We start from the raw sequence: 144,179 nt of genomic DNA on the forward strand, positions 1-144,179 counted from the left end.
ATTTTTTTTGATAGCACATACATGTATGCTTCCATCTATCAAGTATGTTATGGATGAGGTATTTTTCGATTATAACTCTTTTTTTAAATTTAATATTTATTAATCAAAATGGAATTAAAAAATAGTTGCAAGCTTAAGTCATTTAAAACAAACTATGAATGCACTTGGATGAATTAAATTGATATACTCGTAGATTATATAATTACTTGCTAAAAAAATATTATAATTCAATAAATTGCGCTCGCACCCTTAACTTGATGGTTCTTCGAACGCATCTTTGATACAATAATCCGAAGTCAATTATGAAATTTAAAGAATTTCGTAGTGATTGCTGTAAATGAGTGAATTAACTATATTAAACAGATGTTGAAATGCTTTTTTCAAGACAAAAATGTACATTGGTTCGCTATCACCAAAATGACTGCAAAACTGAAGTTTAAAACAGAAGTTTTCATCGAAAAAAGTAAAAAGAAAAATCTGAAAAAAAAACTTATTAACCTCCCCATTTTGTTTTTGCTTTGCAAAGTGCCGCCAGCCCACGGGATCGTTTTTTTTGTTTGTTTTCACATCAATTCATGGGCTTATTGTCAAAATTACAAAAACAACAATATAAACAGACGGGTTTTGGAGGGTGAAACGTACGAAAGATTACGATCTTGGTAAGTGTAGTATTTTTGGTATTGTGCGAGGAAGTTATTAGTTGTGGCCAAATTCCGTATTCTCTACGCTCATGGTTGACAGCACTGTTAGTACATATCATATCGAAGTTGAGTTACTCCAGCATCATAATCCAGGTCCCAAAAGAGAATATCATAGATCCAGTCGCAACAATATTTTTTTCAAGACTGGAGCTATGATGCTTTTTTTGGATGCATAAGAATAACGAAAAATAAGCAAACAACTACTATACATTTTGTCAATCATTTTTTGAAACAAGTTTTAACATTTATTGGAAAAGATCCATTCGCTCACGGTGTCGTTTTTCGATCCTATCATCAACTTCATTATTTTTTCTCTTCCTCCTTCTGGAATTAGTGATGAAAGTTTCTTCTAGGACGTTATTCTTCTACCCAGGGTGTCCTGCGACTTGGACGTCAGAATCTTCAGAAGAAATTTCAGCTGGCGGATGGATTTCGGGTGATCGAAATAGAATATCATCTATTGAATCGAAGTATACACCCAACACTCTCTCATGTTTCCTGTCGACTCGTCCTCTTCTTTTATTTTTTTGTAATATCGCTTCAGGCCCTTCCATTTGGAGTCGACCTGCTCTAATGTTATCTTAACATCGAATTTGTTGGGCAATTTTTTGATAAATTGGTTTCTTGACGTCTGTTTGAAGGCGTTCAAAATTTTCTTTAATAAAATTAATTAACAAACAGTCATAGCGTTGGTCCATTTGACGCTTGAAATAAATTTGATCCATAAAAATGCTATATGCAATAAGTTTTTTCTAAATTCAATGTATTTTGTTGTTTGCATATGTTGGAGCATATAAGGTTGTTTTTGGTCAAGGTTGCATTTTGTGGTTAAGCTTCTGAAATAAATGTTATTGATTACAATTTTTTGTGCAATTATTATAAATAATGGAATTGTTAATAACAGGTATGGCTTTTTAAATTTAACCTTTGAAGTAATTTGTTGTTTAAGGGAAATAAATTAAAGAACACCTATTTTAAATTATTTTTTTCACTTAGTTAGTTTTACAAAGTTTTAAAGCACTTTGAATGTTAATATGTAGTATTACCATTTAACTTCGCGGAAAAGTTAAGTTGCTAACCTTTAAAATTCAACTTTTTGGAGGTCAAAGTCCAACCATTAAAAATCAACAAATGTATAAAAAATGGATTTATTTCGACAAAAAATCAAGAATTGAAAATATTTGAACTTCTGTTCCGTTACAATAAAAAATATTTGTCGGTGCAAAATTTTATTTATTTATTTATTCAATCAACGATAATTACATCAACAGATTTATGCTTACGAACTAGTTGTAAAATAAAAACTATGATTGAAACATGGAATGGAAATGGAAGCTATATTCAAGGAATCATACCTACTCTTTCCAAGAAGCGACACGAGGCTTGGCTTAGTAATAATTTTACATTTCCTATCAGCATTTTCAATTACTTACAGAGTACATCGTCTAGTGATGTACCACAAAATAGTCAGGGAAGACCACACACTCCATTTTTAAATGCGTCAATAAAGACGAAAAAAAGAAAAAATTGCGAATCTTTTAGTCTCCAATTCATCTGAAGAGCTGAGATTCGCTGCGGAAGTTTCCGAACATTCCTCTATTATTGAAGTTGATTCTTGTAAGATGGAAAAAACATTACCACTTAAAGATACGTTAGCACTATACTCAGATCTTGATCTTTCCGAAAAAAAATATGATACATAGAGATCTGTAGTTAAAGATTTTCATAAGGATTTATTTCCTAGATTATTTAAGTTGAGAAATTTCAAAAAGCAAATGCTTCCGAAAAAAAAGTTTCGAAAACCACTTCCTCTGTTGACTTCAGGAACTTTTCGAAAAAACTTTTGAAATTATGTCCGATATTTCTGAAGTAAAGGGCGACACACATGTCATTCTCACATGTGAATTGAGAATTGACAAAGTTCCGTCCATAGCCAATATAAACAATTTCTTTCCAATTGGAAAAATACGAATGAGTATTTTTTTGATAGCATTATCAACTTTAAAATTAGTGGTTTTGCCGTCCGATTAAGTTCATGTTCATTAGGGAATGCCCAGAATTTGTAAGAAATGAGAAAACCAAAATGAAATTTCAGATCGGTAAATTTGTTTATGATCAGTTTTTCAGTAGCAAAAATTTTATATTTTTTCCTTTGTATAGGACAACTCACTCACAAGACCATAACCAAACTCGGTTTAAAAATTTCATTTATGTTGATATTTACAATGGTTGATAGGAGCATATGTAACATTTTATCAAACAGCAATTGTGCATCTAAATGTTTTCTTCGTGGAGCAACTCCTCGGGAAATGAATTTGATGAAAATGCATGAAAACCAATAATTGAAGAAAACTTCCGATTTGGTTTATCCATACTTCATTCATGGATAAAATGTTTCGAATGCTTGTTGCATATAGAGTACAGACTTCCATTTAAAACATGGTGGGTTGAAAAGGACTCCGAAAACAAGAAAGTGTTTGATGAAAGAAAAAAACAAATTCAAACCATGTTTAAAACACAATTGGGTCATAATATCGACAAGCCTAATCTGGTTTCGATCCGACAAATAATGGCAATACAACTAGAAGATTTTTCAAGAACTCGCAGTAAACAGCGGAAATTATAGGAATTGATGAACGGCTTATATACACATTTTCAAAAGTCTTGAAAGTTTTGGTTTCAGGACTAACTATTAATATAACTCGCTTTTCTGAATTACTCGCTGAAGTAAGGGAGTTATAGTAAAAATTTTACAGTTGATACTAAATGCCAATAAGTGTGCATAAACTTTTAATTCATGGGCCAGACATTTTATCGCTTTCGAAATCCCAATTGGTTTACTGTCTGAAGAAATGCTTGAAGCAACACATAAGGAATTCGGAAAAAATCGGCTTGGTCACGCAAGAAAGTCATCCCGTGTTAACACTAACCAAGACATTTTGACAACCTTGCTTCTCAGGTCCGATCCTTTAATTTGTAGTCTTAAAAAACAAGAGCTGAGATTATATAAGGAAGATCAAGAAGAAATTTCTCAATATCTCCAAATAAGTGAATGTATTGATACCTCTTCGCATTCTTTTATTTTTAGTATTGAAGACTAACTCGGATTTTTAAATAATTGTAAATTAAATAAATACGCAGATATATCTTTGAAATATTTTTTTTTGTTTTATTTTTCTTGTCTTTTGTTTTTGTTTTAAAGATTTTAAAAATATAGTTTTTGTCTTGTCTTTTTTTGTGCTTCTAAACTTAGCTACAAAATTAAATACTCAATTTTCAAGCAAATAGTTTAAGTCGCCCTTGAGATAAAATCCATATTCAGAAGTGGGCATAGCAGGGGGTGTAAATATGACGTTAATTTTGGAGAAAGTCATTAATTATTGCATTCAAATTTTGCTACTAAAAATCAACTTAACTACGGAATATAGAATTTTGTCCACTTTCCCTATACCTTCGACGCACTGCGATCGATGCATATTTATGATGCAACATATAACATTACTGATGCAGCACGTTTGTTAAAACATCATTTCCAAATTGATATCAATTTAAAGTTTATTAAAAGTCTGTTCAAATACTACAACACTTGACATTACAAATTAAAAATAAAACATTCTTAATTTTGTAGCTGTTACGCCCCTGTGTTCTTTTCTACGCAATGCAGTAGGGATGATGCTGAAAGTTTATTACTTACGAACAATTTATTTCCTGCTGTATTTTGTATAAATTTCAAAGAACACTGTAATATTTGTTCTCTTTTATATATTTTTACATTAGAGTACACATTGCAGTATCATTATGTTCATATAGTTGAATGCACTTGAAAAAATATTAAATTGATACTCTTGAAATTATTTACGTAATTATCACGTTACAAGTGTATCAAATGTATCAAAGGAAATATCAGTTAATAATAAATTCAGAACTATTTATAATTCAAGTATTAGCAATGAATTTCAGTGGAAATGAATTATATAAATAAGCCTGATAGAGGGGTAGGAAAAAAAAGAACTCATAACTGACGATAAAAATAAAACCTAATTAATTCAAAGAAATTTTAATGCGAATTGAGTTTGATTAGAATTGTTTTCGAAATTCAAAACAAAACAAAATTCAAAATTTTTAGAAGTTGTTACGGTGGGTTATTATGAATTTTAGATTGAGATTCGTTTATATAAATATTATAAATCCAATATTAATCAAAATTAAAGGAAAACTTCACATACACGTATTATTTGCTGAAAGTTTCATGTATTATCAATATTAACAAATTCTTCTCTTAAATTTTAATGAAAAGAGTCCTGAAAAGTGAACGTGAGTATATTTCTTCCAAGAAACTAAATTTAATTAATTTTACTATAACAAAGTCACTCCACTTTCCACACTTTAACTTTACGAGTACAGAACCTTAAAAAGAAAAAATTCTTTTAAATTTATAGTATCCTGTACATTTTTGTAGTCACAAAGGACAAAGTTAAAATAAAGAAATAGGATAAAATAAATGAACGAGCTAATTGATTTTCTGTTGGAGGACCTTTTTTTCCAGGCTCATGTTTAAGTTCGCACTCTCATTTTGAGAGTCTCTGCAAGAAGTTGAACATGATAGAGCTGCATTTTAGATTAGGTTACAATGAGTTTTGAGAAGTTTGCAAATTTTCTTTTCTTTTTTTTTGTTATTATTCGTTACGCTTTTGTAAAAAGATAATTTAAACTTGAAAAAAAATGGTTTTGCATTTTATTAAAGAATGTGTAAGTTAAGATCAAATAATTTAATAAGGAAGGTGAGTGCAAAAAGAAAAACCAAGTTAAGAATTGAGAGGTAGACCTATAAGTAAGTAAGTTTAAGAAGACGTTATATTTGCACAAACTGAATGAGGAAGCATTCGGAATTATTACAAAAGACATGTGTGTCATTTAATAAGGATTTGGGCTTTTGAAAATTTTGTATAACAAAATTATGTTATCAATATTAACTATGCTTTTTGCAGATTTGTGTGATAAAACATGTGCTACGAGTGCTACGAACAACTTTATCTCTATACAAAATAATTTGGCTTATTGCAGTAAAATCTAGATTTTTACTTGCAAAGTAAATACAAATAAAGCGAGTATTGTATTCATAAACAAATTCCAACTGGAAAACTAAATCATGACATTACGATGGTAGAAAAGTCCGAAAAAGTGGGTCGGCGATTTCGTCAGTCTGTCATTCCTCACAAGGAGTGAGGCTTGACTTCAAACTTGGAAATTAAGGTTTTAAGCAGATTGATGTCACGTAATTCTCAAAGACAAAACAATAACAAAAGTCCACATCCTAAGTTTTTGGTCAAAACTTGATAATTCAAATTTTCTCAAAAACAACTTATAAGATTTTTATAATATTTTCTCCAATTTTTCTTTCTTATCTTGGAAATACTATTTTCAAGAATTTGTGATACTGATTATAGTTCTATTGTTCTATATATCTTACAATCTCCATTTCACAACACTGTCAATTTAGAACACTGTATATGAAAACGTTGTAAAAAAAAAAACCTGTATGTCATAATATTGTATCTCAGTTTTTTTTCACGTTCTTAAAAAGTTTTATTTTAACTCAAAATATTGAAATATTCATACAGAAATTACATCAAACTAATAATTTAAAAATTTCAAGGAATACACAAATTTTTTGGTTTTCAAAACTATGTTACTTTGTTTTAAAACTGCAAACTCAAAATCCACCTCTGTCTATCAACTCCTACTCTCACGTAACTGTGGTGAGCATCGGGTGCCTAGTACCTCAACTGGAGATAGGGGTTCTAACCCTAGTAGAAAGTTGTTATGGGCAACAAACGATTGAGGGGGTCTACAGTTCCAGTAAGGGCTTCTACGACATATTCGGAACCCAGGTCTATATAAGGAGTGGTTTATAAGGCTCCCCATCCTTGGAGTTATACTTAGGATCTGGCCATCCAGGTTGGGGGTTGTAACGTCGGGGTGACTTCCTGGCCACATAAAAAATACCTTTAGTTGTGAAGCACCAACAAGCCTCGGATACGGACGGATCCACTGTTGACAACCCACGCAAACGAAATAAGGACAACGAACTTCGGATCTGTACGTGGAATGTTAGGTCCCTTAACAGACCACGTACAGCCGAACTATTAGTGGAAGCCCTAAACTGCTGCAATGCAAATATTAGCGCCATCCAAGTAGTGCGATGGGATGGACCGGGCAAACGCAAACTAAAAGACTGCGATATATACTACGGCGACTGCTACTGAGAAGAAACACAGCGTCTATTTGAGGAGATGAGGATTTGTTATTGGAACTATACTCAAGCAAAAAGTCTTGAGTTTCAACAGTGTGAGCGAGCGCATCACGATAATCCGCATCAAGGCTGAATTCACCAACATAAGCCTAATATGCGCCCATGCCCCAACAGAGGAGAAAGATGAAGACACCAAAGACATATTTTGCGAGCTCTTGGACAAGACATATGAGCAGTGCCCTGGCTATGACATTAAAATTGTCTTAGGAGATTTGAATGCCAAGCTAGGAAGAGAAGACATCTTTGGAGGCATAATCGGGGATAGAGCCTGCACGACACCACCAGCGACAACGGATTCAGGCTGGTAGCTAGTATGCAGTTTACACATCTCAATATCCACAAGAGGACATGGAAATCTCCTGATCAATAAATCGTCAACCAGATTGACCACATTGCGATCGACGCACGACACTTCTCCAGTATACAGGATATCAGAATATTCCGAGAGGCCAACATTGACTGGGACCACTACCTCGTTGTAGCCAAGGTACGGCTGCGGATATCCCGATCCAAGTCAAAACAAAAAAGTACTGTGAGAAGATTCGAATTTAGATGGCTACAATCGCAAGAGACTGCCATGTCCTTTTCCGATCGACTCTCTAATAATCTCTTAAGGAGTCCTATGCTGCATGAAAACCAGTGGCAACATTGCCTTGCAGCCATCAGAGATGACGCCTCTGAAGTGCTAGGTTTCACACAGCCACCACAGCGGAACCCCTGGCAGCGAAACAAGAATCATACAAAACGGCGCTACACAGGAGGACTGGAACTGCTCGCGAGCTCTACGAGCAGAAGAGGAGAGAGGAACACCGGCTTCTTGGATGGAAAAAAAGAGTGCATGAGAAGCGTGCGATCGAGGAGATAGAGGGATGTCACAACAGGAATGAGGTTTGTAAATTTTACCAAAAGGAAAAAAAACCTCCCAAGAGTACCAGCTACGAACCGAAGCCTGTAAAGACGACCAGGGGTACATCGTAGTAGAACCGCAGTCGATGCTGAGAATATGGAAAGATCACTTCTCCAAATTATATAACGGCGATGACGAACCGAATTCCGGAGTAAGGGAGAGAGAACCACTGAACCTTGGCGACTCAGATCAACAATTCCGCCTACCCAACCTTGACGAAGTGAAGATAGCTATATCTAAACTTAAGTCAAACAAAGCTGCTGGAGCTGACGGCATCGCTGCCGAACTATTCAAAGCAGCAGGCGATGACTTGGTAGGGAGCATGCACCAACTCATCTGCAAAATATGGTCGAAAGAAAGCATGACCGATGAATGGAATCTCAGCATAGTGTGCCCGATACATAAGAAAGGAGACCCTCTAAACTGCGCCAACTACAGAGGCATCAGTCTCCTTAACATTGCGTATAATATCCTCTCTGCCATATTATGTGAACGTCTGCAGCCGTTCATCAACAACCTGATAGGTCCTTAACAGTGTAAACTCAGACCATTAAAGTCCACTATCGACCAAATATTCACACTACGGCAGATCTTGGAAAAAACCCAGAAAGTTAAAATCTATACCCACCATCCCGCGTATGACAGCATCTATAGGAAAGAGCTCTACCGAGCAATGTCTAGTTTTGGCATCCCTGTCAAACTTATCCGTTTGTGCAGAATGAGGAGAATGCACGCTGCTCTATCTGCAAGGTTGGAAAAGATCTCACTGATGCATTTGATGTTAAAAAAGGTTTTAGACAAGGCGATGCACTGTCATGCGACTTCTTCAACGTCGTTCTGAGAAGAATTGTGCAAAGCTCAACCTTCAACACTAGAGGCACAATCTTCCAAAGATCTATCCAAATACTCGGATACGCAGATGATATTGACATAGTTGGAAAATCAAAGCGTGATGTCAGTGGAGCGTTTTTAAGCATTGCGACGACGGAAGCGAAGAAGATGGGTTTAGTGGTCAATGAGGGCAAGACCAAGTATATGCTGACATCAAAAAAGGACACTGAACGAAGACGTCTTGGACAAAACGTCAGCATGGACAGCTATAACTTTGAGGTAGTTAAGGACTTTGTCTATCTAGGCACCGCTATTAATACAGGCAACGACACAAGCGCTGAGATCAAACGAAGATTAACTCTTGCAAATCGCTGCTTCTTTGGACTTAGAAGGCAATTGAGAAGAAAAGTCCTCTCTCGAGTATCTAAAATCACCATCTATAAGACACTCATCATCCCAGTTCTCATTTATGGAGCTGAGGCCTGGACCCTGTCAAAGAAAGATTAATGCGTCTAAGGATGCTTCGAGAGAAAAATTCTTCGAATCCAATCATGAGGGACGGCTCAGTAGAGGAAGACTGCAACTCAGGTGGCGCACCCAGGTGGGAGAGGACCTCAATCAACTTGGCATGCGAAACTGGAGACAGCTAGCTAGGGACTGAGCTGGCTGGAGACGCATGTTGGTTTAGGCCCAGGTCCGCCCCCGACTGTAGTAAGTTTGAACATAATCTATTTCTTTATTTTTGGTCTACTGAAAATAATGAAAAATATAGGTATGCCTTAATTGCACTCAAGACACACACTTGGGAATTTAAGACTTCAATCTCGAAAAAAGGGCATAGTTTCTATTCTTTGCCGTTAATTTGCTGAATTATCTCATCCTTTAGCTCTTGACCTGTTCCTGGCTTATCAACGTACACCTTTTCTTACAAATATTCCCAAAGAAAGAAGTCCAACAGTGTCAAATCACATTATCTTGGCAACCAGTTGACATCGTGGCAAGTGACAAGTGGCAACGTCCCTTTGAAACCAAATATTGTCCACATCGATATCATCGCGTTCGGACCATAAAAAGTTCGTCATCATCGCACGATAACGAACACTATTCAGAGTAACTGACCTGCCTCATTTTCGAAAAGTACGGCCCAATGATTCCGTCAGATCATAAACCGCGCCAAACAACACTCTTTGGAAATGAATACGTTTTTTAAAAACCACACCTGAATTATCATTTGTCCAAATGGCACAATGCTGCTTTTTGACTAATCTAAAAATGTGCCTCTTTACTGAAGATGATTTTCATGGAAAATTGGTCAACCACTGTTACCACTATTCTGTGACCATTGACGACGCTTGAAACGGTCAAGATGCTTTAGTTCTTGAGTCTACTGCATCTTTTATTCGTGTTTTCACATCTCTTACAGTCCCGGTTTGTTTAAATGTTTTCACAATTTTTCCGATAGTAGGTACGAATATTTCGACGATTAAATTGACCGAAAAAACCACGAAGTTCACAATATGCAATTTAAATTTAACACCCATTTTAATAATAACCCTGAATAACTTTAAGGTGTTCTTTGATTGTGTACTTTCCATGGTTCAAAATGAATTAGTCTGAAATCGAGAAATGTCAAACAAAATCCAGAAAAAAGCTTGACTTTTAGGTAGTTATGGTTAACCATACAACATCGGCCCTTAAAATTCAATGATTTCTCTTTAAAAATATGTCGTTTTTATTAAAATATATTATTGAAAAATCGTATTCAAATAACACACATTTTGAAAGAGCGTAAAAACTTGATTTCTTTTTAAAGACGATGACGTTGTTCTTATAGGTTATGTACACCTTTTCCAATTACATAATCTATTCTAATCTTAGAAGACGAATAAACACTGACACAGAAATAGATGAAAAATATATAGAAATTTAAGAAATGAAATAAATGAATTGCGTATACTCCCGAGTAAACCACGCAAAATCATTGTTTTCAGATAAAATGAAAGTAAAAACGTACAGGTAAGGTAGTTTTATTGTATCCTTCTGAACTAATTGTGATCCGGTATACATACAATTTACTCTATTAATACCTGGGGATCAATCAATATTGCGTGGTAACCGAGTTGTTGAAGTCTATTAACTTCATAAATATCAATACAATTTATTTTGTAGTAGTATACTTTTGGCTGTTTAGCAAAAGTTTTAAAGCCAAAACTTGCAAGTCTTTGATAAGTATGAGAGAATATTTAGCTAGACGTCTATTTTTAGCCCCTGTTTTTGTCATCTTGCTTGCCTTTCGATGATTCCTTTGAGAGACATCTTTGCTTCATAAAATTATGCTTCTCAAACTAGTCGTTTGAATTCGGCTTATTATCAAAGCCCTTTTTATTTACATGCTTGACAGAAACTTATTGTCCCACACATTAAATTGAAAGTTGTATTTCACGTAGACCGTGGAAATCTAAAAGCTGTTGAACCACCAAAGGAATTGGGACACTTCTTGGACCTTATATGGACCAGAGAGTAGTATCAAAAAAAAGTTAGGAATATTAAAATTGGGCAGTCCTGGAAAACTGATTTTTATTTGTGAAACTTTAAAATTTTCATTTTGAAGTTTGAAACTGCAGAAAGTGAAAGATATAGAAAGACAAAGGATTTCACTTATATTTCTAAAAATAATATTCTGAAGCGAAAAAATGTGATGTATGTTTTTTAAAACTAAGCCCTTTTTGTCTTTTTGATCAGTTTTATAGTTTAATTTAATTCAACATAAATAATGAGATGAATTTCCCATTTTAACGGAAATGACCTTGAGAAAAATTTGATATTGTTTTCTTGTGTTCAAAAATTTAAAGTTTTTACCAAAAATTCTTTGTCCTAAATGTAGGGTTACTTGTGCGAATACAGCAAAGGGACCATAAATTTAAAATGAAAATTGAATAAAGGAACAGTTTATATTTTCGTTATTCATATTTATGTAATATGACATTAAATTATATCAAATTATACCACTCCACTATATATTGATGTGTGGGAGTAAAGTTAGTGCACGTGGTACATAAGGGAATAACTTATATTTGTGTATATTTTTATATATATTTTTTAAATAAACAAAAAGGTTGAAATTATTACGAGTGTTCTGTGTGTATGGTGCCATATGGGTTGATGTTTTCATAAAAATGAACAAAAAGTATTTCACATTATTATATTATTTTAGTAAGGGCATTGGCTTTATTCAATATATGTATTTTTATTTGAACCCAAAAATAAAATAAAAATGTATTTATATCGAAATGATGTGAGATGGAAAATAAGGAAAGTAAATGTGTGAAAATATTATGTCCTTTTTTAAACGTATTTATAAAGTTTGGCTATTGTGTTTTATGTTTAAGAACTTTGGCTTTGTATAAAATTATAAACAAAACTTGTACGCTTCCGTGACGACGTTAGAATAAATATATGATGAATTGATTTTCAACAATGATTTTTGTAAATAAGTTTTATTTTGATATTTCGAGTTTGCATGATGATACTGGTTCTTATGAATGATTATTACTATCGGTCGATAAAAGTTTGTATTTATTTATTCAAAAAGATTTTTAATCAGTTCTTTTATTAGTTTCTAAAAAAAAAACTTTTATAGTAACATTTTTAAAGTTCAATCTCAGGAAATTGTTAGTAAGCAGTGTTATTGAGAAGAAAACATTCATAGAACAGGGTTTGTAATCTTCTTTAAAAACAAATATCATGTGTAACTAAATTAACTATGAAAAGGGTTATCAAATTTAATTTTAAGGGCCGATGTTAAATTTGAACCACACCTGAACGTCAATTTTTTTCTTCTTTTCATTTAAATTTTCTTAATTTCAAACAAACTCAATTTGAACCATTAAAAGATACAAAGTCAAGAAACGCGTTAAAGTTATCAATGCTTATTATGAAAATCGGCATTCAAGTCGAAATGCAAAACGTACACTTCGTGAATGTTTCTGTTAATTTAATCGTATAAATGTGAGCTAAATCGGCAAATTAATGCTAAAATTTCAGAAAACCGGATCGTAGGAGATGTTAAAACATCAATACATTCTCGGATAACTCGTACTATGTATAAGAAAGATTGCTGCTGTTCGCGATAGTTTGGCTGAAGAGCCTTGCGCCTCAACTCTTCGTCGTGTCCAAAAATTGAACCTCTCACACTAGTCGTTGATAAACATTATGCATAAGGACTTGCATTTAGACGCTAGCAAGGACTCAAAAACTAAGGCATGTTAACCATTTCAAGTGTCGAGTAGTCAATGGTCAGAATGGATGGTAAGAAATGGCAACAGTGGATGATCAATTTCCGAAGAAAATGTGTGATCTTTAGTGATGAGGCACGTTTTCATCGAAGTGGATTTGTCAATACGCAGACCCCAGTTGAGTGAATGATAATCCAAGAGTTACTTACTTAAGGTGGCGCTACAGTCCTGTGTAAACTAGGGCCTCACCCAACAAACTTCTCCATCTAGCTCGGTCCCTAGCTAGATGTCTCCAGTTTCGCGCTCCAATATGGGATAGGTCACCTTCCACTTGTGCGCGCCACCTGATCCGCGGTCTGTGGGTGCTGATTCGAAGACTTTCTGGGCCGGAGCATTGGTTTCCATGCGCTCTACGTGACCGAGCCATCTTATTCGTTGGACTTTTACTCTTCTGGCTAAGTCTACGTCGCTGTACAGCCCATACAGCTCGTCGTTCCATCTTCTCCTCCACTCCCCTTCAATGCATACGGGGCCGTAGATCACACGAAAAACTTTTCTCTCGAAGCGACCCAAGGTGCTTTCATCCGCTTTTGTCATGGTCCATGCTTCTGCACCGTATAGCAGGACGGGGATGATAAGGGTCTTATATAGCGACACTTTGGTCCCTCGAGAGAGGACTTTACCACCCATTTGCTTTCTTAGTCCAAAGAAACAGCGCTTAGCAAGAGTTATTCTGCGTTTTATCTCAGCGCTGGTGTTGTTTTCTGCGTTAACAGCGGAGCCTAGGTAGACGAAGTCCTTGACTACCTCAAAGTTACGTTTGTCGATGGTGACTTTTTGACCAAGATGTCAGTGTTGTATGTCCTTTCTTGACGACAGCATGTACTTTGTTTTGCCCTCATTAACCGTTAATCCCATTTTTGCCGCTTCTGCCTCAATACTCACAAAAGCCCCATTGACATCACACTGAGTTCTTCCGATTATGTCAATGTCATCAACATATGCCAGTAATTGGATAGACTTTTGAAAGATAGTGCCTCTAGTTTTGACGTGTAAGCTCTGCACTATTCTTTCAAGCACGATGTTAAAAAAATCGCATGACAGCGCATCAACTTGTCTAAAGCGTTTTTTGATATCAAAAGGTTCTGTTAAGTTGTTTCCAACCTTTATGGAGCAGCGTGAATTCTCCATGGTCATCCTGCACAGACGGACGAGTTTGGCAGGGATGTCAAAACTAGACATGGCTCTATACAGCTCGTCCCTGTAGATGCTGTCATATGCGGCCTTGAAATCGATAAAAAGATGGTGGGTGTCGATTTGGTGTTCTTGAGTTTTTTCCAGGATCTGCCATAATGTGAATATTTGATTAACTGTGGACTTTCCTGGTCTAAAACCACATAGATAAGGACCTATCAGGTTGTTGACGATGGGCTTAAGACGTTCACATATTACGGCAGAGAAAATTTTATAGGAGTTGTTAAGTAGACTTATTCCTCTTTAGTTGGTGCAGTTTAGAGGGCCTCCTTTTTTCAGGATCGGGCAAACAATACTGAGGTTCCATTTATCGGGCATGTTTTCTTCCGACCATATCTTACAGATAAGTTGGTGCATGCTCCTAACCAACTTATCTCCAGCTGCTTTAAAGAGCTCGGCATTCAAGCCATCTGCTCCAGCGGCTTTATTAGACTTCAACTTAGATATGGCAATCTTTACTTCGTCTAAGTCGGGAGGACGGGGTTGTTGGCTTTCGTCGTCTATATCGAATGGGTCATCCTGCCTGACAGCGGAATTCAGTTCTTCGTCGCCGTTATACAGTCTGCAGAAGTGGTCCTTCCATATCATCAGCATTGACTGCGGTTCCACTATGATGTTTCCACTTTCGTCTTTGCAGCCTTCGGTTCTAGGTTTATGTACCTGTGAATTTGGTTTCACCTGTTTATAAAACTTTCGAATCTCATTCCTGCTTTTATACCTCTCAACATCTTCGACCGCACGCTTCTCATGCCCTCTCTTTTTCCTTCTGAAAAGTCGGCGTTCCTCTCGCCTCTTCTGCTCATAGAACTCACGAGCAGCTTTCGTCCTTTTATGCAGCGCCGCTTTGCGTGGCTGTTGTTTGGCTGCATTTGCCTGCCGACATTTCTCATCAAAGCAGGAGTTCCCTGTTGGTGGCTGTTTGAAACCCAGCACATCAGAGGCGACTTCTCTGATTGCATCTTGGCAATGTTGCCACTTGTTTTCAATACATTGTGTTGGCGGCAGAGATGTTACTTGTAACTCGGTCGGAAAAGGATTTGGCGATCTCTGGCGATTGTAGCCGTTCGACGTTGTATCTTCTCCCAGCACCTCCATGTTTTGCCTTGGGTCGGGAAATTCGAAGTGCTACCTTGGCTACAACGAGGTAGTGGTCCGAGTCAATGTTAGCTCCTCGGAAAGTTCGTACATCCATAATGCTGGAAGCGTGTCTGGCGTCGATCGCAATATGGTCAATCTGGTTGACGGTAGATTGATCTGGAGAAGTCCAAGTTCCTTTGTGGATGTTGAGGTGTGGAAAACGCGTACTGGCTACCATGACGTTTTGCCCCGCAGCAAAATCTATGAGCCTGAATCCATTGTAGGAAGTGTTGTCGTGCAAGCTGTTCTTCCCGATTATTCCACCAAAGATGTCTTCCCTTCCTAGCTTATAATTAAAATCGCCCAGGACTATTTTAATATCGTAGCTAGGGCACTGCTCATATGTTTTGTCTAAGAGCTCGAAGAACATATCTTTGGTGTTGTCGTCTTTCTCTTCTGTGGGGGCGTGCGCGCATATCAGGCTAATGTTGCCGAATTTAGCCTTGATGCGTATGGTCATGAGGCGCTCATTGATGCACCTATAGCTCAAGACTCGTTGCCTAAGTCTGGCTTCAATGACGAAGCCGCATCCAAATAAGCGCTGTTGGTTTTTGTGGTAGCAGTCACCATAGTAAATATCGCAGTTTTTCATCCTCTTTTTGCCCGGCCCATCCCATCGTATTTCCTGGATTGCGGTGATATCTGCTTTATATCGTTCTAGGGCCTCCGTTAATTCTTCAGCTGCAAGTGGTCTGTTAAGGGACCTAACATTCCACCTGCATATCCGAAGTTCGTTGTCCTTTATTCGTTTGCGTTGGTTGTCAACAATAAATCCATCCGTATCCGAGGCTTGTTGGTGCTGCGCAACTATGAAAGCTTTTACGTGGCCAGGAAGTCACCCCGACGCACAACCTCCAACCTGGAGGGCCAGGTCCTAAGTATAACTCCAAGGATGGGGAGCCGGATAAAACCGCTCCTTACATGCCTGGGCTCCGATTAAGTCGAAGCATCCCTATAAGATGTTCACTAAGTAGTTCAACCTTACTGGAACTGTAGACGCCACGGTTGATTCCATCTTGGGAATTCCTCCGCTGCCGTCTGGATAAAGAGCGGTGCCTTAGTGGAAACACCTCTCCCCACCTCTCTCGTTTGCTGCCCCCAACAACTTTTTCACTGGGGTTGGAACCCAATCTCCAGTTGAGGTACTAGGCACCCGATGTTCACCACGGGAAGGTGAGAGTAGGAGTTGATAGACAGAGCTTGGTTTTGAGAAAAACCTGTGGACGCTTGTGTCCTCTTGAATGCACATGTCTACCATTTGAACATCTAATCCAAGAGTTATTGTGATAAAACCCACAATGATTAACTGTTTGTTGCGTTTTAGGGGCGTTTTGAACGAGCCGTATTTTTTCCAAAATGAGACTTGTCAGGAAGTTACTCTGAATGGAGTTTAATATAATGAACACCTATGCCTCAAATTGGAAAATATGGATGTGGAGTATATGTGGTTTCAAGAGGATGGTGTCACTTGCCACATAGCTAACGAAACAATGGCTATTTTGGATGTTAAATTCAATGGCGGTGTTATCTCATGTGATGGCAATGTCAATTATAATAATAATAATAATATGATTTGACACCGCTATTTGGGATCATTTAAAAGAAAAGGTGTACGATAAGCCAGCAACAATTCAATACTTTGTTTATTATAAGTGCAGACTGGAGGGGATATTACTCCCTTTATTATGCAGAGACACAGTGTGAGGGTTTGAAAGGAGAGATCTACGTTCGCTTTGTACGGCTAAATACGTTTCCGGACCACCAGTCTATAGATGAGATTTATACTCAAGCCCTTCACGAATATAATTCCTGTAGATAACAGGCCGATCAAAAGGGGAGACAAATTTCTTGCATCGCCCTAAGAAATCAAAGCACCTTGCAACATTTTTGGCCACAATGCTTATTTGGTCGTTCCACAAGAGGTTCAGTCCCATTGATGCAAGAGCTTATCACATTCTGTCGTTGCAGTTCCATGTCTGAAGAAGAGGGATGTGAATTTGAAAACGAATAAGAAAAGCTAAAAGTACTATCGTCAGCGAAACACTGTATTGGATTAGAAGTTGCAGACAAGAGATCATTTTTAAAAATGAGAGCCTGGGGTACAGCAGCATTTATTTTGTGGTTTTCAGACTTGAACACATCTAAAACTACTTGTATTGGATGGTACGGTAGGTAATTACTAATTTAATGAAGGAAAGACACATACATGAAAACCGAGAGAAAACATTTTAGATAAAGCTTTTGTTGAATGCTTTTGAAATATCGAGTGTAATAATCTTACTTTCTCCGAAACGATGTAAAGATTTGTTATATTGTTCGGTGAGATAAACCATGAGATACCAGTTTTCTTATTGCTGCGAAAGCTGTAGTATCCTTCATTAAGATGCTTTCATTCTTCACTATATTTTTTAAGCTGATAATTAATAAGCGTTTCCATGGTCTTTGAAAGAAGACACGTAAATGCAATCGCGGTCGGTAATGAAAGTGAAAGCGAGTCATGTAAAAAAAAAGATTTCGTACAAGTACGAGTTCCTTAAGACACAAATCGGTTAAATTCGTAATGCTTGCGCATACGCCACAGTGAACCGAAAATATTTTATTTAATAGAAGAAAAAACACATTAACACCTCTGAAAGAATATCAGGCGCCTATTCTATGACAAAATCAGTCGAAAATCACACTTAAAGTAAATATTTACTCGAAATTACAAAAGCTTTGCATATTTCCAAATACAGACACCATAAAATTCAGACTTAATGTTAAGGACACAAAAAATTATAATTAAACGTAGGGACATTTTCAATTCGACATACATAGGTACCATAGATTCAAAATTGTTTGTTTTTCTTTTTGGTTGTGATAAAATATTTAATGTCTTCGTTAAATGCTTAAGTGAACTTAATAAGTGTTAAGAATATAAAAATGTATTTATTGTATGTAATTTGAATTTATTTATTTCTTAAATGTAAACAATTTTTGAAATTAAAATTCTTCCTTCATGTTTTTGTTTTTTGTATTTTTATTACATCATTCATAAAAACTTTCTCTCATCTTAAACCTGACTAGCTATACATAAAAAAAACTTGTAGAGTCATTGTAGTTAAGGAAATTTAATCAATAATTGTGATTACTTTCTCCAGGAAAAACAAAAACACTCTTTTCCTGCAATCTGCAACTTGAGTGTGAAAAGTAATTAAAACCTTTGTTTGATTTTTTCTTTTGATTTCAAAAAATTTACTCACAGAATATCAATTCTTATAATCTAGTTTAATTTTTGAAATGGGTTGCATTTCAAAGTAAGATAAATAATTTCCCATAAAAAAACAAAATAATAGTACGTATACGCCATAGTGCACGAATACATTTTTTAGTTTTATTGTGTTCATCTAAATTCAAGTATCTTTGCCAATTTCAATGCAGTTACAAAAAGAATAATTGAATTTTTTAAAAAAAGAGGGGTTATTTTATCAATCCCGGTCGCAGTCAAATTCAAAGGGAATGAGTTTTCATCATCAGAATGAAATGATTTGTGAAATGCAAATGAAGCAATTTGAAGAAATTAATTAGTTTTGTTGTGTTAATTTGAAGAGAATATTTAAAAATATTGTATTTTCCGTTCTATCTCAATAAGTTTTATACTATTCTGGTTTAAATATTCAACCTCAAGAGATAAGTTCTATGGTCCAGAAATTAACCTTTTTTGACCCTTTGTGACACAAAATTTACTATAGTCAGCTCAAGGGAATTCCCATATCGACACAAGAGTATATAGACATCAGGACGATGAACGAATGGTCAGCTTTTATCCTAATTAGTTTCCTGAATCATTTTAACCTACTTATGAAAACCATTTGCACAATATCAAAGTGTTTAAGAGACTTTTGTATAATCACATAAATGGAGATTTAATTCAAAATTTAATATCAAGCTTGAGATCTTTATAAAGGCTTTCATAATTTTACTGAATAAATTGCTTTTAACAAAAGGCCTTATAATTTCCTTATTATTATTGTAACCAAATGAACTATGAATAACTGCTTTTATTTATGTGTACTTAATATGAAAAGGACAATTGGAACGACAAACACTTTATCTGATTGCAAATTTGAGATGGATATCCTATCATTTGATTGACCATCATATTTTTCTTTAAGGACTCAAGTTGAAAAACATAAAATATGAATATTATATAAGAACTCGTCCTTTTAATTTGTATTGCTTCTCTTCTGGAAAATTTATGACGCTGAACTAAAATGTTTTTATTTTATTCTTGATAAAAGCTGAAAAGGTGGTTTATGAGCTAACGATTCCAATGAGTGGTTACTTCTTTTTTTAATCATTTCGCTGGTTGTTATGGTTGAAGATTTTATTAGAAATATTTATTAGGGCCAAAGTAAAAGTTACCAGTTAGGGACACATTACAGGTTAATATTTTTATATTTTTCTTTGTTTCCATGGTTGAAGTTAAAAGTAGAAGATTAACCTTTTTTATATCAAATATTCCTAAAAGGGTTTTCTTAAGACTCTTGGTGGTTCATTTTTAATTAAAGTTTTATTTCGATAATAAAAATAATAAAAAGAAGAACAAAACAAAAAGGATGTGGTAGTTTTTCTTTTGTTATTTTATGGTCATTTTAATGGTTAAATGAAATTGAAAACAATTACATTTATAGAAGGAAAAGTATGAAAGAAAAAAGTCCAAGAGATTATAGTCTTAAGGAAAATAATACAGTATCAGCCAATTTTTTAACGAGCTAAATTCTCAATAAAAGTTGTGTTTTGTCTATTTTGCTGAATGTAAAAATAAGGTCAGGTAAGGTACTCAGTTTTTAGTATATCCTAGAAACAATGTTATCATTGTTTATTATATTCAACTTGGTCAGGTATTGCATCATTGTATTCATGGACATTGGGTTCTTGACTAAGATCTTTGTATTATTTCTTATTAAACAAGACGCAACCCATTCAAGAATTTTTATTTCTCGCTTATAATACAATCAAAAGATTGAGTTCAAAATTCGACTTACCTGTCGGACAAAATAAAGTGCAAAGTCAAATTCTTATTCTTATTTGTTTATTTTTGGAATGTTTTAATTCATTTTCAGTCGAACAAACAATTAATTTTTAATCTTAAGCCTATTTTACGATCTTATAAGTAGTAATGAAAGGTTATATACAAAATTAAAGTAAGAAATGAAAAGATATCACAACATCATGAACACATAAAGAAGACAAAATAAAGTGTAAATTCAAAAAAAAAAAAACAAAAAAATATCAAAAAATCAAAAAAAAAAAAACATTACTAATGTAAAAAACTTAATAGCTAGTGGTTCCTCCTTTATTCTGTATAACTGCTGCAAGACGTTTCGGCATGCTATAGAACCAATTTGTTAAGATGTCAGCTGGAATATTCTCCCATTCATGTTGTAAGCATTCCCAAAACGATGTCAAATTTCGACGCTCATTAAATGGAATTCTGTCGTCTAAAATGGACCAAAGGTGTTCAATGGGGTTAAGGTCTGGGGATTGTGGTGGCCATTCTAGTACGTCGATATTGTTTTCGGAAAAAAAAAACTCCTTGGCTACTCTGCTCGTATGTTTGGGGTCGTTGTCTTGTTGTAAAATATAATTTTCCAAGGACATTTTACGAGCAGAAGTAGGTAAGTTTTCCCTAACAATATTGACGTAACTAGCGCCCGTCATTTTGGTGTCGATTTTGACGATATTTCCGACGACATTGAAGGAGAAACAACTCCAGACCATAACCGACCCACCTCCATGTTTGACGGTTTTTTGAATACACCTTTGGCTGAGTCTTTCGTTTGGCTTGCACCAAACGCGCTATCTGGCTTTTGAGTTTTTAGTTCAAATTTGGACTCATCTGACCAAATAACACTTTCCTAGAATGATTGCGGCTTTGACAAAAACTTTCTAGCAAAAGCTAGTCTTTTTCGAATATTGACTGCTCGGAGCAGTGGCTTTTTCTTTGCAAAATAGTTTTTTAAACCGCTTTCATGGGGTCCATGGGGTCGCCTTTGAACCGTCCTTTAAGTAATGTTTAACTGGAGGTCTTCATTTATATTTCTGGCTGATGATAAGGGGTTTCTTCTAGCCTCAAGTTTGATCCTGCGGTCATCAACTGCTGTGGTCTTCCTCTTTCTTCCGCAAAAACTCTTAAAACTGGCAACAGTTCCTCGTTTAACGAAGTTAAGGCAGATTTTCTTGCTCCAGAAATTGATATTCCGTATTTTTCTGCCACTTTATGGAATGTCAACCCATGTTGACGGTCCAAAACTAGGAATACCTTCACTTCCAGCGTCACCGATTTCATCCTAAAGTCTTTCACATATTAATTGAAACTATTCACTCAAATAATTATACATTTATATTAATGCTTCTACCTTTGAATATCTCTTCGATTTGAAGTTTTTTCCTAAAAATTGTTATTTTCTTATCAATAAATAAGAGAAAAAACAGAAACTGCACTTTATTTTGTCGCGTTTCAACTTCATGTGTTTCAATATTCAAGCAATTCATAACAAATAGACAAAGCAATTAACGGGATAGTTTTTACAGATCGTCAATAAATGACATTATGTGACGTCCGATCATGAAAAGGATCGATAAATGATCTTTACTCTTAAATAACAGTGATAAGAAAAACTAATTTTGCACTTTAATTTGTCCGACAGTGTAGTTAGTCTACAGCAATCAGATCACCCAACTTTAAATGACTCTTTGTGCAATTAGCAATTTAACCTTGCTTCAAATATAAACTCTAAATAGCTTATAGAGCAATCGAAAATTGATTTTCGACTCAAATATCTTTTTAAAAATTTGACATAATAGCTTCAAACTAATTTCATCTTATAAGAAATATTGTTTTCAACATTCGATTTAGTTTTGAAAAAAAGCGAATTGACAGTTTTTTTACAAAAAATAAATCTCTAAAAAAAAACAAAACTTAAACTTGGTAAATATTTACTTTCGACTCAAATAGCTTTTCAATAATTGAAAATATTGGCTTCAAACTTATTTTATTTCACAGAAAATATTGTTTTCGATATTCAGTAATTTTTATATAAAAATCCAAAAGTCCGTGTTTTCTTTTTTTATAATTTTCTCAGTCGGATTGGCAAAGCATTAAAATGCTAGCGACACATTCGAGTAGTACGGCTTAAGAACAACAACTTTAATAAGGGTTTCAAAAATTGCTAAAAAATTGCGTTTTTCGGTTCAATTAACCGACTAAATGGATTTTTTTTTATAATAAGCGCACCTTATAATGCAGAGACACAGTGTGAGCACTAGGAAGAGGAGAGAGGGTTTGAAAAGAGATGTCGGTGCGCATTGGTTTTGAATTCTCAAATATTGCAATGACTTGGACAAACAGAGTGTGGTAAGGCATTCCACATTCGCGTAGTACGGTTAAAGAACGAATCTCTGTATTTGACAGTACGACCAAAGTTGGAGGGTTTATTGATGAGCATTGCTAGATCAGCGAGTTTTACTGTTAAACGTGTTAAGGAGAGAAATGCAGCTGGCTATTCCTCTAGAGCGAATGAACTTATGATAGTGGTATCACCAATCAATCTAAATGCCCTACGTTCAATACTATACAAGAGGCTTAGATAAGTTGCAGGAGCACCAGCCCAAATATGGGAGTTATACTCAAGCTGTGCAGATAACAGCCAGACTAGAAGGGGTGAAATATTTAATGTATCGCAAAGGAAACCCAAACAACTTAAGGAATTTTTGGCGACATCACGCATGTGATCATTCCACAAGAGGTGTTTGGTGACACACATACCGAGAATATCGAGATGTTCAGTACCATTGATGCAAGTGCCATCCGTTGATAATGGCAAAGGGAGTATATCTTATTTAAATGATACAAGACAGCATTGGGTTTTTGAAGCATTAAATTCCACGCGGATTTTTATTCCCCACTGTACAATGCTGTTAAGGTCGGAATTTAATGAGCTTATCATATTTTCTCGTTGCAGTTTCACATCCGAAGAAGAGGGATGTGAATCTGAAAACGAATACGAAAAGCTAAGAGTACTATCGTCAGCGAAACAATGGATTGGATTAGAAGTTGCAGACAGAAGATCATTAGAAAGAGTGAGAAAGAGTGTTGGAGATAGAACAGAGCCCTGAGGCACACCAGTATTTATTTTGTGGTTTTCAGACTTGAATCCATCCAATATTACTTGCATTTAACGTTTCGAAATGTAATTACTAATCCAATCAAGAAGGGATTCATGAAAACCGAAAGTTGTATGTAAAGTTCCACTGTTCGGTGAGGTAAACCATGAGATTCTGTGTACCTATTGTTTGGAAAACCATACTGACGGTCATTCGATTTCGATCTCCAAGCCATTTCTTCAGTTTGAGTGGAGGCTTAAGTCCTTGGTTTCCTTGTGGCACATCAGAAAAAGTAGAGTTATGAGTTAATATTATGGGACATTTTATGAGTCGCTTTGAGGATTAGGAAATGTTTCTTTACATAAGAATAAATGAAAAGTTTTAGATAGAAAAATTGAACGATAAGAGGAACAGTTTTTTAGGAAAATGGGAGGAAGAGCATCAGGCCTGGAGTGAACTCATCATTAATTTGAAAAAAAAAATTGTTGTCAATACTTGATGAAGAAATGCAATAGGATAAGAAAGGACTCAAATCAGGATTGAAAATTCGATAAATACACAAGGAAAAGTCCAATCATAATAAAAGGTTGAAAAATATCTCCCTTCCGCTTTTTTATCTTTATTCAATGGTTTATAAAAATTGTTACAGTGATGGAAGCTTAAATATGCGCCGTTTTGTTCGATAATGTGTTTTCATCTGGACGGCAACTTCGTAATACCCCCTTTTTAGAATCCCACTTCTTATTTGCGAAGAACTCAGACACTTTTCACAAGCTTTTTAATACTACCAGGGGCGTTTGCCATGGACAGGAACAGGTGGTTATCACTTGGCGCTATGTCCGGGCTATATGGTGTATGCGTTAAAACCTCTCATCTGAGCTCCCGTAGCTTCTGACGAATCATCAACGAAGTGTGTGGTCTGGCGTTGTCCAGCTGGAACAATACACCCTTCCAATTCTGGACGCTTCTGATTGATTGCCTGTTTTAAGGCTCATAATGAACGATTCCCTTCCAATCCCACCAAATACACAGCAAAACCTTCCTGGCCGTCAAACCCGGCTTGACCACTACCGTTTTCACTTTATACTGTCGTATGTGATAACTTTTGAACGCAATATCCAAACTTATCATGAAGGTTATGTCAAGAACTTGGAAATAATAAATTGTATTGCCAGATATGAGCTCTGTAGTGCTTTGTATATAGCCGCGAAACTCAAAAGACAAAAAGGCAGAAAGGATATATATTCTATTTATTATCATTGGAAGTTTCATTTTTGAAGGATAAGAAGGATGGATACTTTTGGGATCGTTGATAAGGTTGAGTAGGGTCATGCTGTGAAATTGAATAGTGTTGGTAATAGTGAAAAGATGAGTAGCTTATTCGACAAATTTTAATTTCAAAATGAAACAAAACTTTGTCAATCGAAAATTTTCGAAAATTGGGATCGAAATCATGCAACATAGAACGTGAAGTTGGAGAAACTTCAAAGGCCGAGTCAAAGTAAAAAATAAGTAGCAAGTGTGGGTAATAGTAATCAATTTCATACGAGCACATAAGATAAACAGATGTTTCAAAATGTGTTATTTTAACTGAATTAAAATCAACTTCTGAAGTGCTAAAGATTGAAAAGAGGACTGTCGTATGTATTTTTGATTGCTATAAGGACTTTTTTGTACCGTCACTTAAATTTAGACAGTAAATAGTCGTCCTTATGAAGCTGACTAATTAAAAAAAGATGGTGTTGGTGCTTATGAAACACGAAGTTTTAGCCTTTGCGTGGTCGTCTTTTATGAAATTCATCAAATATTTGTATTTTGCACAAGCTTGCAGCCATTTTTGAGAGTATATCATTATAAAATTAACCCTTTAATTATACAAATATGTTTTCCTTTCAAAATAGACGGATATAAAGCCGTGATAAAAGTTCCTAACATAAAAGTGTTCAAGCTATTTGTTTACATAATTTATTCAAAAATGATGTTATATATTTCAAAGACCGGGATTAGTCAAAAAATTGCATATAATTAACATTCTCACCGAATAATGTTGAAGCTAATGACTAATATTCACACCTCAATATGTCAACATATTATGGTTTTGAACACCAAATTTAATTCAATTGACACTCCCGTCAGCCACTCTTACTTTAAACAACGCATGTATCCATTAATCATATCCATTTGACATCACGGACATAGATTCACTTCCCGATGCACAAATATACACTATTACACTATAATATAATCCTATTTCCAACTCACATTGAATTCTCACCAATTAATATATTTACACTCCGTCACTTCCATATATTTTGTCCTAAAGCATCTGTGCATACAGTTGTGGTCATAAAAATAAGCCACCAAACGAAAGAAATATATTATTTTACAATATCAATTTATATTTCATTTCTTTAACGATAATAAAGTAATTATTTTTAATCGAAGAAAAGTGTCCATACAATTATTTTTCATAAAGACTAATAAAAATTACCTCATTCAACTGATTTCAGCTTATTTTATTATTTCCTTCATTGGTTCTAAAAGCAAATGTTTTAAAACTATGCAAATACTGACTCTACTCTCTTTTACAGAAGCAAAGTCAGGCTCTAAAATCGGACCCAACCAAACTAGGAACATTAAATTCGCAACTTTTGCTAAGCTAGCCGAATGCACGTACCTTATCAGCTCCAGAGTCTAAAGAGTTTCTGGTAAACAAGTCTTCCCAAACCCCAAAAATCCATAACTAACTGACTTTGACATCGTGTCATTTTTCAAGAGTTACGATTCGTATGTAACTGCATGTCGACAATTATGTTTACTCTTTGGTATAAAATGAATAAATGATGGGCCAAGTGTGAATTAAATTCGGTCGTAGGTGCAAAGGTTTCCCACAACTGCTTCGGCTATGAACACTCCATGGCCAGGCCCAGTCGATTTTCAGGTACTCCCGAAAACATTGAAGTGTTTGAAGAGAGGTTACGTGAAAATCCACGACTTTCTATACAAATGGAGCAGTGTCATTGGAAGCATCCTAAGACGTTCTCATCATGATAAGGACCTATAAGGTTGTTGACGAACGGCTTCTGACGTTCACATAATACGGCAGAGAGGATGCAGTGTTAAGGAGAGGGTCTCCTTTTTTAAGTATCGGGCCAACTATGCTGCTATTTCACTCATCGGTCATGCTTTCTTTCGACCATATTTTGCAGATGAGTTGGTGCATGCTCCCTACCAAGTCATTGCCTGCTGCTTTGAATAGTTTGGCAGCGATGCCGTCAGCTCCAGCAGCTTTGTGTGACTTAAGTTTAAATATAGCTATCTTCACTTCGTCGAGGTCGGGAAAGTGAATTTGTCGCTTAGGTTCAGTGGTTCTCTCTAACTTACTCCGGAATTCGGTTCGTCATCGCCGTTATATAATTCAGAGAAGTAATCTTTCCATATTCTCAACATAGACTGCGATTCTACTACGATGTTCCCCAGATCGTCCTTATAGGCTTCGGTTCGTGGCTGGTATCCTTGGTAGTTTTTTTTACCTTTTTGTACAATTTACGCACCTCATTCCTGTTATGACATCCCTCTACCTCCATGATCAAGGGCTTCTCATGCTCTCTTTTTTTCCATCTAAGAAGCCGGTGTTCCTCTCTCGTCTTTTGTTCGAGAGCTCGGGAGCAGTTCTGGTCCTTGTGTGCAGTCTCGTCAAACTAGGCGTTTCGCTGTGGTGGCCGTGTAAAACCTAGTGAGGCGGCAATGGATGCAAGGCAATGTTGCCACTGGTTTTTAGGCAGTATAGGACTCCTTAAGAGGTTATTAGAGACTCGATCGGAAAAGGACTTGGCAGTCTCTTGCAATTTAAGCCGTCTTACGTCAAATCTTCTCACAGTACTTCCTTGTTTTGGCTTGGATCGGGATATCCGTAGCCGTACCTTGGGTACAAAGAGGTAGCTGTCAATGTTGTCCCTTTGGAATGTTCGGATATCTTGTATACTGGAGAAGTGTCGTGGGTCGATCGCAATGTGGTCAATCTGGTTGGCGGTTGATTGACCAGGAGATTTCCATGTCCCCTTGGGAAATTAAGATGCGTGAACTGCGTACTAGCTACCAGAACGTCTCGCCCCGCAGAGGAATCGACCAGCCTGAATCCGTTGTCGAAGGTAGTGTCGTGCAGGCTGTATCTTCCGATTATGCCACCAAAGATGTTTTCTCTTCCAAGCTTGGCATTAAAATATCCTAAGACAATTTTAATGTCAAAGCCAGGGCACTGCTCATATGTCTTGTCCAAGAGCTCGAAGACGACACAACCCCAAACCTGGAGGGCCAGATCCTTAGTATAATTCCAAAGACGGGGAGGCGGATAAACCGCTCCTTACAAGCCTGGGCTCCGAATAAGTCGTAGAAGCCCACTAAGTAGTTCGACCTTACTGGAACTGTAGACGCCACCGTTGATTCTATCTCGAGAATTTGTCCGCTGCCGCCTGGATAAGGAGAGGTGCCTTAGTGGAAACACCTCTCCCCCCTCTCTTGTTTTCTGCCCCAACAACTTTCCACTGGGGTTAGAACCCAATCTCTAGTTACGATACTAGGCACCCGATGTTCACCGCATTTAGGTGAGAGTAGGAGTTAATAGACAGAGATGGGTTTTGAGAAAAACCTGTGGACGCTTGTGTCTTCTTCAATGCGATTATTTATGAAAAGATTTAAAGATCTATCCATTCTAATTTAAAAAAAAAAAAATATTTTTTTTCAAGCAAAAATTTTTGTGACGCAATGTTGGAGCGTTTTCGTACTGGAAATCCAATTTTTTGGAGCGACGAGGCCCACAACCCTCCACTGAAATACCAAACGCCATTGCTTTGCACTGGATGACTGGTTGGTGCACCTTGACCATGCATGAGTTAAATGGGACATTGCGATCATTCTCGTAGTCGACAAATATCAATAGTGAAAAATGTCATCATACACGTGGATTTAATGAATTTGCTTCGGAAAGCTTTCGATCAAAAACTTTGGAGACATCCAGTGGCCACCGAGCACCGAGGTGTCCCGACATAAGTTAACAGCAACAATTCACGAACTATAATGAGGCTAAAAGAAAACATTAATTAAGAAATCAGCGCAATTGAATCAAGTTTACTGCATCGCGTGGCGCGTAACACGAGGCTCCATTTTGAACAGTGCGTGCAATTTGACGGAAGACACTTGGATACCATAATGTCCAAAAATTAATATCCGCATTATTAGGCTGTTGTTTAATATTTTAAACAAAACTATACATAAAATAGATTTTATTTTATTTAATTTTTAAAATATGAATCTGCCGCCAAACACCTTGTATGATGTTCAAATTTAGCAGTGGAGAAGCGGTTTGTAATTATACAAAAACAAAACAGGAAAATATGAAGTTATGAACTCTTGAGGGTGTGATATCCACCTACTTTCCATGTATTTGGTTTAATTTATAATGAAATAAAACGTTATTCTAATAACTACAATAATGGAAATACGAAATCAGAGATTTTCCACTCGGGGGCATGGTATCCGCCCACTTCATATGTATACAAATAAAAAAACATCTAGTCCTTGTGTAATGTAGAAATGTATGTAGTCAATCACAAAACTTTTGTATTGATATTCCAATCAACACCTAATTTTAACTAAAAAAAGTTGGCTTCAATTTAAGTAGCTTCATTTTATGACTACCACTTTATGTATGTACAATATACAGTAAACCCCTCCCTCATACTTTGGTGGACTTATATGAAATATAATTATTAATACTTATTGTGTCTATTGCAATATCCTGGCTAAAGGTTCACCCACTTTAATCGACCCATGATGGTGCAACACGTCATATTCGTCCTTGGCTTTGGATATTCTATAACTCTATCCTTTCTTATAGCCAATAGCCACAAACATAGAACAATATTACGTACATATATTTATATTTACATTATTTGTTGTAATAATATAGCCTAACTAAGCCTGGCACCAAAATTGGTATTAAATTGAAAACGATTATTGTGATGGAAATCTAATTTGAATGCACAGCTTCAGTCAGCTTTTTGTGGTTGTCATGGCAACGAAAACTCACTTTAGATGGATTGATGGATTTATCAAGAAGGATAACCAAAACAATAGGAAATTCAATAATTTTAAAATCCTAATTATTAAGAATTTCAATTCTATTTTAATAGCTTTTTTTTGGTGTTGTTGGCTATTTATCAGCAGGAACCGTTTAAATTTTACACTTTTTCAGGAAATTTTAAACCAAAAATCGTCCCATCGAACAATTAAGTGGGATGTTTTTTTTTTAGGCAGCACCCACTTTAACCTCCCTTAACCTTTCCTGACCCTCATGTTATAGACGAACTTAGGTTCAAAAAACTGAATAAAATTATAATTCTCCAAAATAGAGAATTTCCGAACATTCTGGACACAGCAGTTCCGTAAAACTAAACTCATATCACATGAAATATTTCATAAGAACTCACTGACTTCAATATTGCAACTGGAATGAGAGGAATAAGTGCTTAAATAGTACTTTAGGAAGTGTTGCCATTGTATATTTATCTCTTAGAGAATTTTTTCGAGACTGCGCAAAATCGAGAAAAAATATAAGTTCTGAATCAACAGGTTGTTTTTATGTCTTGACTTTTTTTGTATTGTTTGTTACCTGTGAGAAATGCATGTTTTTGTGGGAAATGCATGTTTTTATGTACATACAGTTCAGTTCAAGGTGTTGAATGAAATTTCAGTTGTAAACTGCATGACCCAATTACAAGTCAATTTTGTTTTTATCGCTCAAAAAACTTCACATTAAAAAACCATAAGAGAAGCATAGTTTTTCATTACATACTTGAAAGAAAAAAAAGGTCTCTTCTTTTTGGTTTCTTTATAATTATGAAATGATAATTTAAATGACATAATTTATGGTCGTAAATGATGCATGTGTATCAATTTGACTTTCTTAAAAGGAGTTTCGTTTGATGTTGAAACACTTCTGAAGCTTTTTAGTTTGAACAAAAAATAAAGTAGAATAAGTGGAATGCGAAAAAGAAACGCGTGGTTCTTGAAATTTGCATACGTATTTTAACTATGTTCACATATTAACACACATATACTATCTTTTATTTCATAGTTTCAAGTTGGAAACGCTGATATTTGATATTTGTCAAATTCAGCTGTCATTTCAAGTGTCACCTTTTTTCTGTTGAACAATGCGTTAAAATTGTTACACCATAAACTACAATAGTGATTATTCAAACTGAGTTGATCGTTATACTTGGCAGTCGGTAAAGTAGTGAAGAAATTTAAGAAATTAATTGTAATAGCAGGTAAGCCCAAACGTGGGTTTATGTGTTTATTAAATTATAACCATTTTAAAGGATTGTAGTATCAAAATTTATATTTTGGTGTAAAACTGAGAATTCAGTTTACATTGGAAGTAGTTAAAATGTATAAATATTTGCCTGAAGCCTATGATAATATTGTTTAACACCCGGTATTACACATAATACTCCAGAATCAGGTATATCTTCCCTCCATTACTTCAACGGTATGCTGTTCATTAAAAACAAATTAATTAATGAAATATTGTAATGATTTCTTGTTATACAAATGATAACACAGGAAATGAAATAAAGTAAGATAAAAATGATTCTACGAATGAAATCTTACATAATATGTATTGATACCAAAAATAAATGTACTTACTTAACTTTTTATAAATATATTGATACCTGCGAACATGCATTAAGTTTAAGAAAATATAATTTTTTTGTTTTGATATATTTGATAACTTTTTTATTCATAATTCATTATGTTTTTGTTTGTTTGTCAGATTATAGAAATTCCCCTGAATATTAATCGGATTATTGGCCAAACACATCTTTGACACTAAGATAATCTATGTGTGTCTTAATTCGAGCCGCTTGAGTGTGTTCCTTACCCACTTCTTTGCGTACTCTTATAAACAAGAGATTATTGAAAATTAAAGTTTTTAGCATTGATCATTTGTATTAACTTCCCATAGAAAGTTATTTTTAGGGTCCGATTTGGCGAACTAAAAATGTTGCCATTTCTCGACGTTTCAAGGTCCCTAGAGTGGAAATAAAAGATTTTTAGAAAGATGTCTGTGCGTGCATGTGTACGTACCTTCATACGTCCGTATGTCCGTACGTTCGCGAGGTATTTTTCGTCTTCCATACCTTAAGAACCAGAAGATATATCAACTTCAAATAAATTTTGATATTAAGGAAATTGCGTATGTGTTTTTTTTACCATATAGCAGTTTAAAAAAAGGTAAAAATTTTGGTTAACTTTAAGACTTGAATTAACTTTTATGTTATATATTGTAACGTGATACCAAATCAGTATATTTTTATAAAAAAATCCAATCAAAAAAAATTTTGGTTAACTTTAAGACTTGAATTAACTTTTATGTTATATATTGTAACGTGATACCAAATCAGTATATTTTTATAAAAAAATCCAATCAACGGTTTTTTTTAATAAATCAAAAAAGCTAAAAAAAAATGTGCCACCTCGAAAATTTTACGAATACAAAATGATTTCATCTCCAAAACAATTTTGTGCAACGAAAAAAAACACGTTTTTAACATCTGGTAAAAATTTGAGAAATATCGAACTGACAGCATTTTTTATAAAAAATAAAAACCTAAAAAACATTACTCAAAGTTGGTAAACATTGAATTTCGACTCAAATAACTTTTCAAAAAATTGAGATTATGGCTTCAAACTAACTTTAACTTATACAAAAATATTGTTTTCAACATTCAGAACAATTTTCAGAAAAATCGGATCGACAGTTTTTTTTACAAAAAAATAAAAAAACTGAACAAAAATATTAATAAAAGTTGGTAAAAATTGATTTTCGACTCAAATATCTTTTCAAAACTTTGAGATATTGGCTTTAAGTTAATTTTATCTTTTAAAAAAATATTGTTGTCAACATTCAGTAAAATTAAAATAAAAACCTAACAAAAAAACAATACTAACACTTGGTAAAATTTTATTTCTGACTCAAATAGCTTTTCAAAAACTAAAAATATTGTTTTCAAACTTTTTTTTATTTCATAGAATATGTTGTTTTCGTTATTCAGTAATTTTTTTTTTACAAAAATCCAACAGTTCGTTAAAATCTACAAAAAAATAGTACTCAAATTTGGTAAAAATTGATGTTCGGTTCTTGAAATCTCTCAAATTAATTTCATTCATTTATTCATTGGTAAAAATTTGTTTTCGAATAAAAATCTATTCAACAAAACTAGACTTTCAAGCTAAACTATTTCTTTATATGAAAAATATTTTTGGTAATTTTAAAGTTTTTTGGAATAATACAAACTTTGAAGCAAGACAAATCGACAGACGGGATGGGAAGTTATCAGTGTGGGTCGCATCCAAGATTCTTTTTTTTTTATTATTTGAAAATTATTGTACAATTCTAAAAAATTATTGAAAATTCAAAAGAAAAATATCAAGTGTGTATTTTGGGCGTCATTAAATTATTTTCAATTATTTATTGAAACTATATGAAATTAAGATAACAACATTTTTTTTTAAGATTTTCAGAGCTTTTTGAATACCTCTGACAAAAGTGAATATACTGATCGTTGCCAGCGTTTTATAGATTCAAAATCTCGTCTTCCATTTTTTTTAAGTCTCGTCTTTTAAAATAGAGCTTAGAAAGGTATATTTGGTATAATGTACGGGAGTTGGGTGGAAACAATCGTATGTCTTGAAGTGTATTACAAGCTGAAGTTCTGGCATCCCATTTCCGATCCTTGTTGACATGTAAAGATAACTTGCAATCGTTTCATTATACTTGCCCAAACACATCTGATAATTTGCTAGATTCTGTAATAGTCTCTTGATGAACTGGAACTTGCTCTTTTTAATATGAAAAACAATGAGCCCCCAGGAATTGATGGTATTAACGTTGAATTTCTTAAAAACTCATCTTTAATCTTTAATACAAGCAATATCTTCTTTCTTTTTATAACAACTCGTACGATTCTGTTTGCATTACTTCGAGTTTTAATAGAGCTGTTATATTTTCAATATTCACGAAAGTTGATGCTAGCTTACCTGTGAATTACAGAAGTATTTCAATATTAAATTCCATTAAAAAAGTGTTTGCTAGAATCCTATACAAAAGACTTATCAGTTGGGTAAAATCAAACAATCGCTTAAGTATGTTTCAAGCTGGTTTTCGTGAGTCCTTTTCAACGATTGACCATATTTTTGATTTATTGAGTATTGCTTGAAGAAAAAGAAGATGTATGCTTGCTTTATCGACGTAGAAGCTGCATTTGCACCGTCAATCATTTACAAAAGGGCCTCACTTGGTATATCTAGAAAATTTCTAAATATCTACGAAAAATTTGTATGTAATACTTATGCTACAGTTTGGGATGGGGCCGCGATTTCAAATTGGTTTTAAACGACTGCAAGTGTTCCCCAAGGATGTATCCTCAGCTCAATCTTATTTTCCCTTTACATTGATGATATTTCAGATAATTTACCGGGTGGAGTTTGTTTTTCTGATATGCGTATAAAAGTGCTTCTTTACGCGGATGACTTGGTTATGCTAGCGGATAACCCATCTTCTCTCCCGCTACAAATCAATAGGGGTCAATCGTACTGCAATATTTGGGACCTAAAAATAAACTCAGAGCAAACAAAGATAATTGTATTTGATACACGGAGTTGAAGAAGGTTGAGAGAAGAAAGGTGGTCCCTTAACAGCCAACCTATTGAAATAGTACAGGATTTCAAATATCATGTAAACATGTTCAGCGTAAGAGTAAAGAAGCTGAAGTAGCTCTCAACATAATGTGGCCAACTTTCTTCTCAAACAAAAACATAGACTTAGGATCTAAATGCCGAGTTTTCCAAGCCACCATTAACATTTGCTTGTCTTAATGTATTCAAGTTTTTGGGGACACCTATTTTGAAGAATATGAGTTGATACAACGCCTCTTTTTCAAAAGATTATTTAGGTTACCTAGTTCCACTCCAACCTATGCAATTCATGTTAAGTCTGGAATGGCGCCGATTTATGATAAAATATTGAAATTGCATTCAGATTTTCTAACAAGAGTGATGAGTAAACCAAGTTCGAATCTTCACACATCTAACATAACATAAAAGTTCTTTTGCGAACAGAAGCATCGCCATTTAAGGAATGGACTCAATTTGCCCTTTGCATAATGTTTCTCTTGAACTGACTGAGTTTAACGTAGATAACTGGCAAGATATCTTTTCGAATGTTATTGCAAAAGTTAATGAAAATATATATCTTCAAAATCTAAATGGAGCATAATCATTAACAACAAGAGAAATTTATAAAAATCTAAGCCACTCCTTTGATACTAATGCGACAAATTATTTCAATAATAGACTTTCTGCGAGGGCCATAGGTACAATTTTCAGAGCAAGGGTTGAAATATTGAACTTGAATTATATTTCGAATCGGTCAGATCTACCTCTTCTTTGTAATTATCGTAACAGAAATGAGCGTGACGATATTTACTATTTCATAGCTATATGTCCGATACTACAGGAAATTCGAAAGCTCTGTTTTCAACGTAGTTTTCTCTCTAGAGAACAAATGTTTGGTGTAATGAAGGGATCTGTTGCGTGGACAAATCTCTTCATGTTCTGTGACCATGCCTTAAATTACCGAAGAAGCTTTTCAACCTTTTAATTTTTTTTAAATTCTGTTTTTCTAAAAATATTAATTTAAAAATTTAAAAAAATATAATTATATAATATGAATTTATAAAACGTTAACTAAAACGAAAATGTTATTTTCTGGCAGACGGCAATCTTGCCATGTTCAAATATCATTTTTATTCAAAACTGTTAAGAAAATGTTTTTTAATGAAATAAAGGAATAATAATAAAAATAATATAGAGCTTCAAAATTCCAAAAAAATCAGCGATTTCCTTGTTTTTCCAAATACTACTATCAGACTATATACTTGTATACTTTTAATATCAAACCTATAGTCCCGGTCAAACAGATCTTGGTGCTGCAGGACGGTCAGAACGCGCAGTTGACCTCCACATTCTTATACGTCAAACATAACGTGGTCAGTTTTGGGCGTTCTAAAAGTCAAGTCAAACTCCTTCTTTTTCTTTGCTTTTTGCAATTTACTTTGGCAAATTATTTTTCAGATTTCTATCAAGGAAATCGAAGAGAGCTTATTATGGTGTGGCCCATTGTCTCTGCGAAGAACTGAATTTGTTTGAAGATCGTTTTTACAAATATTTTCGAATGTCAATAGATCAATTTGAGACAATACACACAATATTGGCTCGAATATTTAAAAGTTTTACTGCTAATATGTCTTCAGAAGCAGTGAAACTGGGTAAATGTTTAAAAGTTCCGAAGATGACAAACATTCCTAGGAACATTTTATTCCCATAGCATCCATAAATCTTGGCACCAGTTTTCTATATTTTAAATTTTTGAAGATTCGTTTTAAGTTCAAAACCAGGTTTTTATGACATTTTGAGTGCTTTAATTAAGGAATAGCTTCTAAAAAGTTTTTTAAGAAAATAGAAATTTAAAACACATACATTTGTTCCAAAAAATAACTAAAGTCACGAAAATATGGAAAATGGAAGATTTTGGCATTATTTTTTTAAAGTTTTACATTTGTATTCTTTATTTATGGCTTAAATAATTTGTATTTTTTTTTTTTTTACTAAAGTAATACTTTTAGTTTAATGTTTGCCATTTCTACGCATTGTTTTTCTTGAATTTAACTTAAAGTTAATTTTTTTAGATTAAAACTTGAAATTAGAATTTAAAACTTTTAAGAAATACTATAAAAATTACTAAAACTCGATTTGCCACAGAAATATTGAATTGAAACATCTGGAAATCTTTTTTTTTAATCCATTGATAAGTAATTTCAACTAAATTATATTCCTACCAAAAGAACTACTGAATTGATTTAACACCTTGAAATTTAATTTTCATTTTGATGTAAATTGTTTAAATGACGATTAAGGCTTTTAAAAAATTTCCAAATGACATTTTTGAAGGGCACAAATATGAGCTATAAGTGTTGTTCGCATCTAAGTCTTTTGTTTTATTAACTTCCCATAGGAAGTTTTTGTAATAGGTCCGATTTGTCAAATTGAAAATTTTGACATTTCTCGACGTTTCAAGGTCCCTAGAGTCCAAATAAAAGATTTTTTAGAAAGATGTCTGTGCGTGCGTGTCTATGTACGTTCGTACATTCATGAAGTCCATAGCTCAAGAACCAGAAGAGATATCGATTTCAAATATATTTTGTTGTACAGATAAAAAGGCAGAAAGATGCAGAAAGGGCTCTCAAGAAAATTTCTTGGGTGGTTTTTTTTACCATAGCAGTTTGAAAAAAAGGTAAACATTTTGGTTAACCCTAAATATCTAACGAACTAAAAATACTAGAGACTTGAATTAAATTGTATATAATATATTGTAACGTCATATCAAAGAAATATATTTTTTGAAAAACAAATCCATTTAACGGTTTTTTTTTATAAATCAAAAAAAATTGAAAAAAAATGTGTCACTTGCAAAATTTTACGACTAAAATATGATTTCATCTCCAAAACAATTTTGCGCAATTAAGAATAATGTTTTTAACATCTGATAACATTTTGAGAAAAGCTGAATTGACAGATTTCTTACAAAAAATAAAAACCTTACAAAAAATTTATAAAAGTTGGTAAAAATTGATTTTCGACTCAAATAACTTTTCAAAACTTTGAGATATTTGCTTTAATTTACGTTTACCTTTCAAAAAATATTGTTGTCAACATTTAGTAAAATTTTGAAAAAAAAAACAAATTGACAGTTTTTGTACAAAAAATTAAAAACCGAACAAAAATTAACAAAAGTTGGTAAAAATTTATTTTCGACTCAAATATCTTTTCAAAAATTTTAAAAATTAGCTTCAAACTAATTTTATCTTATAAGAAATATTGTTTTCAACATTCGGTAAAATTTTGAAAAAAATCGAATTGACAGTTTTTGTACAAAACATTAAAAACCAAACAAAAATTAACCAAAGTTGGTAAATAGTGATTTTCGACTCAAATATCTTTTATTATATATTTGAAATATTGGCTTCAAACTTATTTTATTTCACAGAAAATATTGTTTTCGATATTCAGTAATTTTTTTATAAAAATCCAACAGTCCGTTTTTCATAAAAATAAAATCTACAAAAAATAGTACGCAAATTTGGTAAAAATTGATAAGAGTACATATAGACAAACTTTTAAGCAGGACAAATCGACAGACGGGATGGAAAGTTATCAGTGTGGGTCGCATCCCCCCCTTTTTTTATTTTTTGACGTTTTGGCGTCGCGTTCTTTATAAAAATCTAAAACTTCAATTCTACCGTCGCATTTCATTTTTTATAGGAGTAATGGCCTTGATCCCGTTCTATTTTAATAACAAGGTATAATTCTATAGATGACAGGGAACGCGACTGACACAATTGTTTTCCGTGTGGTCGCGTTCTGCCTGACAGGGCTTTTAAGGGCAGTTAAAAAAATTCACCCATTATTTAATTGAAACTAATTTTTTACTACTCCACTCTTCCAATCAAAATCAGTTGTTTTATATCAAAAATCGTGTGGCTTAATAAGACACAGCTTTGTAACAGTAGAGATTGTAAAATTTGGGATTTATAGACTATGTATAAGAGTTTGTTTTAAGTTCGAAAAATAGCCTTTTTTTGCTATATTCAAGGGTATCCGTAAAGCTTATCATGCTAAAAAGTGTTTGAAGAAAAACTAAAAAACCACAAATATTCACGTACAGTTTCAAATGTACTGGTGTCAAAAAAATTTAACGAGAACGACAAATTTTGTCAACTTTTTTTTTAAGTTTTGCATTTGCATTTGTATGAGTATTTATGGTTTAAAGAATTTGTATTTATTTTAGTTTAAAAATAAGGTTTTTTTAATACATATAAAATATAAAAAAGATTCACTTATTTCGTGGTTTCAAGTAGGTAAGAAAAAGCATTTGACAACTGTCAAATTAAAACGTCAATTGCAGTCATAAAACTAGTTGAATTTTAGCCATTTCACGACTCTGAATCGCTTTTTTAACTTCCCATTTTAAGTTCTTGTAATCGATCCGATTTGTCGCACTAAAAAATTTAAAATTTCTCTATATTTCAAGGTAACTAGAGTCTAAATAAAATCTGCAAAAATTGCACGCAAAATTCGTACAAATGTATATAAGATTCTCGATATCTCGGGGATAAAGAAGTTATTGATTTTAAAATGATTTTTGATTGTGTAGTTTTTTCTATAAGAAAATGCCACTAAAAAATTTTTTTTGACTACAAATCTAGTTCATAAAAATAGATTTTAAAATGAAACTGTTTCATTATATTCAAAATTTTGTTGGTCATTTTTTTCTTTAAATTAAATGATGAATTTTTTAATAAACCACGAAAACCTACAAATAGAACAAAAAACTGATAATAAATAGTTTTCAACTCAGGAATTAGGAAAACAAAGAAAGATATTGACTTCAAATTATTTATCTCACACAAAATATTTCTATGAATATTTTGTTATAGTTTTAAAAAAAGACAAATCGATAGAAGAGATGGGAAGTTATCAGTGTGGGTCGCACCCCAGCCTCTTTTTTAAATTGACTTCCAAACAAATCAAAAATGTCATATCAGTCAATTTCAACACGATTTCCACTTCAGTTAAGAACAATAGTTATGATTGAAATTTCGTAGAACTCTTTCCGTATTCTTCTATAAAGACGCACTCAGTTCGAATATTCCAGGTTTTTAATCACTTGTACAAACGTTTTTCACTTACATATGTATGTACATATTTCAATAAAATATTTTGTATTGATTTGTTAATTATAACTTCTTGGATACGGGACATGCTCCAGGGGTACCTACTCCCTTTTAAATAATAAATTTGCTTCCCATAACAACTGTTGTCATTCAAAAACTTCGAGACTACGAGTAACAATAAAATTCAAGGAAACCAAAACTAATTGAAAGTTTGTTATCAAAAAAAAATACATCAGTCATATTCAAAAAAACAAAATCAAAAAATATGCTTAAAAATAGTAAAAATAAAAATACTCTTAATCATGTAAATTGCTTAAGTGGAAGAATACAAAGTGAGACGCATGAACAATTTCAGAAACCATTTATTAAAAAATTTCCAGGTATGTTGTTCGTTTGGAAATGCATTTAGTGTATATTTGAAATAAGTTAATATTTTTCTGAGAGTGATTCTCTTTGTACAGAATTGAAATGTCAATGCGATCAAATTGGCAGTGGGTTTTTATTACTCAGCCATCAATATGCACGTTAAAATGCCAGTAAAATTCCTGAATTCTGTCGAAATTTGGTTCAGTAGCTTCTTTGAAATCCTTTTAACCTGCTTTGCAGGATAAAGTACACTAAAGCCGGTCGAAGAACTCGGCTTGAATATTCGTTAGCTCTCGGACTATAACTACATTTTTCTGTATCCCACATTGATTATTTTAATAACTTTTATCTTTGTTGTGTTTTTGGTTTAATATTTTTAGTGACTCGAACCAAACGACTGGAACAATTCCTATGGAATGAATTTTACGAAGAATACATTCGTTCAAAACAACCATCGAATGTTATTGTTCCATTTGAGAACCAAATTACAGAATACACTGATGAATATGCAAAATTTAAACGGAACGATAAAGAAATTGATGGACAAATATTGGCAAAGGATTATCCACTTTATTCGAATGCAGCTATAACTTATTGGAATCCAAATGGACGACAGAGCAATTTTGGGAGAACTCTTTCAATTAGTCTACCAACTTCCCAACAACATGAACAGATGGGATAAAAGATACATTCATTCGGGTGCATATTTTTGTAATAATAGAAACATTTTGTTCGTTTATTTGTTTTTTTTTTTATGATTTATGGAAGAACTAAAATAATGACGATTTTTGGAAAACAGTTGCTGATTCTCATGTTTTATAGAAGTTCAACTTTCTTGGAAAATAAACTTTGATGGGAGAATAATCTTGTTTTTCTTTGATTTATTGAAAAACAAATAAGAAACTGATTGATTTTTTCAGAAAACTTGTCAGAAGACTCTGTTTTTATAAGAGTAGATAATTCAGTCAAAAGTTTGTGGAGATCATAACATATGCCTCCCTTATTCTTTAGAACATACTTTGGTTCTAATATTCTTTGGTTTCAGAGAAAATTCCATTCATATCAAGAGAGGAAGATTTTTCATTAACTTTTTTCATAGTTTTGAAGTACACGAGCTCAGAAAAACGAATTAATTCCCCGAAGAGAAAAGATAACTTTTGCAAAGAATTTAAAAAAAAAAAAGGAGTGTAAATTTTTCTGAAAAATGTATTTCCTCTTTCGAAAATTAATTCTTTTTTACCCCCATTTGTTCCAGCAAATTGTTGATCAAGGCTCCTGGAAATCGTGCCAGAAGAAATTACGCCAGATAATTTTTCACTGAAATTCTGGTTATTTTTCCTTTGGACAAAAGATACAATTTTTGTTTGTAAATTTTCTGGTGTTTTTCCATTAATGGGGACAAAAACAAAGGCTGGTAAAATTCTGTTGAGAAAAATCCAGATTTTCAATTACTGAAAATTTTGTGCAAATAAAAAATCATCGATGATGGCTTGCAAACAACCCACGTTAAGTGCAAGTGCGCAAGCAGGAGGTTGCAGGCCTCCTTGGTTACACGGCGAATTGCATTATTTTGAGAAAACTATTTTAATTTTGTAGTAGTAGTAGTACCCGTGGCATGATGGTTAGTGCGATGGACTGTCATGCCAGAGGTCTTGGGTTCGATCCCTGCCTGTGCCATCTAAAGTCTTTTTCACGGGTACTGCCTCTTGCGAGGAATTGACAAATTCTCCAAGAGTAATTCTTGTCATGAAAAAGTGCTTTCTCAAATTAGCCGTTCGGATTCGGCCTAAGACTGTAGGTCCCCTCCATTCCTGAATACAGTACTCGCACACAGGATTGGTTGAGAGTTGTAAGTCACTAGGCCCTGGTTCCCAACGGACTGTTGCACCACACAATTTATTTATTGTATTTTTAATTTTGCTTTTCTTTCATTAGTATCTAACACAGTTTCGAACAATTCTAGCTCATTTTTAACAATTTCTTCTTTTCTTTTTCAATTGGCAATAGAAACAATTAATTCAAAAAATATATTCTATCTTAGTTTCCAGAAGCCTTAATTTGTATGTATACGACAATTTTCTAAGCCTTAACATGAATAAGACTCTTTTCTAAAGTTTTAAAAACTTAACTTAAAAATTCAAATTTTAGAAATGTGACAGCTGTCGTTCAAATTTGCAAAATATTATCTCAAGATAAGAAACTGCAAATTTGTTGTTCTAATTTTGTCTCAGGCAGTTTACACCTTTTAAAACTTCTTAATGTTTCCAAATGTGTTTCGTTACGATTTAGCTGTAAAAATGTGGCAACCCTATTCTTATAAGCACTTTGAGTTGTTGAGATTATTTGTAACAAAAATCAACAAATACATAGACGTAATAGGCGATTTAATAAAATCAAAGTTGGAGAACCTTTGAAGTTATACGTGTCTCCCTTAAAATATTTTTAAAATTAATATAAATTTAAATTAACATTCAAGTTTTGAACGTCTTACTTTATCCGCCATTTTCTTTGTTTTCAGATTGATTTTATTAAATAGTTTTCCTTTTGGCGGAATCAAGTATGTCAACTTTTGTTTATTTTTTCCTTTGTCCAGAAAGCAAAGGTTTAGTTTGTCCTTTCGTTTGTTAATAAATGTCATTTAAAAAACATCAACACAAATTTCACGTTCGATGCTAAACTAACCTAGAGTAAATGAATTTTAACCTACAAACTACATACTTTGACAGAAACAAACAGTCCAAGCGCTGAATGTAAATTTGACAGTTGAATATTTTATTTTATTTTCTCTAAATTGTTTAAGAATACAAACTATGAAAAGTAAGGTAAAAAATGTTGGAATTTTGTTGTTTTTATATTTTATAACAACAAAAACAATTTTTATAATTCAACTAGCAGACCCGACCACGCGCTGCTGTGGCTGAGTAATAAATTAAGGACTTAATAGACAAAATTGAACACTAATTTACATAACATCTTTTATTTTATTTTATTGATAGATATTTTGATTAACATAAATTAAATAAAATCACAGTTAAAGTTTACTGAAGTGCCAATCGATGAACAATATTTTTGGTCAGCCTGTCTTTTGTCAACACAAATAAACTCGATAGTCTCTCTACACTTGAACAGGCCACGTATAATTGCCCATGAGAGAAACATGGATTCTCTAAGTCTAAGCCGCAAATATACATACATTGTTTGTCCTTGTGATTTGTTAATAGTCATCGCGAAAGCTAAACGGATAGGAAATTGCAGTCTTTTGAAAGGTATTGGAGAATCTGACGGTATCATTTTTTGGTTACCAAACGTGTATAGTTGCATAGTTTAAGGGGGTTCAAATTACGCCAGAAGTATAATCGGTTATCCAATTTTTAACCGAAAATTGTGTTGTGGCATTCCTGATATGTCTAAAAAATTCAAAAATTCAATTGGAAAATTCACAGCCTCGTCTTCATCGACAGTAGCTTCGATTGACTTATACGACATTATATCGCCTGGTAATAATTGTTGTATCTAGTAGTTAATTAGATCTTCATCAACATTTGTTGCTGCCAAAATAGCACGGTTACTGTTGTGATTTAGATAGCTATTTATTATATCTGGGAAGACACTCTCGATCCGATCATTTTTAGTTTCAACAACAGTACAGAAATTGTCTGGCAATCTTATGCATTGGGTATCTTGATTAAATTCCACTTCACCGTTTCCAATATCTAATAGTTGCTGAGAAAATACTCGTGATGTCGGATCATTTTGGAGTTGTACTCGCATGTTTTTTGTTAACCTTAGTGTTTCGACGTTTGTCCATAAAAATGATTGTTTTAAACATGCATTGATTTCAGCAGCAAATATTTTACAATAAAATCAATTAAGGATTTTAATTTTTGATAAAAAACACTCGTGAAGTAATGTAGTGACGATGTATCGACTATTGACCTGGTAATAATAAAGTTTGTATTTCCTAACAATTTGGATTGCACGTAAATGTTATTAACAAATCTGGACGCCCGTAATGGCGGACATAAGTCATCGCCTCCTGAATGTATTCTTGCATGTTTCGTGGACTACGGATGTAGCTTGAAGGTAAAATAACTGCACTGCCGATTTCATTGGTGTTTAAGTTTCCATCGATGTTGCCAACAACAGCATCTCGTAAGTGGATGTATTCCTCTGATCGTAATTTAGCTTGGTTAAACCGAATAAATGGCAAACTTTCGCTTTCAATCTTAGCAAACACATCTACAACGATATCGAAGAATATAATTGTCCTGATTGTGTCTAATCATTAATCGATGCGCGTAGTAATTCATTGAACTAACTTTTTTACTTAATTCATTACCATTGATTGGATCACACTTTTTGATATTGATGTGATATTCATCTTGTCCTTGCCAGAATATCAATGGGTACTGGAGTGAGTCGTAAAAACGGTGTATATCTGAAATTCTACTTACTGTATTATCTCGGTGTGTACTTTAAATAGATCTATTGTCAACTGGATCACCGACCATAATAATAGCAACTTCATCTACGGTTGGCGCATTGAATCTGCCAGCGTGCTCTCCTGATGGTACTTTGTCAGGTTTGATGACAATTTGACAATTGTCATTTTTCAATTGTGATGATACTCTTTTGAACAGTTGAACCAGATGATAACGGTTCTCTAAAAATATTTCAACAATACTACATTTGCTCTCTCTTCTGCTTGTTCAATAAAATTATACTGGCATCGAGTTGTCACACGTTCTTCACAACTGCCCATGAAGTAGATTTGGAGAAATTTTAGATCTTCATTTGGCATTGGCATCAATGATCCAATTTTATGGTACACTTGGCCTTGTATTTTAAATGTTGTTTCAAAATTACGACCATCAGATGAGAGATCGCAAATTTTAGGTTCTCCAAATGATGTCATTTGAAAGCAAGAATTAAACTTTCGTGTCTTACGCAAAAATAATTTTGAATCATTTGAAATGCCAGAAAGTAGTGATTTCAAGGGTTCAGGTGGAGTAGGAAGTAATGGCAATACAACTTTTCCGGATGCACAACACATGCCAGGAGTTTCATTGCGAAATTTTAACGCTTGGCAATACTTATATATTTTATCCATCTCACCGATGATGTTAACTTTGGGATCAGCTGAGTAATTAATGTCTGGTGCATAATTAAACGCCAGACAAATAATTGATTCTCGTGTTAATGCACGGCTGGTCCGTTGACTTTCTCGGTTTCGTTATTTAAATGAATATATGTGTTGTTCACGTGCCGTTCTTGTTCTTGATAAATAGTCTTGTAGATGATTTTCATGCTGTTGCATTGATTCATGTGCACGAATATCTGCTATATGGATTCTTCGAGCTGCATTTCTTTCTTCTCTTTGCTCAACTGATTCGTGTGCTCTTTCAAGACGTCGATGTCTAGCTTTTTTGCTACGGGCATTGTGGAGGTTAGATTTTTTTGGTGGCATTGTACTGAGAATAGGGATTGTTAGTTAAAATTCAATCAAAATAAAAAAAAAAAATATACAATTTTGCAGTCAAGATAACCCTGTTTAAAAATATTGATTGGTGAAATATTCGTTTCCTTGAAGAACAAAAACAGAATAATACAAATTTTATTTCAAAGTCAAAACATATTTCAGTAGATTTTATATAAAGTATTTTTTATTTGCAACATATATGTAAACAATTTAGACCATTACTCGAAATATAAACTATCCTATATCTTAAGTTAGACCAAATTACACATAAAATGCCAACTTTCACCGAAATCGGTTGACTTGGTGAAGAGTTCACTGGGAACATACATGTGACACTGGAATTTTATAGATTTAAAAAAAATCTTTCAACATGACTGTTTTTTGAACCGATTATTTTATTTAAGAGTTGATAAAAGTGAACATTTGTCAGAATAATTTATAACAAAATTTTACAAATGTAAACGAAATTCAGAACTAATCTTAACTAAATAAAACAGACAATTTTAAAAATGATATGTTAAGAAAATGTATTAATGAATTAAGAACTAAAGAAAAGGGGTTCGTTTGTAAAGTATGGTCTAACTGTGTGTAGATCTTCGCGTTCAACAAATGGCGGTATATTTTTTTTTTTTTTTTTTGCAAAATAAACAAATATTACAGCTTTTGCCTATTTCTGTTAAATTAAAAGACTGAGTCGAGTCCACTTACAAAAACAAACCTGTGGCGCAAAATTTTAAACAACATATTGCTAAGTTTTTAATAATTTACTAGTTAGCAATTTGCTATATATTTAGCAATTTACAAAGCGTCTCCAAAATTGTAAACCATTCTTTTCGTTTTGCTAACCAGAAAATTGCTTATTACTAGGGCAACAAAAAATATGTCCTAAAAAACTAGTTTTAAGCGCCTATACTATACCCTTAAAAATTAAATATATGCCCTCAAAATATGCTCAATAAATGTTAAAGATGTTTATAAGAAGCGTTATTTGCTTTAGGAAATTAATTAATAAGAACAATACCAATCAAGAAAAGAAAAATCAAAACTCTTCTTCACTCCAACTTTTTGAAGGTAAATAAAACATCTAAAGAATTTGTTTAATGGTGAAAAGTTCAACTTCACACACATATGTATATTATTTAAGAAAGAAAAAAAAACAAAGCAGATTCATTTTTGAATAAAAGAAATTTTTTAATGTCAGCGATCAGTAAGAAAATGTATTGCAAATTTTTGTTTCAGTAAATAACTAACATTTCACTAAAATTTTTGAAAACTAAGCTTTGTCTGTTTGATCGATAATAATTTGTATATGTACATGTGTTTGAATGCTAAAACTTCAGCATTTGTATATTGTTCTGCTATGGATTTCAGTCTTGACAAAGCCATTGCAATTATTTTTAGTTTTTTGAAGCCACATTTTTTCCATTACTTGTTCTATTTTTCTCTTCATTGATTTCGCAGCCTTGCAATTAATGCTGTAGATTATCTTCACCGCATCGCTTATAATTTGTGTGCTGGATTTTGCGATGAACCACGTGATTCAATTTTTGAAATTGATGTTAATAGAAGCCCATACCTTGATGCCAAAAGAAGCATAAACAATCATAAGAATGTTTTCAAAATGCTTGGCGTCCAGGTTCTATGTCTCTAAGAGTTTTCACTCTGGATGGAGCTTTCAAAAACACTTTTTTTCCATTTGCTATAAAGCGGTCAATGTCAGCATATTCACTTCTAATTTTTTGACATACTCGGTGAAGTCCATGTGCGAGGCATGTAACATGTATATTTTTGGATAGAAAACTTGAATAGCTTGTGTAAGTTTTACCATATACGGAGCACCATCTGATACAAAAAAGTAAGATCGAGTCTTTGTTAAAATCTTCACCCAGAATTCTAACCGAATCATCGAAGAGCCGGACGATGATGGTTGAGTGATTTGTCATTTCCAGTTGAGCTACATTTAATACAAATGTTTCTTTCTGTATCCAAAATTCGAATGATAACATTTTCAACATATTTGTTTTTTGCGTCTGTTGTCTCGCCCATAAAAATCTTTGTATTTTGTTTTTGATTGCATCGATTGTATTTTTGTACAAATTGTATACATATTTTTAGCGAAGGGTTGTTTCTGAAGGATTTTTGTGCTCGGTATATTTTTCCAAAAAAGAACAAAATGTGTACCCCACAAAAGCACAACACATATCTCTTTCGAAGTCTGTATGTTTTGAATCACTCAAGGATTGTCCAAAAAACTATTGCGTTTCATTCTTTATTCCTATTAATGCTTTGTTTTTGATTTCTTGCCCTTGCAAAAAAATAAAAATATACAATAATATGCCTTTTGAATGCAAATATGGAAAAATACGCATTTTCAGTGAAATATTCAAAAATATGGCCTAACAGATGACGTTTAAAAGACGCAGAATTTAATGAAACGCATTTTTATCACAGTCTCGTTTTAATAATGATGTTAACAAAAAATATGTTTGAACATATTTTTATTTGCCCTACTAATTACCTTTTATTAAAAAAACAAACATCCAAACATGTCTAAAAAGTGACATTTCATGAAAGTTAACAAAGCAAACACACTTAAACGGACCTATTAATTGGAACTCCTACTGTTGACTGGACCATTCCATCCATCTGCTCGTAATAAATAATTTTACAGATATCATATATGTAGATTTTAATTTTAGCAAATTGTTAATGGATAGTAACGTAAATTAGGCAAACCATCTTTTAAGCTTAGTAAATTGCTAAAAATGGCTTTAACATTCCATTAAATCGCTATAAACTTGCACCTATGTTATTATTTCGGCTGAGCTTACATTTTACATTTCTTATATTCGCACAAATGTTTTGTAGGACAAAACAAACATTAAAAACATTTAATTTTTGCACGTTAGTTAGTTTGAATATAATAATTTTTAAACTTTTTGAGTTTATTCGTTACATACAAAAATACAAATCTTTCTTCTATCCTCCGTTGAGATGGTATTTGTAATGCGTGTAAATTATTATACTTCACACTAATGATTATTTTACCTTACTGAGAACCATAAAAGAAAACAAATCATTTAAATTAAAATTATTGCACCCGTTTTTTGGAATACTTACAAAAATTCAAGAACGCGAATCACCTTAAAACCTTAAATGTCCAACTATAATAGATTTGACACGTCAAATCGAGTGTCTGTCACATAATCTATTATGACATCTTAGGAATTTTCGTTAAGTTTCGGTAATTCCGTTTAAAATGTATTTAAAATGTATGAGACATCTATTCAAGTGACTCAAAGGTTAAGCACATTTCAAATTTTAAACACATTCGAAATTAAAATTTCGTTTGACATTTGTCGAAGTAACATACCATTAAGAAATTATAATTTTTTTTACTAAAACTTGTGAAAACGTTATCCCTAAATTCAATTATGAATGTTATGCATACTTTGTCGATACAAAAGTTGAAGCCAATGTATCAGGCGTTCACTTCTTTGACAGACAGTTCTTTGTCCATATGTTAAAGAAACCGAACAAAGCTTTTTTCTTATGTTTCAATCAAATGAACACATTAACTATCACCATTAATTTTAAACTTCTCTTTTCTATATTCCCCACGTTTTGTTATCAAACAAAATTAAGTTTATTCAAGAGAAATTACAACTTAACTTATCTTATCTTTCAACCAAATGAACACCAGATAGGTACGAGGTTTCACATTGTTTTTAGTCATCGGTTCCTCAATGTAGGTGAATAAGTCTCTAGTATTAAATTAACCTCGGAACTGAAATCGAAAATTCTTTCAACGAAAAAAAAAATGAATCAATTTCCTATGTCGACCCGGTGAATTTTTCTTTCTACAACACTCACTAAACAAACAAAAATGGACGCCCGTGACGGCAGCCCATCACATATTCTCGGTCTTCCTATTCGAAGTCATACGCGTATTTATGTTTCCTATCTCATTCCATCGTGTGCTGAGTTATTTGTTTACATTGTGCAATTTTGTGCCGATTGTGCTGTGTCCTTTCAACATTTTCGCTATGGTCAAGCATTTTATGGATGGATTACATTGATGTTGATTTTAGCGCCACCTGTATTGTGTTTTATATTTGTCATGACATCAGCTGAGCAATGGTCTAATCCAAGACATAAAAATAAAATAAAATTTATCGGATTCCAAATTTTGAGTTTGTTGTTATTTCCGATTGCTGCAGCTTACAGGTAAAGAAATACACAACAACAAAAACTATAGTTGTAAAAAGTGACTCAATTTATTGTTATGACAAACAAATAATAATAAAGCTTGCCGCCGCGTTGTGGATTATACAAAATGAGTGTGTTCATGATAAGATTGTCGATAGAGGGTGGGGATTTGTTATGGTTTGATTAGGGTACTAGTGACAGTGACATTTAAAAGGTTGTGCAAATGTTTACACCGTCACTGAAAAATTGTTTTGAGTATTTGTCAAAACATATGATTTTTGTTAACAATAATACAAATTAAAGCCAACTTGTATAAAAATACAACCTAAATCACGTTTTTATCTCAGCTGGTTCACACGCACCTATTTTCATTTCTCTTAAAATCCTCGATTTTGATTCTAGGGACCCAAAAAAGTTTCTAATTTTTGTGATTTCGTGGTCTTTACTTGTTAAATGTCAAACAAGACAGCTCCAAAAGTGACAGCTGATTTAATATCTGGCTTTTTGTTTCCATTTTTAATGATTTCGTAGTCTTTACTTGTTAAATGTCAAAGATCGCAGTTTCAAAAGTGACAGCTGACCAAATATGTGGCTATTTTTTCCCTTTTAGTGATTTAGTAATATTTGCTTGTAAAATAGCCAATACGACAGTTCATGCAAAAGTGACAGCTGACCAAATATGGAACTCTTTTTTAATTAAATGATTTCATTATTTATTTTGAAAACAAAAGTTAATCTCCATTGCATTGTGACTTTAATTATTATTAAACACAAATATAATTTTTCATATTCATAATCGATGTATTCATTGTTATTTATTCATACAGATTTTCCCGTCGTATATTTTGGTCAATTGAAGCACTCTTCCATGACAACGATGACATCGAACGCATGCATTGCCTCACCAAAGCCGGGGAATGTTCAACATGTGAATTATATCATCTCATACAAGCCTACGCCCAATCAGCTCCACAAATCATCCTCCAATTATACCACATGTTATCTCAGGATCTCTTTCGGAATTACAATACAAGTAGGTAAAACAATTTTAACTCCCTTGTGGCCTTTTAAATAAAATACCTTCACCTTAAACAAGTATGTAGGGAATGTTCAAAAGCAGAGTACAAAAAAATACCTGTAGTTCGAAAACATATCTCTTGAGGTTTTCAGAAACACGAAATCGATTAAACATTAAAGATAAATTCATTCAACTGAAAGACACCGATTTATCGCAAACAAAAAATACAGGATATAAAATGAGGAACGAAAAGCGGATATCAATAGTTTGAACGGGAGGGAATTTGTTGTATTAACCGGAAGTTCCGTCAAGCATTTTAAATTGAATTTTGTTCTTAGAAACGTACGACACGTAAATGTGCCTCCAAAAATATTGGCGAATAAGTTAGCTAATGACTCGTTATAATTATTATTAGTATTATTCCTGCAAACTTTTCATCTAGATTTGCTTGAAGCTTTAAACAAAATTTAAGTTTTTTCTTCCTATTTTGTCTATATGTGCGGAGTAGAAACACAAAAAATCTATTATGCACATTGTAGTAAAGTCCAGAAAAACAACAGCTAACATAATTTTCCATTTGTTTTTATTTTGATATTCTAAGAATTTATGTCGACGTCCATATTTCTGAGAAATCAAAATTTCCCACAATCCCATATCAATGTCAATGACAACAATTTGTGCAAATTAAAAGTAATGAATTGTCTTTTTCAGAACAAAAATAAATCGATGGTATAAAATATATTTTATTCATGCCACAAACATGCGATATTAATACAAACATGTTTTTAAGTGTAGTTTTATGATGGTTATAAAATTAGATATTTAAATCAATTCAGAACGAAAAAGGGGTCATAAATTTCTATTTTGTATTCTTCTTTTATATGTCGACCTACAGCATAAACCGCTGGATCTACCTTTTTTTAAACCAATTAGATGATCTTCGTCCTTTGCTCTATGCTCTATGCTCTATGCTCTATGCTCTATGCTCTATGCTCTATGCTCTATGCTCTATGCTCTATGCTCTATGCTCTATGCTCTATGCTCTATGCTCTATGCTCTATGCTCTATGCTCTATGCTCTATGCTCTATGCTCTATGCTCTATGCTCTATGCTCTATGCTCTATGCTCTATGCTCTATGCTCTATGCTCTATGCTCTATGCTCTATGCTCTATGCTCTATGCTCTATGCTCTATGCTCTATGCTCTATGCTCTATGCTCTATGCTCTATGCTCTATGCTCTATGCTCTATGCTCTATGCTCTATGCTCTATGCTCTATGCTGTATGCTGTATGCTCTATGCTCTATGCTCTATGCTCTATGCTCTATGCTCTATGCTCTATGCTCTATGCTCTATGCTCTATGCTCTATGCTCTATGCTCTATGCTCTATGCTCTATGCTCTATGCTCTATGATCTATGCTCTATGCTCTATGCTCTATGCTCTATGCTCTATGCTCTATGCTCTATGCTCTATGCTCTATGCTCTATGCTCTATGCTCTATGCTCTATGCTCTATGCTCTATGCTCTATGCTCTATGCTCTATGCTCTATGCTCTATGCTCTATGCTCTATGCTCTATGCTCTATGCTCTATGCTCTATGCTCTATGCTCTATGCTCTATGCTGTATGCTGTATGCTCTATGCTCTATGCTCTATGCTCTATGCTCTATGCTCTATGCTCTATGCTCTATGCTCTATGCTCTATGCTCTATGCTCTATGCTCTATGCTCTATGCTCTATGCTCTATGATCTATGCTCTATGCTCTATGCTCTATGCTCTATGCTCTATGCTCTATGCTCTATGCTCTATGCTCTATGCTCTATGCTCTATGCTCTATGCTCTATGCTCTATGCTCTATGCTCTATGCTCTATGCTCTATGCTCTATGCTCTATGCTCTATGCTCTATGCTCTATGCTCTATGCTCTATGCTCTATGCTCTATGCTCTATGCTCTATGCTCTATGCTCTATGCTCTATGCTCTATGCTCTATGCTCTATGCTCTATGCTCTATGCTCTATGCTCTATGCTCTATGCTCTATGCTCTATGCTCTATGCTCTATGCTCTATGCTCTATGCTCTATGCTCTATGCTCTATGCTCTATGCTCTATGCTGTATGCTCTATGCTCTATGCTCTATGCTCTATGCTCTATGCTCTATGCTCTATGCTCTATGCTCTATGCTCTATGCTCTATGCTCTATGCTCTATGCTCTATGCTCTATGCTCTATGCTCTATGCTCTATGCTCTATGCTCTATGCTCTATGCTCTATGCTCTATGCTCTATGCTCTATGCTCTATGCTCTATGATCTATGCTCTATGATCTATGATCTATGATCTATACACTATAAGTTAAGGACTCAAAACACTTATCGTTAAGAGTTTTTAGATACGGCCCTGAATCAACATAAATATTTAAAAACCATGTTCGTTAAAGCCTTTGTGGTGCGAGCAGGAAGCCCATACATAACCACCTGACCTTCCTCGTCTGTGCACTGGATCTTAATTGCGTGCATAATACAAATTTATTTAAAAATAAAACCAACCAAAAACGAAAACGCAACGTTTGTAAGCAGCCCGGCCGCACATTAAAAAAAGTCAAAATAAGCTTTCATATTTCTTCATACTTAAACAACAAGTACGTTACGGACATTATTACATTTTTATTTTATTTATTAATATTCACTTCAAGGACATTCCAAAGAATATTGGTTTATATTAAAATGGCACCATATACGAATATTATAAAATAAGGCATTCAAGAGCGCCCTCTGTGAGCCAAATACATATATGTATGTACATATGTGTAAAATCAAGTCGTTCCATTTCAAAGAACTAACTTCGTAGCTTCCTTTAAAATAAGCCTTTGAAAAGGGACACAATCACGAATATCCTTAAAACCTGAAGTTATTTCATTTTTGAAACACTATACAAAGGAGTAGTTTATGGATAACATTTATGTTTATTTTCTATCTCTGATTATAATCTTAGAAAATTATGTTTAATTATCCTGGGTAGGTTACCAAATTTAACCCTGATGAGAATTGGTTTTCAAAGTTCTATACAATAATATAAGAGTATATACTTTTGGCTTTCATCTAACTAATTATGTTGTTTAATTTAGAGATGATCATTATTTTTGTCTGTCTGATGGGAAAGTTTAGTAATTGGGTTAAAATAAAATTAGTTTTCGTACATGAGACAGAGGGGATACCGAAATACAAAAGGCAAGAGAATTGGGATTAATTCGTATATGCATAGGAATAGTTACGTTACGTTTGTTACGATGTTTGTATATAAACATTTTATAGATAATAGTTTAAAGCAAAACATTATAACTAACTTAATCCGAGTTGATTATGTAGGAAATTTAATCCTCAATAGAAGCTTATTTAGATTAGTATTTTTGACGACCTATGGATACATATTACATATACCTTTAGTAACTCTGGATATTTTATTCAATGTTATTTGATATTTGATATTTATTTATTTGTATGTCAGCTGTACATCAAGTTAAACTTTTAAATAGTAAAGGATATAAAACATTGATTTAAGATACAAGTAACAAAAGAAATATTTACAAACGTGTGAGAACAAAATTAACAAAAAATTAATTAAAATTAATTATACATTAAAAATGAACTAAGATTAAGAATTAAAGATTTCAGAATTCAGTTCAAGTTTAAGAAATATTCAAAACAAATTGCTTGAAACTTTCTGTTTTTTTGATTCTAGACTTCATGTGACTGGGAAGGCCATTCCACAGTTTAACAGCATGAACTAAAAATTGCCTGCGCAATGTCAAACAGGTAAAGGTGGACGAGCAAAATAAAATGGAACAGCTAGAAACACAAAAATTAAGTCTGTCACATAGATAACTTGGAGTCATTTTAACAAAAAATTTGAAGAGTAAAATACAACAACTATATATTTGAAAAAAAGCTGACAAGCTTGAAAAGGGACATGGTCGAACCAACAAAGGTTAAAATCAAACAGAGATATTGCATTAAATGCCACCTTTAGTGTGTGAGCTGATTGAGAATCAAGATCAGCAAACAGCTCACACCCGTATGTGATCTCAGATTTAATTTAATATGGGTAGGTAGTACGGATTTAGTAACAGATAGTCCTCTAAGTGAAGCATAAATCTTTGACACAACTGTATCGACATGGTTAATCCAAGATAACCTGTTGTTAAAAACCAAACCTAAATTTCTAACTTGGGCAACATATTCAATAATACAATTATTCAACATAACGGGAGGGAAATTATTTGAATTTGTTTTATTTATTGAAATTGGAAGAGCTTTGGTTTTTCCAGGATTGAGTTTAAGTCCGTTTCATGTCGACCAATCATATATTGCCTGTAAATCAATGTTCATTTTAGATATTGCATCCTTAAGCATCATCTCAGGAAAACTTATTTATAATTGGACATCATCTGCATAGATATGAAACTGACAGTAAGACAAAACAGAGGACAAATCATTATTGAACAATGAAAACAGTAAAGGTCCAAGGATTGATCCTTGGGGAACACCATTATTAACAGGGATGAACGGGAACATTCTACCATTACAAGACACGGCTTGCATACGATTGGTCAAATATGAGTAAATAAGTATTTTAGTTGTGTCAGAGAAGCTAAATAGGGTCGTCAATTTATCACAAAGATGATTATGGTTTGCACAGTCAAATGCCTTTGAAAAGTCAAGTAAGGGTATCACAGTTGTAAATTTAATGTCTAAACTCTAAAGCATGTCTTATGTCATCAGATACGTTGAGTTAAGCTGAAACACAACTATGTCCAGGCCGAAATCCAGATTGCAAAGGATTTAATAATTGCTTGTCTTTAATATAATATTTTATCTGGATACTTATCAGACTTTCAAAAACTTTAGATAGAAAAGATAGGATAGCCTTCGGTCTTTATTTCTTCTTCTTTCCTCGTTTTAGGATAGATATAATTTTCTATGTCTTCCATACGATGGGATATGAAGATGTCATTAGAATGGTGTTGAATATGTGCGTTATGTGGGAAAGTAGGAAGGGTAAGGGGATTTTAATAAAGTCAGGATAAATATTGTTAAGCCCGGTGCATTTAGATTTTATGGAGAAAATCGCTTTACCTATCTGATAATCATCTACGGCACTTACCGAAAAGGTGTTAGTAGCATCATTCTCTGCACGTCTAGAAGATATTTCACAGAATTGGGTTTGTGAAGTAGAGAATTTAACATTCAAACCTTCCAAATCAATATCATCATCACAAGATTGAACATCTTTTCTCAAACCAATATTCTTAACTTCCTTCCAAAAAAATTTGACTACCGATCTGAGTTTAACTTTTTGTTATAAAATTTATATTTCTCAATTTTTATCAAATTTGTTACAGACGTCATGCAACGTCGGACATCTTTAGCCTTAAGTATATCCGCAGAGAGCCAAGGACAACTTCGACATTTTATATGACACATTTTTAGTTTAACATGTTTGTTAAAAAGATCTTTAATTACTGATGTAAAGTATTCAATTTAATAGTTTACGTTAGATGTTTTGTAAATTGAATGAAACTCCATCGACTTACATTCGTTAAATAAGTTTTCAACATTAATATTAGGAAAATCACGATACTGCAAAGAGTGCTGCGATTTTTTTTTATCGAAATTTAAGTCTAGCGTTGAAAATATAAGCCACTGATATAAAAACACAAGGATGGATAATTGACTAAAACATTTAAGAAAATTTTCATCACTAGTAAGGAAAACATCAATCAACGATGGCGCAGAGTTAGGAAAGAAGTGAGTTGGTTCAGTAATATTAATAAAGGAGAGTCCTAGGGAATTCATTGATGTTTTAAAACAATTTGTAAAGGTTGAAAAAGATTAATATTATTTAAATCAGCACAAATAAAAAGGTTTGGTACGCGAGAACACATTTCTTCAACAATCGGTATAGCGATGCGTGGTGGCATATAAATAGTATCAACGCTACACTTATTATCACGCTTAAATATATCTAAAGTAATACTCACATGAATCGGTACCATCTGAACATTTAACATGACAAGATCAAATATAACTTTTAACAAAGATAGCGACACCTCCTCCCGTTGAGCGAATTCGGTCAGGTCGATATGGTTTCTTAAAACCTTTCAGAGAAAACAGATTATGGATGGCTGAGAGTTGTAAGTCACTATGTTCTAGTTCTCAACGGACCTTAGCGTCACCTAATTTTGTTTTCTATTTTTCAATTTGAACTTGTGTTGTGCTCTACCATTTTCAAAAACAAACGCCCCATCCACGTCCAATTCCATCGCCAACCCAAAAAACTGCACCAAAATTAGGTACAAATCCTTCTATTTTCCGAATACCAAATGCGACAATTCTGTTCTCACAGATTTTTTAACGTAGGATCGATTAAGAAAAACCTTCACAACAACTGAAATCTACGATACCGTGCCTTCTTATCTTAGCCTGTCTTTTAAATTCTGCACTATTCTAAGAATTTAAACAGTACGGATGATGATTCCTGTGTGAAAAAGGAATAAGCATGCAAAAAACTGTGTAGTCGTTTCTGGAACAACTAGTTCTAAAGATCCAAGTATAATCGACTAACCTGTGTTATGTTAAAACTACGGACTAAGGCAGCAATTATACTCAGCATTTCTCGAGTGACGCAAACGGTTTCAATTCTTCACTTCACCAATTTTTAACAGCTAAATTTTGAACATCATTTCACTATATTACCGACCCATAAGTTGCTTCATGAGACTTTAATTTTGCAAAGCATGACATTCAAAGTTCTTACAATTTTTGCAGTGAATTTCAATAACTTCAACGCCTTCAGTTCATTTTTAGTAATGACGTAGGATCTACCTGTCAAATGTCAAAAATTGGCAGCTGCTCAAAAAGAGGTCTGTTTAGAATGAAACCTCTTATAAATTTCATATTTATTAAAATGTTTCAATCAAATATGTTAATTAGCCGAATCACCCCTTCTTATTATGTTTTTCGCTTAGTTTTCTAAGAATATTCAAATTAAAATTCGCTTTGAATTCCTCAAGTCAATTTAACCACTCTTAACAACTCAATCAAGTTTTTAATTTTCTGCTTTTTTTTCATTTTTGTTACAGCAACAGTCCAAGCCATCAGTTTAATATTTGCTGCAATCGATTTGGCAGCCATCACCGTCACCTATCAACGTTTCGAGAGCCAAAAACTTGCCGGTCGTCCCTATCCGTGGGCAGTTCCCAAACAAATTGAAATACAGAAGCAGCGCCTCCTAGCTGCTGAGCTACTTAAAAAAGAACAAGAACGTCAACGACGTGAATCGGAACGGAAAATATCCGATTTTCCAGAAAGTGCTAAAATAATGGAGAATTTTAAATTGCGTCATAGTGGCGAAGAAAATTCTTCCAACACCACCACTTACAAGACTTTCAACAAAGAAAAACAAAATGATTCACCACTTGATATCCATGTCATCGGTCACGACGAAGTAGACAATAATGGCGTGAATACCGAACTTTTTGATGCTCGTTCACTCGGTACACCGACGAATTCCACAGACGACGAAAAAATCCAATCGAATAGCCCAAAGCTCCTTAAGTATTTCCCAAGCCAGGCAACCGTGGTGAATGTGAATGCAATTGAAGTCATCAATGATATTGTACCGGAGACTCCACCACCTTCCTTGCCGCCGCCGGAACTTCGTACTCAGACTTCAACGACATCAGACTCTGCAGCAAGAAATCGATTATCCGCTATGGCAAATAGGATTTCTACTTTCAGGGACATGCTGTGGCTTAATGCTCAGCTATACATAACGGAAAACGTGCCACGACCTCCAAAAATGCTAACCACACGTTTATTGGAAGACAAACCTCCCGAGGATGGCAGGGATGTGCCACCCAGCTTTCAACCACCATCACCACCACCACCACCATCGTCGTCGTCGTTGTCTAACACTCAGCCTCACGATGAAACTGACTTCTTCATCCCTCGACAATATAAAATCATCAAAGGTATCGAGCAGGACGACTTTGCTGCCAAATCGGTCGCCTTTCTCGGGTGGTTGGCCTTCATTTGCATGCGAATGTTAGCCCTATCAACCTTCTGTGTCTTCTTTACACGGGCCTTCCTCATTCTAATTGGGGCTCATTACGTGCTCATGCTGTTTTGGTTGTCGCTCGAATCCAAATTCCAGGACAAACTTAACAGGACACTTTTCTATCTGCTCCTGGCGTATGTTTATGTATTTGTAATTCTTGAGTTCCGGATAAAATTCCGAAACATTCGGGTGTGGTATGTGGGCTTCTTTGTTGTCACAATGGCTGAAAATTTGGTGATGACATTAAGCTGGTGGTTGTTTGGGGAATTCGAGTCGTGGTGGTTTGGATTCATGTACGATGGGATTATTTATAGTGGAATTATATTCTCCGTCACGTTAATTGTTTATTATTGTATCCTAAGGCCCAGAGAGGTTATCTATCTTTTACCGGAAGATCTAAAAGTAGAAGAAGGTTGTAGAGAAGGACCTAGAGAAAACATATAAAATTGATTTCTTTTCTAAAGCTGTTCGTTCGTTTCCATATGGAATTTCTGAGAAAAAGCTATCTTCCTTCAACAATAAGGTTCACCTTCGATGGCATTTGAATAGAAGCTGCTCCGGGAAAAAATTAAATATATTCTGGGAAAGTTGCAAACAATCTTATCTTTCATTCTAAAGGTTAGCATAACGAAAGGAAGATGCAAATATTAATTCTGAGTGCATTTCATCCATGTATCTATTTATATAGTTCGTAAGGATTAAATTGAATAAAAGTTGTTGCACAGGAACATCTTAATGTTTTGTATGAACTTACACGTACACTCTTTATTATTCAAGCTTCAATGGAGGTAGAGAAAACCGCATCATCACGAAAGACTTCAATTAAGTTTAACTAAGAACTTTATGAAAATGTCAAGAAATATAACTTTGGTCAATTGTGAAATATAAATATGAATATAAATAAATGATTTGAATGACTAAGTTGTTACTTAAGGAAACAGATCAAAGATCGTAGAGCATAGAGCATAGAGCATAGAGCATAGAGCATAGAGCATAGAGCATAGAGCATAGAGCATAGAGCATAGAGCATAGAGCATAGAGCATAGAGCATAGAGCATAGAGCATAGAGCATAGAGCATAGAGCATAGAGCATAGAGCATAGAGCATAGAGCATAGAGCATAGAGCATAGAGCACAGACCATAGAGCACAATTAGTGAGTTTTATAAAAGTTTTGGACGAATGAAGGCTACTTCATCCATCGTCGTAGAAATCCTAAGCACCTTGCAGCATTTTTGGCGATTTCGAATATGTGATCATTCCATAGGAAGTGATCTGTGATACTCATACTGAGCACTGAAGGTTGATTAGTTAGGGGCATTAGGGGTGGGTTACGCTTCAACGACCCATCGAACAAAACTGTCGAGATCGGAATTAAATGGGCTTATCATAAACACGTTTCCGTTGAAGTTCCACATCCGAATGACAACTGTTTCAATATAGAAACGAATATAAAAAACTGAGCGTACTTTCGTCAGCGAAATAATTTAATGGGTTAAAAGTGGAAGACAAGAGATCGATATTGAATGTAAGGAAGAGAGTTGATAACAAAACAGAGCCCTGGAGGGCACGAGCATTTATTTTAAGAGTTTCAGATTTTTAACCATCCAATACAACTTTGTTCGAAATGTAGTTTCTAACCCAAAGAAGAAGAGATAAGAGAGCTTGGTGATGGACTCTATCAAATTGCTTCGCAGTATCAAGTATAATAATCTTACTTTCTCCAAAACGATGTTAAGATTTGTTCCACTGTTTAGTGAGATAAACCATGAGAGCACCATTGTACCTATTGCTATACGAAAGCCATACTGTCGGTCATTCAGAAGCTTCCGTTTTTCGAGATATTTCTTAAGCTGATTATTAATCATCATTTCTATGACCTTGGAAATAAGGGACGTGAGTGCTATTGGACGATAGATGGAGGGGGATTAGGATTCGACTTTTTAGGGACAGGCTGAAGAAATGCTGTTTTCCATCCGCTCGGAAAGAGACCTGTAGAGTAGTCAATATGGAAAAGTAGTTTTACCAGTGTTGAAGAACACCTCTTAAGAACTACTAAGGGATACTATCCGGGACAGTGGATTTGTGTATGTCAAGGTCTTTCAGTACTCTTGCAACTTGCAAAGATTCATCCCGTACAATCGTTTAAGCTCTCAAGAACAGAAGGACTAGTGGGACACTCTCTGGTAGCATCAAATTAACAGCAAACTCTGCTGCAAGCAAAGTGGCTTTATCAATCGAGCTTACATAGGGAGTGTCAATATGGTCTTGTCTTTGGTGCATTGTAGTACTTTTTGCCTTAATTTCTGGTCATGCAAAAAGTTGGTTCGTCGAATATGACCGTTGCAGGCAATTCTAGCGTGTTTGAACCTATTCCGGTTTCCCTAAGTGGGGTTGGCTTTATAAAAACGGAAATTCACATCTGTATACAGCTCGAATCAAATCATAAGCTCTCTTTGGGTTTCATAGATTTTACCCTATTCTGGATAATACTTCTAATTCTCCCAAAGATTTCAATTTGTAATAATATTTGCGCTAGAATCCACGTTACTATCGAGGAAGCATGGTGACCAGTTAAAATTACTGAAGAATTTATTACCTACCCAGTTAACTTTCTCTTATTGTCATACTGTCCTCATAGAAGTTTTTTTTTTAACTGCGTTCTAATGACATGACAAATTTTCAGATACGTTACAATGGCCAGAGGTAAGAATTAGTTCTTATCTACTCGTCTTGCCTGATGAGGAAAAAATAATATAGGTCCTTGAAAAAATATGTAGACAGGTATTAGTCTGTTCGCCAAAAGACATCGTTTGTCCTATTCACAAAGTTCCATGTGCCAAGACTATTGTCAATACCAACCTTTCTTTTAGGTATATATTCTGTATTTTTTGTATTTCTTTCCTGTCATCATCATCATGTTTTGTGAACAATCCATACAATGTCCTTCAATAGGATTCATAGGAAAGGAAACGTTTCTATCAAGCATTACGAGTAATTACCTCAAAAAGGCATCTGATGCCTTTGTCGGCACCGCCGCCGCCACGTCCTCATCGGCGACGACCGCATTATCCCATTCTCTTAAAAACAAAAAAATATTCATCAGCATCATTAATTACCTTATATAAGTTGTTATTGTTGGCCTAGGGCAAAGTCAAAGACCGGAGTAGCTCTTTCCCAGAATATGCGAGCTTACTTCCGGAAAAGTTGCTATAATATGTCCTTTTACGGCCAAACATTCGATAAAAACAACATCAACAGACGAGGATGCGGTCATGAACTTAATTAAAATTCAAGCATCATTCCTGTAATATTTTTCTGTAATCACCAACGGTTTTCTCGTAATTTTGTTGTTGTTTTTTTCCGTATTTCATTTATCCGAAATATCGTAATAAGGACATTGTGACAGTGGTGAGTTGTGTGATAAATAGTTCAATGCGGAATATTATGCGGTTAAGAATTAAGAGATAATCTCATTATCAGGCACACTGCAGGTGCTTGGTCCTTGGAACAAGGTTATGGTATTTAAGTCAAGGCCCTATCATGAAGAATTATTTTAAACGGAACAATTATCTGAGAGACATTTATTATTTTGATAAATGAAGATTAAACATGCTTTCAAAAAAATCTGCATTAAAACAAAATATCAAGATATCCTTTAAAAGAGTACTTTGGATTTCAGTTTACAATTATTAACAGTAATGTTTCAGATTTAATTATGAGAGAAAAATTCTGTCTTAAGTCGACAAAAGAGCGATTTTTATCGGGTTTTACAAAAATTATGACAAAATATTAAGAACTAAATTTTACTGTTTTGCTTTTATTCTATGAAACAAAATCTAGTGTAGGCTTAAGATACCACATACCTCATATATATCAGACTCAAAAGGGGTTATGACTACCCTTAGGATGTTTAAAGTTGAACCACAGTGTGAGATTTACTTAAACAGAGAAGTATTTAAAAGGAAATATATATGGTCTTAAGGTTTAAAACGAATTGTATAAAGCATTCCGGATTCTTGATGTACGGCTTAAAAAGGAATATCTATAATTAGCAGTGCGTCCAAAATTAAGCTCAATGATGAAATATAAATCTAAAAAGTAAATCTAAATTTTCAGTCAAAAACAAATCAGTTCTGAAAATTCTAACTTAAGGTTAGAAAATTTGTACCTGAAAATTTAATGGATTTTAATCGAATCATAAACACAAACATTTAACCCAAGAATCACCACAAATCTAATACCATACATATTTTATCTAAAAACAAGCAATGTCCTTTTTATTATTTATTTTCGTACTTCGTATTTTCAATTTAATCTTTTTTGCAAATTGGATTCGAATCAGGTCAAGACAACAACATTCTAAAAATCAGACACATACAAATGTCTGTCAAAAAAAAAAAATAACTATAAAAACAATATATTTCTATCCCTATAACCTTTAAAGTTAACCCTTATCCCTTTGAAAGCCTTATATTATATTAACACCCCAAGAAATTAACTCACATAGCTTTAGGTTAAGGTGAGGATTTAAGGGTTAATGGTATTTTCAAACCTTTACAAATATGCCGTACAGGTTCATTGAATGTCAAATTAACACATTCCTGTATTTCAATATATTTCTCATCAATGTCTCGTATATTCTTGTTAATAGAATTCATTGAATTTTAATATTTGGTATAGATGCCTATTAAAATAATTCCATTGGTCTAATGTCAATTTAAACCTGATGAGATTACACATATGAATTTAATAATTTGTTTAGTCTGGGAATTCTTTGTATGAAAAATCATTAAGAACATTTAATTTATTTAGCAGTCAACTTTAATTGATGTTCAGATAGAAATGGGACAAAAGTGTTATAAGGTTTCTACGAGATATTTGGAGCTCAGGCTTGTAAGGAGCAGTTATGTGGGTCTGCCCTTGGAGTTAAATCAAATAACTGGTTCTTCAGGTTGAAGGTCGTGCGTCATGGTGGCTTCCTGATCACTTAAAGAGAAACTAGTAGCATGGCACCAACACGCTTCGGATACAGACAGATTTACTGTTGAGAGCTCAATCAAACGATTTAAGGAAAACGAACTTCGAATATGCACATGGAATGTCAAGCATCAAGCATATATTACCACCATTCAGAAAAGGCGATAGGATAGGCCGGGCAAAAAGATAAAGAAAAACTGCGATATTTAGTATAGTGACTGCTATAGAGAAAACCAACAACGCTTATTTGGATGCGGTTTTCTCATTGAAGCCAGACTTAGGCAATGAGTCTTGAGCTATAGGTGCATCAACGAGCGCTTCATGACCATCCGCATCAAGACTAAGTTCGGCAATATTAGCCTGATATGCGCGCACGCCCTCACAGAAGAGAAGGATTTCAACACCAAAGATATGTTCTTCGAGCTCTTACACAAAACATATGAGCAGTGTCCTTGCTACGATATTCAAATGGTCCTAGACTTCTCTGGTGGAATAATCGGAAAAAACAGTCTGCAGGACAATGCTTCCGTAACGGCTTCAGGCTCATACATTTTGCTGCGGGCGAAACATCATGGTAGCCAGTACACGTTTCCCACACCTCAACATCCACAAAGGAACTTGGAGTTCTCTAGATCAATCTATTGTCAACCAGATTGACCATATTGCGATCGAAGCCAGAAACGCTTCCAGCATCATGGATGTTCGAACTTTCCGAGGAGCTAATATCGGCTCGGACCAGAACCTCGTTGTAGCCAAGTAAGAACTCCGGGTTTCCAGACCCAAGGCAAAACAAGGAGATGGGAAACAATAAGATACAACGTCGAACGTCTGCAATCGCAAGAGATCGCAAAATCCTTCTCCGACCGAGTTACAAGTAACCTCTCTCGAAGTTCCCTGCCGCCAACACAAAGTATCGAAAACCAGTGGCAACATTGACAAGATGTAATCAGAGAAGCCGATTCTGATGTGCTGGGTTTCAAGCAACCACCAACCCCTGGTTTGATGAGGAATTTCAGCAGGCAAATGCCAAACAACAGGCACGCAAAGTGGCGCTGCATAAAAGCTGCTCATGAAATCTATGAGCAGAAGAGGCGAGAGGAACACCGACTTCTCAGAAGGAAAAAGAGAGTGCAGAGAAGCGTTCGGTCGAAGATGTTGAGAGGTTTAAAAGCAGGAATGAAGTTCCAAAGTTTTATGAACAGGTGAATCGAAATCCACAAGTACATAAACCTATAACCAAAGGCTCCAAAGACGAAAGTGAAAACATCATAGTTTAACTCCAGTCAATTCTCAGGATATGGAAGGACCACTTCTGATGACTTCATAACAGTGCTGACACGACAAACCGAATTCCGTTATGGACGACTAAAGCCAACAATGCTGAAGTCTAACTAAGCCGCTGGAGCAGATGGCTTGACTGCCGAACTCTTCAAAGCAGCTAGTGATAATTTGGTTAGTAAGACATGGTCGGAAGAAAGCATGCCCGATGAAATACTAGAACTTAACATAAGTATTGATTGCCCGATACTAAAAAAGAAGACCCTCTTAACTGTTGGAGGCATCATTTTTCTTGCCGTAATACGTCTAAAGCCCGTCGTCAAAACCTGATACGTCCTAATCAGTTTTCTTTAAGACACTCGATCAAATATCACATTACGGCAGATCCTGGAAAATACCCAAGAAAATCAAAAATCAAACCCAAGATCTTTTCATCGATTTCAAGGCCGCGTATGACTGAATCTACAGAGGCCAGCTATATAGAGCCATTTCTAGTTTGGGAATCTCTGCCAAACCCATCCATGTAGAATCGCGCTGTTCCATAAAGGTTGGGACAAATTTAATAGAACCTTTCGATGTCAGAAAAGGCTTTAGACAAGGTTATGCACTGTCCTGCGATTGCTTTAACACTTTGGCCTTGAAAGAATAGTCCAGAGCTCACACGGCAACAAAAGTGGCACTTTCTTTCTAAATTATTTCCAATTGCCGATATATGCTGATGATATTGACAAAATTGGAAGAACTCAGCGTGATGTCAATGGGGCTTTTGTGAATATTGAGGCAGAGCCGGCAAAATGTGTTTAGCGGTTAATGAGGGCAAAACAAAGTATATTCTGTCGTCAAGAAAGGACCTTCAAAAACATTGTTAAAGTTCAAAACGTCACCATCAACAGACGTAACTTGGAAGTAGTTAAAGACTTAGTCTACTTATATAAGACCCTCACTATCCCCGTCCTGCCATAGGGTGAAGAAACATGGACCATGACAAAAGTGCAGACGAAATCATCTTGGGTCGTTTCGAAAAAAAAGTTCTTTGCGTGATCTGCGGTGCCGTACGCGCTGTACAGCGATGTAGACTTAGCCAGAAGAATGAAAGCCCAGAAACTGAGATTGCCAGGTTATGTAGAGCCCATGGAAATTACTGCTCCGGTTGGAAAAATCTTCGAATTCACGCCTGGAGTACAGCGCAGTAGAAGAAGACCGAGGATCAAGTGGCGCGCACAAGTGAAAAGTGACCTCATCCATCCTATGACCTATGGACCGAGCTAGATGGAGAAGTTTTTTGGGTGAGGCCCTAGTTTACATATTAAGTAAGTAAGTCAACTTTTATTAAGGATTCCAGTTGGAAGGTCTGTCATTTGACACCCGTCAGACCAAGCTGTCATTTAAAGTGTCATAAGGTTAAATGTTTGACATTTTGAAGTGATTTTTTAAATCTTTCATTAAATAAAACTCATGATTCCAATTAAATATTTACTTAACTCCTAAGCACAATTTATTTTACATAAAATAATTATTTTTAATTTTGATTTTCTTTTCTAGAACTACGATTCATACCATGATTTCTTCATCCAAGCACTCTTCCGACATGGTTCCTTCAAAACGACAAAAGATTCCTTATTTTTGTCTCGTCTACTCGGAACCAAGACTTCATTGTTTGATCTTTTGGTTGAATACTTTGCATTACCTTCAATTATCGATACTTTATCTCTGGCATTCGTGCTTGGATGCGTAATGGAAGCTCTTCTGCCGAACTTGGCTAGTTTCTTGGAAGAACCAACGTTTTCGAAACTTTCCTGCTTCGCTTTAAGTTCGCCGATTGGTGGTGCCACCGTAGTTTGACCATGTCGAGAAGTTCGACGTTTCTGAGGTGTCTTGTTATTTAAGTTCATATTTTCCCTCCCCTTGGCCTTAGACGCTGGCGTTTGTTGAGTCAAAGTGTCGACAAGTCTTTTCGGTGGTGTTCTTTCTCGTATTTGATAGTTATACTGTGCTCGACGGTACTCTGGCTGGTGGGTCAATGGCAGTGTTGGATCGATCTCGACATAACGATTTGGTGAGCTTGATTTGAATTTTCTTCGTGGTGATGTGTTTTTTTGAAGGCGGATGGATGAAGTAGCCTTCTTGACAACTGGTCGAGATCTTGGAAAATCCAAATAAGTACTACGATATTCCGGATTGAATTCAAGTTTTCCCTTGAGACGCAGATAGGGCTCACGACATTTTCCTCTTTCGGGCTTGTCCTTAACTTGGGGATCACGAAAACTTTCAAAATATTCGGGGACGTCTTTGGTGAATTCCCCTCTCGGATGGAGGTGATCCTGAGTCTTGAGAGGCTTCTCCACAGTAATCTTGAGTGGGTTTTTGAATTTTTCTCGATATTCTGGAACTTCGTTGGAGCATGACACTTCTCCCGATATTGTTAAATTGTCGGCTTTCTTTATGGGAGCACTTTTGGAATAGCTGTCGTACATTCTATAGTTGTCCTGATACTCTGGGATACCCTTGAAGTCACCATGGATCTTAATATGACTCAACTGGGGTATGGAGTGAGCTTTCTCGATTCGAAATTCGACATATTGACGTCGATATTCTGATGGAGCGAACGATGATCCCCCCTCCATGCTCAATTGGGTTTTCGTTCGAGAAGCCATCAATTCCCTCTTTGGACGATTGTCTAATGCAGTTACTGATTTGGTGGTTTTATCATCTTCAGAAACCTTAAAGGCTTCTCGGGGTAATATAGATGCTGTTCGATCAACCATAGGATACGAAATAAATGATGATCGATACTCTCCGAGAGTCATCTCAGTCTCACCAATGAAATGTAGAGATTCGGGATTTTTAATGGGATATACTCGGCAGCTTAAAGTTTAAGAAAAAAGAAAATTTTGAAAAACGGTAGTAAGTTCAAAAATCTAAGAGATATTTATTTATACCTTTGGATATCTTCTTGAGAATATGGAAGATATTGTGATTGTTGTTCGGACTTTGTGTTCATTGAACCTTCAAGATGCAATGAGGTGGATCTTCTTAACAAACATCGGCTAGATGGTGTTTGTTTTGGTATACAAAATTTCTTCGTATATTCTGATTTGAAGCAGCTAAATGGAAGCACTGGTTCATCTTCGTTATATAAACAAATTGTACTGCGAGTATGAGAATCTAGATATTTAAAAAATAAGTTAAACATTTCATAATCTCTTTAAAACGAAAAAGTAACAACCCCACCTGGTGGCTTTTTACGTCTGTAATATTTTAGATCGTCAACTGAAACATGCTCGTGAATATGGCGAATGAAAAACCGATCAATTGACAAAGATGCATCTTCGAAAAATAATTAAGAAGATTAAACTGTGTAACTTAAAGAAGAAAGAATATGAAAATAAGTGAACCTGTTAAGTCGGGCTCCGATATTGATCTGTTCCAATCGAAATCAACCGTTCGGTTATTCTTTGATCTGAAAAAAAAGATGGATTTAAATTTTAATATCTTACTAATTAAATTTTCTTACAATAAATGTTTTCATACAATTTATTATGACAAGGCATTTGCCGTCTGGCAGATTGACAAATATTATATCTTGGAGTGTTAAGCTAGGTTATAAGAATTTGGTTTGATTGATCATCTCATTTAACTTCTCTACGAAATGAAAACTATCTTCACTCTCCCTTTCGAAACTACTACGAACAGGATGGCTTCACAATTTGATGTGTTGGCAATGCTTTAAGTAAAATTGTGATTTAAACTTCCCGCTAGACTTGCCCACTTTTATTATCTTGGATAGCTTTATGAACTACCTTCCTAACCAAACGGGACTCAGACATCTTGAAGGCATTCAGAAAGGGCAGTTTCAATGTTTTAGTGAAAAGAGGAGACAGTCTTGTTTCTAACATGATAATGTTATTTAGCGAGTTCGATGGTAGACGAAATATTTTCTTAAATTAGTGTGAAATACTTTTTAAGATTGTTATACTTCTTGAAAAAGCATACTTGACAGCCATACAGAAGTATACTTTGAGGAACCACTTCAAACACTTAAAATTTGTTACTATGCTCAATGTCCAAATTTCTTGGAAAGATAACTCCAAGGTATGTGTATTCACTGACACCGTAAATATTTTCACCGTTATACGGTTATTTTTCATTCGGGGCATTTCAACCTCCACCTTTTTTAAAAGTTCATAACTTTGGACTTTTGTGTGTTAACATTTAAGTTCCATAAACTAGAGTAGGTGGTGGAATAATCTGTTATTCATGAGTTGAAAAGTTTCTGGGGAATAAGCAAACATAATTATATCATCCGGCGAAGTCGACGCCACCCAGGAAAGAAGTCAATTAGGTTATTGATAAAAAGCGAAAATGTACAACTCTGCCTCACTCCTATTGTTGTTGAGAACCAGTCAGAAAGTACCGCACAGTTCCACACTGCCAACTGAGTTCTTTTGTACAACTCTCCGAGCACTCGACCAAATTTGACTGATACTCCTAAATCACAAAACTTCTAAAGTTAAGCTAACTTATAAATTGTGCCGAAATCTGCTTTGAAGTCGACGAAAAAAACATAAAGTTTTTTTATTTTACTTGCTAAAGCTCTCCGCTACACTTCTAAGAATGAAAAAATTATCAATGATGGAGTAACCTAATCTAAAAGACAGATTGGAATTCTTTGAAAACTTTCCCAGTTTCTATCCAAATTGAGAGCCGCTTATGTAGAATCATTGTAAAAATCTCATACTTTGCATTAAGGAAAGAAATTCCAAGGTAGTTCGAAGCTTCCATCACTAATCCTTTTTTTGTGGATTGAGAATATAATTGCATCCTGAAATTCCTTAACTACTATAACTCCTTCTATAACTTTATTGAAAAGTTTAACAAGGCGTTCCTTAAGTGTACCAGTGCCATATTTATACAACTCAACTGGAATATTATTCGCACCTGTAGCTTTTCCATCCTTTAGAATCTAAAACTTCACTGGTTAATCTAGGTAACTTAATGGGATAAAGAGAATATTTGACATGGGTGTGTAGCACGGTTGCATGCAGATTTGTGGGCAAAGCAAATCACTTGCCATTCAATTCCAACATCAGTTTTCAAAATTCTGTTGAATTTTTGCAATATTTTACACTGGGTTTTTTAAATTAATGCGGGTAGATTTTGGTGCCTCGTGGTGGTCAATTTGTTTTGGTGACACCTGTCAAATCTTTTTTTTATTATTCAGTTGCTTATGCCAAATCATCATAGCGAGTTACACGATTGAAAAGCACGTTTAAAAAACTTAATTATCAAAATGAGTGTTCGTTCATGCAAACAGTGCGCGCATTGCGACCCTTTTACGGTAGACGTGGTGACACTTCACAGTCGACTCTTCAACGTTTGGTGACCAAATTTGAGACGACCGCTTCAGTAAACAGTCAGCTAACACCCGTACGTTCAGAAAACATAAGATCGTCCGAGAATATCGTCGCAGTCCGTGAAAGATCACAGCAGAACTCAAGGCAGCCTATTTCTCGCAGTGCACACGAACTTGGCCTTGCGCAGAAGTCAACTTTTTTGCGTCGGTACTTGGTCCTACACCCGTACAAGACAAGTTCATGACCATAGGCAACGCCATTTGTTCGCTGACCGGGCTTCGAATCGTGTGGAAGAGGACCGAAATTTTGGACGAAAAATCATCTTTAGTGACGAGGAGCATTTTTGGATGAATGGCTGTAGTAATAAAAAAAACTTGCAGGTGATAATGCATCCTTAAAAAGTTACCGTTTAATGTCGATTTTAGGCCTGCACGGTGGCGTAGTTGGTCCGTACTTTTTTGAAAACAAAGTTAGTGAGGCGGTCACCGTTAACATCGAGCGATGATAACTAATTTCTTATGACCCAAATTCAACCATATGGACTTAGGCAACATGTGGTTCCATCAGGACGCCGCTACGTACCACACAGCAAATGCAACGACATCTACACGAAACATCTACCCGCCCTCATTTAAAAAAAAAAACTATATTTTCTTGTTTTGTATTGCATAGTTCCTTAAACTTTTTGTAAGCCTCAGTGTAGCTATTTTTAAATAAACTTTGAGAAGATCTTCAGAAGTTCCTCAATCGTGAAAAAGAGTTTAGTACTACTAAAGCTATTTTTTTAAACTGTCTAGAATAATCATAGTGGAACAAATTATGGTTCATCTTCGCCTTAAACTTCTTTCACACAAAGAAACTGAATTCTTTTTAACGTTTTAATCTTTCCAAAACAAGATCTGATATTTTGATAGTTGTCAGTCTTAAATGCTGGCTGTCAGGCAAAAGTTAGTTCTAATATCTATAGTTTCAACTTTGCTAATGATTACCTAAAGAAAATCGAAGTTTTTACTGATGAAGTCAGTCAACTTGTCAAATACAACTTCGAATCTATTTTTAAAAGTTGGATCAAAACGAATTACTGCGTACTGAGTTATGAAAGCCAAGAGCTGCCATTTTGACTGATAAAGAATACAATCAAAATGTACAAAAATTATAAATTCAGGGCAAAACTAATGATCAAAAGTTTGCATTGCAAATACCGTTTTCTTCGTTCTGCAATTTTGAATGACAGAAGCCTTTAAAGCCTTGACTAATTGTTTTAAGTGAAAATAATAAACTCAAAGTAATTAACATGTTTAATAAAACAACAACTCAGCTAAGTAAGCAAATTTAAACTTCTTTATATGAATTTAGAGAAGACAAAACTTAAATTGACAAAACTTAGGATGATGTGTTTGTATGTACTTTTCACGAAAGCACGTCTGGATCTTTAAGTCTTCGTTGTAGTCGTATATGGATCCAATGTTTGTTAAAGTCATACATAAGAATATTCATATGTTTTAAGATTTCTTGAATGTTATTAAGAATTTTCTTTGAAGTCATGACCCTGTGGAACTCTGGTGGGGAACTTTGAAAATAGGAAGCAACAGCATTATCTCACTCAGTGACTTACCTTATAATATATCAGATAATGAGTTCCACGTAGCCCATCATTAAAAAAAAACATGTTACCTAAGTATTTCAGTGGAATCTCATAAGAATAAATTCCATCACGCCCTTGATTCCTTTTCAGCTGTGAATTCTTGGATACGAGCAAAATTTTTCATAATGAAAACACTCAAACCCTTTCTTTTTCCCCCTTTTACCCACACTAAACCCCTTGAACAACATCCTGTTAAATAAATTTAAAACCAATAGCATCTTTACTGAGGTAATGCTTGGAATCCAAAACCCTCCTCACAAAACCCTATAAAATATGATGACACCCTCGGGAACTATGACAGAGAAAGTTGACAAACCAAGGTGATGGTGGGTTTCATGTGAAAAATCTTTTGACACGCGTCGCGCCGTTGCTCCTGATACGATGGTGTCCTCGTTAATTCTTGCATACGAAACTTTTTCTTTTAAAGGTTTTCTACCGAAAAATCTGTAAATCATTTTACTGATGAAAAGTCATCCGTTCCCTGGTAATTCTGATTAATAATTCATGTTGTTATAATTTACATATCAGAAAACCAAGTTCATACCATAAATGTGTTTTTTTTGTTTTCTTTTAATTTATATTTACAAACTAATGAGAATACTGTGTCAGTTTGTATAAATACATTAAATTATTATTAATTATTCCTCTTTCCGATACCATAATACAAATAAGAAATTATTATGAACGTATGGTTACATTGTAAATTAAATTATAATATTATTTTGTTTTTCTAGAAACTCATACATTTCAAAAAGAATAAGTTTTTAAGTATCATTTTGGACTTTTCTAAGAAACAGAATATTGAATTATTGTTATTATTATGATACAGAATTGAGTATTTTAAATGCACATAAAACAATAAAAAATTCACATTTTTGTCAATTATATGTGTTCACATAAATTTTAAATATGTACATCTTAATTCACAATAAATACAAATATTTAAAATCGATTAAAAATGTAATTTTGTTTAATTTACATGCAAGCAATAATTCAATTTGATTAATTGAATTATTGTTCTTCTTCTTTATTCTAATAACATTTGAATTTGAGAATTGTCAAATGCCAGCGCTACCAACTTGAAAACACGAAACTTGACAGTTAAGCTAGAAATTTAAAGTTGATGAGTAAATCTGTTTTTCCTATATTCTTAAATATTTAAAATGTCTGTGCCAGAACTTCAACTTGTGACTCTTACTTCCTTTTACCTTTTTTTACGTTTTTTTTTTTTTAGCTACATTAGAAACTTCGATGGTTGTTGTCTATTTTCTGATAGTTGATAATTTGAAGCTGTGTTGATATTTCTGTTCAGGTATGGCAATTCATCATGAGTCACTTAACGTCGTCGACACCAAACATTCCAAATTGTGTAAATTTACATTAAAGAAAAAAGGAGTCTGTTGACGAAGTTCATAGAACATTTTTACCAAAGTATTGCAGTTAGTTAGAGAAAGCACTTGCATTGAAGCAAGAATTTCTCTTGGAGGATTTTTCAATTCCTCGCAGTACCCGTGAAAAAAATGTTTGGCTGGCACAGGCAGAACCCAAGACTCACTCACTAACCATCACGCCATGGCTACTAAAAATCATAGATACGAATGTATAGTTCAAAAATAAATTAACAAGAGGCTGTGATGTGACCTACATTGATAACTTCCCATCCCGTCTGTCGATTTGTCATGCTTAAAAGTTTGTCTTTATGTACTCGTATCAATTTTTACCAAATTTGCGTACTATTTTTTGTAGATTTTATATTTTATGAAAAAACGGACTGTTGGATTTTTATCTAAAAATTACTGAATATCGAAAACAATATTTTCTGTGAAATAAAATAAGTTTGAAGCCAATATTTCAAATATATAATAAAAGATTTTTGAGTCGAAAATCATTTTTTACCAACTTTTGTTAAATTTTGTTTAGGTTTTTAATTGTTTGTACAAAAACTGTACATTCGATTTTTTTTAATTTTACCGAATGTTAACAACAATATGTTTTGAAAGATAAAAGTAGTTTAAAGCCAATATCTACAATATTTAAGAGATATTTGAGTCGTAAATCAATTTTTACCAAATTTTATAAATTTTTTTTAGGTTCGATTTTTCTCAAAATTTGTCCTAATGTTGAAAACTATATTTCTTATAAGTAAAAATTAGTAAGAAGCTATTATCTCAAATTTTTGAAAAGATATTTGAGGCGAAAATCATTTTTTACCAACTTTTGTTAATTTTTTTTTAGTTTTTAATTTTAGAAAAAAACTGTCAATTTGATTTTGTTCGAAATTTGACTGAATGTTGACAACAATATTTTTTGAAAGATAAAAGTAAATTAAAGCCAATATCTTAAAGTTTTGAAAAGACATTTGAGTCAAAATCAATTTTTACTAGCTTTTATTAATTTTTTTTTTTAGGTTTTTATTTCAAGAATTTGAAATCTTCGTAGCTGTTTCCGCTGGCCAAAAACCTTAAAGATATTTTTTGATTAATCGTGTCAGTTTAGACAGAAGTTCTTTAAAAGAACGCTTCTCAAAAGTTAACTCTAACTCTCCTCACAATTTTGTTTGGCAAGGTATTTTTTAAATACATGCTCTTAGACCACATACAACGTCAAACTCGTTTTAAAAATGTAGATAGAAATATTTACAAAGAACATTTAATTGGGGGTCAAAGTTGCATTGTAACAAAATTTTAGCCTTCTGGCTGTTGCAGAATGAAAGTCACTTTGACTCGTTAAAAATTAGCCAAATTTTTATAAGTCTAAGTTTCTGTATTTATTCATCAAGATTTTTTTCTTAAAAGTTTTTCAGTTGGTAAGTGTGACATCTGTCAAAACGTCCTTTTTTGTATCATAAAATGATTGTGTTTTCTTTTCTTAATTTTTTTTAAAGGGTTTTGTGATGTATTAAAAAAAACTGCAGAATGAAAACTAAGTTTAAGTCCATAACCGTATTTGTTCTCGAAAAATGTTTGAATAACTTAATTCTTTACTTTTCTTAAAGTTAAATTTTGTTGAGTTCCTTCAACATATTATTTTAATGCAATTACAAGTGTAACTAAATTCATTAAAAGTCAATATCTCTGCTACATCTTGACCACATAAAGGAACAAAAAACAAGTATCCCGAATATGTAAACGTTAGTACTACATCCACACACTAGCCATCATTCTAAACTTAGATTTTAAAGACCTTAAAACATGAAAAATAACAACTTTTTAAATTGCATAAACCACAATAATTTCGAATTTTAAAAGAAACTGGGATTCAACCCACACTGATAACTTTCGATCATATCTGTCAATCTGTCTTACTTAAAAGGTTTGTAAGTTTTCGTGTTTTGTTAAAAAAGTTGTCAGTTGAATTCTAAAAAGAATTTAAAATTACCATCAATATTTTATCTCTTACAAAAAAAATACGGATTGGATGAATGAATGAATGTTTACTAATTTTGCGAACAATTTTGTGTAGATTCTAATTTTTTACTTCTTCGTTATTATCTTTACAAACAAATTTATTTGACGTCGATATTTCCATTGGTTCTTAAGCTATGGACGGCAAAAAAAACTTCCCAAACGTACGGACGTACGAACGTACGTAAACACTTACGCACAGACATCTTTCTACAAATCTTTTATTTATGAAGATTCTAGGGACCTTGAAACCTCGAGAATTGACAAAATGTTCAATTTGACAAATCGGACTGATTGCAATAACTTCCTAAGGAACTTTAATAACATCGAACTCTTCTTTGATCTTTTGATAGAAACACAACAAACAATTTGGTTACTGCTCAAAGTTATATTTTGTTAGAACAGTATTATTTAGACGAATTTTTCAAACATGGCCCTTTAAAAAACATTTAGAGTTGTTATTGCTTAAGACTAAAAGTCGCTTTGATTCTTTAAAAAATGTCCAAAGTGCTAAAATACCTGCGTTTCTGCAGTTCTACTAAGCTAAGTGCAACTAATATCTGCAACATACTTTATTCGATGTTTTAGTTATTTTATGAACATTAAAAAAGTGCACCTTATAAATTTATTTTAAAGAGTTCTTTGTTTAATTATATGTAATTTAACATAATTTTTGAAAGGTCTTTTATTTTTGTTAAGGACTAACCGTTTATTAATTTTTCCATAAAATTAGGTAATATTTGGTTTCCTATGAGAAATAAGTTTGTTAAAGTCAAAATATCATCTTTTAACAATTTAAAAATATGTTTTTTGCTGGTTTTATTTTTTGTTTCAATATAATTCTGTATAAAGAGTTAAAGTGCAGAACAAATTTAAATTCAAGCCAATAACCTTATTTCTTCTCAAAAACTTTGTTACCAACGAGATTCTTCACTTAAAAAAAATATTATAATAAAAAACAACCTATCTGTGGAAGAACAGCCTTAACTTCAGAACGAAACAGATCTAACTTCATCGATAAACATAAACAGATCTTACTTCATAGACATAAACATGCCTAAATGCAGCAATATAGCTGTCTCACTTCTGATACCACAGTTTGCACTCTTCGTCTTCACATTGGAAAAGTCGCCATTTTATGATTTGTTTTCTGTTTTTCCGTTTATACTTAATTTAAATTTCATTATAAAACTGAACCTTTTATGAGTAAGTCGTGGAGTGCAAACTGCGGTAAGTTTTCTTTGAACAAATGATTTGTAATTCAACTAATTGACCTCTGTTACCTTCAGAAATAAAATATTACATACAATTTATTCTTATTACGACAAAACTTTGTTTTTATTAATTTCGAGTTCCTCGTCTGTAAAAGTACCCTATCAATATTTTTATTTAGTTTCTTCTTCATATTTTAATGCAATTATCTGTAAAACTACATTTAGTTATAGTTGGTACCTTATGCTGGTTCTTGAAATATAGAAGATCAAAAAAGATATTTCGAATGTACCATCCAGCCATTTCTTTAAAAAGCGCAAAATTTTAAACAACTTACTAAAATGCAATTTTTATCAATTTACTAAGCTTAAAAAATGATTTACCTAATTTTTAACGATTTTAACATCTTACTATTATCTTAACAATTTGCTAAAGTTAAAATCACGAAATGGGTACTTTAATTTTTAGCAATTTCTTAAATCCATATGGTATTTGTCCAGTTATTTTTATAAAAGCAGTGGATGAAATGATCCAATTAGCAGGTATTTGTCCAGTTATTTTTATAAAAGCAGTGGATGAAATGATCGAATCAGTAGTTCAGAATCAATCAGAATTAATAGGTCCGTTCAAGCTTATTTTCTATGTTCATTTTCGTGAACTGTCACTATTTAGACATGTCTGGATGCTTTTTTATTAAAAGTCAAATAGCAATTTACTAGCTAGCAAAGCAAAAATATATTTAAAATGTTTGAGTCGCTTGATAAATTTCTAAATACTTAGCAAAATGCTTATTAGTTAAACCTTGAAAATTGTGTTTAAAATTTTGAGCCATAGATTTTGATTCTAGAGGCTTGAATTACCCAGAAATGTCAATATTTTCAATTCCATAAAACGGACCAATTACAATAATTTTCGATGGAAATTTAAAAGTTCATAGCAGTTTTCAAACACTACCGCAGTTTTCGAAGGGTTCACAATATGTAGATCAGTTATAAAAACCTTCATCATCTTTTTCTCAGGAAAAATTCAATAGGATTCATTTAAGCGTTTGTCAAAGTATAAATGCTCTTAACTTCTACTTTAGCAAACAAATTTTTTTTAAAGATGTCAGTCTGTCAAAGTACTGTCACTATTCGATATTTTAACATTGTATTTCAATATCGCTGACAACAATACTCGCACACAGAAATTGTTGAGAGTTGTAAGTCACCCAATTTATTTATTTATTTACTTCAATAGTGTAATAAAAGTCCTAAAAAACTATACCAGACAAAAGTCATTAAAAACTATACCAATATTTAGTCCTGACGTAATATCCAACAATTCTAATAATTTTCAACAAATTGTCTAAGGACTTGTTATCCTTTGGTAAAAACTTAAAGCGTTTTCAATAATTTCAATAATTTGCACTTAATTGATTGATTTAATATACAAACATCAAAATCACACATAACATATTTAAGAATAGTATCTTAAGTTTAGAAATGTTGCTTAAACCAAAATATGTCAATCTTCTAGAAAATAGGGTCAACTGCATAATGCCACAAAATGACCATTGTGCATTATTTCTGAATGGATTTTCTTTACAATACATTTTTACTTACCGCAAGAAATTTGTTGTGAAAGTGCTTTCCAAAAATTGTTATTTCTCCCAACAAAAATACTTCTACCATTGAAACCAATACGGAGCACGTAACTAAGCTTTAAGATTTTTCAAATGAAATTTCATTTTGAACCACAGACTTTTTACAAAGGACCATTATATTACAAATGTATGTGTGTAAGTTATTTGTGAAGAATAAAACTTTTTCTCTTTGAATTTTAAATAGTACTCCTTTTCCACTGAATTAATTCTTACGAAATTAAATTTAATTTATTTGAGTTATTTCTTAGATTTTCCCTTGAATGTCAAATTAAATTAAGAACTTCACGAAAAATTACATATTTCTTCTTTTTCACTTTAAACTTAGAAAATTATCTGCATTCGAATAAAAGTCAAGAATTCAAAGAAAGTTCGAATGAAAAATTGTAAGTTTATCACGAGATGTCGATAAATATAAAGAAATTCAGCGTAAAATGATTTCTTTAAAAATAGAAGTTATTTGTGTAAAATTCAATTGAGGACTGAAAGTTCAGTCCCTATTTTTGTTGGATCGAATATACCCGTAAGTAGGTTCCTTTTTCCCACTTCCCACTTAAACTGTACATAAAATTGAAATTGCATGCCAACAATGATAGATATTATATGAAAATAATTGACTACTTGCATCTATGGAAACCCCACCATAAACAACTTGGAAAAAAGAATAAAAATAAATAGAAAACATATTAAAAGAATTCCGGGAATAAATATGGGGATCAGTGATGAGTCGGTGTTTCTTGTTGGAAATCCAGGACTTATATAGAAACCCGTGCAAGGGATAAGAATTTTGCTTTGTCTTCCTTTTGGTATTAATTTGAAAAATAATAAAGGATTCTTGTTTGCAAGTCTATAAACTATAATTTATATAGAATACATTGCAAGTTACTTTTACTAAGAACTCAAAACAGAATTCTCATTTCAGAATTCATAGAAATAGCTACCCGTCTTAAAAAAAAAACTGAAAAAGTTAGATGAATTGACTCTTGTACATACTTAAAGCTAGATTATGGGAGTTCTCCTTAAGACAAACACACAGTTTTGAATGTTGTTTAAGTTTGAAGGATCTATATGAGGAGAAAAACGACACATGTCCATATTTTCATGTAGAAAAAATTCAGAGATTTTACTAGTAGAGGTAAAGTTTTTAATAAAATAAGACTTATTATAAAATTCGACGTTATAGGTGTGTCCAGTGTCCACGTGTGTACAGTTTCTCGTGTGGCACGTTTCTAACAGTCAATTCTCTGAATTCAAAAATTCGTAACATTTGATTCAATGACACATATTTCGAGTTATTCGACCAATATCTCTCATTAAAAAGACAGGCTAAAAGGTTGTGTTTTAAAGTGGTGTTTCCTGAAAAACATTAGGTTGTTAAACTGATTCGAAACTTAAAATACCCTTTGCCGACGAAGCCAGTTTACAGTAAAACAAATTGCTACAATACTTTGAAAATGAGGATTTTGATGAAATTGGTCTTTTAGTTGAACTCACTGACTTTTGAGAATTTGACCGATACAATTTAATGATTTTTGTAATGGATGAAGTAGAAATGCTATTTAAAAGATAATTGAATGTAGCTTGTGTACAGATGTTCCTACCTTCGTATGTTTAGACGTTCGGAATACCTACCTTCTCTTTGAGCCTGTAGCAAAAAAGTCATCCTTTTGACTATTTTAATAGTCAACTTGACTATTTAATAGCCAATTTTTATCCAGCGACCGCGGTTGTCAATTTTTGGATCCTAAAATCTTTTACAACCTTAAAGTCAATATGAAAACTAAGGTAGTCAATATGGCAACTGCTAAATCAAATTTGACTACCGGATAGTCAATATAACAATTTTCGAAAGTCAATTTTGGTAGTTAATATGACAACCAAATTGTTATATAAACAACTAAATTGTCATATTAACTATCGGAAGTCAATACGACAATTTGGTCAAATTTTAAGTTGATTATCGACGATTGTTAATATGACAACTTTGTGAGGGATATTGACTTTAAATACTTTTATTTTTCAGGCAATAACATCAAAAGGTGGAGAAAGAACCTCCACAAAATAAGTGTGTTTTTCTTATCAACATTTATTAGAAAAATTAAATTATTGATTTAAATGAGGTTTTTTAAAACAAAGACATTTTTTTAAAGAAATCCAATAAGAACATTTAATAAACAAAATACATATTGCAATGTCATTCAATTTTCAGTTTCGAAATTAAAACTTATTAAAACAGGCACAGTAATCAGTAATAAAAATTGTATTTCTTTATAAAGTTTGTAATTTTTAATTGTTAGAGTTTTGTTACTTATTGTAAGTCATTTTGGAACCACACATAGATTAAATCAGGTCATCAGCAACATTTTTGGAAGAAGCGTTCATTACATTTTTGAAAAAGCAGACCCTCTAAACTGCACCAACTATAGAGGAATCAGTCTACTTAACATCGCCTATAAAATCTTCTCTGCCGTAATATGTGAACGTCTAAAGTCCATCGTCAACAACCTGATAGGTCGTTATCGGTGTGGTTTTACACCAGGAAAGTCCACAGTCGATCAAATATTTACATAAAGAGCAGATCCTGGAAAAACCCAAGATCACCAAATCGACACCCACCATCTTTACATCGATTTCAAGGCCGCATATGACAGCATCTACAGGGACGAGCTGTATAGAGCCATGTCTAGTTTTGGCATCCCTGCCAAACTCGTCCGTTTGTGCAGGATGACCATGGAGAATTCACGCTGCTCCATAAAGGTTGGAAACAACTTAACAGAACCTTTTGATGTCAAAAAAGGTTTTAGACAAGGTGATGCGCTGTCATGCGATTTTTTTAACATCGTGCTTGAAAGAATAGTGCAGAGCTCACACGTCAACACTAGAGGCACTATCTTTCAAAAGTCTGTCCAATTAATAGCATATGCTGATGACCTTGACATAATCGGAAGAACTCAGCGTGATGTCAATGGGGCTTTTGTGAGTATTGAGGCAGAGGGGGTAAAAATGGATTTAACGGTTAATGAGGGCCAAACAAAGTACATGCTGTCATCAAGAAAGGACATACAACACCGACGTCTTGGTCAAAACATCTCCATCGACAGACGTAACTTTGAAGTAGTCAAGGACTCTGTCTACCTAGGCTCCGCTGTAAACACAGAAAACAACACCAGCTAAGAAAGCAATTAGGTTAGGTTAGGTTATAGTGGCTGTCCAAGATGGAACGGACACACTTAGGCCAGTTTAATGGCCCATTGTGATACCACATGAATCTTGAGGCTTCCTCCTAAGCTCAATGGAACCAGTTAGAGTCTCTTACGAAACGTGAGAGGCTGATTATCCCGATATGATTTAGATCGTTTAGATCGTTAAAGAAGAATTCTCCTAGGTAATTCTTGCGTTTTCGAGCTAGAGCAGGGCATGTGCAGAGAAGATGAAGAACCGTTTCTTAGTCTTCCTCGTCCATACAGCTTCTGCAAAAGTCATTTGAAAATACGCCTAGTCTCATGGCGTGCTTTCCTATTTGACAGTGTCCGGTTATGACACCTATTATCGAGCTTATATGCCATCTGCTTAGAGAGAGCAAGCACCTTGAACGTTTTAAATCCAGTGTTGGCCAGATGTTTTTTGTGGCTTGACACGTGGTGATGTTGGTCCACCTGGTGCCTGCCCTCCTCACAGCGTCTTGCATTAGTAGCAGTTTACAAGTAGCGATTGGTATGCCAGTACTTGCCAAACGTGGTAGGATGGGTTGTACTGTACCGTTCCTGGCGAGTTCATCTGCCTTACAGTTACCTTGAATGTCTCTATGGCCCGGCACCCAGCAAAGGTGAATATTAAACTGTTGCGCCATCTCCATTAGAGATGATAGACAGTTATGGACTGTTATAGAGTTTGTAGAGACAGAGTCCAGAGATTTGATAGCGGCCTGGCTGTCGGAGAAAATACGGATATCAGATGTTGATATCACGTTTTCTTTGAGCCAAGACAAGACTTCCTTAATCGCCAAAAGTTCCGCCTGGAACACGCTACAATGATTGGGAAGGTGGAAGGGAGACTTAATTTCAGTCGTTCAGAGTACACATTTCCACCAACCCCTTCTTTGGTTTTTGAGCCATCTGTGTAAAAATGGATTGACTCATCCTCCAAGAATGTCCTATCCTCCCAAAAAAAACTGGTAGGTATAGAAATCTGGAAGTTTCTGTCGAATTGTAGTTGTGGGATGGTGTAGTCTGTGTGCTTTGGAATTGATTCTAAGTACCTTAGAATTACGGAGTGTCCAATGTTATTGTTAGTCCACTGCGACGAAGCATTGAGGCGGATAGAGGTGTAAGGTAGAGCAAGGTGTCCAGTGCCGCAGACGGGGTCGTGCGAAGCGATCCGCTTATACACAGGCAGGCTGAACGTTGGACTTTATTTAACTTATCCCTGTTTATACCTTTCTCTAAAGCAGTCCACCATACTGCCACACCGTAAATTAAAATCGGCTGATTACCGATGTGTATAGCCAATGCGTGATTCTGGGTTGTAAACCCCATTTATTACCAATAGCTTTTTTGCAAGAAAAGAGAGCTACAGTAGCTTTTTTGACTCTTTCCTGTACGTTGTGTTTCCAATTTAATTTGTATGTAAGACAAGACCCAGGTATTTATCCACGTCTGAGAATTTTAATTGGATTCCTTTAATATGAAATTTTGTATCTAATCGAAAATAAGACCAGATCGGTTTTGTGTGGGTTAACACCCAGTCCACACCGATCAGCAAAAAGTATTAGTCTGTTCAAGGCATTGTGTAAGAGTTCTTTTAGGATATTAAGATGCTTTCCTGAAACTGCTATAGCAACGTCGTCCGCATAGGCTATCACTCTGAAACCCTCCGCATCCAGACTAGTTAGGATTTCATTCACCACTAGGTTCCAGAGGAGAGGGGATAGAACACCACCTTGCGGTGTCCCTCTACTAACGAATCGTCTGCAAGAAGAGTTGCCCAGTTTTTAGTTAATTATTCTGCTAGTAAGCATTAAATGAATTAACTCCCGAAGCGAACTCTCTACATTTAGAGATGTCAGTGCAGAAGTGATTGCAGATGTGTCCACGTTGTTAAAGGCACCTTCGATGTCAAGGAAAGCAACCATAGTGAACTCTTTATGATGGAGGGAATATTCGATGGTGCGTACTAAAGTGTGTAACGCTGTTTCCACCGATTTACCCTTACAGTAGGCATGTTGAGACGAAGACAGGAAGAAAGCAATTAAGTGGTAAAGTCCTCTCTTGAGGGACCAAAGTTTCGCTATATAAGACCCTTATCATCGCCGTACTGCTATACGGTGCAGAAGCATGAAATATTACAAAAAAAGATTGGAAGCACCTTGGGTCGTTTCTAGAGAAAAGTTATTCGTGTGATCTACGGTCCCGAATGCACCGAAGGGGAGTGGAGGAGAAAATGGAACGACGAGCTGTACAGCGACGTAGACTTTGCCTGAAGGGAAAAAGTCCACCGACTAAGATGGCTGGGTCACGTAGAGCGCATGGAAACAGGACAGCGCAGTAGAAAAACACTGGGGATCAGGTGGCGCGTACAAGTGGAAAGTGACCACACCCAACTTGGAGCGCGAAACTGGAGACATCTAGCTAGGGACCGAGCCAGATAGAGAAGTTTGTTGGGTGAGGCCCTAGTTCATACACGACTGTAGCGCCACCTTAAGTAAGTAAGTTAGTTCATTACAATGAGGAGCAAACCTTACGGCAATGAAATCAGCAACGCATCCTTTTAATTTTCGTAGAAAGTTTTAACAATTTCAAAGCGTTTTTCCATTATCAAACAACTTATTATCTTAAATAGCAAACATTCTAATAATATTATGATACTTCAATTGACAGTTGAGTTTGACAGGTTTCAAATGGCAGAGTTACCGACTTGTAACCATGAAATGAAAAACTTTTAACAACTATCTAAAGAGTCTGTTTAAAAATAATTTCTTTATATTTTTTTTAATAAATTTGTTGTATACAAAATTTTGTTTCGAAATATTAAATTAAATTAAGTGCTTAAAAATACAATTTCCTGAATTTTAAGATTTAAAAATGTACCTGCCAAAAAATTTCGTGTTCAAATATTTTTTTGTGATTTGATTTCTCAAAAACAAACTTAAATTATGCAAAATTTGTATATTTGAAAATCTTTAAAAACTTCTTACCAGTGCCAGCAGCCGGCTGCGTATTGTTATGTTTTGATTAAAATCTTGAGTTGGAATATTTTACGAATGCAAACAAAAAATGGTATTGACTTGAAACAAATTTCATATTTTAAAAATTTAAGAGTTCTAAAAAATGTATTCATATGCATATTTAAATATTCACACGTGCAGCAGAAATTCAAATTTCAAAATTAAGTTTTTTACCATTATTAATGTTTACAGCAAGCGTGCAGTAACGTAAATTAACATAAGTTCTTAAAAAATCTCATTTTTTAAATTTTCGCATTTAAAAATAATTTCATCATGAAATGCTTTCTATATTTTTTAAAAAGCTCATTTTGTAGTCAGAGCAATTAGGCAAAAGAATCCTTGCATTTGTTTTGTTGTTATTTTTATTTTGTTAACTAAAAAAACAAAAATCCTCAATATTCAACAAGTTTACCAGCTTACAGTTCTAAAAATAAATTTGCATAATTGCTGACTTAAATTATATACAAACATTTTACTATTAGAGTCATGAGGATGATGATGATGGTGTTCTTATTACCCACAGGTAAATATACATAACGGTTGTATGTTTGTTAACATATAAATATAAACAAACATACAGTTCTGACAAAACTGAAGGACTACAATTATAGAGTGGGGCATTGAGTAAACTTTTTTCACCTTTTGGAGCTTTTTTTTGGGTAATTTTACTACGAAAGTTAGAAATTAGGGGAGAATAGTGCGGAAAAGGGTAATTTTAGTGAATTTTATTTATCCGGAAAGTATTTTTACTTTATAGCAAACATTTCCAATTTGTTTTTAATATTTTAAATAATTTACTTAAGTTATTGACATATGAGGACATTCTACGTCGGAAGCACTCATTTCCCCAATTGATTTCATTTTGTTAAAGGAAAAAGAAATGTTGAGCGGTGTTCCCCGAGGATTTAACGAAAGTGAATATTTGAACACTTATTTTATTTTATTTGTTTCATTGCAATGAAGTTATGTATATTGTTAGGTTAATTTTTTTTTGAATAAGGACATGGGGTCTTTTATAACTTATTTTAAAAAATTAAGTTGTAACTTTAAAGTTAAATATTGTTTGCATAATTACGTTATAAAATTGGTGAAGATAACAAAGTGGAATATGTTGGTCAATATTTTGGTTTATCCATTGCTTTAAGAATATCTTAAAACTGCATTTTGATCTTACTTTATATTTCGACTTTGTGCCAAAAACTATGGGATTTGTTTCATATAAAATAAGTCCAAGTTTGGTGGAATAAAATAAGTCCAATTTTGACTAAGTCAGTTCTTGCGAGTAAACTCTTTTAGGGAGTTGATTCTAAGAAAACAAAATTTTTAATCGGCTGACTGAACATTTCTGATTTAAAGAGAATATGAATCCCACTTTTAAAAATCCTGCCTTCCAAAAGTCCCGAAATAATTGTTGTAATAATTAATATAAACGGTGATTTTTTAAGAGCTTGAAAACTTTAAAAAAAAAAAAACGCATACAATTTGCAAAATCTCATCGATTCTTTATTTGAAACGTTAGATTGGTCCATGACATTTACTTTTTAAAGATAATTTCATTTAAATGTTGACCGCGGCTGCGTCTTAGGTGGTCCATTCGGAAAGTCCAATGTTGGGTAACTTTTTCGAGCATTTCGGCCGAAATAGCCCGAATTTCTTCGGAAATGTTGTCTTCCAAAGCTGTAATAGTTGCTGGCTTATTTGTGTAGACTTTAGACTTGACGTAGCCCCACAAAACATAGTCTAAAGGCGTCAAATCGCATGATCTTGGTGGCCAACTTACCGGTCCATTCCTTGAGATGAATTGTTCTCCGAAGTTTTCCCTCAAAATGGCCATAGAATCGCGAGCTGTGTGACATGTAGCGCCATCTTGTTGAAACCACATGTCAACCAAGTTCAGTTCTTCCATTTTTGGCAACAAAAAGTTTGTTAGCATTGAACGATAGCGATCGCCATTCACCGTAACGTTGCGTCCAACAGCATCTTTGAAAAAATACGGTCCAATGATTCCACCAGCGTACAAACCACACCAAACAGTGCATTTTTCGGGATGCATGGGCAGTTATTGAACGGCTTCTGGTTGCTCTTCACTCCAAATGCGGCAATTTTGCTTATTTACGTAGCCATTCAACCAGAAATGAGCCTCATCGCTGAACAAAATTTGTCGATAAAAAAGCGGATTTTCTACCAACTTTTGTAGGACCCATTCACTGAAAATTCGACGTTGTGGCAGATCGTTCGGCTTCAGTTCTTGCACGAACTGTATTTTATACGGTTTTACACCAACATCTTTGCGTAAAATCTTCCATGTGGTCGAATAACAAAAACCCAATTGCTGCGAACGGCGACGAATCGACATTTCACGGTCTTTAGCAACACTCTCAGAAACAGACGCAATATTCTCTTCTGTACGCACTGTACGCATTCGTGTGGTTGGTTTAATGTCCAATAAAGTAAACTGAGTGCGAAACTTGGTCACAATCGCATTAATTGTTTGCTCACTTGGTCGATTATGTAGACCATAAATCGGACGCAAAGCGCGAAACACATTTCGAACCGAACACTGATTTTGGTAATAAAATTCAATGATTTGCAAGCGTTGCTCGTTAGTAAGTCTATTCATGATGAAATGTCAAAGCATACTGAGCATCTTTCTCTTTGACACCATGTCTGAAATCCCGCGTGATCTGTCAAATACTAATACATGAAAATCCTAACCTCAAAAAAAAAAAACCTTTAATAGTGTTGCTTTTAGTTCTTTTCTCATTTATCATTGAACAACTCTTTTATCTTAGTCTAATAACAATGATAAAAGCTCTTTACAAATGTCATTAAAACTTATGTCAAATAATAAACTTTCAGCTCTTTTGAATCATCAAAGTACTCGGACGTCTTTTCATTGGTATATTAATCTGTGCACTATTTATTAATCATAGCATTATTTCTTCAATAATAATCTTAAGAATACGATTACAATTTTTTTTAAATCCAATCTTTCTTGAATAGCGCCTTTTAAAACGTATTATTGTTAATTTCCTGTTTTTTCAACTTCCCATAGGAAGTTATTGTTATAGGTCCGATTTGTCGAATTGAACATTTTGACAATTCTCGGCTTTAAAGTCAAAAGATGATTTCATCTCCAAAACTACTTTGTGCAACGAAAAAATAACGTTCTTAACATCTGGCAACATTTTGAGAAAAATCAGATTTTTATAAGAAATAAAAATAAGAAGAAAAAAACTTAAAAAATAATTAATAAAAAGTTGGTAAAAATTGATTTTCGACTCCAACATCTTTTCAAAAATTTAAGATAGAAGCTTAAAATTAATTTTATATTGTTTTCAACATTTTATACAAATCTAATAATCAGTTTTTTTCCTAAAAAAAATAAAATCTACATAAAATACTACGCAAAATTGGTAAAAATTAATGTTCGGTTCTCGCTATCTCTGAGTAATAGAAGAAATTGACTTCAAATTAATTTCATTCATCCGATTTGTATTTGTTTATATTAGAAATAAAACTTTTAAGAAATGCTAAATTGGTAAAAATTGGTTTTCGAATACAAATCTCGCTAACAAAAATAGATTTTGAAATCAAACTCTTTTGTGTATGCAAAATATTGTTGGTAATTTTAATTTTTTAAGAATAATTCAACCGATAACTTTATAACAAAACACAAAAACCTACACACCTTTTAGGCAAGGAAAATCAACAGAGATGGTGGGAAGTTATCAGCGTGGGTCGGATCTCACCTCTTTTTTCTATATACATAGGTGTAAGACTGAGTTTCTCTTTAGATTTCAACAGGGAAACAGCTCTCACATCCTACGATTTTAAAGAAACTAATAGTTACAAAAAATGTAGTACCCGTTTCATGATGGTTAGTGCGTTGGACTGTCATGCTAGAGGTCTTGAGTTTAATCCCTGCCTGTGCCACCTAAAGTTTTATTCACGGGTACTGCCTCTTGCGAGGAATTGAATTCTCCAACAGTAATTCTTGACATGAAAAAGTGCTTTCTCATATTAGCTGTTCGGATTCGGCATTTAAACTGTAGTTCCCCTCCATACCTGCAATTACTCGCACACGGTTGAGAGTTGTGAGTCACTAGGCCCTGGTTCTCTACAGACTGTTGCGCCACCTTAATTATTTATTTAATAGATGGAAAATTCTGTGGATATACTGACGATTTACCACAAACAACCTACAATTAAAGAAAATCGTGGATTTTTTTGGGAAACTTAAGAAAAACGCTTAAAAGTATTAATTCCACTTTGAATTGTATCCATTTTTATTTATTATTGCTAACATAATAACATAATTAATATCGATGCCTTAAACCATAAATGTGTTTATTATTTTGTATGTTACTACAAATAAAATAAATTTCCTTCTCATGTTCAGAAATTAATAATTATTAAATTTGCAATCTGTTTTACGAAGTGATTTCTTCATTAATCATAATTTGTCTAAAATTATCAAACTCTGGGTGTAATGATGTGTCTAATACCATTTGACCTCCTTCTTCTTTAAGATCAAGATGACATGTATTTTTTTTCGTCCTTCGGTACGTGAACTGAATGTAAGAAAAACCATTTCCCTTGTCATTTTAATTTAAAAACGTACAAGAAAAATTAGCACTCTAAGAATTTCACCCCGGATAACAACAAACAACAAAGATGCGTCATCGGGTTTCCTTCTTTTCATGTTCCTAAGTAAAATCTTCATATAAAATCTTTTGTTAATGTTTTACAATTCAATTATTTATATAAAATACATTTTACATGGTACATCGATTAAAGGTTTAACAAATATAAATTTAATTTTATCAACTTACACAAAGCTTCTTTTGTTAGCAACCACATTAAAATAACATAAAACTACCTCTGTAATCAATAATCACACCTAAAAAAAGATGAAGCTAATTAAAATTAAAATTGAATTAATGTAAACTTGATACTTCTCACCATCAATCATCATTTACATCTCTTACTTAGAGACCAGATTAATATATAATTTAATCTAAAATCGTTGTACATCGATACAACATTTTAATTGTCAACGAGTTTTGCATTCCATTTGCTTGATAACGAAATGTAATCTTACAAATACATGTGACTGTGATGCTTTTCAATATCAATATTTATTACACTTTATAAAATCGTGACTGATTTTGAAAAATAAATTTGATAAATCGTGCGTTTCGTTGTGGTTGCATAGTAAATGCTTTCGAAGAATCATCTTGCAAGTAAATTCTTTTCTTCCAAGAAATTATCGAAGAACTTTCAACCTAACCAGAGATGCACAAAATCATGAAGCTCCTTTTTCAATTACTCAAAGTGATTGGGTTTACTATCATAAACTACTGTTACTTCATCTTGGATGTTAACTTAGATACATTTATTTTATTTAAATTGTTATTTAAAGTTACAAATAGGATTTTGATGATTTTAAGTTTTATGAAGAAATCAATTGCAAATGAAATTGAGATAATCCTAAATTTATTCTTGTGTTCTTGTAACAAGTTACAACACATACTCTTATTCACAGTTCTGAGCATATTTTTGAGGCACGCTGCCAAAACAAAACATCAGCAATATAGTCTATCAACATCACACCATAATCGTACACTATGGCGTATACGCACTTTTTATGAATTAAAAAAAAATCGTTTCTATGATTTAATTTGATTTGCTTTGCTTTAATTTGATTTTATTAAATTAGTTAACCCTAGAAAGATAACCTACGTCTAATGAACGTAAAAATCATGTGTATCACTTATGGTCTATGAAATATGGTTATCTTTCTAGGGTTAAACAAACTAACATTAGAACTTAATACTAATATTAAATTTGTTCTTAGATTTATAGATATACACAAAAAAAAGCAAAACTGGAGTATTAAAAAAATGTACTTTAAATGTTTTACTTTTAAAATAATCGCTTACGGATTATACCAAAAAGTAATACTTGTTGTAAACTGAAATCACTTGGTTGAGGGGACTGTTTTTACCATAGTTCGATCTGTTTGATAAAGGACATAATGGAACTTGTCTTCTAATACTTGTACGGCTATAAATAAAGTTTAATTGTTCCAAAATTGATGGTGACTGACCCATTGATTAAATTTATAATGAAGCACAGTTGAATGTACTCTCTGTGTTTAGAAAGCGACGGAAGATTAATGATCGTGAGTGGAAGTTTGAGCCTATTGGACCATGCGAATAAATCTTCTTTCTACTCCTTCTATACTGTTTATATGGGCTGAATAAAAGGGAGCCCATATTATGCAGCCATATTCCAATATTGGTCTTACAAAGGATATATAAAAAGAAGTTTAAGAATATAAGGGTCGCGAAAATCATGTGAAAATCGTTTTATAAATCCGGGTGTCTTATTTGACTTTTTAATAATATACTCATAATGATTTGTAAAAGTCAATTGTGAAACAAGAAAAATACCTACATAGGTCAAATAAAGTAGAGAGTTTAGTCAAATAAGAAGAGTCTTATTGATAATTGAAAGTCAAAACATTTTGCTTGAATGTATAACAAATTGAGATATATTTGTCTATGTTTAGTAACTTGAAAACTATTTCGTCAAGTGAATCAATACGTTTGAAAATTTTAATGTTGTCAGCGTAAATAAATTCAGATGAGTGTTTTATACTTGAAGGTAAGTCGTGAACGTACAAAATAAACAGTAAAGGTCCTAAGTTGCTACCTTGTTGTGCGCCAAAATTGTTATAAAATATACTTATTCTTAAAAACAACGCTGTATGATCTATTATGTAAGTTGTAACGGTAAAAACTTTTTTTTTTTTAACTGGCCAAATATTTTTGTATGCGTATTTGCATACATTCACTTACGAAAGAAAAGGGAGAACAGTAATATCCTCGGTTCTTAAAACCAAAAAGGAACTTGCGAGTCCGAAACTTAATTTGTACGTGCTCTCTTTCTTCTAAAAGTTTTTCCACTAACGACTTTCCCCACCTTTAGTTCCGATGTCTACAGACCCATCGGTCTGTCAAGGCAGGAGTTGTTAGTGGTGTCCCAAAGCTCTGGTAACCTAAGGCTTGCTGGTTACCATGCTTAGCTCGTCAATGGGGGGGGATCTTGTTACTCGCTAAGGGACTAGGTAACTTTCTTTAAGCCTTAATCTGAGTTGTTAATTGATTGTTAAATTTTCCATCTTTTAAAGAAGAGGGACCCGAATTATAGCGACCGATATTTTAAAACTTCCTCTTTTTGTACGACATCTTCTTAGAGGAGGACATATACATATTTTCATGTCCTCGGAGCTTATCATAACCCACTCTATAAAGTATTTCGAAGATACAAACCTATGAAATATTCCTACGCCATTACCCGCTCCACTGATCCTTGTAACAGCCTTTAGTTTTCTTAAATTACACTTAATTTCTTTAATTTCCTTAGGTCTTTTCTTTTAGGTACTTTAATCTTCCTTTTTTTTAACTTACTTTCCTGCCTAATTTTTCCTTTCTTTTCTTTTTCTTCTTTTTTTTAGCACTTAAATTTAACTTTTTTTTCTTAATGAATTTGGTGAATAAGACACCGAAGATCTTGAACCTGTCTGTAGCAACTGAATTTTCTTCGCATAGATGTCTTTGAAAGATGTTTCCTAGTTTGTCTCCGGATTATTTGTGAGACAACTTTTTCTATCTGAATCTTTTGCTTAGATCCAAACTTGTTTTCTCTCTGATGATGAAGGACAAGTTTCACACCTCGGTCTAGGACTCAAATTCGGGTTCCTACACGAAATCATTTTTAGATTTTACAACAAGAATGTATCCTATTAAGTACGTACCTACTTTTTTTGATTTTTGGGGGATGATTTATCCTTTATGTCTTCTTGTCTTTTACTGCTTTGGTTTTGGATTTGGTTTTAGTTTTCTTTCTTTTTCTAGTTTATTTTTTTTTTCTTTGATTTTATTTTACTTTTCTTTATTTTACTTTGCTTTAACTTTTTTTTTTGTATCTAGCGCACTGATCGATGGAAGAAAAAACTAACTCGGTTGATGTCTGGAGGGTAAAAGAATTCGTTAAGTGCACTTTTGCGCCACGAGGACTTGCAATTTAGAATTTTCTTTTGCAGTGGTACATTTTTGTAGTGGTACATTTGGTACGGGACGGCTCGGAACATTGGTCTATTTTACTTAAACGTCAAACTCACTGAAACTTTATACCATTGACATAATGGTTTTAAGCTTCATGCGCAAGTTCGCGTTGTGTTCGAATGAGCAACATGAATACGATTTTTGGCGAAAGTCATTAATCTTATTGGACTATTTGTACTACAGTTTTTTTTTCATGCCATTGGATTATATGAGATGTCATATTCTTGTGTTATAAGAAATAAATTCCCTTTTTTTATAAAAAAAAATTTGTTAATAAGTTGGGAACATTTGGCGTTTTGGTTTTATTGACTTAATGGAATTGTAAATAAGCGGTTGGTAGTAAAGCAATTTATGAGACCGTTTCCTACAAAGTACGACGAAACCCAACTAACAAATTTATCGCTGAAGCCTTGGGATTTAAGTTTGGAAGTTAACGTTTTATGGCACAATTTATCAAAGGCCTTACTGAAGTCTATGAAGACACAGTCAACTTGTTTCCGTTTTTCGAACGAATCTAAACAAAAACAACTGAAATATAAGAGGTTAGTAACTATTGACTTATTTTGAACAAAACCATGTTAACTGTCACAAATTATAGACTTACAACTAAACAAATAATGAACTCAAATGACTTAGGAATGACCGACAGTTTTGCAATGGGACGATAATTTTGTATTTCATTTTTACTACCCTTTTCATGTATCGGTGTTATGTACGAACTCTTCCAAATTTTAGGAAAAATTGAAGATTTGAGGGATTCATTAAAAAGAATATGAAGAGGATAGGATAAATATAATCCGCTTTTTTCAAACTATAAGAACACCATCTGGACCAGGGCTATAACCAACGTCAAGTTCTGAAGCTTTGCGAACGATTTCATCTTCAGAGATCCAAAGACTAATTGAATTCAAATGAGGGAAATTTTGTGAGAGCGCCAATAACTCAGGCGTTTGACAGGAGTTCGCCACTTTGAAAGCATCTTTGAAAAAATTTGCAAACATATTTGAAATTTGTTCAGAGTCATGGTTAAGTTCTTTGTTGAAAGACATGCAATTTGGATACCCGTCATTATTTCTCTTACTATTAATATAGCTCCAAAAGTGTTTTGTGTTTTTTATTCTGGTTTCAGTATTTAAAATAAAGTCATTATAAAGAATATCTGAATAGTCAATAAACGTATTTCTTAGCTCATTGCATATTACCAAGTCATTATCAGCTTTTGTTTTATTATTGTTTCTTTTATTTTTTAAGTTTTTTAGGCAAAAGTCAAACCATGGAGGAGATTTAGAAATATTGCGCGGTTTTCTCAATGGTGTGGTCTCATAAAAAAGTTACAGAGCACGTAGCATTAATGTCACAGTTCTCAACAAATGATTCCAGGTAACATTACATAACAGGTTGAAAAGTTCAACCTTAAAGTTAAATTCAAGATTTTCGTTGGAGCAATTAGGAACATAACATATATTTAAATTAAAAGATAGGTCTAATGCTGGGTGATGTCGGTCTTCTTCGACAGGTAGGGTATTGGTCGAACTTACAGCAATATCAGCATTGAGTGTGTCCGAGATGCGTATCGATGTTATATTCTAAGGTCTTTTCCATGATCCTAAATTTGTCTGGAAGATCTCTATCCTCCTTGCCACACAGTCTGTATTCTTCCGTTTTGGATTTGTTTTTTTGAGCACATTCGGAGTCAAACCAGGAGTTCCTCGGTGACGGCTGTGGGAACCCTAGCACTTCTTCCCCAGCATTCCTGATTGCACGTTGGCAAGGCCGACGGTAGGTTTACGGACACATTTCATCAATTGTCGGGTTCTTTGCAAGCTCTAAGGATATTTTTTCGGCAAGGGCATTTGCAATGTCTTCCTATTGCAGTCTTCTAACGTTGAATCATCTCTTTTTGGATTTCATGTTCGCCTTAAATCGTCCATGGATATTCGCACGCGCAGTTCTGCACTAACTAAATAGTGGTCGCGGAATCTATGTTGGCTGATCTGTACGTGCCAACGCTAAGTATGCCAGAGGAGTGTCTTCCGTCGATAACAACATTTCCTTAACGGAAATAAGTCAGCATTTACATACATTCCTTTCAAAATATGTAGTCTAATGAAGAAACCATAAAATGTCCTCAATTCTATCTTTTCTTGTTTCTCTAACTTAAGTGTGCAAACTAAGATAATCTCCTTAAGAACATTTTTAATTTGTTTTCATTACTTTAAGAATCCCAATCATCATCTGAATTCTTACACTTTTGTTTTATAATTATTTTTTTTTTCTTTCAGTGCATCTTCCTGAGACTGTAATCATCCCTGGATATCATGTTTTTGCCGCCAGCATTTGAAAAATAAAATAATTTTTATTTGAAGAATTTATGTTCATTCCCCCTTTCGCAATTATTGTGTTCCACTTTAAGAGGCCTATCTTTTGTACTTAAGTCTAGGCTTAGTTATAGGAAAACAAAACTTTTCCTGAAGCCCAGTCAATCAGGAATAACATGAATCTGCTTCCTTTTCCTATTTTTTTTTTTAATTTAATACATTTTCTTGTATTGTTAAGGTGCCTTAAGAAAGAATAAAGAACGAAGATAGAAAACAATTTTCCATCACTGACTTTGGTTGCGTGTCAGAAAGTGTTTTCTTTTATTTATTTATTTATATTTTTTTTATTTCTTCAGCAGGAATGCAGCGTAGTGATTTTAAGTGAAGTCTCATACCTGGTACAGGATGACACCGCGAACGCAACTACCTCATGTTTTCACTTCAGATTGTGTGGGCGGGTGTTTAAAAAAAAAGTAGTCCTCCTGATTCTCATTTTACTTTTATACTTAAGTTCTCTTCAAACCTATCTCTCCTCTATTTAACTATTTTATATTCTTCTACGCAGAGAAAATGAAAAGTTGTTTTTTTTTATTTTGTTTGTGGAAAACTCTTTAGGCGGTATAAATGCGTTGAGGGAATTTAACTCAAATCATCGTTATCTCGTCTTCATATGAAGATAATGTCGTTGCCTTTAAATTTCTTCACAAGTACCACAATTCATTTGTTTGTTTTTTAACTACTTCTTGGTTTTTGTAGTATTGTTCTTGATATCTGAAGGATGATTTTTGAAGACTGAGAGAATTTAATAGTCACAAAATTTAAAATTTATAAGAGTTATCTTTTTATCATTGTTTTCTTTATCCTTTGAAACAATTTTCTTTTCTTGGAATATCAAAAAGGTAATTATTTGGTGCGGTTTAATTAAGTTGAATTTTAAAAAGAATATTAGATAAAGGTCTCTACGTTCATTAAGGGAAATATGAGTTCTACCAAAATGTATTAGTAAAAATTGCAGATTTATGTGGTAATAATTATTTCACATCCTTTTGACTGATATTTTTCTTGGAAATTTGATTGATTATTTTAATTTTATTTTTTAACACATCATTGCCACCTCCCCGCGGTGAGCATCGGGTGCCTAGTACCTCAACTATAGATTGGGTACTAACTCCAGTGGAAAGTTGTTGGGTGCAACAAACTAGAGAGAGGGGAGAGTTCTTTCCACAAAGGTACCTCTGCTTATCCAGACGGCAGCGGATGAATTCTCGAGGTGGAATTGAGCGACGGTGGCGTCTACAGTTCCAGTAAGGTTGAACTACTTAGGGAACACCTTATAGGATTTCTAAGACACATTCGGAGCCCAGGCGTATAAGCAGCTGTTTATTCTCTCCGTCCTTATAGTTATACGAAGGATCTAGCCCTCCAGGTTGGGCGTTGTGCCGTTGGAGTGACTTTCTGACCACGTAAAAAATACCTTAGTTGCGAAGCACTAACAAGCCTTGGATATGGACGATTTAACTGTTGACAAGCCAAGCAAACGAAATAAGGGCAACAAACTTCGGATCTATGCTAGGAAGAGAAGACATCTTTGGTGGCACAATCGGGAGATACAGCCTGCACATTGCGATCGCCGCACGACACTTCTCCAGTATTAAGGATATCCGAATTTTCCGAGGGGCCAACATTGACTCAGACCACTACCTCGTTGTAGCTAAGATACGGCTACGGATATCCCGGTCCAAGCCAAAACAAGGAAGTATTGTGAGAAGTTTCGACGTTACACGGCTTCAATCACTATTAAGAAGTGTTATACTACTCCTGTAAGGACGATCAGGGGAACATCGTAGTAGAACCGCAGTCTTTGTTGACAATATAGAAAGACCATTTCTCCAAATTATATAACGGCGATGACGAACCGAATTCTGCTGTAAGGTAATCGAACCACTCAACCTCGGCGACTCAGATCAACATTTCCGCCTTCCCGACCTTTACGAAGTGAAGATAGCTATATCTAAACTTAAGTCAAAGCTGCCGAACTATTCAAAGTAGTGGGCGATGACTTGGTAGGGAGCACCAACTCATCTGCAAAATATGGTAGGGAGAAAGCAGGCCGGATGAGCTGAATATCAGCATAGTTGGCCCGATACATAAAAAAGGAGACGCTCTAAATTGCGCCAACTACAGAGGCATCAGTCTCCTTAACCTTGCATATAAGATCCTCTCTGCCGTATTATGTGGACGTCTGAAGCCGTTCGTCAACAACCTGATAGGTCCTTATCATTGTTGCTTCAGACCAGGAAATTAAATTGGATGGCGCAACAGTCCGTTGTGAACCAGGGCCTAGTGACTTACAACTCTCAACCATTCCTGTGTGCGAGTACTGTTGTCAGGAATGGAAGGGACCAGAAAAGTCCACTATCTTCTTCTTCTCCAATATCGTTCTGGAAAGAATTGTGCAAAACTCAAGCGTCAAAACTAGAGGCACAATCTTCCAAAGGTCCATCCAACTACTAGGATACGCCGATGATATTGACATAATGGAAAGACAAAAGTGTGATGTCAGTGGAGCATTTTTGAGCATTGCGACGGAAGCGAAGATCATTAACATTTAAATTTTTTCTTAACTTCGCTTGTGTATCTTTGTATTGCTCCAGAAGGGTACCACCCAATGGTTTATAAATTAACTAATAATGATATTATCACCAATCAATTTTAATGCTCTACTTTAAATACTGTCCAACAGGCTTATTTAAGTTGCAGGAGCACCAGCCCAGAGATGGAAATTATACTCAAGCGGTGTTCGTATACGAGTCTTGTAGATAACTGCTAGATCAGACCGCCTTAGGAAACCAAAACACCTTGCGGTATTTTCTGCGACATAGCGACATAGAATATCGAAATGTTCAGTCTCTTCCATGATGGATGCGTGCCATGGATAATGTCGAGATTTACCCCCCTTCATCTCGTTGTAACGATGTAAGACAAGATTGGATTTTTGAAACATGAATCTCCACGCGTTTTTCTTATCCCTCATTGTATAATGCTGTTTAGGTCGGAATTTAATGAGCTTATCATATTTTGTCGTTGCAGTTCCACATCCGAAGAAGTGGTTTTAAAATGAATATGAAAGAGTACTATTATTAAAAATTAGAAACAGTGCTCGAGATAGGACAGAGCCCTGAGGCACACCAGCATTTATTTTGTTTTTTTTTTTCAAACTTTAACTCATCCATTACTCCTTGTATCAAACGATCCAAAATGTAAGTTACTAATTCAATGAGGATGGGATTCATGAAAACCGAAAGCACGCATTTTTATTAGAGAGCTTGATGACAAACTCTATCAAATGCCTTTGAAATATCAAGTGCAATAATCTTACTTTCTCCTTTTGTTGCGAAATCCTTAATGTCGGTCATTAAGAAGCTTTCAATCTTCGAAATATTTTTTGAGCTGATAATTAATCAGTGTTTCCATGACCTTGGAGAGAAGGTATTTGAGGATGGGCTGGACAAATCCTGTTTTCCAGTCAGAACAAGACGAGTGGGACAGATAAATAAATATTGACAACCTTTTGGATTACGGAAAGAATGTTTCAATATTGTTTGCCTTTTATTTTTGGTCATGTATAAATTTGGTAAGTCGAATATGGTGGTTGCACGAATTTCTGGCTTGCTTGAATTTTTTCCGGGTTTCTTCAAGAATGTTGGCTTTATAGCAACGGAAACTTACTTCTCTGGCCATAATAACCTCTTTACAGCTCGCATCGTATCATGCGTTTTCCTTAGGTCTGATACTTTTAACCCTATACGATACAAAAGTTGGATATTCCAATTGAAAATTAATTTTTACCAACTTAGTACTAGTAGTAAAATTCTTTCAATTAAACCAGGTGTGCCAAGTTGTCTGTGCTGTCACTGTGGCTAATCGTTATAAGGTTTTTCATAACTCCTTTAGTGCGTGCACAATATAAAACAAAAATGAAGGAATGCAAAGCTTTCTGAAAAATGCAAATGGCTCCTGGATAATTTTGAGGTGAAGAATCGCTGAACTTGTAACTAAGGGGCGTTCAATATATTCTCGGTATCGATATGAATTTAAATGTGAATTCAATTTAAATTGTTTTTACTTTTCAATATAATCTAAGATTTTTTAAACCCTCCAAAAAATAAATGTCCTCTTTCCCTGCAAAATACCCATTTATTGTCTACTTGAGTTCTTCATCATCTGAAAATCTTTTTCCACGAAAACATTTTTTCCAATCCGGAAACAGAAAATAATCACTAGGGGCAAGGTCTGGACTATAGGGTGGATGTTGGAGTTCTTCAAAACCACAATCTCGCGCAGCAGCCTTGGAAACTCGCACAGTGTGAACAGGAGCGTTGTCATGAAGGAGCAACACACCCGCTGCGAGTTTACCCCATCTTTTCTTTTTAATTTTCTCCCGCAAAGTATACAAAGTGGAAGCGTAGCATGTGCCGTTGATGGTTTCACCTTTTTTTCGTACTTAATGAGCAAGATTCCCTTTGAGTCCCAAAAAACTGTGGCCATGAGCTTTCGGGCAGACGGAGTGACTTTGAACTTCTTCGGGGGGTCTGTTCCTTTTATATGCTACTGCATGGACTCTTGTTTGCTTTTGGGGTCATAGTAGTGAACCCATGTTTCGTCCCCATTTTCGAAATACTCACTCTAAGTTTTCTAACCGCAACTTGTAATAATCAAATACGTATGCAACAAATCCACGAGGTTTGATCACAAGGGACACAATTACAATGGGATGTCAACAATTTCGAACTATTTAAATCGAAGGCGCTTTTAACAACGAAAACACATCTGCACTAACATCTCTAAACTTAAAGAAAACGTCAAAAAAGTCTGTCGGCTATCAAGTCTCTGGTCTGGCTCAAAATGAAAAATATTTTTGTCAGTGTTTTTGATTTAAACAAAGAATGTACGAATGCATTTAAATTCGTACCAATGTGGTATGATGTCAAAGTATTGAGGTATTTAAGGTCATCAAAGTTGTTCACTGTTTTCTAATTAGTACAATAAAATTATCAACCATTAATTTTATTTGACTTCATAAATTATCTTTCCCCCAATTTCACAGTGGAAGTTTTAACCCCATTCTCGGGTTAAACTTCATTTCAAGAATTTATTCAGTTTCATAGTTTTGTTAAACCCTTGAACTGAGTTCAGTTCAAATTAACCGAAAGTATTCTGCCATTTAAACTTCAGTTCAGCGTTTGGAACCACTTCCTACGGTGACATTTCAATTTGACAGCTGCCATTCGATAAAAGACGTTTGTGAAGAAAGTATTTTACAACTTCGCAAAATATTAGCTTTTCCAGGAAATGTTATTTATTAAATATGGGCAACGACCTAGTCAGTGATAAAGCTTCGGTTCCCATCGATCATCGAAATCATAGAAATCAAGCATCAGTGAGCATGGTTAGGAGACAGATGGGGACCGTCTTGAAACCTACCCCGTCCTGTTGTCATGTCTGTTGTTCTTTCTCCTTTATCCTTCTGTCTTGTATTATTAATGTCTTGTGTTGTCATCACCTTACATTTATGTGCTGAGTAGTGTGTAATGTAATGTAATGTAATATTATTAAATATTAATTGAGCTTTAAAAATGTTAGCGAGATGTGAAAGTGAATTTGAATACATCAGCAACGAGGAGGATTTTATATTAATTGCCAATATAAGAAAAGAAAGGTGCATTCGTTGGAGAAGAGATCACTTCAATTATTGGGACGATCTGAAATTCTTTGAAAGATTTCAAATGTTGAAGAATTCGGTCTACGTTATTTTGGAGCGAATTCGATCCCATATTGAAAATGCAACTAATTGGTAAAAATAATTGTAGGTATGTTCATAATATCAGTCCATGTAATGATAAAAAAAATATTTTCAGGAACTATTCAATATCTGCTGAAACCAATCTTTTGTTAACCTTGAGCTTCTATGCAAGTGAATCTGTGCTCATAACTGCGGATACTTTTATGGAGTATCGAAATCGTCCGCTAGTAGTATTTGTAAAAGTCTCTCATCACATTTGGTGTAAGAAAACGATGTTTATCCTCCATCAGAAGAACATTTAATAAATGAGTCAATCATTAAAGGCAATGAGAATCAAAAAATTTCAAACTCTCAAAACCAAAATAAAAAGAAATAATTAAGTTTATTATTTAAAGAAAAAAAAATAAAATAATAAAAGGAGCTTAAAGTAATATAATAAGATGATAATATTAAATGTTCCATTTATTTCATTCTTGCAATTTCTGTTTTTAGTTTTTGCAATTCGGTGGCAAAAATAAACATTTTTTGTTCATGCTCTTCTTTTATTTGTTGGATTTCCAGAGCTTCCTCGTCCTGTTGCAGCTTCACTAACTTGCACTTTTCTACATATATATTTTGTATGGGTTTACTTCTTTCATCTGTTTCATTGACGATCGCATCTAGATTCAATGTAATTAAAGAAATCAATACAACATTTATGTCGCAGTCGTAAACAAACGGAGCCTGGTCCCCAAGAGTTTCCAAAATAGCTTTGTCAACGGAATTCGTTATGATTTCTTGGGGACCACCACCAGTTTCATACAATTTTTCTTTTCATACAATCTTGCTCTTTTTCTTAAGTTGTCGTATTTGGTTTTCAACGCATCCGTTGTCCGATTATGGTTCCACTCTTTGAATTGAACTCATTTGCAATGGAATCCAATGGTCGGTTTTTTGTTTTCCAGATTATTCTTTCTTTCCAAAACAAACTAAGTTAATAAATCTACATCTGCTGATAAAAAATTATACTCGTTGTTTTTTTTTTTGGTACAGCCCCTTGTTTTAAATTTATTTCCATTACACAAACTTAAGTAAACCTCTCGAGTTCGTCAACAACTTCGTAGTAAGACTGCTGACATTTTTCTCAACTCAAAATCATTTCCACATGACGTATTCGTTTTGACAGAAACTTGGCTTAATTCAAGTTTTTCCGACGCAGAACATTTCAGCCAAGAGTTCGAAGTATACAGAAATGATCGTCATGTTGGTAATGCAAAGGATTTAGTAGGAGGTGTTCTCATAGTTGTAAAAAATACATATTTCTCTTCTTATGTATATTTTCCATTTGAATTATCAATTAAACTGGTATATGTAAAGATAGGGATACAGACCAAGACTATTTTCATTTTAAACGTTTATATTCCAAAAAAAAGTTTAGAGACTGTTTATAGTGAACTTTCCTGCCTTGAAGCCTCTCCTTCTTCTTCACTATTGGAATTATCGCTTCTCGATAAAACCCTTCTTACTGACTTACAGCAAACAAGCTGTATTTAAAACTGAAAAAATCTAATTCTCAATTTAGTCTTTACTTCTGACGCTATTGATACTAATATTGATAAATATCGCCCCCCCCCCCCTGTACATTTTTTTTGACTTGAGTAATCACCTTACTGAACACAGTAATTTCTTTGATTGCTTATATAATTTTGATTTCAGAAGAGCTAATTTCCAGCAGTTGTCTGAAGATTTAACCATTTCTGGAATTGCTGATACCTCAGCATTTTCTAATATTGACGAAGCAGTTTCAATTTTTATAAGATCCTTAATAATTGTTTAGAAAAAAATCTACCTTTTAAGAAATCAAGAAATACTAACTTTAACTAAACTTGGTACACTAAAGTATTGCGTTTACTTCGAAACAAAAGAAATAAGGCATCGAAAACTTATCTCAAAATTGTGTCTCCAATCAACTTCTCTGTTTTTGTTGAATTCTTTAATGAATTTAAGTAGCTTTCTAATTTTGTATACACTTGTTATGTTACTGATATCGGCACCTCTTTGAAATAGAATTCTAAGAAAATTTTAAAACTTGTAAACTTGTAAACTTAAATAAAAAATCATATGGTTTTCCAGTTAACTTCACTTACAAGAACCTTTTGTTTGATACAACTGTTGATATCTGTAACGCTTTCGCAACAAATTTCCGTGAGTCATTTGTTAATACCCTCAAGAAGTTGATGGAGTATATTTTCATAATCTTCACTTCTTTTCGCAAACTAACTATAATCACATCCCTGTGATACAGAGTTCGGTCCTTGATCTTTTATTCTGCGTTGAATGATGTCTGCTCAGCCGGTCCCGATGGTATTCCCCCGATAGTAGTAAAAAGGTGAAGTAATGCTTTAGTTGAACCCCTTACGTTTTTATTCAAACTTTTTCTAAAAACAGGCAAATTTCCCAGCATATGCAAGAAGTCATTTTTAACACCAATTTTCAAGAAAGGCAATAAGTCGGATGTAAGCAACTACAAGCCCATTGAAAAGCTTTCTTGCATTCCTAAATTGTTTGAACAAGTTTCCTGTGAAAGAGTAGCATAATTTAGTAAAAATCTCATTTGCGAACAGCAACATGGTTTTGTGAAAAAAGGTGAACCGTTACTAATCTCCTCAAATTCTGAAACATATTTTCAAAAGCTTTAGAACAAGGTTATGAAGTTGACTGTGTATACACTGACTTTTATAAAGCTTTTGACCAACTTATCCAGAATTATTTTATTTAAACTTAAAGCTCTTGGTTTTCCACCATTTTTAAAAATTAAAATTAAGAAATTGTCTTTCAGAACCTTTTGTTGCTCAAACTAGTGTTCCCCAGGGAAGCCATTTTGGCCCTTTTCTGTTAATCCTGTCTATTAACGACGTATCGTCATGTCTACGCTCAAGTGACGACGTTGATAGTTTGACATTTTGGTGTGGGAAAAATAGACTTGCCCCTAACCCTTTAAAATGCCAGACGATAACTTTTACTAAAAAACGAATCGTTAGTTTATTTGATTATTGAAATTTATAGAAACCGTATTGAATCAATTCAACTTAATTTCATTCGCTTTGCCCTAAAGGGTTTTCCTTGGGAAGATGCTTCTTCAATTGCAATCTCTCCCTCAAAGGCGTGTTAATAATGATTTAAAATTTCTTCATCAATTCATTAACGGTGAAATGATGCACTTATTTGCTATCTTGTGTGCATTTGAATAACCTCTAAACGTGGTTTGAAGCTTGTTATAAGCTAACTACTTTCTGAAATCTTTCTGAAATTCTGAAGTGTATAACAGAATACAATTTTTAGTGCTTTCCTTGTGTTTTTTACCTCAGAAGGAGAAAGAGAATAGAAGAAAAGACGGTTGAAAAAACTTCATAAAAGTGACTATCTGGGCAGGTTACGTCACATTACGCAACAATAACGAACAATGCTGCCAGCTACTTATCATAAAATCCAATTGAACGTAGTTCAACTGAACGGAAGTTCAGATTTCACTGTGAAACCGAACTGTTAAACTAAAAAAATTGAACTCAGTTTAAGGTTCAGCTGAACTGAAGTTTGAACCTTCACTGAGATTCACTTATTTAAAATCTATGTCCTTGCTGGTTTTTCAGGTGAGCAAAAACAATCACCTTGAAACGTTAATTTTTCAATTTGAAAATGTAATAACTGACTGCTAATTTTTGTATGGTTTACTGAACAAATTAACATTTAATTATCTACAAATTCTCACATCAATAATTATTATTCAAACCATAAAATTTCCATTAAATTAATGAACGAATGTACACAATTATTGTAATTGTACAACTTTCACCCCCTTCTTTCTGAACCAATTTTTATTAGCAACGAATTTGTATTAACAACATAATTAAAATATAAATGTAGATATGTATCTAAAACAAAAAGATATTTATTACACACACACATACGTACTTAAGTACTTAAATGAACAACATACAATAAAATAATAACTAACTAAAGTCAAATAAGGACTCAATTCAAATAATATAGTAATTATAAATCAGAACTCTGTGAAATCAAAACAACACACAACACTACAAAATAAATACAAACAAAACAAAAATGGGTAAAAGGACTCTATTTATAGGTGAATATAAAAATATAAACCAAAACAAAAGTGAAATGAAATAAAATCAACTTTTACAAAGCCAAAAATACATTTTCCACAATTCTTAACAATGTAATTGTGATTTTGTTGCTATTTTTGCGATCCTTCACATTGCTTTTGGTTCTGGTTTAATTCTGAAATTTCATAATGAAATGAAGTGACCTTGGTCCTTTTTATATTTTTGTATATATTTTACTTTTATTCCTGCCAGCACTGCTTTGATTGGTTTCTTTTTTGAACTTTTTTTTTTTGAAACAAGTGAGCCTCTGATGAATTGGATTGCGTGACGGACTCGAAGGGTATACGGTCGAAGAGTTAAGGATTAAATTTCCCTTTTTTATAATACCTACTTTGTGGGTAATGCGATAATTTTTTGTTCTTTTTCAGATGTCATTTTTAATGAACGTTTTCAAAGATAAATTATTATTTTTATTTGACCTTTTTTTGCTGTGATTTTTATTTAAAGTTGTAAATTTGTGTATTAAAGTTTGTTTTTTTTTTTTCACGGAAGGCCAAAGGCATTGTTAAACATGGCTATGGTCAACCCTCGCACTGCTCTTTAAAATTTTGGGCATGGTTTGAATTGATGTGAAACAATTTTAGTAAATTATGATAAGTCCAATGAAAAATACTAAATATTAGAAATCTGACTTCGAGCTTAGAGTTTAATGGAGATTCATTAGTGATCCATATCTACACCAAAAAACCACATCACTCTTCGTCTACAGTACAAAAATGAGGCTGCACTTTTGAGGTCTCTTTTGAAGAATGGGCACGAAGAAAGATTGATTCATACTCACCACTCCCACTCAACCAGTTGGTCTGCTAGTCGCTTAAAAGCCAATTAAGAATTTTCTTAACCATGACCAACAACGATGCATCAAGGAAGGAATTGAAATACACTACCTTTGGAAAATTTACGAACTTGCTGTTGGAATTAATTATGAGTAAAAAATTGCAATGCAGGTACTTTAAGAAATTCTTTTTTGAACTTCTTGAGCTCACAAACTAAAGCAATTAAAAATCCATTAAATTTGTTTTTTTTTGTTTGCATTCTTCATTAATTTAGGTACGTAACGTATGGTGCAAGACTGGACTGCCATGGTTGATGGTCTCTAGTCGAGTCTGGTCTGGTCATATGCGTGCTTTCTGGAAACAACATTTTCAGAACCGAAACGGATAATGAATTTGTGTGGAAATTGAATGAAAAGAAAAAGTATTTTCCTCCAATTTCTTGAGGTAGCTTCAACCTGGTGGTTGCGTGTTAAAGGAAGGTGTGGTGTTGTATACTTGGTGTGCCTTACTATCTGACCATATTCTGACAGGTAGCACAACAAGAATGGTTGGTAAAGGTGAGCTTTCTTTTACTTCTGTCGATATCATTTAGCACAAGGATTTTTTTCCCTTTTATTTGGATTTTATTCGAGTAAGAAACGAGTAATGAAAGTGATTTGTTTGGCAAATAGAATTGAGGTCATTTGGTTTTTTTATTTTATTATTTTTTGTTTTTAATTTGGTAAATGAGTAGGTACCGACGTTCTTATGTATATCTGCTGCTAAAAGTGAGTTATGAATTGTTTAACACTTTAGAAGACCTTGACTTGAATTTAATCAGCATGTTATTCAGGTTTTCATGGACTACCTTAACATTTAAATAGGTAATATTTTTATATATTTTATAACCATGGTCTTTTACTTCTTACAAATAAACGCCAAATGTGACCGATGAAAATGTATAAAGTGTCATAGAGAGGGTTATATTTACATTAAATTTTACTCTTGACTTAAATTTCAAACGTAAGTCTATAAATTTTGTAGGTTGCTTTAGCTTACTTAGTTTTTCCCTCTTTAAATGATATTTAAAACTTAAGGATCAGTATTCAGCGATTAAGGACAGTTTAAACCCCTTAAGTGCGTACAAAATTATAAATCTTTCTCACGAAACAATTCGATTTTATCATTTGTACGTCACACAAAGTTATTATAAACAGCTCATAAATAACCAAAGCTTGGTTGGCAACCTTGGGTTTCAGTGTTAGTTTAGTTTAAGCGAGCGCTCTTAGTAAATTTTCTTTTTTTCTAATATAATTAAATTTAAAAAAAATATAATTAATTGCCACAGTAAAAACATTTACACACTGAAACTAATTGAATCAAAATTAGTGAGTTATTGAGTTTACGTAACTTTTTTGCACTTAAAAAAAGGCATCGAATTTTAGCCATTATCAGTACACCGTTAACCAAATTTGAAAAAGAAAACGACATACAAAGACACCACCCAGCTCAGGTTCTTTAAGTGGGCATAATCAACCACCTATAAAAGACCGCACAAAGAGGTTGCTCCCAGCGTCGCCTCAAGAAACGTCAAGTACAGCATTTAGAGCTATGGAGGTCACAGCTTTGAGACATATGATGCATGATATCGTGTCTATGCAACTTGATGACAAATTGAAAGGCATGCCTACGAGAGCTGATATGGATGTAATTCATGCTGAAGTTCAAAGCTTGCAAACTAGTCACACCCAGTTGAAGTCCCAGGTGAAGCAATTTGAAGCTCGATGCATTGCCAACAACAAAAAATGTCATCGTCCATTTCCGAAAAACGACGAAGTAGATGTGGGAGCGAAGGCCCCAAAGTCTTGCCTGGATCTGTTGTGTTGTTAATTCTTGTGTCCTTATCGAGCTAATTGTGAAACTACGCATCCATAGCTTAGTGAATGCCCCCACTGTTGGTGGAAGGTAAAACATTCTATTTTGACAGCGACAACAAATTAAAAGGTAACAGAGTGGCGGCACCACGGTGTTTGTGAAATGTTATTATTAGACCAGCTGACAAATCGCCTTTATTTATAAAAACACTGAAGCTTCAGGTCGATTACATTGTCAAAGCTCTGGATATGCCAAGTTATCGTCTTCCAAAGAAAATTGTTTTTCAAACAATCCAATCCCGAAGTGGATGGTTTAAAGACTGGATACAACTAGCCGAGTAGGTGGATGTTGACCTAAACTATAGTAACCTTGCCTCTTGGAAGCCAACTTTATATCGCCTTATAGCTCGTCTCAATGAAGCCTCAAGAACACAATACACGGAGCAAGCCAAAAGCTCACTGCACGGCATGATTTACAGTAGACTAGACTACGATCCCTGGAAAAGAAGCTACTTCCACTCCAAATATAGCATCTAACAAATTACTTGCATGTTCCGGCTAAAAGAAGAACTCCTTAACCTGAAATACATTCCTCACCGTGAGGTGAAATCATAAGCCTTCTACAAGAAATAGATGTCACAAAGTTCTTAAGACTATGATGATTTAGAAAAATACGAATTTTTCTCTTTTAGATACAATTTAAAGCATTTTAGTATCTTACTTAGTTTCTGGAAATACTCTTTAGTTATGAGTCTCTATTTTAATGTATATGAATTTCCGAGAAAACTTGAATAATTTGAAAAATACGTTTTGGTACTTATTTCAAATCCAAATTCTAATTTTAACTATTTATTCAAGTTTTAAAAATAAACGTTAACATTATTTTTATACTTTTTATATATTTCAAAAACTTGAAATAATAGAATTGTTTAGACAACAGATCAGTTACAAGGACCAAGGCTCTTTCAAACAATTTCGCCTTTTTTGTGTTGAAAACTATTTTAGCACAAATGATGAAGCGTTTAATTTGGATTTTTTTAAGACAGGTGAAATCCAACGAGTTTTTAAGTGCAGCTAGGTATGAAATCAAGGTATTATCAGACATAGTACATAATGCAAGGTACCGCTCGTTAAGTTTGTTAATTCTTCCTGATGCCATATCCATAGCTAAAATGGTATTAAGTTAGTTAGTTGAAAATGACCTTGGAAGCTTCAGAATCTGCAGCCGTCGTATATTAGACAATTACCCCATATTGGTGAACCGTAGTACAAGATAGGTTGGAAAACAACTTTCTATATTAAACTTATTATCGGTGCTAAGCATTGATTTGCGATTAATGAAAGGATAAAGAATTTTAACTGTATGATTTATTTTCTTAATCGTTTTCTTTTTGTATATGTAAGCCAAATGTTAGAGAAAGCACTTTTTCATGACAAGAATTACTCTTGAAGGATTTGTCAATTACTCGCAAGAGGCAGTACTCGCCCAAAATTATTTTTTTTAAATTAAGGTGGCACAGGCAGGGATTGAACCCAAGACCCCTTGCATTACAGTCCAACGCACTAACCATCATGCCACGGGTACTACTAATCCATTCCTGACAACAGTACTCGCACACAGGAATGGTTGAGAGTTGTAAGTCACTAGGCCCTATCTCACAACGGACTGTTGCGCCACCCCATTTGATTTGATTTGAAGCCAAATATTAATGTTTTATCTAAATGCACTTCGAGATATTTTGCATCAGATTTCCATTCTATACTTGTGCCATCCATAAGAAGATTATGGCTTGGAAAAAAGCAAGCTTTTCTTTTTCAAATGAAAAAGATTGCCTCCGTTTGAAGCATTTATTTTTATTTTCCAGTCATGGAAGTAGCTTTGTATAACATTTAGACTAGATTGCAGATTAGTTTCGATTATGAAACCAACTGAATACGAATAGAAAATGCAAGTATCATCAGCGAAAATAGCTGTTTTACGAAAAGGAAGTAATGCAAAATCGGAAGTAAATATTGAATATAGAATAGGGCCTAAAACTGATCCTTGTGGTACACCGGCAGTATATCATATTTTTCAGAAAACCAGTTATTGACTGAAACCTTAAATTTCCTTTCAAGTAAAAATGATTGAATTATTTTTATTAAAGACACTGGGAAATTGAGTATCAACAACTTCTGTAAAAGCGCATTATGCCTGACCGTGTAGAATACTTTTTCGACATCAAGAAGTACCATACCTGTACTTTTACCAGACCTTAAGTTACTTTTTATGTGTTTAGTAATTCTATGTACTTGATGGATTGTACTGTGATGCAATCTGAAGCCGAACTGCTCGTTTGGTATGTTATTATTGGTTAAGTGTGAATTTATTCTAGCTTTAATAACTTGTTCAAAACATTTACTAATTGAACTCAACAAACTAATGGGTCTGTAACTATTAGGTAGATTAGCATTTTTTGCCAGGTTTTAAAATCGGTATTATCTTGGCAGTTTTCCAATTGTTTGGAAAAAAGCAAGTTTTAAGACATTTATTAAATAACACTTGCAAGTATTTTAAACCTAATGTTGGTAAGTTTTTCAAATATATATTTTTAATGCCATCAAAACCAGCTGATTTCCTTTCTATAAGATGAAGTATACCTTTAATATCATCCAGCAAAATCTCGTTTTTTTAGGTCATTTATAGGTGATGAGTTAATTGACTCAATTATTATCCACTCAAATAACTTCACAATAAAGAAAGATATTACCTTCTTATCGATTGCATTTTGAATTCGCTATAATCTTTATTTGTTTGAGAAAAATTGTCATTTGGATTTTTTTAATATTTACCATAATTCTAAAACTTTTTTTTTACTTACTTACTTTAGGTGGCGCTACAGTCCTGTGTAAACTAGGGCCTCACCCAACAAACTTCTCCATCTAGCTCGGTCCCTAGCTAGATGTCTCCAGTTTCGCGCTCCAAGTTGGGTGAGGTCACCTTCCACTTGTGCACGCCACCTGATCCGCGGTCTTATACTACTGCGCTGTCCTGTGGGTGCTGATTCGAAGACTTTCCGGGCCGGAGCATTGGTTTCCATGTGCTCTACGTGACCCAGCCATCTTAGTCGTTGGACTTTTACTCTTCTTGCTAAGTCTACGTCGCTGTACAGCCCGTACAGTTCGTCGTTCCATCTTCTCCTCCACTCCCCTTCGATGCATACGGGACCGTAGATCACACGAAGAACTTTTCTCTCGAAGCGACCCAAGGTGCTTTCATCCGCTTTTGTCATGGTCCATGCTTCTGCACCGTATAGCAGGACGGGGATGATAAGGGTCTTATATAGCAACACTTTGGTCCCTCGAGAGAGGACATTACCACTCAATTGCTTTCTTAGTCCAAAGAAACAGGGGTTAGCAAGAGTTATTCTGCGTTTGATCTCAGCGCTGGTGTTGTTTTCTGCGTTTACAGCGGAGCCTAGGTAGACGAAGTCCTTGACTACCTCAAAGTTACGTCTGTCGACTGTGACGTTTTGACCAAAACGTCGGTGTTGTATGCCCTTTCTAGACGACAGCATGTACTTTGTTTTGCCCTCATTAACCGTTAAACCCATTTTTGCCGCCTCTGCCTCAATACTCACAAAAGCCCCATTGACATCACGCTCAGTTCTTCCGATTATGTCAATGTCATCAGCATATGCCAGTAATTGGACAGACTTTTGAAAGATAGTGCCTCTAGTGTTGACGTGTGAGCTCTGCACTATTCTTTCAAGCACGATGTTAAAAAAATCGCATGACAGCGCATCACCTTGTCTAAAACCTTTTTTGACATCAAAAGGTTCTGTTAAGTTGTTTCCAACCTTTATGGAGCAGCGTGAATTCTCCATGGTCATCCTGCACAAACGGACGAGTTTGGCAGGGATGCCAAAACTAGACATGGCTCTATACAGCTCGTCCCTATAGATGCTGTCATATGCGGCCTTGAAATCGATGAAAAGATGGTGGGTGTCGATTTGGTGCTCTTGAGATTTTTCCAGGATCTGCCGTAATGTGAATATTTGATCAACTGTGGACTTTCCTGGTCTAAAACCACACTGATAAGGACCTATCAGTTTGTTGACGATGGGCTTTAGACGTTCACATATTACGGCAGAAAAGATTTTATAGGCGATGTTAAGTAGACTTATTCCTCTATAGTTGGTGCAGTTTAGAGGGTCTCCTTTTTTCAAGATCGGGCAAACAATACTGAGGTTCCATTCATCGGGCATGCTCTCTTCCGACCATATCTTACGGATAAGTTGGTGCATGCTCCTAACCAGCTTATCCCCAGCTGCTTTAAAGAGCTCGGCATTCAAGCCATCTGCTCCAGCGGCTTTATTAGACTTCAACTTAGATATGGCAATCTTTACTTCGTCTAAGTCGGGAGGACGGGATTGTTGGCTTTCGTCGTCTATATCGAATGGGTCATCCTGCCTGACAGCGGGATTCAGTTCTTCGTCGCCGTTATACAGTCTGCAGAAGTGGTCCTTCCATATCCTCAGCATTGACTGCGGTTCCACTATGATGTTTCCACTTTCGTCTTTGCAGCCTTCGGTTCTAGGTTTATGTACCTGTGAATTTCGTTTCACCTGTTCATAAAACTTTCGAACCTCATTCCTGCTTTTATACCTCTCAACATCTTCGACCGCACGCTTCTCATGCCCTCTCTTTTTCCTTCTGAAAAGTCGGCGTTCCTCTCGCCTCTTCTGCTCATAGAGCTCACGAGCAGCTCTCGTCCTTTTATGCAGCGCCGCTTTGCGTGCCTGTTGTTTGGCTGCATTTGCCTGCCGACATTCCTCATCAAACCAGGGGTTCCTTGTTGGTGGCTGTTTGAAACCCCGCACATCAGAGGCGGCTTCTCTGATTGCATCTTGGCAATGTTGCCACTGGTTTTCGATACATTGTGTTGGCGGCAGAGAACTTCGAGAGAGGTTACTTGTCACTCGGTCGGAAAAGGATTTGGCGATCTCTGGCGATTGTAGCCGTTCGACGTTGTATCTTCTCCCAGCACCTCCCTGTTTTGCCTTGGGTCTGGAAATCCGAAGTGCTACCCTGGCTACAACGAGGTAGTGGTCCGAGTCGATGTTAGCTCCTCGGAAAGTTCGTACATCCATAATGCTGGAAGCGTGTCTGGCGTCGATCGCAATATGGTCAATCTGGTTGACGGTAGATTGATCTGGAGAAGTCCAAGTTCCTTTGTGGATGTTGAGGTGTGGAAAACGCGTACTGGCTACCATGACGTTTCGCCCCGCAGCAAAATCTATGAGCCTGAATCCATTGTCGGAAGTGTTGTCGTGCAGGCTGTTTTTCCCGATTATTCCACCAAAGATGTCTTCCCTTCCTAGCTTGGCATTAAAATCGCCCAGGACTATTTTAATATCGTAGCTAGGGCACTGCTCATATGTTTTGTCTAAGAGCTCGAAGAACATATCTTTAGTGTTGTCGTCTTTCTGTTCTGTTGGGGCATGCGCGCATATCAGGCTAATGTTGCCGAATTTAGCCTTGATGCGTATGGTCATGAGGCGCTCATTGATGCACCTATAGCTCAAGACTTCTTGCCTAAGTCTGGCTCCAATGACGAATCCGCATCCAAATAAGCGCTGTTGGTTTTCGTGGTAGCAGTCACTATAGTAAATATCGCAGTTTTTCATCCTCTTTTTGCCCGGCCCATCCCATCGTATTTCCTGGATGGCGGTGATATCTGCTTTATATCGTTCTAGGGCCTCCGCTAATTCTTCGGCCGCACGTGGTCTGTTAAGGGACCTAACATTCCACGTGCATATCCAAAGTTCGTTGTCCTTTATTCGTTTGCGTTGGTTGTCAACAGTAAATCCGTCCGTATCCGAGGCTTGTTGTTGCTTCGAAACTATGATGTTTTTACGTGGCCAGGAAGTCACCCCAACGCACAACCCCCAACCTGGAGGGCCAGATCCTAAGTATAACTCCAAGGATGGGGAGCCGGATAAAACCGCTCCTTACAGGCCTGGGCTCCGAATAAGTCGAAGAAGCCCTATAAGGTGTTCACTAAGTAGTTCAACCTTACTGGAACTGTAGACGCCACCGTTGATTCCATCTCGGGAATTCCTCCGCTGCCGTCTGGATAAGGAGAGGTGCCTTAGTGGAAACACCTCTCCCCACCTCTCTCGTTTGCTGCCCCCAACAACTTTCCACTGGGGTTGGAACCCAATTTCCAGTTGAGGTACTAGGCACCCGATGTTCACCACGTGGAGGTGAGAGTAGGAGTTGATAGACAGAGGTTGGTTTTAAGAAAAAACCTGTGGACGCTTGTGTCCTCTTGAATACACATGTCTACCATTTGAACATCAAAAAACTTTTTTTTTGTCGCAGTATAAAATTATTCTGGAAAAAATCTACAATTGAACTCGATATCATTATTGGTATCTATAATTTTTGACTTCCCATAGGAAGTTATTGCAATCGGTCCGATTTGTCAAATTGAAAATATTGACACTTCTCGACGTTTCAAGATCCCTAGAATCTAAATTAGATTTAAAAATCGAGTTGACAGTTTTTTTTTACAAAACATAACAACCTACACAAAACCGTACGAAAACTTGGTAAAAATTGATTTTCGAGTCAAAAATCTTTTCAAAGATCACAGAAGTTATAAACTTCAAGCTAATTTTATCTAATTGAAAATATTATTTTTGAAATTTAGTAAAATTTTTATTAAAATCCAAATTTCAGTTTTTTTTATAAAAATTAAAATCTACAATAGTACGTAAAATTGATAAAAATTGATGTTCGATTCTCGATATCAAAATAAATGGAGGTATTGACTTCAACATGTTTTTATTCTATCATAAATTTTTCTTAGAAAAATCTTATTTGTATTTGTTTATATAAGAACTACAAATTTTTAAGAAATACTACTAAAATTGGTAAAAATTGGTTTTAGATTTAAAATCTCGGGAAAATATACAAATTTTGAAATCAAACTTATTTTATCGTTTGCAAAACATTGTTGGTAATTTTTAGTTTTTTTTAGAAAAATTTAATTCACAACTTTTATAACAAACGAAAACCTAAAAAAACAACAAAAATCTGATAAGAAATTGGTCAAGTTTTAGAGAACCAATTATTATTAATTGAATGAATATGTTGTTAAAGTAAAGCAACACAAATCAACAAACGGGACGGGAAGTTTTCAGTTTGGGTTCTGGTCTCTTTTTTTATTTTTATAAAACAAAATTTACAGACATATTTGATTTAAAGTTCATACCGATTTTTTATGACGTCACAAAGTGTAAAAGTGAAAAAAAAAACCACCCACCGTATTTTAATGTTGTTATCTGTGAATTAAATTTATTTTATGTTGATAGCTGTACCCGACAAAAAAAACACTGTCTCGAAACGTTTTGTAACTCTCTAATTTGTCTGAGTTGTCAGAAGTATATCAACCGTTTTAGGCTTTTAATATCAGCTTCACCAAATTTTAAAAATATTAAATGCAATTTTAATACTATTTTAAATCTAAAATAAATCTATTTAATGATTTAATTAAATTATCCAAATGAAAAGGAAAACCTGTAGATTTTAACAAGTTTAAATTGATTTAATTTACTTTAATACAATAACTACCAATACAACCTTCCATTACAGAAAATCAATTGCGAAGATGCATTTTTATCATACTTTATTTAATTTTAAGAGCCGTACACATTTCATATTTCTAAATTCATTAAACCGACGACAAAAATATTAAACACAATACTATCCGTTTCATTAGACTTAATATGCAAATATGCTTTTGTAAGCCCTGTTAGTTAATATGTACAGAACAGAACATATGCAAACGGCTCTTGTATATGTACATTTTCTTCAACAATGTCGATTCCTTGTGAAAGGTCGGAATGTCAACAAACCTCCAGCCCTTAGAGAAGGGCTTATGGTAGTACATATGTTATGTGTATTGTGCAATGTTTGTACATACTTTTGATAAGTTGAAGTGTATGTTAGGCAGAGGTACGTATAACATAGAACGTAAGTACAGTGGTGGTCATAGAGTTAAGCCAAAAACAGAAATCATATTTATAACGAATTGAAAATAGAAATATCAAAGCGGATTCATTATTGACATCGGTAAAAATGCGAGCACAAATGAAGATATCATAACTAGTTGCCTTAAATCAGAAGTTGACTTCAATCATTTGAACATCTGTTTTTCCAATGATCTTCCGTTAGCTTGGATATTTCCCAAAATATAGCAAACCGAGGCAGTGCTCTAGAAATAACAACAATAACAATTTTTTCAAAATTTAGTTTCCTAGCAAAGAATTAAACATTTTTATTAAAATATTATAGTTTTCAATTTAATTCTTAGTTTTTAATTAAAATAGATAACTTTAATTTCAGTGGCTTAATTATACGGCCACAACTGTATTTAACATTAAACATGTATTCAAGTGCAGAAGAAATGAATAAAAGGTCATCGCTGCTGTTTGAAGCGCAGTATCCAACGACAAGGATAACTACAACTAGGACGAGTTATACAAGTCGAAGACGACTACAACGACGACATTCACCCTGTCAACTTATTTTGACTTGAGACAAGGACACCACCATCAGCACCCCTAAGCACCACAACCAACCGTGCCTCTGCAACCACCACGCACCACGAAGCCGCCGCGCCGCCCCGTTCCGTATTCTTCATTTAAGTTTAAAAGGTTCATTCACGATATTGAACTGAATATGGCTCATAAATCACAAGTTCAAACATAAAATGAAAAACCTACTCACTACCCTAAGATATCTATATCTAAATTATGCACGTTACTATTTTCATACAAACTTATATATGTATGTACATAGATATACAAAAAAAGAAATAATAATAATAGCAACCTATGAACGACTTGTCGACTTGACAGGAAATAACACAGATGGCATTTCGTCCCTATAAAGATACATTTATAATAACTTTTACTGAAAATAGTTTTTACTTCTGCTGTTTTTTCAGGCGGCTTACTTTTTTGAAAAATAAGCTTTCAACTGGAAATACGATTGTATGCATTGAATTGAAAGTTCTAGGAATTTATAGTTTAGTTTTTATGTGTTTGAATAATATATTTCTTGAACTTCCACCCAAAGGAATTCTACAAAATGTCCTTTTTCTTTTTTCTAAGGAAAGACATCGAAATATTCAACCATTTCAAGAATATTTTGCTTACGTGTCTTGTTTTCATATTTTTATAGAGTAGCAGTTTTTTCCAAAATATGTTTTGAAACGTAAAATTTAGAGTTTAGAATGCAATGGAGTGTGCTATTACAACTGAAGACGACGTCTCGACGGGTTCGATTCACGCGAATTCTATTTTATTTTAAGGATGCTGTCTCTTGGAAGGAAGTAGTAAATTTTCAAAAGGTATCATAACTTGGATGGAGATTAGTTATTGTAAGGAATGGAAGCCTTCAAAATTTTGAGTAAAATATTGGTTGACTAAAAAGTTGGTTCATATTTCGAAGAGGTTTTTAATGGAAGTACGTTTTAAAATATGGGGTAGTGTATAAACTTGCGTCGTAAATGTATGTTTTTTAGTTTGGTGTAGTATATCTCAAAAAAGTGGGCTGTATTTTTCTATCAAATTGAATTGTAAGATATATATTAAAAAGAGGCTGGGATGCGATCCACACTGGTAACTTCCCATCTCTTGTCTTGCTTAAAAGATTAACGGTTTTCACGTTTTGCTAAAAAAGTTGTCATTTGAGTTATTCTTAAAAATTACCAACAATATTTTGCATATAATAAAATAGCTTAATTTCGAAAACCATTCTTTAAACGAGATTTTTAGTCGCAAAATAATTTTTAACAATTCTGGTAGCATTTCTTAAAAATTTGTATATCTTTTATTAACAAATACAAATTGGACGAATACAATGAATGAAGTCAATATCTTCTATTGTTCACGAGATATCGAGAACCGAATATCAATTTTTACCAAATGTACGTACTATTTTTTGTAGATTTTATTTTTTATGATTTTATTTTTTTTTATAAAAAATCAGAATGTTGGATTAAAAAAAAAACTACTGAATATCGAAAAGTTTAAAGACAATACTTTCAATTTTTGAAAAGCTATTTGAGTCGAAAGTAAAATCGAAGTTAAAAAAAAAACGAACCACTTAACCAATTTTAATGCCAAAATTATTTTATAAGAAATTACTGCAGTACAATTTCATCCACTGTCGTTTTCACAATTTTGTTCGAATCGAAACCTTAAAGATGTTGTTTTATATTAAATCGAAGCAATCATTATGATTTCCAAAATGATAGATTTCAGCTATACCTAAACGAAGACTTCTATATGGGTAGCATTTTATAGCACCTTCTCCACATAAAAAGTTAAAAAAAAGGAAACCTATTCCAATGTTATTTGAAGTATTTGGCACTATACATATGTACATAAGTAAAGTTAAACTTAGAATTTCAAAAAAGCAAAACAAAACTTTAATCGACTTAAATGAACGTAAAATCCTCTGGAAGTTTCAATCAATTTCTACACTATTGGAAATGCTTTGATTTAAATTTATATTTAGCCACATAAAGATTAGCTTTGGGCTAAATTATTGGTTAATTCAGCTTCTCTGACTAATATTGTAATTAAAAAAAAGCAATTATTTAAAAACTTTTCTCTGATCAATCTATGATCGCTGTCATTCATATTTGGTGGAGCGTTGCAGGAGATATTCAAAAGATGAATAAAGCCCAATAATATGTTAGGAAAATACGAAATTAAGTTTAAAAACTATGCTGAGATGCAACCCACACTGATAACTTCCCACCCCGCCGTCTGTCGACTAATCTTGCAAGGTTTGTCGGTCTTCGTGTTTTGTTATAAAAGTTGTCAGTTAAATTATCCAAAAAATTAACTACAAAGTTAATTGATATGATAAAATAGTTTAATTTCAAAATCTATTTATTTTTATTAGATTTTTTGTCAATTTTAACAATTTTAGTAGCATTTTTTAGAAGTTTTAATTTCTTATGTAAAAATATATAAGTTGGATTTTTCATTGAAAATTTAGAACAGAATGAAGTCAATAGCTACCTTTATTCAAAAGATATCGAAAACCGAACATAAATTTGTACCAATTTTGCGTACTGTTTCTTGTAGATTTAATTTTTATGAAAACAATTTTTGAAATATATATTTTTTATCAGATAAAATTACTTTGTATCCAATATTTTTGTTTTCTGAAAAAAATTTGAGTCGAATATAAATTTTTACCAACTTTTAGGTTTTTTTTTTAAACTATCAATTTGATTCTTTTCAAAATGCTACCAGTTCTTTTTTTCGAATATGTAATATATTTTAATTCATAAAAAACCTGTTTATTTTTTCAAAATTATAAGTTTGGAATCACGTCATACTAAATAATAGAAAAGAGGCTGGGATGCGACCCACACTGATAACTTCCCATCCCGTCTGTCGATTTGTCTTGCTTAAAAGTTTGTCTATATGTACTCGTATCAATTTTTACCAAATTTGCGTACAAATTTTTGTAGATTTTATTTTTTATGAAAAAAACGGACTGTTGGATTTTTATATAAAAATTGCTGAACATTGAAAACAATATTTTCTGTGAAATAAAATAAGTTTCAAACAATATTTTTAATTTTTGAAAAGCTATTTGAGCCGAAAGTAAATTTTTACCAAGTTTTAAGAAAACTGTCAATTCGAATTTTTTAAAAATTTTACCAAACGTTGAAAACAATACTTCTTATGAGATAAAATTGCTTTTAAGCCAATATTTAAAAATTTTAAAGAGATATTTGAGTCGAAAATCAATTTTACCAACTTTCATACATTTTTTTTAGGTTTTTATTTTTTGTAAAAAAAACTCGATTTTTCCCAAAATTTCTCCTAATGTTGAAGACAATATTTCTTACAAGAAAAAATCAGTTAGAAGAGAAGCTATTATCTCAAAGTTTTAAAAGATATTTGAGTCGAAAATCATTTTTTACCAACTTTTGTTAATTTTGTTTCGGTTTTTAATTTTTGGTTCAAAAACTGTCAATTCGATTTTTTTCAAACTTTAACTGAATGATGACAACAAGATTTTTTGAAAGATAAAAGTAAATTAAAGCTCATATCTCAAAGTTTTGAAAAGATATTTGAGTCGAAAATCAATTTTTACCAATTTTTATAAATTTTTGTGTTAAGTTTTTATTTTTTGTAAAAAAAAACTGTCAATTCGATTTTTCCCAACATTTTTCAAAACGTTGAAAACAATATTTCTTATAAGATAAAATAAGCTTGACACCTAAATTTCAAGTTTTTGAAAAGATATTTGAATCGATATTCAATTTTTACCAACTTTGAGTAATGTTTTTTTTTAGATTTTTATTTTTTATAGAAAAAACTGTCAATTAGATTTTTCTAAACATTTTATCAGATGTCAAAAACATTATTCTTCGTTGCACAAAATTGTTTTAGAGATGAAATCATATTTCAGTCGTAAAATTTTGCAGGTGACAAATCTTTTTTTTCAGTTTTATTGATTTATAAAAAAAAAAAACAGTTATATTGATTTTTTTCAAAAAATATACCTGTTTGGTATCATGTTACAATATATTATATAAAATTTAATTCATGTGGTCAAAAAACCACCTACGCAATTTTCTTGAGAGCCCTTTCTGCATTTTTCTGCCTTATTATCTGTATAACAAAAGTTATTTGGAGTCAATATCTCTTCTGGTTCTTGAGCTATAGACAACGAAAAAAACGTCGCGAACGTACGGACGTACGAACGTACGTACACACACACGCACAGTCATCTTTCTAAAAATCTTTTATTTCGACTCTAGGGACCTTGAAACGTCGAGAAATGTCAAAATTTTCAATTTGACAAATCGGTCCCATTACAATAACTTCCTATGGGAAGTTCAAAATTAGATTTTTAAAACTTTATTATTTCTTTATGTGAAAAGTATTGTTGGTAATCTTAAAATTTTTAAGAATAATTCAACTGACAACATTTTTAACCCAACACAAAAACCTACAAGTGTTTAAGCAAGACAAATCGACAGACGAGATGGGAAGTTATCAGTGTGAGTCGCATTGCAACCTCTTTTTAAAATTGTTTTCCATTCTTCTCCAGATCACAAGGTGTAGATTATTATTGCATTAATAAAGCTTCTCTTCGTATCTCTTCTTAAAACGAATTTAAAAAGGACCTTGCTTAAAGTACAAAATTTTTAAGAAATTTATTTTTTTTTTAAATACAAACAACTATAATCCTACACAAATAATAGACCTTTGTTTCCTAAAATCTCAACTTCACGTGCAAAAAAGCACCCATACGCCATGTACACCATATTAAATTTATATTTTTTTTTTGTTAATATCCAAAAGACACACGTGTACATATTTGGCCCATATGAAAACAACAATATCAATATTGTCTAATAACATCACAATCAAATTCTTAAATCTATACAAAAGCAAATCATTATTAAAAAATAAAATTCGGATCAAATTATTCCTAATTCCAGCAACCGGAAGTCTCCTATTCAATTTCAGGTCAATAATGGATATTAGAATATATTTCATCAAAAAAATATTTTAAATTTATTGATTTAGGATTATTAAAATTTGGTTGCCTTGAATTGATCTAAACAAACAATTATAAACTTACCCAGAAACATTTTTATCCGTCTGCCAATTGTTGTTGTTGCTGTTTGTCATTTCAACATAAATGAACTACACCAGCTGCTAAAAATATGAAAGCAGCTCCACGAGTTAAGGTTTCTTGTTCTTTCTTTTCGCATGAAAGCTTTATGGATTAATATTCGAGTCCTGCTGATGAATATGAATTCTTTTGTTCATTATAAAAGCGCGTTCGAAAAGGGATATAAAATTCACAACAAGTTTCTTTTCTCCTAGACGAAGAAGGCGAACCTAGCACACGCGACAAATTAATGTTGGATTCATATTTTGCTATGTTGTATCGGTGCCTTCACGATATAGGAACTCTAAAGTTCTTTCTTTCTTGGGCCTACAAGAAGGTATAGCTTTGTATCCTTTTGCTTATGAAAGCTTCTTATACGTTTAAGGGTTAAGATACTAGTTTTTTCAGTGTCGAAGGTTTTATTCGCACGTGTTTGCCCGTCAAGATCCTAAACCAAACTGCTGAATATGGAAGGAATTCTTGTCCAATTTAGTAGCTCGATAGGTATATACGTGCCTTAGTTGTAAGTTGAGTGCGGGGTAATTTAGAAGGTGCATAACTAACAACTACCTTCCTTGGTCTTGGTCTTCTATCGTCCGTCCATATAACTGGCTAACATTTATTTAGTTGGATACTACCATGCTGCGCTGCTGTTGAGGGATAATAAAAGAATTTGTATAGGTTAGGTAGAAGGTAACAACGAAATACCACGTCAAATTGAAAGTCATTTGATTTACTAGGTCACCTTCCTGTTGGCCGTCTGTCTGCTGCCAACTTACTATAGGTGATGGCAACAGGATTCAAAATCAATTCATACCTGCTGACCAGAACGACAATAGGAAGTAGGCAGCCAGGATGGGCCCTTCCCAAATAACAATTAAAGTTGCTCACTCAAAGTGTCTTTAATATTTATTATCCGGTATAGTTCTCGCTCGCTAAAAAATTGACTCTCTGATTTTTCGTCCTTCAAGGACGGACGAAAACAAGATGGTTTTATATGTGTACGAGTATGTTTGATATATGGGATGGGTTCGTTGTTGTTTTTTCTCATTAGTCTCTTATGTGTTCCTCTATTTAGTTTCACGTAAGAATCCAAGGATATTCATGCATGCCAACACGCAAAGGACCTCCATATCCTCAACACAAACCATAAGAGAAATAACAAATATTTTTGTAAAGTCCTTTTTATCCAAAAATACTTTTTCCCTATAAACTTTGGTAAATAGAAAAATAAAAAATAAAAAAAGTAAATTTTAAAAATAAACAGCAACCAGCAATATAAATGCCGGATGTGAAGTTTCGTCATAGATAACGTTTTTTTTTGCAGGACGAGGCAGGCTGAGGGAGGACAGAGGGGCAGAAGAGGGGGAGTTACAAAAAGGATATGTTCTATGAGTGCACTCATTGCATGAGCTTGCAACTTATCGGAATTGACGTTCAACTAATCGTTGCTTGAATTTAAATCGATGTCAGGACCCGGATGTTTATTTATAGGGTGTATTATGTTATGTTTTAAAATATATGTGCAACTTTGTACATATATATTAAGTACCTACAACTTTGGTTTTATTAAATGAAAATAAAGTAAGATGTTTTCACTTGAAAGATAATTTCAAATCTTGTTGTTTTTGTTCATACTTAAATTTCGATAATTCAATAGAAAAAGTACGTATACGCCACAGTGTATAGCGATAATCGGGGACAAACTAAAATGCATGAAATCGTATCTCTCACAAAACTGAAGTGCTTGGATTTGTTCCAATGCTTTTTTTAGAAACCGTCATTTCTTGCTTAATAAGCCAAATGAAGAACAATGTTTGATTCTGATAATGCTTGTGGAGGTGGAACGTTCAATTTATCGGCTTCAAGTAATTTGAACAAAGTTAATTCAGAGAAGATATTACCATCACTTTTAGGTAGTTCAAATAATGAGAGCCAAAATTTGCTGGACACTGAATTTTCCAATGCCTGCCATTGATAGCTCCAAAACAGTAAGGACATTTCCAGCGGCGCTAGTAATCGTTTATAACACTTCGAAGGTAGCCAGCTGTTGGCATAACCATATTCACAAGTTGTTCACATATGATAGCGCTAGTTTTAAGAGAATTGTTACTAACTCTGCTTCTTCACATTCGAAAAGCTGAAGCTCAATCTTGAAACGAATGACCTGTCGCGAGAGATCTGGAAACATTGAGTATAAAAAAAGTATATAAATTAAAAATGGAATAATCTAAGAGAAACTTTCCGAAGGGTTCTCTGAAGTATAAGGATCTGAAGCTGCGCTAAGAAAAACGTGATTTTTTTTAAATGAGAGCTTTTACAAAGCAGACAATTGATCCAGATCCAACTGAAGCAACCGGATCTAAAACGTTTTTTTTCTGAAAAAATATTAGAATTGCTGGGTGAAGACAAAATGATCTCTTCCATTGTCAATTAGTTTACAACCAGCAACCGTTCTACGAGCAACAGTTTTTTTTTATAATTAGCAAACACTAAAAGGGTTTCTTATACCTTTAATATGCCAAAGACACAGTGTGAGCATTAGGAAAAGAGTGAAGGGTTGGATAGGAGGTGTCGGTGTACATTGGTTTTAAATTTCTGAACATTACAATGACAGGGAAAGATAGAGCGTGGCAAGGCGTTCCACATTCGCGTAGTACGGCTAAAAAAAGAATCTCTGTACTTCATAGTACGGCCGAAGTTGGGCTCAAGGGTAAACTGATGGGCGTTCCTAGAAGCGGGGGTATAACGGTTAAATTGTTTAAGGGGAGGAATGCAACCGGCTATTTCACTAGAGCATAGTCCGTTAAAATAACGGTAAAAAATGGTGAGGTGAAAAACCTTGCGTCGATGTTCGAGTGATGTAAACGAGTTGATGATGTTAATGTCACCAATCATTTTAAAAGCTCTTTTTTGAATACTGTCCAAGAGGCTTTAATAAGTTACTGGAGCACCAGCCCAGAGATGAGAGTTATATTCAAGTTTTGGATGTATATAGGTTTTGTAGATTGTAGCCAGATCAGACGGAGAGAAAAATTTCTTGCAACGTCTCAAAAAACCTAGACATCTTGCGTCATTTTTGGCAACATCGCGTATGTGATCGTCCCAAAAAGGTGGTTGCAGATGCACATTCCGAGGATGTCAAGATTTTCCGTTTCGTTGATGCAAGTGCCACTCATAGTGGCAAACACGGTTTATCTCGCTTTAACGATGCAAGACAGCATTGCGTTTTCGAAGCATTAAATTCCACACGATTTTTTATTCCCCATTGTACAATGCTGTGTAGGTCGGAATTTAATGAGCTAATCATATTTTGCCGTTGCAGTTCCACATCCGAAGAGGAGGGTTGTGAGTCTGGAAAAGCTAAGAGTGCTATCGTCAGCGAAACAATGTATTGGATTAAAAGTAGCAGACAGGAGATCATTTATAAAAATGAGGAAGAGGGTCGGAGACAAAACGGAGCCCTGGGGCACACCAGCGTTTATTTTATGAGTTTCAGACTTGAATCCATCCAAAACAACTTGTATTGAACGGTTCGAAAGAAAATTTCTAATCCAAAGAAGAAGAGATTCGTCGATACCGAAAGCACGCATTTTCGATAAGAGAGCAAGATGCCAGACTTTATTAAATGCCTTTGAAATATCAATTGCAATAAAACTACTTTCTCCAAAACGATGTAAAGATCTGTTCCACTGTTCGGTGAGATGAACCATGAGATCACCAGTGGACCTATTGCTACGAAAGCAGTATTGCCGGTCATTAAGAAGCTTCCGTTCCTCAAGATATTTCTTAAGCTGATAATTAATCAGCGTTTCCATGACCTTAGAAAGAAGGGACGTTAGTGCTATCGGTCGGTAATTTGTGGGAGAAGAAGATTCGCCTTTTTTTGGAATTGGCTGAACAAATGCAGCTTTCCAACTACTCGGAACGAGCCCAGAAGAATAGGATAGATGGAAAAGCTTACGCAGTGGTTTTGCTAGCGTGGAAGAACACCTCTTCAGAATAATAGCGGGGATACCATCTGGGCCAGCGGATTTATGAATGTTGAGATCTTTAAGAACTCTCGCCACAGTTCTAGTACGAAAAAAGATGGGTCCCATAGAATCATTTACTCGTTCAAGAACTGGGGGAGTCATGACACTATCTGGTAAGGTGGAATTTTCGGCGAACTGCCTTGCAAATAAGTTGGCTTTATCAATAGAGCTTACTAAAGGAGTGTCATTGACAACAAGCGTAGGAACCGAGGAAGAATTAATCATGTTTTTAACAAATGACCAAAAATTCTTACTGCCTTTGGGCAGTCTAAAAGATAAAAACAAGAGACCGTCAACATACAATTTGGATTCAAAATTTGTAGAGTCAGAAAAAGAAAGACTTCAAATGTTAAAGCAAGAAATGGAAAAAATGAAGAGGATACTGGTGACCTTTAGTTTTTTAAAGGCTTTTTCCATTTATGGCACAATTCAACAATATCGAACATCTTGAGATAAGAACCGACGCACGTTCAAAATATTAATTTGGCAAAACTTAAGAAAGAAAGATTAAAAAAAATAACGTTAAACGTTGTTCTAGACTAATTACTTAATTTAATTTACTTTGGTTGAACTTTTTCTAGCAGCAAAGCAAAAGGTTGTACTGACATACGATAATATTGCCAAAATCGATCTGGAAATCTGCGAAGATTTTGAGTCACCATGATTTGACCTTTCGTGATTTATGGGGTGCATACCAAATCTACGAATTCTGGATCTTATTGTAAATCTAAAAAGAGGCTGGCGTGCGACCCACACTGATAACTTCCCATCCCGTCATTCGATTTTTCTTGCTTAAAAGTTTGTAGGTTTTCTTGTTTTTTTAAAAATGTTATTAGTTAAATTATTCTTAAAATTACCAACAATATTTTGCACATAATAAAAAAATTTGTTTCGAAAACTTTTTTTAACGAGATTTTTAGTCGAAATATATTTTTTACCAATTTTAGTAGCATTTTTTTAAAATTTTGTATTTCTTATATATTATTATTATTATTATCTTTATTTTTTCTTCACAAAAAAAATACAGGCTCACTTACATTTTAAAGATTTACAAGCATGGCTATTAAGCCGTCTGCCGGTTATATATAAATTTTAAACATTGAGAGAGAAGTTATTTTTTAGCTGTTATATAATAAAAATTAACAATTTACAAAATAATTTAAGATTAAGGTACTGATTATGATTAAGTATGCCAGATTGAACGATTTATTTGATTTGAAAATAACAAATGTTACAGGCTTTCAGTTTAACAAAAACAAAAACTACTAACATATATCTTGATAGATAGATAGATATTTTATTTTCATAGATAAATGCTTTTTACAAATAATTGTTTTTGTTTTTATAATACGCAGCTTGCTCAGAGATTTGATATTTAATTTATATCTTACAACTGAAAAATTTTATAATATTTTAAAGATATTTTGAATTGAAAATTACATTTGAAGGAAAACTATGATTAAAACCTTCATTTAATATGTTTTATGCAGGGTTTTATATAAAAGGGAAAAAATGACTAAATAAAAATAAAACTTAAGATCTAAAGGAATTGCCAGGCTATGGGGCATAATATTTGCGTTTTTAAATAATAATTGTAACAGGGAATAAATAATAAATATATAGACAATATAAATAAATAAATTAATTAACATATGAGAAAATAAATAAATAAATAATGAATAATTTAAACAAAAAAAAATAATAATACAACATAAACATATATACATGTATATTTATAAATAAATAAATTATATACATTTATTGGTTTATTAAATTTTGTATTAATACATTTTTAGAATCGCTACATCTTAAATTAAATTTTTGGTTGAGAAATTCAATTTTTCTTGCAACTGGATATACGCCGGTTTGTTTATGTAAGAGTTGAGTGGAAAAAAACCAAGGTAGATTTGCCATCATTTTCAAAGTTTTGCTTTGTGAAATTTGTAGTTTTTGAATGTGCGATTTTGCACAAGTTCCCCACACTGGACATCCATACAAAATTATAGCTTGAAAAACTACTTTACAGAGGATTATCTTATTTGATTTACTCAGGGGTGATTTCCTACATATAAGGGGGTAAAGCATTTTAGTAGTAATACTTATCTTGTTTAGGGTTTTTGTGATATGGTCACGGAAAGTTAATGTCTTGTCTAAGTATACACCTAGATACTTGACAGAATTAACCCACGGGATATCACAATTGTTAATTTTAAGCTGACCAAGTGGTAAGGCACAGGCTTTTCTTTTTCTAGTGAAAAATATGGCCTGTGTCTTTTCAGCATTAAGCTTAATTTTCCATGATTTAAAATAATCGTAGATTTTGTTTAAACCATGTTGCAAGTCATTCTCAATTTCATGGCCAAAATTATTTGAGCTATAAATAGCGGTGTCATCGGCAAACATTGCTATTTCGCAATTCCAAATTTCTGGAAAATCAGCAACGTAGGTAATGTACAATAATGGAGCCAATACTGATCCTTGGGGTACACCCGACGATATATTTTTTAATGATGAATGTATGTTATTCATATTTACTTTAAATTGTCTGTTTCTGAGAAAACTTTGTATTATTTTTACGAGATATAAAGGACAACCAAATAACTTTAATTTATGAAGTATCCCGTCATGCCATATGCTATCAAAAGCCTTTTCAACATCCAAAAGGACAAGACCTGTAGACTGTTTTGCACTCATTTTTTCTTTAATGTGTCTGCAAATTCTAAGGACTTGGTGTGAGGTGCTATGACCCTGTCTAAAACCAAATTGTTGGTCTGGTATGACATTCGAGGTGTCAAGAAAATACAGAAATTTAATTTTTATGACCTTTTCATATATTTTGCTTAAGTTACTGAGCAGACTTATTGGACGATAACTATTTGGGTTATTTGGTGGTTTTCCTGGTTTGAGAATCGGTGTGATCTTCGCGGTTTTCCATTTACTTGGAAAGTATTGCAACTTGATACAAGCGTTAATAATAAAGCATACAAATGTTATTCCAATGATTGGTAGCTCTTTAAGGTAAATATTTTTAAGAGAATCTATTCCTGGTGCTTTATTATTACGCATATTACGTATTATATCTTTTATGTCTTCGTTGGAAACGAAGAAATCTGTGGGTAAGGATTCATTAGTATGGTTTAAGCCATTTATTGTGTCATATACTTCGTTATCAATTGAACTGGGTTCATTAATCAACGGATTATTAAAATTGTTTTCAAAAGAATCTGCAAAAACTTCTGCCTTTTCTTCACTAGTAATTAGCAATGTATTATTGTGTTCTAAGTGAGGAACAAATTTATTTTTATTTTTAAGTACTTTTGCAATTTTCCAAAATGGTTTTGAATTTGGATCGAGATTGCAAAGTTTTTCATTCCATGTTTTGTTTCTGAACTTAGAAATTTCGAAGGCTATTTGTTTTGTGTATATATTCATTTCATTAAAATCACTAACTTGTCTATATATTTTCCACTGACTTCTAAATCTATTTCTTAGCTTAATTAAATTTAAAATGTACTGTGGAAGAACAGATGTTCTCGTAGTTTTTGATTTTTTAGGAATTGACTGTTCAACACATTCCAGTAAGGAATTTGTAAAAAAATCTATTTTTTCATCAATTTGGTGGGAACTACTTATACTATCTATATCACAGGGTGTATTTCTAAGGTGTTGTTTGATTTTTGTTCTATATCTATTCCAATTTGCGTTTTTAAAATCTAGGTATTGCACATCTTTTATTTTACTATTAAGGAGAATATCACAGTTTATTGGAATATGATCTGAACTCAGAGCGTTAATTTCCACAGGCTGAGTAACGATTTCAGGAGAGTTCGTAATGATCATGTCCAATGTTGATGGCAAAGACTTTTTGTTGGTTGGGAAGTATGTTGGCCCATTTGGATAGAGCAAGCTTACTGGATACCTCATAATGATATCCAGTAGCAAATTTCCCCACTTGTTTGCTCTTTTGCAACCCCAATTTCGATGCCGGCAGTTGAAATCACCCCCGAGTAAAAATTTGTCATTAATGGTGATAAGCTTTGTAAGATCACTCTTAAAAAAGCTTATCATTTGAGCATTAGAACATATATCTTGAAATAAATATTAGTTTGGTATAGTTAGGCTTATTGGTAACTTTTTAGGTTTAATCATTGATATTTAGATACATACAAAAAATGGAAGAGCAGTAAAAGACTTTCAATATCAACATTTAAACGTGCTTTAAGTTTAGCTAAAACAAAATTATATTAGAATGAACATTACATTAGAGGTCCACGAATGAATTTCTATACGCAACAGCTTCAGAGAAAAAACGGATAAGTAGTTTCCAACCACCCTCACCATTCAAAACTCCAAGACAATCCTCAAACGAAAGGAAGCTCTTATTAAAGTAGAAACGCCGGATCTCTTGTAAGATCGGACATAACGCTAGTAAGTGGAAAACATTTTCAATTTGATTGAGGTTACATAATGTACAGTTAGGATTTAAATCATTTCTTCGAGGTCTATAGTTAAGCTCAAGCATCTCCGTGCGAACCTTAAATATCAGACTTATCTCAACAAAAGTGAACTCGGTTCGAAAATAATTTGCTTCCCCCAAAGAGAAATTAAGTTTACTGTATAATGATCTAGATTCGGACTCCCTTGCTCGATTGAAAAATGTCTGAAAAATGTTGTCATCTATAACAGAAATACAATCGTAAAGTTCATTCTTCCACGAATCTAGATTATCCAAACAAATCGTCAAAGGAAAGTTATGTTCTGAGGCCAAATCACTCCAATCTTTAAAGGGTGTGTATCTGTAGCGTAACGCTGTTAGGAGAATCCTTTTCTGCAAATTGTTGTTAGATCTTTGCATGACTTTGATTATATAGTCTGCATTCGCTTTTAGATTCTTTACAAAAATTGGTGGTAGTCCCGACTCAACGTGTATGGCATAATTGGGGGTATTAGATGGGAGTCTAAAGATTCGCTTGAAGAAATATCTTTGGATAGTTTCTATTTCGTCTAATTGCATGTAGCCATAAACTTCATTTCCATAGCAAAGGCAGCTTTTAACGGTTGAATTAAACACTTTAAATTTCGAAGCCGGATCTATATTTTTGTTATTGAAAAAATTTGACCACATACAGTTAATAGCTGCTTTTGCTGCAGTCAATTTATCTCTTATATGACTTCGAAAGTTCAGATTGTGTGTTATTGTGAAACCCAGATATTTGAAGTCCTTCACTACTTCTATATTTGAACCGCTCAAGTTCCAAGAACGGTCATTACGTGCACTGCGATTATGGTGTCTGAATATCATGATCTTAGACTTCGCAGTATTTATTTGAAGGTCCCACAAATCACAATATTGTTTTAACTTGTTAATTTGGAGTTGAAGCGTCACAGGATTATCAGTTAAAATAACAAGGTCATCCGCATAAAGGAGCACCTTGATAACTAGATCACCAAAAACAACACCACCTGGTATATTATATTCAATGTCATTTATAAAGAGCGATAAAACCAAGGGACTCAAAATGCAACCCTGTGGCACACCTGTTTCTGACCTAAATTGTTTCGACGTGTTCATGCCATTTTTAACCACAACTGTCGTATTAGAGAGAAGTTGCTAATAAATTTTTATAAATTTTGTTGATACACCGATACATGAAAGTTTAAATAATAATGAGCTTCGGTTGATGGTATCGAAGGCTGCTTTAAAATCAACGAAAAATGCATAAAGATTTGTTTTCTTCTCTATAAAGCGTCTAGCAACACTAGTGAGCGTAAAGATTTGGTCCACTGTGGAGAGATTAGCACGAAACCCAGCTTGGAAACAGCTTATTTTATTATTTCTTTCAGCCCAACTAGCAAGTCTTAAGTAAAGAATTTGAGTGAACAGGTTCCGCAGTGAACTAAGGACAGAAATTCCCCTGTAGTTTTCAGGAAGGTTTGGGTCACCCTTTTTAAAAATTGCAGAGATGGATGAAGACCGGAAAGAATTTGGGATATCTTCCTTATCAAAAATTCTGTTAAACAAAACTAAAATATGTTCAAGAAATTGTTAGCTGGCATTTTTGTAAAACTCAGCCGGGATGCCATCTAAACCCGGAGCTTTGCTGTCTTTCATTTTATTTAATGCAATAAGCAGTTCATGCATGGAGAATGGAGCATCTAACTCTTCAATGTGAATGAACGGTAACGCAAAGCTTATAGATATTTGATTTGGATCCGCCAGTAGAAGTGTTTCAAAATACGATGCCCATTTGATCGCCACTAATGCAAATAACAGGCGACTTATTGCGCCCACTTAAAATACGCACATTAGCCCAAAACACTCTAGAATCTCTGCTCTGTACAAGATTTAATGCAGAGTTGTTGAGAAAAAGCTGTTTTTTATGGCTGCATAGATTTTTAAATGCTTTATTTGACTCCAAATACAAGGATTTGAAAGCCAAATTATTCGTTTTTCTAAAAAGTTTCAAAAACTTGAAAGATTTTTCTCTACTTCTCCTACATTCCTCGTCATACCAACTTGATTTAAAAACAAACAATAAATAAACAAATACAAATTGGATGAATGAAATCAATATCCGCTATTGTTTACGAGATATCGAAAACAGAACATCAATTTTTACCAAATTTGCGTACTATTTTTTGTATATTTTATTTTTTTTTGTGAAAAAACTGATTGTTGGATTTTTATAAAGAATTTACTGAATGTCGAAAAAAATATTTTCTGTGAGATAAAATTAGTTTGAAAGCAAAATAACCGTGTTTTTTGGCGTTCTATAAATATTATAGTAGAGAATTCCCCAGAAAGGCCATCGGCAGTAGACAGATTTTTGTATTTAAAAATTGCTACAACTGGAAAAGAACCTGTCAGAATACTAATAAAAAAACACCCAAATAGATGAAAGTTTTATGAAAATCAAAAGTTAGAATTAATTTTAGCAAAAAACTACCTACAACTAATAAAATGGACAATTTTCAAGAAGAAATGATAAGAAAACATCTGGAAATTGAGATTCTATAAAAATAGTTCATAGTGTTAAGCGAGCTTTATATTCCTGAATCGAGTTGAAATGAGTTTGATTCGACACGATTCCGGTCGGAGATCGATATTGTTTTTGTTGTTCGTGTAAAATCCTACTATACTATATTTTTTATAAAAAAAAACTGTCAATTCGATTTTTGTCAAAAGTTTACCTGATTTTATACAACATATCCACAAGGTCTGATCACAAAGGATAAGCTGCAATGGGCTTTCAACAGCTTCAAACCATTTAAAGCTGCAGGACCAGATGGAATAATACCAGTCGAATTACAAAAGGCTTCTGATATAATTGCACCAATCCTTGAGGCAATTTTTACCAGCTGTCTTTACTTGGTCCATGTTCCTTCGGCATGGAGAGAAGTTAAAGTTGTTTTTATACCTAAAGCAGGTTAATGCTCTCAAGTCAATCCTAAAGATCTAAGACCTATAAGTCTATCATCATTCCTTCTTAAGACCCTGGAAAGATTGATTGATATTCATTTAAGGGCACGTATCGATACAAGCCTTCTGTCTTCGTCTCAACATGCCTACTGTAAGGGTAAATCGGTGGAAACAGCGTTACACACTTTAGTACGCACCATCGAATATTCCCTCTATCATAAAGAGTTCACTATGGTTGCTTTCCTTGACATCGAAATTGCCTTTAACAACGTGGACACATCTGCAATCACATCTGCACTAACACCTCTAAATAAAGAGAGTGCGCTTCGGGAGTTAATTCATTTAATGCTTACTAGCAGAATAATTAACTCAAAACTGGGCAACTCTTCTTGCAGACGATTTGTTAGTAGAGGGACACCGCAAGGTGGTGTTCTATCCCCTCTCCTCTGGAACCTAGTGGTGAATGAAATCCTAACTAGTCTGGATGCGGAGGGTTTCAGAGTGATAGCCTATGCGGACGACGTTGCTATAGCAGTTTCAGGAAAGCATCTTAATATCCTAAAAGAACTCTTACACAATGCCTTGAACAGACTAATACTTTTTGCTGATCGGTGTGGACTGGGTGTTAACCCACACAAAACCGATCTGGTCTTATTTTCGATTAGATACAAAATTTCATATTAAAGGAATCCAATTAAAATTCTCAGACGTGGATAAATACCTGGGTCTTGTCTTACATACAAATTAAATTGGAAACGCAACGTACAGGAAAGAGTCAAAAAAGCTACTGTAGCTCTCTTTTCTCGCAAAAAAGCTATTGGTAATAAATGGGGCTTACAACCCAGAATCACGCGTTGGCTATACACATCGGTAATCAGACCGATTTTAACGAACGGTGTTGCAGTATGGTGGACTGCTTTACAGAAAGGTATAAACAGGGATAAGTTAAATAAAGTCCAACGTTCAGCCTGCCTACGTTTAAGCGGATCGCTTCGCACGACCCCGTCTGCGGCACTGGACACCTTGCTCTACCTTACACCTCTTGACATATTTAGCAAACAAATAGCTGCAAGCTCTGCTATTCGCCTCAATGCTTTGTCGCAGTGGACTAACAACAACATTGGCCACTCCGTAATTCTAAGGTACTTAGAAGCAATTCCAAAGCACACAGACTACATCATCCCCCAACTACAATTCGACAGAAACTTCCAGATTTCTATACCTACCAGATCTTTTGGGAGGATAGGACATCCAACACTGGATTTAAAACGTTCAAGGTGCTTGCTCTAAGCAGATCGCATATAAGCTCGATAATAAGTGTCATAACCGGACACTGTCTAGTAGGAAAGCACGCCACGAGACTAGGCGTGTTCTCAAATGACTTTTGAAGAAGCTGTATGGACGAGGAAGAGGAAGAAACGGTTCTTCATCTTCTCTGCACATGCCCTGCTCTAGCTCGAAAACGCAAGAATTACCTAGGAGAATTCTTCTTTAACGATCTAAACGATCTAAATCATATCGGTATAATCAGCCTCTCACGTTTCGTAAGGGACTCAAGCTGGTTCCATTGAGCTTAGGAGGAAGCCTCAAGGTTCATGTGGTATCACAATGGGCCATTAAACTGGCCTAAGTGTGTCCGTTTCCATCTTGGACAGCCACTAAAGCCTAACCTAACCTAAAAAAATCAAAAAATGGTGTGGCGCAACAGTCCGTTGTGAACCAGGGCCTAGTGACTTACAACTCTCAACCATTCCTGTGTGCGAGTACTGTTGTCAGGAATGGAAGGGACCTACAATTTAAGGCCGAATCCGAACGGCTAGTTTGAGAAAGCACTTTTTTCATGACAAGAATTACTCTTGAAGGATTTGTCAATTCCTCGCAAGAGGCAGTACCCGCGAAAATTAATTTTTTTAAATTAAGCTGGCACAGGCAGGGATTGAGCCCAAGACCCCTTGCATGACAGCCCAACGCACTAACCATCATGCCACGGGTAGCCTAACCTAACCTACCTGATTTTAAAAACGTTATTCTTCTTTGTAAAAAATTGTTTTGGATAAAACATAAAACATAAAACCATTTTTGTTCGTAAAATTTTCGAAAAAAACGTTAATTGCATTTTTTTCCAAAAATATAATAGTTTGGTAGCGCGTTACAACATATAATATAAAATTTAATTCAAATCTATAGCGTCATTGGTTCGTGAGATATTTAGGGTTAACCAAAATGTTCACTTTTTTTTAAACTGCTATGGTAAAAAAACTACCCACGTAATTCTCTTGGGAGTCCTTTCTGCATTATTATCTGTAAAACAAATTTTTTTTGAAGTCAATATCTCTTCTGGTTCTTGAGCTATGGACGATGAAAAAACGTAGCGAACATACGGACGTACGAATGAACGTCGGGAAATGTAAAAATTTTCAATTTGACAAACCGGAGCCATTACAATAACTTATTATGAGAAGTTAAAAATGTTCCTAAGCCTCCTTGGCATAAAGACGACTTATTAATCGTAGTAATAAAAAGAACAATGTCCTTATCTGATGTCAATTTGTGTAATCGTCCCATTGTATTGGAACAAAATTTCAATGTCCATAATAAATTTGTATACAAAAATTATAGTTATTCAATGAAATCCAAGTTAAAAAGGAACAGTAAATGTTTTTGGAGCTTCAATAAAAATAAAAGAAACTGTAATTTCCAAAAATATGAAATATTTGGATTTGACTCATAAGAGTCTAAGCGATATTTGTAACGCATTAATGAGTTCTTAAAATTCCATTTAACTGAATCTAACAATGTTTTAAACTCCTCAATTGGTTAATCTGTAAAGTGTGTGAAAACAGGACACTTTAAGTTTTTTAATATCGAAAGAGGAGATGGCGCTTTTTGGCCTTAATGAAGATACGAATGGTGACGCCCTAATGAACTTTTACATATTCTACTTAAAATGTGTTATCATAAAAGGCTCAAGAGAGTTTGATCACTCTATAACAATTTTTCTTATGTGTTATCTTTAATCGTTCATTAACATATGGTGAATTTCTCTAACAGTGTATAACGCCTTTCGTATCTCCTATTTTACCCATGAGCAAATTATCTTCAATATCCAAATTATTTGAAAAAATAGTCGTCCCCTTTCCAGCATGATTTTGTAACAGGAAAATCAACTACATCAAACCTTACCATTTTTACAAATTTTATTTTTAAATTCAGTAAAAAAGGGATATTAAGTTGAAATTAAATAAACCGATTTTATTAAAGAGTTTGAAAGTTAACATCACAAAATCTATGTGCAGAAATAAGAATTTATAGGATTTCATTCAAGCGCATGTTTAAATGGTTATTGACTTATTTTACAGGACGAAGTCAAGAAGTTCTAATAGATTCGAATAAATCAAATCCATTTTCCGTCACTTAAGGTGTTCCACAAGGCAGTCATTTAGGTCCATTGTTGTTCCTAACATTTTTTAACAACCTTCATGATGTCCTTACAAGCTCTTTGTATCTTCTGTTTGCAGATGACCCCAAATTTTTTGGATGTAAACTTCGTGTCACATGAATAGGGACAAGTTTTTTTTGTTTTTAATTAGCCGATGTTTCTTAAGCCTTAAGGTTTTATTTTGAAAAATCCAAATGTGGAGTGAATGAGGTAAGTATTAAATTTATACTACAAACAAAAATGTTGGATTAAGCTGATAAATACATGTTTTTTGACGGTTTTTCCGAAGAAGGTCATAAAAAGTATCTGTTGTTTGTGTCATAACATAGGAAAAAGATCTAAATCTACCTGTTAGACCTTTTAGTGAAAAGAAAATAACAAACAATATTGGTTGTAGTAAATAGATTAAAATAATTTTCAGTCATGTGTGCCTCCTCCTGATTTCTGAATTACTTCATGTAACTTGTGGTGTAAGGATTTATAGAGTTCTGTCAAATAATTGAGCGAAATTTGGGCCTGTTTTATGTTTTCAATAATCTATTCAGTTTTTTGGTATTGCCGTCCTCGTTTGTCAAATTTTCTTGAAAGCCATCCCCACACGTTTTCCTTGATGTTTAAATCAGAAGAATATGTGGACAATAATAATAGGTTCACATTTTGCCCTGAATCCAGGCTTTTGTAGTCCGTGTGGTGTGTATTGGTGCATTATCTTGTTGGAAAGTTCATCGTTGTTCACTAAATAATTTAGAAAACTGCGGAAAATCTCGTAACTGAATCGATTTTTAAGTGATTGAAGTCATTTAAGAGCTTTGAAAATCCAGCTGCACTTACCCCATACCATTACACCGCCTCCTTCTCTCTTTTTTAAATCATGAAAATAGCAGCTATATTTATCAGGTCCATCCAAATTGCTTTTGTTCGTACAAAAAGACGAAGATTGTCAAGCTCGATTCCACATACTGTTATTTGTTGCAAATTGCAGCTATGGTGTTTTTTCTTAATTTTTTACTGACATCTTACCCAACTTCTGCCTTGAATTTACTAATGGAAAGCCTTAAATTTGTCACCAGCTCTGTCTAAAATGAAGTGGCTTTCTTGAATCTTTCTTTGTGGTTTTTTCCATACCTCTTTAAGTCCTTGAGGTAGTTGTATACAACATTTGAACTCCTTCTAATTTTGCTGGCTATAAAACGGGTGTCTTTGCCGAGATCCCGGTAAGCTCCAATTTTTTGGATAGACTTTTACCTCTACCCGAGCTTGTCCCTATTCATGTGACACAAAGTGTTTTAAAAGTTCAACCGTCGGTCGAGAGATATCAATATTTTCAATTCTACAAATCAAACCGATTACAATAACTTCCTTTGAGAAGTCAAAAAACAAAAATAAAACTTTGAAGTAATTTTAAACTAACTTTAAGTTTTCTCACAAATATCCTATTGTTGTCTTCACCATTGACAGAGCTATACAAAGGTTTTCAAGTTAAATTAGGTTAATACTAAATAAAGTTCAACAAGCAAACTTTGGCAGTGAAACGATTGCGCCAATTCCAGGAATTGAAGGATAACAATAATCCTTTGGTAATAGATCTGAATCTATTATTAGAATGGTCAAAGGTTTTTCCTCGACATGAACTCCTACAAAAATTTAATTTTCAACATTAAAGTTTAAGTTTTGTTTTAGAAAATACAATCCACCGGGAAATGTATTAAAACCCCCCTATATTTCTGTTTATGAATTGTGTTTCTTGTCACACTTAATGCAAATGAACCTTTTTCACAGTTCAGGTTTTTATGTCCACGTCGTCGTCGTCCATTTTGCGTAGGCCGTTCCGTTGCGTCCGTGGAGCAGCATCAAAAGCCCTTATTTTCAATTTAAGCATTCACAACAATGTCCTCATCAAATTAGTTACACCTCTGTAAAAGATTTATTTGCTAGTCGTGACGCGGCGCGGTGTGTAGCCTAATTAAGGATTGTGTTTGAATTCCATACATCTGATTATGGAGACTTAATCCCCAACATTAACATTGACCTGTACTGTGCATAGAGTGGTGTAGGTGAGATGACATTAAACAAGATGACGGCCAAGGCTCCGATACAACGAAACGGACTACGACGACAAATGTAGCGAATTTACACAAGTAGTTTTTATTTCGTCCTTTGAAATATCACGTGATATTTATGGCATTGAATAAATTAATTATTGAAATAAAAACAATCCTGGAATAACATAAAAACCTTTAAAAAATGCGCGACAGTCATTATTCGGGTATTAATTCAAAATTAAATCCATGCGGTTGGGCTTTGGTTTACAAGTGGGGCTTGAAGCGGGATAAACAATAAAAATAATTTATGTTATTATGTTCAGATTTTGTATGTGTATGAAGATGAACCTATATAATATGCTACTTTATGTTTTTATATTCTGGTAGACTTGAGATAAAGTTAACAACTTAACTCTTAATGGCGTTCTAAAGGAGGATTAATTTTATTTAAATTTTGTTTTATTATACTCCTTCGGATTTTTTGGGAGTAATAGGCGAATTAATGATTTTCGCACACCATAAGCTTCTATACTCTTGTCTTACTAACCCCTGGGGCTCGTTTTGGGGATAAAGGAACACAATTTATGCATTGTTGATCCTTATTTTATGTTTCTTGTTTTAGGCTATGAAACAAGGGACAAAATAATAAGAACAACGATTAAAATTTTAATTCCTTAAAAAAAAAGTAATTCACAAGTTTTTTAGTTGCCGATTTAAATAAAGATGAAGGTTATTTAAGTTAATTTAAAGTTTTTAAATGTGCTTAATATGAATACATATGATACAAAAATTTAATATATAAATGCAGCGTAATGGCTGAATAACAAACACGCTTCAGAATCGGTTTCGTTTGCGTTACGGTGCGTTTGCTTCGAGGTTGCTTTGAATGACATTTCTATTATGTCATCCCTCCAAAGAGCAAATATTTCGTTTTTTGACATATTTTTACAGCTGTTGAGCTGTCAGACAAAGCAAATGTTCAGATAATTGAACTAGAGCTTCCGTTTGGAGTCACATTACGTTCTTTTCCTTACGATTGTCAAACGAAGCGTGATGTCGAATCTCCATTGTGATTGAATTCCTATGCCTGAACTCGTAAATGTCAGGTGACGCCGAAGCGGAAACGTGTTTGTGATTCAGCCATAAAGAACCGGGAATTTGGTATTTTGAACTGAAGAAACTTCGCTTTACATTAATGAAATTTTAAAAATTATGAAAAGTACAAGTTTTACCCCCCTCCTAGAGTATTAAGTATTTGAGATAATCGCTACAAACTGAAGTATTTACGCAATTTTTTCTTATTAATGCTAATTTTGTTTTTATTGAACAGAAAACACTTCTTCATTAAAAAACAAATTAAACTGAAGAAGATTGACATCTGTCAAAATGTTGCCAGCAGCAATTTATATTCCGAAAAGACAAGCCAAGTCAAGCTTTAATTATAGTCGTGTTGAACTGATAGAAAAGATGTTCAAAATATAACGGTCTGTAAACGAAAAATAGTCCTGTCAGTCAAAGGAACAATTGTGTACAACTGTCAAACTGAGTACGCCCTCTGGAGTGGTTATCAAACCATTTGTTTTCAAATTGGTAGCGCTGGCATTTGACAATTGTCAATCTCAACTGTCATTTGAAGTGTCATTATATTGATTGCATGTCTATGTTAACTTCACATATCGTAGCTAGTAAAGCAAAGTTCAAATTTTAGAATTGGCTTCTTTCAAAATTAAATTATATCGAAAATTATGGAAAAATTTTGTTTGACGTTAAATAAAATGCATATCATCTAATGCATAGGCCACAAATTTAACTTAACAATAAAGACATGGTTATTGGTTAACCATTATTTTTTAAAAATGGTTTAAGCAAGTGACCACCGCGGATGGCTCGAATAAAATCCAGACGAGAGGCCTACTTTTTTACCACTTTTTGCAGCATATATCAACAATAACACTCAAAATATTGTCTTTCAATATGTCAATCTTCTCGAGTTTATCTTAAAAGACAATTGACGTATCACATGACCCACAAATCACACAAAAAGCAGTTTTGTGGTTTCAAATTGGACGGTCTTGGAGACCATGTCCATTATTTTTGAAATAAATTTGCACGATTTATAAACTTTACTCCAGAATTAACTGTCTGAACACAATTTTTCGGAGGAATATGGTAGCTGTGAGTGCTTTTCAGAGGTTATTATTGCAGATGCCTATTGTGTTCAGGCAGTAAGTCTATTTATAACAAAATCAAATGACAGCTGTCAAAAAGACCAACTCCTAAGAAAGTGTGAGAGTGCCAGAACGAAAACTACACGTCTAAGGAACACCCCTTACCAGAGTTAATTAGGCCTTGTTCACATTGGAATCTTTTGTGTTGACTCAATTTGACGTCTTAGAATTGTATGATCGTCTCACATGATACTGATGAAGAAACATTAAAGCAAGTAGACATTTTGTAATTACTTTAAGAAGAAGGCAGCCTTAGATAAAGTGATGAAATGCCTCCTAAGAATTTATGATTTAAAAAAAAATTGTCATCTTAATTTGTAGACGAAAAAAACATTGACATATGAAATATACGTAGCTTTTTTTACATTCAGGTTGATAAATGTTATTTTTGACATAAATTTCATCATAAATGTCATCCTTTTTAAGAAAAATGTTGTATTTTTTGTGAAGTTGTTTTGAAAAATTTTTGTAGTGATGTAGTTCCATTTTGTCAGTTTATGTATCTAAGATTTTCTGAGACGGATTGTCGGAGCAGAAGAATGAAGTTTAAACACAATCCACTATTTAATCTCACCTATTAATCAAATTAGCTTTGCATTTCTTTTTAAATTGTTTAATAAAGAATTCTTGACAAATTAAATCTAATAAATTCTGTTCTCAGATTTCTGACAGAAAATGTGAGAAATTTTGTTTATATTTCTCCGAATACGCAAGTCTCTCAGGTATTAAAAATATAAACTGGCCAATTTTTAATAATGGCATAGATTTCACTCGTCAAATGTCAAAAGATGACAGTTTCTAAAGTGAGAGCCGCTCAAATAAACAGCTTTTCTAAATAGATAACCTTATTTCGTCCTCCCAATTCCATTTTTAATAGTGGCGTAGTTTTTACTTCTCTTATGTCAAAATATGACAGCTTTAAAAATGACAGTTGCTCAAAGAGTAAGCTATTTAAAATAAAACTTCTTGTTAGAAAATATTATATAGTGTTTGACTGTAGCAAAATTCTTATTCTTCTCTTTTTATTTATACAGAAAGCAACAAAAATTGAGTAATTCAAAAGATGGCAGCTTTGCAAATGACAGTTGCTTAAATAATTAGCTATTTAAAATAAAACCTCACTTAAAAAAATACTATATGTAGTATTTCACTGTAGCAAAATTCTTATTCTTTTTTTACTTTTTTTACAGAAAACAAAAAAAAATGAGTAATTCAAACAATTGGAAAACATTTACAAAATCTAAAGTCAAAAGATAGCAGTTTTAAAAATGACAGTTGCTCAAATAGAAAACTATTTAAAATAAAACCTCTTGTTAGAAAATACTATACAGTATTTCCCCGTAGCAAAATTTGTATTCTTTGCTGCCTTTTTTTACAAAAAACTAACAAAAATTGAGTAATTCAAACAGTTGGAAAACATCTATAAAATCTAATGACAAAGATTGAATAAAGCAGAGAATTATCTCATCCTTAAGTTCTCCAGCAACAAGATTATGGATTTACACCTTTTCTTTTGAATAACTCCAAAGTAAGAAGTCCAATAGTGTCAAATCACATGATCGTGGCAGCCAATTGACATCGGCAGCACGTGAGATAACAACACACCCAATACAATGAACGAATATTTTAGTGCCTAAATATGTCTCATTGTCTGTCACTCTAGAGGAGGAACTTATCCAGCAACTTATCATGAACCGCAACCCTGACCCGTAAATGCTTACACAGACATCTGTCTTTGCCCAGCATTAGTCTGTTGTCCCTACACATGGTAAATCTGCAAATCCGGCTAGAAGGACCAATGTTTCTTCTCGCCACTTAAAATTCCTATTTACATATATTTCCAATTGATACAAAATAAAACTCAATTTCTTTTAAACTTCGTTATAAATACTTTAATTCTCAAAAAACTTCATATATATTTCACAAAATGGTGTCGGGTTGAAACAGAATAATCATTGACCTTCCTTTTATTCAAGAAGGTTAAAAGATAACTTTTTTAATTATAACATTAATAATTAGTTTGACAAGAAATGTCACATTGGGCTAATATCATATTGGGTAGTTCATAATAGTATGTAATTTTTATTTAAAATGTTATGCATATTTGATTTATTTTGTTTTAATTGTTTCTTTAAAATAATATAAATATAAATCTATAACATATGTCAAACGCGACCATTGATTTTATCACTCAAAAAACCCCACTGTTTGGTTAGCTGTTTAGCAAGTGGAGCCGTCCCATTAAAACTACATATTGTACACATCCATATCTTCCAATTTGCCCATTAAACGTTCGTTATCATCTCACGATAGCTGCCTGACCAGCCTCATTCTGGAAAAAAATACGGCCCAAAGATACCGCCAGCCCATAAACCACACCAAGCAGTCACTCTTTGTGGATGCGTTGGTTTTTCGACAATCACTCTTGTATTATCATTCGCCGAATGTGAAAATTCCGGTTATTGACGAATCCACTGAGGTGAAAATGTGTCTCATCAACGAAGATGATTTTCTTCGAAAATTGATTATCCACTGTCACCATTTTTTCCACCATTCTGACCATTGAATGCGCGACGCTTGAAGTGGTCAAGGGCCTTTAGTTCTTGAGTCAATTGCAACTGATTGCTCCATTGTGTAGGTTTCCATTGGTTCAAATTGAGTTAGTCTGAAATTGTGAAATGTCAAATGAAACATAGACAAAAATTGACGTTAAGGTGTAGTTCACATTCAAAATCGGCCTTTAAAATTTAACCACCCTTTATTATTATATGATTCAAACAAATATTAACTAGGACAAATATATAAATACCTACCAAATCAATAGTTAGTAAAACCAATTTAAATCATTTGAATTTAGAACAAAAGGTCACCCATAATTATTTATGCAATTTTAGGTACATACACATGTAAGCAAAGATGTATCCAAATTTTCAAAAATATATATCCTCTGTACCTACGTTAAAAATTATAATGAATAGAAAATTTCTATCGCATCATCATCATCATCAGCAAAATAATTCATCCTTTAATTTTGCTTCGTAAACAATTTTATTTATTTGTCATACAATCGACTTAATTATCAGCCAGTGATGTCGAATCGAAATTAATCCAAACGAATTACTCATCTAACACAAAATCACATTACAGCTCGTTCTCGTCAATATCAATTACGAGTATGTAACTTGTGTCTTGTTTCAGCAGAGTCTAAAAGCTATGACAACTTGAGTATGTAAAGGCTATGCCTCCGAATTTAAGAAAACCATGTAACAGTGTCAATTCATGAAAAATGCTAAACTCCTCACGTACTTCGTCCTTGAGGGAGCATTTTTGTTTAAGCTACCCAATGATGTATCTTACATGATGGTGACTTTTATTTTCCCTTCCAAGATAGATTACTCTAGGAACAACAAGAAACAATTCGTCGAGCGTATAAATGAGAACGCTTTACTACCTACTATCTTGTGATATTCCCCCATTTCAAATCGATACAAGTAAATCCTATAAAGACGACTATAAGGATACTCCCCATCCTTCCAATTCTTAAACTTAGCTATACATTCCTTCAACGCCAACCCTAAAACTTTGCAAGCTTGTCACCCATTATCATTATCTGCTTTTGACCTATATCCAATTCGAATTCATCACGAACAAACAATAGAATCACAATCAGAATCAGGAGCAGAAGCAGGAGCAGGAGCAGGATATGTCAAACTAATCAAGAAAAGAAATGCTCGCGCTCAAGCTCAAGTGGCCCGCCCTTTAGGCTTTGTGATGTTGTTGTTATTGATGTTGCTTTGTTTCAATCGTTTGATTTTAATGGTACCCCGCAAAGGTACCTTCCATCATAGTTCATCTTTCTTTGAAATTATCCTTGATATGGTTATGGTGTGACTTGAAAAACTTGAACGTGACCTAAAATAAGTCGTATAAAGGCAAAGGCAGGGAAATA

General features: G+C 33.9%; 3 protein-coding genes across 4 annotated transcripts; 2 read left to right on the forward strand and 1 right to left on the reverse strand.

The window, feature by feature from the left end:
- Positions 1-39,387: 39,387 nt before the first annotated feature.
- LOC129951797 (uncharacterized) lies at positions 39,388-40,655 on the forward strand. 2 transcript variants are annotated; one of them, XR_008782231.1, is made up of 3 exons: positions 39,388-39,763; positions 40,130-40,448; positions 40,518-40,655. XR_008782231.1 is itself a non-coding variant. In XM_056064118.1 (2 exons), exons 1-2 carry the CDS (start codon positions 39,649-39,651, stop codon positions 40,429-40,431), a joined length of 417 nt encoding a protein of 138 aa, XP_055920093.1. In that variant the 5' UTR covers positions 39,389-39,648; the 3' UTR covers positions 40,432-40,488. The 2 variants fall into 2 exon arrangements, 1 of the variants encoding a protein (XP_055920093.1); XM_056064118.1 differs by lacking the exon at positions 40,518-40,655 and having other exon boundaries at positions 39,389-39,763; positions 40,130-40,488.
- Positions 40,656-48,955: 8,300 nt separating this feature from the next.
- LOC129952654 (uncharacterized) lies at positions 48,956-59,323 on the forward strand. Its single transcript, XM_056065399.1, has 3 exons — positions 48,956-49,455; positions 50,265-50,470; positions 57,594-59,323. The coding sequence occupies exons 1-3, from the start codon at positions 49,115-49,117 to the stop codon at positions 59,012-59,014; spliced, it is 1,968 nt and encodes a 655-aa protein (XP_055921374.1). The 5' UTR covers positions 48,956-49,114; the 3' UTR covers positions 59,015-59,323.
- A 6,962-nt stretch (positions 59,324-66,285) lies between these two features.
- LOC129951997 (uncharacterized) lies at positions 66,286-121,500 on the reverse strand. Its single transcript, XM_056064407.1, has 5 exons — positions 121,035-121,500; positions 68,222-68,286; positions 68,058-68,153; positions 67,766-67,991; positions 66,286-67,691 (listed from the first exon to the last, which is right to left on the reverse strand). Exons 1-5 carry the CDS (start codon positions 121,082-121,084, stop codon positions 66,371-66,373), a joined length of 1,758 nt encoding a protein of 585 aa, XP_055920382.1. The 5' UTR covers positions 121,085-121,500; the 3' UTR covers positions 66,286-66,370.
- Positions 121,501-144,179: the final 22,679 nt, after the last annotated feature.

Source organism: Eupeodes corollae, chromosome 3, assembly GCF_945859685.1.
Source record: "Eupeodes corollae chromosome 3, idEupCoro1.1, whole genome shotgun sequence".
NCBI lineage: Eukaryota > Metazoa > Arthropoda > Insecta > Diptera > Syrphidae > Eupeodes > Eupeodes corollae.

What these genes read in the sequence shown, in the direction of transcription:
- LOC129952654 (XM_056065399.1), top strand. Translation starts at nt 49,115, where the DNA reads ATGGACGCCCGTGACGGCAGCCCATCACATATTCTCGGTCTTCCTATT. An exon ending in CCGATTGCTGCAGCTTACAG is followed by an intron (nt 49,456 to 50,264) that starts GTAAAGAAATAC and finishes TTATTCATACAG; the next exon opens with ATTTTCCCGTCGTATATTTT. An exon ending in CTTTCGGAATTACAATACAA is followed by an intron (nt 50,471 to 57,593) that starts GTAGGTAAAACA and finishes TTTTTGTTACAG; the next exon opens with CAACAGTCCAAGCCATCAGT.
- LOC129951997 (XM_056064407.1), bottom strand. Translation starts at nt 121,084, where the DNA reads ATGACAAACAGCAACAACAACAATTGGCAGACGGATAAAAATGTTTCT. An exon ending in ACGGATAAAAATGTTTCTGG is followed by an intron (nt 68,287 to 121,034) that starts GTAAGTTTATAA and finishes CTTTTTTTTCAG; the next exon opens with ATCAAAGAATAACCGAACGG. An exon ending in ATCGGAGCCCGACTTAACAG is followed by an intron (nt 68,154 to 68,221) that starts GTTCACTTATTT and finishes TATTTTTCGAAG; the next exon opens with ATGCATCTTTGTCAATTGAT.
- LOC129951797 (XM_056064118.1), top strand. Translation starts at nt 39,649, where the DNA reads ATGCTTAAAAATAGTAAAAATAAAAATACTCTTAATCATGTAAATTGC. An exon ending in ATTTATTAAAAAATTTCCAG is followed by an intron (nt 39,764 to 40,129) that starts GTATGTTGTTCG and finishes TAATATTTTTAG; the next exon opens with TGACTCGAACCAAACGACTG.